At 43.2% G+C, this 144,179-nt stretch overlaps 2 protein-coding genes across 4 annotated transcripts; one reads left to right on the top strand and one right to left on the bottom strand.

The window, feature by feature from the left end:
- The first annotated feature begins 4,125 nt into the window (after nt 1–4,125).
- On the top strand, nt 4,126–24,426 carry hpgds (hematopoietic prostaglandin D synthase). The gene is made up of 6 exons (XM_033022469.1): nt 4,126–4,333; nt 11,897–12,037; nt 17,304–17,396; nt 18,343–18,452; nt 21,451–21,549; nt 23,059–24,426. The coding sequence occupies exons 2-6, from the start codon at nt 11,905–11,907 to the stop codon at nt 23,218–23,220; spliced, it is 597 nt and encodes a 198-aa protein (XP_032878360.1). The 5' UTR covers nt 4,126–4,333; nt 11,897–11,904; the 3' UTR covers nt 23,221–24,426.
- Nucleotides 24,427–31,558: 7,132 nt separating this feature from the next.
- On the bottom strand, nt 31,559–127,568 carry smarcad1 (SWI/SNF-related, matrix-associated actin-dependent regulator of chromatin, subfamily a, containing DEAD/H box 1). Of its 3 annotated transcripts, XM_033022451.1 has the most exons (24): nt 127,301–127,568; nt 116,300–116,374; nt 109,251–109,431; nt 100,469–100,640; nt 96,994–97,054; nt 86,478–86,581; nt 83,957–84,046; nt 81,974–82,058; nt 79,208–79,611; nt 68,214–68,416; nt 64,150–64,240; nt 62,804–62,903; nt 61,640–61,699; nt 56,445–56,520; nt 55,616–55,751; nt 54,588–54,725; nt 50,266–50,361; nt 49,578–49,695; nt 47,421–47,539; nt 44,191–44,379; nt 43,466–43,584; nt 41,873–42,055; nt 35,237–35,346; nt 31,559–32,457 (listed from the first exon to the last, which is right to left on the bottom strand). In XM_033022451.1, exons 2-24 carry the CDS (start codon nt 116,310–116,312, stop codon nt 32,399–32,401), a joined length of 2,907 nt encoding a protein of 968 aa, XP_032878342.1. In that variant the 5' UTR covers nt 116,313–116,374; nt 127,301–127,568; the 3' UTR covers nt 31,559–32,398. The 3 variants fall into 3 exon arrangements, with proteins under 3 accessions (XP_032878342.1, XP_032878349.1, XP_032878333.1); XM_033022458.1 differs by lacking the exon at nt 116,300–116,374 and having other exon boundaries at nt 127,301–127,567; XM_033022442.1 differs by lacking the exons at nt 116,300–116,374; nt 127,301–127,568 and adding an exon at nt 114,474–114,787.
- Between the last annotated feature and the right edge of the window lie 16,611 nt (nt 127,569–144,179).

The raw sequence follows: 144,179 nt of genomic DNA, 5'->3' as shown, positions 1-144,179 counted from the left end.
TAGATGTCGTCATTTTTGTTATTTCTTGGAAAACACTTCAATAACCCCAGGGTTTAATTTTGTCCACATGTTTAAAAAAATGTTTGATTTTTCCCCTCTCACCTTAATCCAATAATTCAGCAGTGAGTATGCAGGGTTCAGTAGAAAACCCACCTTCATGCACACTAGGCATACCTGTGTGAGTAGCCTTGCCTTGAACACAAAGTACTGGAGTAACTCAGTGGGTCAGACAGCACCTCTGGAGGACATGGAGTTGTATTCCAGCACTTGGTGTATTTTGTTTTGCTAAACCTGACTCCATCAGGAGTCGTCACCCTCTTTAGTCAGAGGGTGGTGAATCTGTGGAATTCAGCCACAGATGGCTGTGGAGGCCGAGTATATGGATATTTTTAAGGCGCAGATTGTCAGATGCTTGATGTGTGTCAGGGGTTATGGGGAGAAGTTAGGAGAATGGGGTTGAGAGGGAAAGATAGATCAGCCATGATTGAATGGCAGAGTAGACCTGAGAGTGGAATGGCCTAATTCTGCTCCTATGTCTTATACGACACAATACGATACGATTATTCATCCCCGGAGGGAAATTGGTCTGCTGACAGTCACAACACACAAGGTACACAAAAACTTGAAATTAAAAGTGAAAACAAAACAAAAAGGACAAGCGACTGTTGGGTGGCTGCCGTGTGCACAGCGCCTTCACCGGAACAAATCAACAAACAGATAAACGTAGGCTTATCCCCTGGGCAGACGATTCCAAACTAGAGTGTTGCCCCCTCCCCCCCCTCACTGGGTCCCCCTTTGTTCTCCCAGCATCCCTCATGGCGGTCCCCCCCCCATGCCGGGTCCCCATTATCTTCCCCTCCCCCCCTCACGCTCATCGACTGTGAGGCCCCGCTGACATCGAGGCTCTCATTGCCGCCACCCGGACAGGCCTCGCCGCCCGGCTTCACCGCTGTCCCCTGGGAGGCCTGTGGGGCGAGTCGGGTCTTCAGTTGTCGTTCTGGTTGGCGGCGGCACAATTGTCCAGCGGGTGGATCGGGCCCGCGTGGCTCCCCGGGACACTCCTGCCGCGCTCACGGCTCCCCGGGACACTCCTGCCGCGCTCACGGCTCCCCGGGACACACGAACACACAAACGTATGAAGAGGGGGAGTTCCAGGATTTTGACCAGAAACGGCAGAGACACTGCCAAGTTAGAATAATACATGGAAGTAAAGCAGATGAAACAATGCCAAAAGTTCAATCGACTTGTTTGTGTCCTTTCTGAAATTATCTGATTGATCTCGTATCCTGGAAGTTACAATTCAAACCCGGCTGTGTGTGTTACTTCATACTGAATGCCATATAATTCAGTCTCATTTACACCCCAAACCTTTTTACAAATGTTCTTATCATAGTCCATTGGCGAGGCCACGTTTACAGTATTGTGTTCAGTTTTTGATCACCATCTTATAGGGAAGATGTTGTTAAGTTGGATGAGGGAGCAGAGAAGATTTAAGAGGATGTTGCCAGGACTGAGCTATAGAGAGAGGTTGAGCAGGCTAGGACTTTATTCCTTGGAGCACAGGAGGATGAAGGGTGATGTTGTAGAGGTGAAGAGGATCATGAGAGGAATAGATCAGGTAAACACACAGTCTTTTAGCCAGAGTAGGGGAATCAAGAACCATAAGACATAGGTTTAAGGTGAGGGGGGAACCTGAGGTGCAACTATTTTATATCAAGTGTGATATGTATATGGAACCAGCTAACAGAGGAGGTAGTTGAGGCAGGTACTATCAAAATGTTTAAAAAGCATTTGGACAGGGATATGGATAGGACAGGTTTCGAGGGATATGGGCAAACACAGGCAGGTGGGAGTATTGAAGATGGGGCATGTTGGTCTGCGTGGGCAAGTCGGGCCGAAGGACCTGTTTCCATGCTGTATGACTCTATGACAACTCCATGACATGAGGAAACAAATATTTTTACTGACTGACTTGGGATTTGAACATTTTCGTAAATCTTCTCTGCACCCGTTACAGCTTAACAACATCTTTCCTATAACAGAGTGGCCAAAACTGAACACAATCTCACCAATGTCTTCTTGTACAACTGTAACATGACCTTCCAACGTCTATACTCGATACTCTGACTGATGAGTCATCTGCTTTGTAACCTTCATGACAGTGGAGGCAATGCATCCTCCAAAAATCTCTGGGATTTTTATGAAAACTTCTTGAACTTTCCTCAGGAGTTTTGTAGCTTGTGGGCTTCCTCCCACATCTCAAATAAGTGCGGTTTATTGTTCTCTGTAATATTCCTCCTAGTGTGCAGGGAATGGATGATTAAATGGGATAACATAGAACTAATGTGAACGGGAGATTACTGGTTGGCCTGGACTCTGTGGGCCGAAGGGCCTGCTTCCCTGCTGCATCTTTTAATGCCATTCATTCAGATTTCCACAGCTGCAGTATTTTGAGGTAGATTAGATAGGTATGTTGCAAAACTTACCTTCAGCGGCGCTGCAGTTCTGCCGCTGCCCGTGTGCGCGACTTTGGCGCCTTTGAGAGGGGGGCGGGTTTAAAACGCGATTTTTTCTAGGCTATTGAAATCGAGGTTGTTCAGCCTACTTAGTTGCTGACGAAAAATCGCTGCGACATTAGTTAGCTGCAGCTATTTTTAAACTAAATTGGGTTATTTAATTGTTATAGTAGGTTAAAAATCATCCTCTAAAGCCGCGAACGCTGACAACGGGACGGATCTTATGTAGGGGACAAGGCAAGGTAGGTTGTTTATTTTTACATTAAAAAAGTGCTTCTTAAGATCCCTTTATTCAAAATTTTAAGTTGCGAGTACGTGACTTGGGGGCCCATTCAAACCCACAGTATCTTTCATGCCAATATGGGCTTCAAATCCACCACAATGGCAACGTTCCAAACCATCGCGTTCCAGAAAAACCCACTCGCAAGCTGAGTGTTTAGTCAGTGGAAAATCAATAGGGAACAAGATGCTAATTTCCGAGTATGAAAATGGCCATAACATTTTTAATACTGAAGATATAAAAGTGAATTAGGTGTCAAATTAAACTTCTTTTTATGCTTTATCTGACGGGATAAATTGCAGACTTGATTTTTTAAATCTCAAAATTTTGTAACATTGCTAGATTAGATGGTTGGTTATTTTCACTTCCGGGTCTCTCTGCGTGCCGCATGTGGCGAGAAGGTTTCCCGGCGAGCCACAGCCGCATCCGCACGGCAGGCCTGGCTCGCCCGCCGTAGTACCTGGAGCCCGCCCAGAGAGGGAAGCCTCCGAGCCCAGCTCCCGCTCACCCCTGAAGACCGGGAATCGCAGAGGAGAATGGAGGGTGGCTGACGCTGTACAAAAAGGAGAAGAAGAACAGGGGGGGGGTGGCGTCTTACCTTCATCGCCCTCAAGGAGGCGCCCCCTGGGGAACAAGGGCTGAAGGTGACCGGGCAAGGAGAGGGACGACGGTTCGCGGGACAACTGGAATGGAGGCGACGGCTACAACGGGCCTTTGTGGCCAACTGAAGCTAGGACTGTAAAATGGTGCGAAAATAGCGACTCTTGCATTTGGACTCAGTTGGCTATTCCTACCATCCGGGAGGCACTACAGGTCTCTCCGTTGCTGGACCAGCAGGTCCAGGAACAGCTTCTTCCCTGCGGCTGTTACACTACTCAACACTGTACCTCGGTGATTGCCAGTCACCCCCCCCCCGGACACCCCTCCCACCAGGAAATAAAATACTATGACTGTATGCACGTAAATAGATTTATTTATCGCTCATATTCTATGTCGCTCTTCTAGGGAGATGCTAACACTGTACAGAGATGCATTTCATTGTCTCTGTACTGTACACTGCACAATGACAATAAAAGTTGAATCTGAAAAAATCTGATTCTGTACATTCTGTACATTCTGTACTAACCAGGGGATTGTGCTTATATACGGAGATAGTCTTGTTGATCTGTATGGAAGTATTTCACTATGCTTGGGTAGACGTGACGATAAAGAATTAATTGAACTGTTGAACCATTGATTCGTTTAATTCCACTTTGACTTGTCGTGCTCAGATTGCAGAATTGGCTGGGCACATCCTTGTTTGTGGTTCCGCCCCCTTCCCATTTGGAGCAGCTGTGTGGCTTACCTCACGGTGGAAAGAGTATCTGAAGAGTACTGAGGGGAGGGTGACAAGAGACGTTAGCTAGCTGTGAGACCACGGTCCTGACTTGATAGAACAGTCTGAAATCTGGAATCCGATCTGATCTACTTTGATTTCAGCACCTTTCGATACAAGGGAACTGAGCAAAGGTTGTGCAGCACAGATATCAAAGAGTGGGTAAGTATGAAAGTGGATTAAAAGGAATTGTTACATGGTGTGGTGAATGCAGTCAGGGTTGATTTGTTAACAATTTGCATGTTAGTGATTTTAACCCGCACTAGTTTATAAGCTCATAAATTATGGTGGCAGAATTAGGCCATTCAGCCCATCATGGCTGATCTATCTTTTCCTCTCAACACCATTCTTCTGTCTTCTCCCCATAACCCCTGGCACCCGCACTAATCAAGAAGTTCAGATCTCTGTTTGAAACGCGATGTCACATGTTTTAATAGTTTAATGTTATTACTGCAAATAATCTGCTCAGGAACAGCTTCCTTCGTCAAGTCAAGTCTAGTTTATTTGTCACATACAAGATGTGCAGTGAAATGAAAGTGGCAATGCCTGTGGATTGTGCAAAAAAACAACAGAACAGAATAGAACAGAATCAGTATTTACAAGTTAGAAAAAACCCAACAATTTAAAAAAGACACAACACAACAGTAAATTAGTCCCTGGTGAGATAAGAGTTTACAGACCTGATGGATGTGGGAAGAAACTCCGTCTCATCCTCTCTGTTTTCACAGCGTGACAGCGGAGGCGTTTGCCTGACCGTAGCAGCTGGAACAGTCCGTTGCTGGGGTGGTAGGGGTCCCCCATAATGTTGCTGGCTCTGGATCTGCACCTTCTGATGTATAGTTCCTGCAGGGGGGCAAGTGTAGTTCCCATAGTGCGTTCGGCCGAACGCACTACTCTCTGCAGAGCCTTCTTGTCCTGGGCAGAGCAGTTCCCAAACCAGATTGTGATGTTGCCGGACAAGATGCTTTCTACAGCCGCTGAGTAGAAGCACTGGAGGATCCTCAGAGAGACTCTGAATTTCCTCAGCTGCCTGAGGTGGTAAAGGCGCTGCCTTGCCTTAAGGACCTGTCCCACTTGGCCCTCATTTGCAGGTCACGCAGAAGGCGCGCAAAGATTTTGTACATCACAAAATCCTGCGACGCTGCGCGCGGCCGTGTGTCACTGCCTATGTCATCACGCACCTTGCCCGCGTAATGCACATCATGCGCGCATCACGTGCGTGTCACGACGCGTGCGTCGTGACGCATAAACAATGCCGCTTAAATTACGCGCAAATGACGGCCAAGTGGGACAGGCCCTTAACTCACCAGTGCGGCAGCGTGTGTTGTCCATGTCAGATCCCCTGTGATGTAGACTCCCAGGTATTTAAAGCAGCTCACCCTGTCCACAGTAGCCCCATTTATCTCCAGTGGCATGTACGTCCTCGGATGTTGTGCCGTTCCAAAGTCCACAATCAGCTCCATAGTTTTTATGACATTCAAGAGAAGGCTGTTGTCCTGACACCAGAGTGCCAGATCAATCAATCACCTCCCGGTAGGCCTTCTCATTTTTGTCGATCAGGCCCACCACCATGGTGTCATCAGCAAACTTGATTATGGAGTTGGAGCTGAACCTAGCCACACAGTCATGTGTGTACAGGGAGTACAGAAGGGGGCTGAGGATGCAACCCTGGGGGGATCCTGTGATCAGGGTGAGGATGTATTTCCTCCCATCTTGACTACCTGGGGCCTGGTGGTGAGAAAGTCCAGGACCCAGGCACACAGGGGGGTGTTGAGCCCCAGTTCCAGTAGCTTCTCAACAAGTCTGGTGGGGACTATGGTGTTGAAGGCTGAACTGAAGTCTATGAACAGCATCCTCACGTAGCCCCCCTTCTGGCTGTCAAGGTGAGAGAGAGCGGTGTGCAGAACCTGGGAGACCGCATCGTCCGTGGATCTGTTTGGACGGTATGCGAATTGTAGCGGGTCCATGTTGCGAGGGAGGAAGGCGCAGATGTGTTTCTTGACCAACCTCTCAAAGCATTTCATTACTACCGAGGTGAGGGCCACCGGACGGTAGTCATTCAGACAAGCTGGGGAGGCATTTTTTGATACAGGTACAATGATAGATCTTTTTGATGGATCTTCTCTGTCAGTGGGTTTTTCTGGGTATTAGATTAGATTAGATTAGATAGCCTTTATTGTCATTCAGACCGAAGTCTGAACGAAATTGAAGCAGCCATACATACAATACAATACAATAAAAAAAACAACAATAAACACATATTAACATCCACCACAGTGAGTCCACCCAACATCTCCTCACTGTGATGGAGGCAAAAGTCTTAGGTCTCCAGTCTCTTCCCTCCTCTTCTCCCTCTGCGCTGAGGCGATACCCCCCGGGCGATGTTACAACTGTCCCGCGGCTCAAACACCGCGGCCCGGGGTGGTCGAAGCTGCCGCCCACCAGTCCTGCTGACGCAGCCGCTGGCCCGCGGCGAACCCCGGACTCAGGCCACCGCCGCCAGAACACCGTCCCAACCACTGGAGCACCGTTCCAGCCCGAGCCGGATCGCCCTCACGTGAGTACCGTTACCGTCTCAGCCTCGCGCCAGGCCGCCCCGACTGGGCGCCGCTCCTCCCTCGGGCTGGCCGCACCCACATGGGCGCCGCTCCTCCCTCGGGCTGGGCCGCCCCGACATGGGCGCCGCTCCTCCCTCGGGCTGGGCCGCCCCGACTGGGCGCCGGCTCCTCCCTCGGGCGGGCCACCCCGACTGGGCACCGCTTCTCCCTCGGGCTGGGCCGCCCCAATATGGGCGCGCTACTCCCTCGGGGGCTAGGAGCGCCGTACCTCCCGAGCTCGGCTACTCCGACGGGAGCACGTTCCTTCCTCGGGCCGGCCGTCCTCACGGGAGCGTCACAACCCCTCCACGAAAGCACTGTTCCACTACCGAGCCGGGCCGTCCTCACGGGAGCGACCCAGTGCGAGTCCTGGCGGGCTCTGCCTCCTGAGCCTCGAGGTCGCCAGCTCCGCCATTAGGCCTCAGCGCAGACGGAGGCAGAGAAGGGGAATACGACAAAAAAGTCGCATTCCCCCGCAGGGAGAGACAGCAAGCCCCGTTTCAACCCCCCCCCCCCCCAAGACAGAAACTAAAAACCAAAACTAGACTAACCAAAACGAAAATAAACAGCACAAAAAACACAAAATAAACAGGACTGCCAGAGAGCCGCTGCAGCCAGAGCAGCGCCGCCACTAGGAGACAGGAGACACTGCAGATGTCTCAAACTCAAGCAAAACACAATGGGCTGGAGGAACACAACATGTTGACAGCATCTATGGAGGGAATGAACAGGCAATTTAGTTTAGTTTAGAGATACAGCTTGGAAACAAGACCTTCGGCCAAACATGTCTGCACCGACCACCGATCCCTGCACACTAACACTATCCTACACACACTAGGGACAATTTTCAATTATATCAAGCTAATTAACCTACAAACCAAAACATCTTTGGAGTGTGGGAGGAAACCTGGGCACCCGGATAAAACCCACGCGGTCTCAGAGAGAACGTACAATCTCTGCGCAAACAGCACCCGTAGTCAGGATTGAACCCGGGTCTCTGGCACTGTAAGAGTGAAGCCGGGACTCTGACACAAAGAACGGAGAGATTGAACTTTTTTTCGCCTTCCATCACAGTGAGGAATGCGGAGGAGTTACTGTGGTGGATGTTCATGTTAAAATGTTACATTACTGCTGTGCCACCATGCCACCCTTAATGAACAGGCAATTTGTTGGTCGGAACCTTTCTACGCACTGAACTTCAGGCTTTATTGAATTTGGATCTCACCAATTAAAATGATCATGTGTAGTAGGCTGTTGTAATCACATCATTATGTTCTTCAAGTTAAGTCAAGTTCATTGCCATATGCACAAGAACAATGATGTTTAGGCACAATGAAAATCGTTCTTGTCGCAGTACACAGGGTCATGGATTCAGATAATGCCCAAATATATAAATTATATGTACTACAGGACAATGAAAAATAAATCTGTACAAAAAAATAACTATTAGTTCAAACCATAATGAGAGAACAAGTGGTCCAAGAGCTGCTCTGATGTGCTCCGTTGCCGAGCTAGGATTAGGGTTGATAGACACAAAGTCATGGACTAAATCTGCAGGTCAGGCACGTCTATGGAAAAAAAAGGATGGGCGACGTTTCGGGTCAGGAAGAAGATGTCTGAAGAAGGTTCCTGACCCGAAACGTCACCCATCCTTTTTTTCCAGAGATACTTCCTGATCTGCTGAGTTACTCCAGCACTTTGTGTCTATCTTTGGTATAAACTAGCATCTGCAATTCTTTGTATTTACTAGTAGGATTAGTGTTGTGCATGTGGGTTCAAGAATTCCAGCATTCTGTGTTTATCTTAAGTTCAAAAACCTTGCTTGACCTCACGGAAGGCTTAAGGCCCCCGACCACGGGAGAACAAAGAAGGGAAGAGATTGAACTTTTTTCGTCTTGCATCACAGTGAGGAATGTGGAGGAGTCACTGTGGTGGATGTTTATGTTCAAATGTATTTTGTGTGTTTTGTTGCTCTTTAATGGTATGACTATGTGGTAAATCAAATTCCTCATATGTTGCAAAACATACGTGGCTAATAAAGTATGATTATGATAATAATGATTATGGTTCACGAACCATGATGAAAGAGATGTTTCTGACCCTGGTGGTGTGGGACTTCAGGTTTCTGTACCTCCTGCCCCGACAGTCCTTCTGGAAGGTTCTCCCATCTCCACAGAGGAACTCTGGAGCTCTGTCAGAGTGACTATCGGGTTCTAGGTCACTTCCCTGACCAAGGCCCTTCTCCTCCGATTGCTCAGTTTGGCCAGGCGGCCAGCTCTATAAAGAGTCCGGGTGGTTCCAAAGTTCTTCCATTTAAGAATGACGGAGGCCACTGTGCTCTTCGGGACCTGCAATGCTGCAGAAATTGTTTTATACCCTTCCCCAGATCTATGTCTCGACACAATCCCGTCCAACACAATTTTGAGTCATAGCAAAGGGTCTGAATACTTATGTAAATGTGATATTTCAGTTATTTCTTTTAAATTACTTTGCAAACATTACTAAACACCTGTTTTCGCTTCTTCATTCTGGCGTATTGTGTGTAGATTGATGGAATATTTTTAAATCCATTTTAAAATAAGGCTGTATAAGACGTAACAAAATGTGGAAAAAGTGAAGGGGCCTGAATACTTTCTGAATGCACTGTATAGTCCAGGGGTCTCTAATGAGGTTGATGGCAACTCAGGACAGCTCACTATTTGGTGATAGGATGGTTCAGTTGCCTGATAACAGCTGGGAAGAAACTGTCCCTGAATCTGGAGGTGTGCGTTTTCACACTTCTGTACCTCTTGCCTGATGGGAGAGGGGAGAAGAGGAGGTGACCGGGGTGAGACTCACCTCGATTATGCTGGTGGCCTTGCCGAGGCAGCGTCAAGGGAGGTTGGTTTGCGTGATAGTCTGGGCTGCGTCCACAATTCTCTACAATATTTTGCGGTCTCGGATGGAGCTGTTCCAAAACCAGGCTGTGATGCATCCCAATAAAATACTTTCTACGACATATCTGTAGAAGTTAGTGAGAGTTTTTGGGGACATGCCAAACGTCCTAAGCATTCCAAGTTGGTGTGCTTTTATGGCCTAGATTTGTACAAGTGATCTTGCAGAATTACTGCCTGCGAAACACCCAAAGGCTGTTAAACCCTTTCATTCTGGACTACACCCAGAACCTTAAGAAATAGTTTCTGAACATAAACTACTCTAAAATTAATTAAATGTCATAAATGCTTTGGTTACACAATTCCTCAATCTTCCCTGTAGAAAATATCATAAACCTAATCCAACATGATCTTTAAAAAAAAATATTTTCACTTCAAGAATGTGAAAAGGCTTGAAACTTGAGTAACTTTCTTAATCTTATAAATCTTAAAAAGTGTACATAACCCAACAAAAGCTTCTTAAATCTGTTGAGGAATTCTTAAGCAGCAGAGTAGAAAATGCACAGAAAATGCATATCCTGTGTTGTTCCGAATATAATCGCATTGGGTATAATCGATCATGGACCTGAGTATCTAGTTTTTGGCATAACATTTGATTACACTGTCTTTTGTTGACAGAATATTAGAACTATCTTTGTATTCCTTTAGTATACAGTCAGGACTTGTATCCCAGCATGGAGATGTCAAAGACTAGAGAGCATAGCTTTAAGGAGAGAAGAGACATTTTAAAGGCGGTATGTTGTGGGTGCCTGGAACGCGCTGCCAGGGGCAGTGGTGGAGGTAGATATGATAGTGACATTTAAAAGGATTTTGGAAAGGCACGAGGATATGCAGGGAATGGAGGGATATGGATCAAGAATCAAGAGTGTTTTATTATCATATATCTCTAACAGGACAAAAATCCTACCTACAACGGCACCACAGAATATGTAAAGAGTGTTCTATGATATGATAAATTAAAAAAATATGAATTAAATTAAAATATATACACACACACTGGCGATCATCATCGGCGTTCAGCCAAAACGAGTATGACTGTCCTCTCATGGAGGTCGCCAGTGCGTGACATTGTTTAACGTGGGGAGACTCTCGCTCTCTCTCTCCCTCCCTCCCCTCTGGTAAGACCACATCTGGAGTGTCGTGTACAATTTTGGTCTCCTAATTTGAGGAAGGTCATCCTTGTGATTGAGGCAGGGCAGCGTAGGTTCATGAGATTGATCACTGGGATAGCGGGACTGTCATATGAGGACAGATTGAAAAGACTAGGCGTATTCACTGGAGTTTAGAAGGATGAGGGGGGTCTTATAGAAACAAGGACTGGACAAGATGCAGGAATAATGTTCCCACTGTTGGGCGAGTTCAGAACCAGGGGCCACCGTCTTAGAATAAAGGGGAGGCCATTTAAGACTGAGGTGAGAAAAAACTTTTTCACCCCGAGTTGTGAATTTGTGGAATAGATTTAAGAGAGAGTTAGATAGAGCTCTAAGGGCTAGTGGAGTCAAGGGATATGGGGAGAAGGCAGGCACAGCTTATTGATTGGGGATGATCAGCCATGATCACAATGAATAGCGGTGCTGGCTCGAAGGGTCGAATGGCCTCCTCCTGCGCCTATATTCTATGTTTCTAACACACACACACACACACACACACACACACACACACACACACACACACACACACACACACACACACACACACACACACACACACACACACACACACACACACACACACACGTAAAAACCAATGCCCCCAAATATATGTTTTTCAGAGCTTATTTGAGGTTGTAGTGTTGAATAGGCTGGTGGCTGAAGGAAAGAAGCTGTTCCTGAACCTGGAGATTACATTTTTTGGGCTCCTGTATCTTCCCGATTGCAGGAGTGAGATGAGAGTGTGGCCAGGATGGTATGGGTCTCTGATGATGCTGGCTGCCTTTTTGAGGCAGTGACCAGTCTTCTTTGGCCCTGGGTGTTCATGTTGCCAAACCAGGCGATGGTGCAACCAGGCCATGATGCAACCAGGCCATGATGCCGAACGAGGCCATGATGCAACCAGGCCATGATGCCGAACGAGGCCATGGTGCAACCAGGCAGGGGAGATTAATTGTCCATGTATAGTGTGGACATTGTGGACCAGATCTGTTCCTATGCTGTACTGTTCTATGTTTAACATTTTTACATTGCAATCCTTGATAGGTTTTAAGATGCCAAACTATAAACTGACATACTTCAAATTGAGAGGGAGAGCGGAAACAGCTCGTTACATTTTTGCATACAGTGGGATAGACTATGAAAACGACACAATTGAAAGATCAGTATGGGCCAGCTTAAAACCAAGTAAGTAACATTTACTGCAATTTACTATTGTGACATCTGAAGGAATTCAAGAAAGATGCATTGATGTAATGCTTGTTATGGTGTCCTGAAACACTTCAAAGCAGATGAAGCTCTCCTGTCGGCAGAGTATTGTGCCTCTGTGTCCCGCTCTATTGTGATGAAGGAAATGGGGCAGTCAGGGTCATAGTCATGCTGCACGGAAACAGGCCCTTCATCCCATCTCGTTCATGCCAACCAACATGCCCTAATCCAATCCCATTTGCCTCATATGACCCATGTTCCTCAAAAACTTTCCTAATCATGTATCCGACTAAATGGCTTTTAAATGTTGTTATGGTACCTGCCTCAACTACCTCCTCTGGCAACTTGTTCCATGCACTCACCACCCACTGCGTGAAAAAGCTGCTCCTCAAATTCCTATTAAATCTTGCCTCTCTCATCTTAAACCTATATCCTCTAGTGTTCAAAAAGGAACTGCAGATGCTGGAAGATCGAAGGTACACAAAATTGCTGGGGAAACTCAGCGGGTGCAGCAGCATCTATGGAGCGAAGGAAATAGGCGACGTTTCGGGCCGAAACCCTTCTTCTCTAGTTCTTGATTTCCTTACTCTGGATAAACAACTGTGCATTCACCATATCTATTCCCCTCATAAAGTTAACACCTCCTAAAGATCATCCCTCAGCCTCCTGAGCTCCAACGAATAAAGATAAACTTATCTTTTCTGCATTTGATTTACATCCCTCCATTCCCTGCAGATCCATGTCCCCTCAAACGCTATCCCCCTCCCTCTCTGCGCGTTGAGGGGACGGGACCCAACGGGTCCCACTTGCTCTATCTTCTTTAAACTTTGCCTCTCTCACCTGAAAGCTGTGCCCTATAGTCGTTGACATTCCCACCTTGTGAATCAGGTTCTATCTACCAAAGGTACACCAATATAGCTCTGGATAGGCACAAAACACTGGAGTTACTCAGTGGGCAGGCAGCATTTCTGGAGAAAAGGAGTAGGTGATGTTTCGGGTCGAGACCCTTATCAGACTGAGAGTCAGGGGAGAGGGAAACTAGAGGTATGAAAAGGTACAAAACAAATCAAAGTCGGCAGCGATGGCCAAAGTGCCCACAATATTGTGAGCAATTTTGGGCACCATATCTGAGGAAGGATGGGCTGGCTCTGGAGAAGGTCCAGAGGAGGTTTACACAAATGATCCCAGGAATGAGTAGGTTAACATATGATGAGCGTTTGACGGCACTGGGCCTGTACTCGCTGGAGTTTAGAAGAATGAGGGGGGGACCTCATTGAAACGTACAGAATAGTGAAAGGCTTGGATAGAGTGGATGTGGAGAGGATGTTTCCACTAGTGAGAGAGCCTATGACTAGAGGTCCTAGCCTCAGAATTAAAGGACGTTCTTTTTGGAAGGAGAACTGGAGGAATTTCCTTAGTCAGAGGGTGGTGAATCTGTGGAATTGTTTGCCACAGGCTGAATATATACTTAAGGCAGAGAATAACTGGTTCATAATTAGTGCGGGTGTCAGAGGTTATGGGGAGAAGGCAGGAGAATGGGGTTGGGAGAGAGAGATAGATCAGCCACGATTAAATGGCGGAGAGACTTGATGGGCCGAATGGCCTAATTCTACTCCTCTCTTGCATGATGTTATGAATGGTCTATTGTTGGCGAAGGAGGAGGTGATAACGAAGGGATCTGAGCTGAAACTAGAAGGGCAACTAGGGTGGGGGAAGGGTGGAGAGAGAGGGAACGCAAAATTAGAGGAATCAATATTTATATATCTTACAACCCAGCACTTCTAGAATAACGCGATTGTCTAATTACTATCGAAGTTTATGTGCTGATATTTTCAGAATGACATGCTTAAATTTATGCCTGGTAAACACACACATCAGCTTTCAAAGTTATCTTGCAAGTACAGTTTTGCTCAGCAGAAAAAATTCTCAAATGATTGCCTGCACCTATTAGGTTATACTAGTTTAGATACAGCGCAGAAACAGGCCATTTGGCCCATCTAGTTTGTGCCGACCGGCATTCACTCACGCACTAGTTCTATCCTCCACACTAGGGACAATTTACAGAAGCCAATTAATCGACAAACCTTCACATCTTTGGAGTGTGCGATGAAACCAGAGCACCCGGAGAAAACCCATGAGGTCACAGGGAGAATGTACAAACTCCATACAGATGGCACTCGTAGTCAGGATGGAACCCTGGTCTCTGGTGCTGTAAGGCAGCAACTCTACTGCTGTGCGACTATGCACATGTTTATATGTTGAAATGTATCTGCCTTTGGGATATATTTTTTAAATTACAGAACATAAGTGGGGAATTTTCTCTGTTTAATATTTCGACAGTTAGCATCATGCTTTTGAGGGAAAACATTGTATAGATGGATGGGATAGATTTATAATGTTGGATAATATGATTTACTCTTATTTATTTCAATTGGCAGCTTAGTCGTGTGGGGTTCTTGGAGTACGTTTGATTTAAGCACTTTTTGGTTTACGCAGTGTTTTTCAAGCCCATAGCTTCCATGTAAAAAACGCAAGGAGCATGTGTATAATAAAAGCACTGGGTACACTCATATCATTTTAAACATATCTGGGCAGCTGATTCACCATGATGTACAAGGCTATGAGGTGGCATAGTGGCGCAGTGGTCGAGCCGCTGCCTTTCAGCATCAGAGAGCAGGGGTCGATCCTGACTAGGGGTACAGTCTGTTCAAAGTTTGTCCCTGTGACTGCATGGGTTTTCTCCGGGTGCTCCAGGTTTCCTCCCACATTCCAAAGCCGTGCAGGTTTGGAGGTAATGTTCACGAAGGAACTGCAGATGCTGGAAAATCGAAGGTAGACAAAAGTGCTGGAGAAACTCAGTCGGTGAGACAGCATCTATGCAGCGAAGGAAATAGGCAAAGTTTCGGGCCGAAACCCTTTCTCAGAGGTTAATTGGCTTCTGTAAATTGTCCCTAGTGTATAGGATAGTGCTAGTGTACGGGGTGATCGCTGGTCATTGCAGACTCGGTTGGCCGAAGGGCCTGTTTCCATGCTGTATCTCTAAACTAAGCAATGGGCCATGTGCTGATGTAGTGTTTGAGACAGAGTGGATAGCTTTCTCAACAACATAATGTAGTGGATAGAAAAGCTGTTTTATCCCTTCTCGTTATGCATACCAAATTTTAAAGTCAAATTTGCCTTGGCTGTATAACTGTGTGGTTTCATTCAAGGATAATGGTTTTGGAACAGGTGAGATATATCATTAAACCACATAACATCACCCTGTACAGCGCACTCTTGTTGCCCTCAACACCATTAATACTGGCAAAATACTGACAAAATGAGGAAATACCTTACAATGTCAGAGATCCGGGTTCCATCCTGATTACAGGTGCTGTCTGTACGGAGTTTGCACGTTCTCCCTGAGACCGCGTGGGTTTTCTCCGGGTGCTCCGGTTTCCTCCCACACTCCAAAGACGTACAGATTTGTAGGTTAATTGACTTCAGTAAAATTGTAAATTTTGTCGCTCGTGTGTAGGACAGTGCTAGCATACGGGGTGATCGCTAGTCGGTGCAGACTCGGTGTGGTGCCGAAGGGCCTCTTTTCATGCTGTATGCCTTAGGTCTCTCCTGGTCAGGGAGTTCCCTGAAGAAGAGATAATCTTTCTTTTTCAGTACTGGAAACAAAATTGATCTTAGTTACGAGTGAGTTTTCGGAATTGAGACAGATAATAGCACCTCATATTCCACTTGGATAGGTGAACATTATGAACATTAGGCAAAATCTCCCCTCACACCTCTCTTCCCCGTGCCCCACTCGGGTGCACACCTGTTCCCCCCCCAATCCCACCCTCCATTCCCCTTCCATCTATATCCTTCCCTCTGCCTTTACATTTCACTGCTCTACTCTCCGTAGCTGACACACTTCTGTCTGCGTTTCATCTGTAGACTTTGTCCACCCATGTACCAATCAGACCTCCCTCACCTGCATCACTTGCCAGGATTTGCTCTGCTCCCGCCTCTCTTTCCCAGCTTTCTCCACCCCCAACCTCCATCAATCTGTTGAAGGGTCCAGGCTTGAAACATCACCTACCTATGTCCTCCAGAGATGCAGCCTGACCTGCTGTGTTACTCCAGTACTTTGTAAACCTGCATCTACAGTTCCTTAAGTCTTCGCTATCAATGGTCAATGGTTCTTTTATTGTCACCCACTAGACTAAGTGGGACCCCCCCAGTCACACGGGAGGCCTGGTCCCCCCCAAAGCAACCCATTCCCCAACGCAATATTCCAACACTCACCTGTTCCCCCAACGCAACCCGTTCCCCCAAAGCAATGTTCCACCACTCTGGGGAGGGGGTGTGGGGGAGGGGGTGTGTGGTTGAGGGGGTGTGTGGTTTGGGGTGTGTGTGGGGATGGGGGGTGTGGGTGTGTGTGGGGAGGGGGGTGTGTGGGGGAATGGGTGGAGGATGGGGTGTGGGGGATGGGGAGGAGGGGTGTGTGGGGGATGGGGGGGTGGGGAAGGAGGTGTGGAGGAGGGGGGTGTGGGGGGCAGGGGTCTGTGGGGGAGGGGGTGGTGGTTGAGGGGGTGTGTGGTTTGGGGTGTGTGGGGGATGGGGAGGAGGCGGCGTGGGGGATGGGGAGGAGGGGGTGTGTGGGGCAGGGGGATGTGGCTGGGGAGGGGGTGTGGGGAGGGGGTTGTGGGGGCGTGAGGGCAGGGTGGTGGGGGAAGGTGGGATGTGTGGGGATGGGGGGGGTGGGGTTGGGGGAGGGGGGCTCTAGGGGAGGGGGGGGGAGGGGGAACCTTCAAAACCTTCATAACTTTTGTACTATTTCACCAATCGGAACAAAACCTATTTGACTTGCAGCAGAGGAGAATGGTGAGTAAGGTGGCAAAAAATCGTAGCGCTATGGGGGATCATTTTTGCACAAATTTAATTATAACGCAGACAGGAAGTGGTCAAGATGAGAGCTTTAGTAATATATAGATAGGTGGTAGAGTGAAATAAATCTTTTGCATGTAGATCAGTGCGATTACTGCCATACATAAAGATAATCACTGATTGAGTACCCCATGCGTAGAAACAACCCACTGAGTACATATGCAAGAGCCGACAGATTGTGGTGCCATTTTACAGTCCCAGCTCCAGCTGGCCATATTACTCTAGTTTAAAAGATGACATGACAGACCAGTGTGTATGATATAGTGTCCAATATCTTGATGATGGAGAGAATGGATTTAACTGGTCTGTGTGACTTGTATTCCAGCTCTGCTGTTTAAACAGCTTCCGATTCTGAAGATGGATGAAATTGAACTGAACCAGAGCACTGCCATCGCGAGGTACCTGGCCAGAGAATCAGGTGATGTTTATCTTTTCTCCTTCACCACCTGTATTGATGTGTTGATGCAGCAGCGTGGAATGTACAATGTGATCTCGTTCACACGGACACATATTCAAAGAACCCAATTATTTACAAGGATGTTGCCAGGACTTGAGGGCCTGAGGTATCGAGAGAGGTTGAGCAGGCTGGGACTCTATTCCTAGGATCGCAAAAGGATGAGTGGTGATCTGATAGAGATCGGTATGATCATGAGAGGAATTAATAGAGTAAATTCACAGGCATTTTACCCAGAGTAGGGGAATCGGGAACCAGAGGGGGGGAAAGAATTAATAGGAACCTAAGGTGCAACTTTTTTCACACAAAGGTTGATAGTATATGTAACAAGCTGCCAGAGGAGGCAGTTAAGGAAGGTACAATCATAATGCTTAAAGAATATTTAGACGGGTACTGTAGGTACATGGATAGGACAGATTTAGATTAAATTTAAATTTCTTTATTTATATAGCACATTTTTAGTCAACTTGCATTGACCCCAAAGTGCTTCACATAATTACATCCAGACACACAGGCAAAGGTGGGTGAAGTGTCTTGCCCAAGGACACACACAGGCAAAGGTGGGTGAAGTGCCTTGCCCAAGGATACAACGACAGTATGCACTCCAAGCGGGATTCGAACCAGCTACCTTCCGGTTGCCAGCCGAACACTTAGCCCATTGTGCCATCTGTCGTCCCATTTAGAGGGATATGGGCCAAATGCAGGCAGGTGAGACTAGTGCAGATGGGGCATTGTTAGTTGGCGTGGGGCAAGTTAAGCCGGAGGGCCTGTTTCCACACTCTATGACCTTAAGCAGATTCTAGATTGTAGAGGACAGGAATTGATTTGACTGGAATAACATGCAAAGTTTTGCACTGTATCTCAATGCACGTGACAATAATAAACCAATACCGATGGCGTTCTTTCTTAGGCCTAGCTGGGAAAACCAGTATTGAGCAAGCTCAAGTGGACGCCATTGTGGACACAATAAATGACTTCATGAACCTGTTTCCTTGGACTGAGAAAAACGAGGCTGTTAAAGTAAGACTGAGCTTTGAACATTGCACAATGCCACTGATGTTGAGAACAAAATTATTAAAGGGCACTTTTTCTGCTGATGTTCAAATGTTGGCTTTCAATCTGCACAGTGGGGATGTTTAGTTTAGTTTTGAGACACAGGTCCTTTGGTCGACTGAGTCCACACCAACCAATTATCACCCATACACTAGTTCTATCCTACACACCAGGGACAAGTCATAGTAGTTAATTAACTTGCAAACCTACACATCTTTGGAATGTGTGGAGGAGGGGGGGGGGGGTGCAAATGGAACATCAGGAGCAAACCCATGCGGTCACTATTATATATTAATTACGTATGTGATTAATATATAATAGATAGATAAATATAACAAGCAAAAATTCAATGAATCAATGATGTTTGTCTGTGTACATTGCGTATACATGCACTGCGAGGCTCTTCTAGCTGCACAATTCACAACTTTACAAACTTTTTTCTCACACCTTCTGTCTTTTCATCTCTGGCCTTTGTCCAACCATCTCCCTATCAAAAAACTCCTTTGTCTGTGTTCACCTACTACCCATCATCCATTGGCCTGATCTTATAGAGGTGTATAAAATCATGAAAGGAATAGATACACAGTATTTTACTTCCGGTAGGGGAAACAAGAATGAGAGGGCATCGGATTAAGGTGAGAGGGAAAGGATTTAATGCAAACCTGAGAGGCAACTTTGTTTTACTAAAATATGTTTTAATTACTTACATAGAAAATAGGTGTAGGAGGAGGCCATTTGGCCCATCGAGCTTACACTACCATTCATTGTGATCATGGCTGATCATCCACAACCCATGCCTGCCTTCTTCCTATATTCCTGCTAGCCCCAAGAGCTCTATCTAACTCTCTTTTAAATTCATCCAATGATTTGGCCTCCACTGCCTTCTGTGGCAGAGAATTCCACAAATTCACAACTCTCTGGGTGAAAACGTTTTTTCTCATCTAAATATTAAATGGCCTCCCCTTTATTCAGTCTGTGGTCCCTGGTTCTGGACTTCCTCATCATTGGGAACATTTTTCCTGCATGGAGATTGTCCAGCCTTATAATTTTATACGTTTCTATAAGATCCCCTCTCATCTTTCTAAATTCCAGTGAATACAAGCACAGTCTTTCCAATCTTTCCTCATATGACAGTCCCACCATCCCGGGGATTAACCTCATGAACCTACGCTGCACTGTCTCAATAGCAAGGATGTCCTCCCTCAAATTAGGAGACCAAAACTGCACACAATAATCCAGATGTGGTCTCACCAGGGCCCTGTACAACTGCAGAAGGACCACTTTACTCCTATACTGAAATCCTCTCGTTATGAAGGCCAACATGCTTTCTTCACTAGGTACACAAAATTGCTGGGGAAACTCAGCGGGTGCAGCAGCATTTATGGAGCGAAGGAAATAGGCGACGTTTCGGGCCGAAACCCTTCTTCAGACTGATGGGGGGTGGGGGAAAGAAAGAAGGAAAAGGGGAGGAGGAGGAGGAGCCCGAGGGCGGGCGGATGGGAGGGTGAGAGGAGACAGGCTTTCTTCACTGCCTGTTGTATCTCCTGTGTGGGACCTAATGATACTCTCAAAGAATATCTCCCTCCTTCTAGTCAATTTTATGTCGCATCACAGATACCTCTCCAAAATATTAGTTTTACTTTTATCGGCGACATTAGGTGTCTCTATTTAATCTAATACTGGAATAACCTTGCATCAAAACTGGTCTGACACAAACAGAAAGGCATGGTTATCTGAAATACAGGCCCACCACCGATTTTCCGGCAAACTTATCCAGAGACTTTCTGGATTATCCATTTTGCTGGACCAACAGAGGTCACGGCCTCCGAGAGGAGTCAAACGGTACCAGAACCGTCTGCCAGGGCCGTTGATTGGCTAAGGCACCGGCCTGCAAAGTCGGCCTCGGAAGTCGGATATGGGAACGGATCTGCTAGCTCCGGCCAGACCCGAGTTCCAGCCGATTGGCGCTGAAGTCCCAATGAGGTTGAGATTGGCCGCCTCACCCGGCCTAGGCGCCACATTTTCGGGGAGAGTTCCGGGGGGGGGTGGGGAGAGAAGTGCGTTCTCGTAATTTTGTCCGGACTACGGGAGATGAAGGACCACCCGTTGTCGGAAAATCGTGGCTGGTGAACATGTAGTTGAATAAAATATACGGCCCTCACTGTTGCAAATTTGTACCATGGGACCACTTGGCAGAACTTAGCAGGGGTGGCCCTAACCTCCACAATGTCCCCTCCCCCCCCATCACATCTTTAGACCTTCACTCACTCATAAAGTTTTGATCAGAACCTCAAGTCATTGACTCTACCAGCTGCTCCACTGTGCCGCAATGTTGCCGCCTGACTCCTACATGATCGTTGCTTCGAGACACCTCTCTGGGGCTTCTTATTGTTCTATCAGCTCCTTCTTATTAAGAAAGGAATGCAGCAGCCTATTCTGTGACTACCTCCTCAGTTAGTTTGAGCATCCAACCTTTCAATGTCTCGGCACATGCCTTGTGTCATGGCTTTTGGTCTCATGTTCATTTTCATAAGTTATAGGAGGAGAATTAGGCCATTCAGCCCATCAAATCTAGTCCGCCATTCAATCATGGCTGATCTATCTTTCTCTCACATTCTCCTGCCTTCTCCCCATAACCCCTGGCACACTTACTAATCAAGAACCTGCCAATTTCCACCTTATGAATGTCCATTGACTTGGCCTCCTCAGGCACCTGTGGCAATGAATTCCACAGATTGACCACCCTGTGACAAAGAAAACTCCTCCTCACCTTTCTAAAGATGTGCCCTTTTATTCTGCGTCTGTGCTCCCTGGTCCTAGACTCTCCCACTAGTGGAAACGGGGAACTGATCTTGCAATGCCTCCAGCTCAGGCATTACCTTTGCCCATTGAGTAAATAAATCGCATTTAATTTATAGTCCAAGCTGGTTGTTTAGTTGCATGATAACAACTTTCTACTTTCCAGCAAAAGATGAATGAAGATATTGTCACCAACAACATACCTATACTACTGAATGGTCTGAGCAAGCTCCTTGGGGACCAAAACTGGTTTGTTGGCGACTCAGTGAGTATAACCTAATGAGCTTTAGAACATAGAACTTGCTGGGAGAAGAGTGCAGCACAGGAACAGGCCCTTCAGCCCAGCATATCCATGCCGAACATGATGCCAAATTAAACAAATCCTCTCTGCCTGCACGCGATCCATTCCCTGCATACCCATATGCTTATAGATCAGGTAATCACACACAGTCTCTTGCCCAGAATAAGGGAATCAAAAACCAGAGGACATAGGTTAAAGATGGAGGGGGAAAAGTTTTAATAGGAACCTGATGGGTAACATTTTCATACAGAGGGTGTATGGAACGAGCTGCCGGAGGAGGTAGCTGAGGCATGATGGTCGGAGCAGCCAAATTGGGCCGAAGGACCTGTTTCCACACTCTATGACTATGACTCTATGAGGCCCAAAAGCCTCTTCAAAGTCATCTTGGTTCATGCCTGCCTCCACCTCCATTCCTGGCAGCACATTCCAGGCACCCACCACTCTCTGTAAAAAGAAATTGCCCTGCACATCTCCCTTACACTTTGCCCTCTCACCTTCAAACTCTTAATGCTCTGCAAGATGGCGGAGAAGCCCAGCGACACTTTGCATGCTGTTCCCAGAAGTGGATTTGCTATCATATATTACAATCACTCCATTCTTTTAAATCTTTATCTCTGTACACTGTGATCCCCTTGATTGTAATCATGTATAGTCTTCACACTGACTGGATAGCACGCAACAAAAACTTTTCACTGTACCTCGGTACATGCGACAATAAATAACTAACAAATAAACTGTGCCCTTTATTCTTTCACATCCCTAAACTTGGAAAAAAGATTCTGACTGTGTACCCTATGTATACCTCTCATAACTTTATACAGTTCATCAGCCTCTGGCGCTCCAGAGAAAACAATTTAATGATTGAGGCAATCATTTGTGGCAACAATTTAATGGGGGCAGTGCAGCTTTGAGGGCCTGTCCCACTTTCATGACCTAATTCACAACCTTTTTAACTCGTGGACATTTTTCATCATGTTGAAAAAACGCCCAACCTACTTGATGCCACGAGTACCTACGACTAGCATCACGGTCTGCTACGATCTACCTACGACCTCCTCCGCCCTCGTGCGAGTACGAGTCAAGGGCAAACTCGGCAGAGGTCGTGAATTAGGTCGTGAAAGTGGGACAGGCCCTTTAGATTTGCTGCCTTACAGAGCTAGAAACCCAAGTTCCATCTTCACGATGGGTGCAGACTGTACAGAGTTTGTATGTTTTCCCTGTGACCACGTGGGGTTTCTTAGGGTGCTCTAGTTTCCTCCCACAAAGCAAAGGTGTACAGTTTGTAGGTTAATTGACTTTGATAAAATTGTAATTTGTCCCTAGAGTGAAGGATATTGCGAGTGTGCAAGGTCGGCGTGGACCCAGTGGGCTGAAGGGCCTGTTTCCGCACTGTATCTCTAAAGTCTAAAGATTGCTAATGCTCAAATTCTTTAAGTTTGCGAAAAGTAGTTTTAGTAATACTTCTACTTCTAGGTTACCTGGGCAGATTTTCACTGGGCTGTCTGTTCGATCACCCTCAGCAATCTAAATACCGACTTGCATAGCTATCCGACATTATTAGCCTTGAAAGAACGTGTGGAAGCTCTCCCTCAAATCGCAGCCTGGATAGAGCGGAGACCAAATACTCTACTGTAATGTTACTGCATCAGTTCTCCGGAGAAACTATTACACCACTTTATTGGATTTCAGTTTTACGGACGACAGTATCATTCTTCAAGCAAGTGTTTTTAAATTGCCAGCGCCTGTCTTGATCTTGTAATCATTGCTATAGATTTCAAAGATACAAGCTTTGAGTTTCTAATTTGTTAGCCTGTAGGGAAGCAGTTCTAAAGGTTTGGAATTCCTTCCAGTAGATGAGATCGACATGTTGAGCTAATGGAGGTGTGTGAAGGACCTGATAGCTTGGCATCTTTCCCAGGAATGAAGCTGAAATAAAGCTGATAGAGCTGCTGCCTCACAGAGCCAGAGACCCGGGTTTGACCCTGACCTCGGGTGCTGTCTGTGTGGAGTTTGCACAAGCGTGTTTACATGAGGGGCTCTGGTTTCTCTCCAAGTCCAAAAGACGTGCGGGTTTGTCGGTTAATTGGCCTCTGAAAATTGCTCTGAGTGTGTAGGTTGGATGTAAACGTGGATAACATGGAACTAGTGTGAATGGATGATCAATGGTCAGCTTGGACTTGGTGGGCCAAATTTCGTATGGATATCCATGTCGTATCTCCAAACTAAACTGTTATCACTCAATGGCCTAAACTCATATTTTGTGCAACGTTAAGAAGTATCTCTTCAAAAAGGACAGTGCAAATCAATATCCTTCCCCCTAAAGTAGATGGGATTTAATGGAATGATTTAGACCCGAGTGATAGATTATTGTTGGTAGTTGTGGACTTAGGGGCTATAAGTGAGATGCAGATCGACCTCAGGAGATGACTCAAAATGCTGGAGTAACTCAGCAGGTCATCACTAGAGAACATGGTTAGGCAACGTTTCGGGACAGGATCATTCTTCAGACTTGAGTCACCTCAGGAGATCGCTGGCATTCAGCTACACCGTAACACACGGGACAATTGTCAGTCTGGTTTTTTATGCGACTTCTGGTTACATCTACTTATGGGACGTTACCTTCTTGATCTCAGAATGAAAGATTTGAATTAATAATTTAGATAATGGTATCAGAACCACATTAAAAAAAAATTGCAGATAGTACTAAATTGGGTTCACGGAAAATTTCCAGATCACACGATATTAGTTAACTTGCAGAATAAACATGTTGGAAATAAATTTAAGCAAGTGATAAATTACACTTCAGTTATGCAAAAATAAAGAAACTAAATAAAATTCAAATAGGATCTTGACATGCATTGATATTGGTTTATTATTGCCCCGTGTACTGAGATAGTGATAATTTTTTTGTTTGACAAATCATACCAAACATGAATATAATCTCGTACAACAGGTATTGCAAAGAGAAAAAAACAAGATACAAACACTTGATTTAATTCCAAGACGGCACCCAACCCAGCGGGCTGTGTGCAGCTATCAGAAGTGGATCTGCAATCATGCATTTCAATCACTCCACTTTTTAAAATCTCTACTCCAATCTGTACACTGTGGGCGGCTCGATTGTAATCGCATATTGTCTTTCCGCTAACTGGTTAGCACGTAACAAGTTTTTCACTGTACCTCAGTACACGTGATAGTAAACTAAACACAAACTTGAAACACATACCACCATATTCAGGAACAGCTTCTTTCCTAATACTATCAGACTACGGAATGCAAAATTCAGAATATGGTGTTATAGCGTTATAATGTCGGTTAAAGAAAGTACAACATTTTAAAAGTGCATGCTTCACAATGAGATAGGTAGGAGAACGGATCTACATCCCAGCTTCTGGGTGGACTGTTCTGTAGTCTGATAACAGCAGGGAAGAAGCTGTTCCTGAATATGGTGGAATGTGCTCTGAAGCATTTTGCCTGACATGAGAGGGGGAAGAGAGGGAATGACCAGAGTGAAAATCATCTTTCAACCACACAAGCCAATAAAAGTAGCAGTGAAGACAATCCAAGCAATTTCTAGAGGAATGGAAATGAGCAGCAGTGTGCTTGTGCTAAACTTTCCATCGCTAGTGTTCAGATTGTTTTTGAAATTCTGCAGACAATTTTGGTCACTAATGTTGTACATGAAGTGCCGAGTAAAGATTTCCAAGGATAGTGACATTAATGCTAGGTTATACAGAAAAAGATCAACATATTGGCTACCATATTTCTTGCAGAAAGCTTAAGCGAAGAAGCCTTTGCAATTTTAAAATAATTTCACAGGATAAGGCAGAGGCACAGCTGTTGAGTTGCTGCCTTACAGCACCAGAGATATGGGTCTGATCCTGACTACGGGTGCTGTCTGTACGGAGTTTGTATGTTCTCCCTGTGACTGAACCCTAACCCTGTTTCCACACTGCATCTCTAAACCTAACAAAACAGAGTGGGGAAGAGCAAAACTCGAAGCCATGAAAGTAAACCCCCAGAAATCAAATAGGAAATTCAGAATGCCTGTTGAGATGAGAATGCAGATGAATAACATGTGTAATAAATACAGACGCTAATTCCAAAATGATATGGAATATGTCTAAAATTACTTACAGATATACATCTATATGTGTACATTTTCTGCCAAAAAAGTATAATAGTAACAAGGCTGCTTGTTCATCCAAGCAATTCTCCATGTGTAACTGATATAATGTTGTAGAATAAAGGCATCATTACAAATATGTTTTTCAGTTGTGCTTCTTAAAGATAACCTATTATGCTTACCTATTTATTTAATCACATATCAGGACATCGATGAGGTTATGTTGCAGCTTTATAAAACTTTGGTGACACTGCATTTGAGATATTGAGTGCACTACAGACCCCCCCCCCCCAACATAACAACGATGAGGAGGCTTTGGAGCGGCTTATCAGAACACTACATGGATTAGAATGTATTAGCTATAAGGGAAAGCTGGACATACTGGGATTGTTTTCTCTGGAACACAAGAGGCTGATAGAAGTATATAAAATTATGAGATATTGATAAGGTAGGTAGACAGACAGCATAAAACTGGACCATCATTGCCTGTGGCAGATTGTGTTTTCTTAGCTGCCGCAGGAAGTACATCCTCTGTTGAGCACTGTCTAGAGTTTGTACGTTCTCCCTGTGACTGCGTGGGCTTTATCCGGTTTCAAGGTCCGTTTATTGTCACATGTACCAATTAAGATACAGTGAAATTCAAATTACCATCCAGCCATACTAAAAAAAAAAGCAACATGACACACTACTACCAAAAAGTTAACATCAACATCCACCACTTCCCCACGTTCCTGACTGTGATGGAAGACAATAAAATCCAATCTCCTTCCTCTTTATTCTCCTGCGGTCGGGACAGTCGAACCATCCAGTCGGGGCGATCGAAGCTCCCGCGGCTTGGGAGTCTCCGATGTCAGTCTCTAACCAGAGATCGCGGGCTCCGTGATGTTAAAGCTCCGCAGGCTTCCACGGTTGGAGCCTCAAAGATGACCCCCGACAGGAATTGCAAACTCCATGATAGTAAGTCCACAGGCTCCTGCCGATCTCCCGCAAATGCCGCCAACTCCACGATGTTAGGCAGCAGTGCGGACAGAGATACGATACGGAAAAAATCGCATCTCCGTCGAGGTAAGTGATCAGGAAAAGTTTTCCCCAATCCCCTTCCCTCACATAAAACAAGCCAAAGAACACTAAAAAACATAATAATAATAATAATAAATTTTATTTATGGGCGCCTTTCAAGAGTCTCAAGGACACCTTACAAAAATTGAGCATGTAGAGGAAAAACATGCAAGGGGAATGAAATAAATAGTAGAGACATGACTAGTACACAAAGTAAAGACAGAATTCAATACAAAACACAGTATGAGGCAATTAATGCACAGATGAAAAGGGACGGGGACGTGGGGCTAAGGATAGGCAGAGGTGAAGAGATGGGTCTTGAGGCGGGACTGGAAGATGGTGAGGGACACGGAATTGCGGATCAGTTGGGGGAGGGAGTTCCAGAGCCTGGGAGCTGCCCTGGAGAAGGCTCTGTCCCCAAAACAGCGGAGGTTGGACTTGTGGATGGAGAGGAGACCGGCTGATGTGGATCTGAGGGACCGTGAGGGTTGGTAGGGGGAGAGGAGGTCAGTGAGATATGGGGGGGGGGGGCCAGATGGTGGAGGGCTTTGTAGGTGAGGACCAGGATTTTGTAGGTGATCCGGTGGGAGATGGGAAGCCAGTGAAGTTTTTTGAGGACTGGAGTGATGTGATGCCTGGATTTGGTGTGGGTGATGAGTCGGGCGGCTGCGTTCTGGACCAGTTGGAGTTGGTTGATGTAGGTGGAGCTGATGCCAAGGAGAAGTGAGTTGCAATAGTCCAGTCGGGAGGAGATGAAGGCATGGATGAGTCTTTCAGCAGCAGGCGGTGTGAGAGAGGGTCTGAGTTTGGTGATGTTGCGGAGATGAAAGAAGGAGGTTTTAATGACATGGCGGATGTGAGGCTCACGGGAGAGGGTGGAATCAAAGATCACGCCAAGGTTGCGGGCCTGGGGAGATGGGGAGACAGTGGAGCCGTCGATGGTGAGAGTGGGGTTATTGATTTTGCTGAGTGTGGCTTTGGAGCCTATGAGGAGGAATTCTGTCTTATCGCTGTTGAGTTTGAGGAAATTATGTTGCATCCAGGTTTTTATAGCTGACAAACAGGTGTTGATATGGGAGGGGTTGGGGGGTGGGGGGTTGTGGGGGGATTTGGTGCCAAGGTAAATCTGGGTGTCATCAGCGTAACAGTGGAAGTCCAGATTGAAGTGGCAGAGTATCTGACCAAGGGGGAGGATGTAGATGAAGAAGAGGAGGGGGCCGAGTACGGAGCCTTGGGGAACGCCTTGAGTGACTGCGGCTGTAGCAGAGGTGTGGTTGTGGAGAGCGATGAAGTGGGATCTGTTGGAAAGGTAGGAACGGAGCCAGCTGAGTGCAGAGCCTTCAATGCCGAGGTCTTTGTGTCTGGTGAGCAGGATGTTATGGTTCACTGTATCGAAGGCTGCGCTCAGGTCGAGGAGGATGAGGATGTTGAGGGAACCAGTGTCAGCAGAGGTGAGGAGGTCGTTGAGGACTTTGAGGAGAGCAGTTTCTGTGCTATGGAGGGGGCGAAAGCCAGATTGGAGGGGTTCAAGTAGGTTATACGCAAGGAGGTGGGAATGAAGTTGCGACGCAACGATACGCTCCAGGGTTTTTGAAAGAAAGGGGAGGTTTGAGATTGGGCGGTAGTTAATGAGAGAGGAGGGATCAAGACCAGGTTTCTTTAAGATTGGTGTAACGGCAGCAGTTTTGAAAGCGGAGGGGACAATGAGGAGTTGAAGAGATTAGTGAGGTAGGGGCAGAGTACGGGGAGGCAGGACTTCAACAGGGGAGTGGGGAGAGGGTCGAGGGAGCAGGTAGTGGGTTTGGAAGAGCTGATGAGTTTGGAGATTTCAATAGGGGTAACCAGGTCAAACTGGGAGAGGAAGCAGTGTGGAGGAGGGGTAAGGAGGTCAGTGGAGATGTTGAATGGAGGGGCCTTGGTAGGTGGTGGAGTAGATGCTGGGGAGTCGGGTACAGGGGATAAAGATTGATAGATGGTGCTGATTTTATCAGCGAAAAAGTGGAGGAATGAGTTGCAGAGATCCGGAGTAGAGGTAGGGAGAGTGTTGGCTCGAGGCTTGAGGAGGTTGCCCACTGTGGAGGAGAGGGTTCTGTGGTTTAGGCAGGGATCGGTGAATATGGAGGAGAGGTAGGCAGATTTTGCAGCAATGAGGGCATCTTTGTAGTCAGTGAGGTGGAGTTTGTAAGCTTCAAGGTGGACTGTGAGAGATGATTTCTTTATGTCGTTTAACACATACAAATTAGACACAAAGAAGGACAGACAGAGGCAGCCATTGCTGGCGCCACCCATATTCCAAAGATGTGCAGGTTTGTAAGTTAATTGGCCTCTGCAAATTGTAGGATAGAACTGATGTATGGGTAATTGCTGGTTGGCACGGGCTCTGTGGGCCGAAGGGCCTGTATCCACTACCTTTTAACTCGAGGGCATAGCTTTATGGTGAGAGGGAAAACATTTAAAAGGACAACTGGGGTGGTGGTGGAGGAGGCAGATCCACCTTAAGAGGCTTTTAGATAGACACATAGATATGTAGGGAATTTGGGATACCGATCACATGTAGGCAAAAGAGATTAGTTTAATTTGCTATCATGTTCTGCACAGACCAAAGAATATTACAGCACAGGAACAAGCCCTGTGCTCTGTGTACTTCCAGAAAAAAATAATTCAACAGGGACTGTTTCTTCCCAGGCCTTATCAGGCAATTGAACAGTCCTCTCACCAACTGGAGCGGTCCTGACCTCCCAACCACCTCATTGGAGACCTTTGAACTATCTTTAATCGGACTTTATCTTGCACTAAACATTATTCCCTTTATCCTGTATCTGTACGACCTGATTGTAAACATGCAGTCTTTCCACTTACTGGATAGTACGGAACAAAAGCGCTTTTCACGGTACACATGGTAATAATAAACTAAACCAAAATACAAGTCAGTTATGCAGAACAAGTAATTCCTTTAGCCATCTGAGTCGGTGTCCACTCAATCCGACACAAATCCAGTGTTTTTGTTATTCTTTCCATATTCCCATCACCACACATTAGTCCCCATTCTATCACTTGCTGTCACTGAGCAACTTAGTACTGCCCAAAGATTATAGAGGATTATAGCTCCTCTATAATCTTTGGTACTGCCTATTAGTGTACTAACACCCATGTCTTTGGAATGTGGAAGGAAACTGGAGTACAAAGAAACCAATACAGTTACAGGGAGAACATGCAAACCTCACATGGACAGAAACCGAGGTAAGGATTTGGCAGATTGGCAAAGGCCATTCAGATGATGGCTACAGGCAAATAAAAAATTCATAGTTGTACAACAAAACGACTAAACAATCTGTGAAGCACTTTGTAAATACAAGGAACTGCTGATGCAGGTTTTAAAGTTAGGTGGCGTTTCGGGTCGGGATCCTTCTTCAGTCTGAAGAAGGTGCCCAACTTGAAATATTACCTATCCAGTCTGAAGACCAGACTCGAAAGGTCACCTCTCCATTTTCTCCAGGGGTGCTGCCTGGCTCACTGAGTTACTCCAGCAATTTGTGTCTTCGAAGTACCTCAACAGGTCACTAGATAAATGCTATGCAAAAATAAGTTTGGCAGAGACACAATATTACTCACTGGAGTTTAGAAGGGTGAGGGGGCACCACTTACCGAATAGTGAATACTGGATAGAGTACATGAGCGTCATTGAATCATCCTGGCAGTGGAGGAGGCAAGGACACACATGTCACCTTGGGAATGGGAAGGGGAATGGCTGGCAACCAGAAGGTCCAGATCGCCACAGTGGACAGAGCGCTGTTGCTCAGCATAACGGTCACCTGGTCTGCTAATATCCCGATAGTTGCTGGAATCAAGATACAAATCTCAAATGTCCTAACTTCCTTCCATTAAGTTCTAAAGAGCAATGCTTTAAAGCGCATTGTTTTGAAAAATGGGAAATTAGAACAGGGCAGCACAGTGTGGGAGAAAGGTCCCGTTTCCATGCTGTGTCTTTAACCTAGAAACTGAAAGAAATGCAAATGTTTCCATTGTTTGATTTGCATTTTAACTGTCCCGAGTTTATTTTCTAACTGGGATGCAGAGTGGCACAGCATAGAGTTTCTGCCTTACAGTGCCAGAGACCTAGCTTCGATCCTGACCATGGGTGCTGTCTGTAGTTTGTACGTTCTCCCCGTGACTTGCGTGGGTTATCTCCGGTTTCCTCCCACACTCCAAAGACCTACAGGTTTGTAGGACCATTGGCTTCGGTAACAAAAAAAGTAAAATTGTCCCTAGTCGGTGCAGGATAATGTTAGTGTGCTAGGATCGCTGGTGTGCTAGGATCGCGTGGACATGGTGGGCCAAAGGGCCTGTTTTACGCTGTATCTCTAAACTAAACTGCTTAGTTCGATTGTTCAAAACATTCACTAATGAGCATCACTAATATGCATGCAATATCAGGACAAAATATAGATCAATCTCAATTAATAGTGTGAAAGAAGGACAATAGATCCACTTAAAATTAATAACAATGGTCTTGCTGATAAAATTGCTGCCAAATCTAATTGGTTATATCAAGTGCAGCATCTGCCACGGCTACCTACCTCCAGTCCAAAACCAGAATAAAAGTGCTCCGAAAAATATTTATAATTATATTTAAATTAATACTTAAAATTAATAAATGTCTTGCCAATAAAAGTAGCTGCCAAATCTAATTGGTGATATCAAACACAGTGTGGCAGCAGTCTCTGACACTGATCTCCAGTCTTTTCTTTTGATTGGTAACCTTAAATCAGAACAGAAGAGCTACCAACATGTTTTTAGTACTGTGTTTACTTTAAAACAACAGAATCTTTATTTGCACTTAATTCTCCTTTCCATTTACTAACAATACAGAGGATCAGGTAAACAAATATGGCCCCATCAATTGTAGTCAGCACAATGCACGTACAAAGTAACATTAAGAATCCCACTTATGAGCACACTGATGCCCACACAGAGTTTTACTGCAGCTGAGGTAGGAAGTCCACAGAAATGTTAAGGAGACCACAAATTGAGATATTCTTTGCTTGATGTGTTTATAGAATCTAGAAACGATGGGCTTAGAACACTTTCTCAGCAGGTTTACAGTTCTAATAAGCACTACATTTCTCGTCAGAGTTCAATGAAAGTCAATCTACGGAAGTACAGAATCCAAAGAGAATTCAATATCAGAACAAAAACCAAGTGGTCTGAAAAAGTTATTAAAGTTACAGGCACATTGATTAGACAAATATAGACAGGAATGAACTGTAGTGCTGTGGTACCCGTGCTTGCATTGGACACAAATTGCTCAATGATATTATACTGCTGAAATAAGTCAGTTTGTGGCTTAACTGTGGAACAACAGCAATACAATAATAATACTCATGTTCACTTTGCATCTGCTGTGGTTGGTGGCAGTGAGAATATGGACTGGTATATCTCACTAAAAATGTACTCATTCCTTTTCCTCGTTTAAAACCTCATTTAAAATCCTGCAACAGACAAGATTTTGGTGCACATCATCCCAATGGCCGGATCAAAGTTTTGAAACTCTCCACTTTGCATTTCGCACAGACTTCAGTATACTTGTCCCAACGGCACTTAAAGTCTTCAGGAAAGGAAAATGTATTACTACAATCCTAATGAAGTCTTCAATAGAGCTGCCATGTTCAATGGAATGCTTCCTTCACCTGTTTAAAAGAAAGGAAATTGATATTATAAACTAAACTGGAATTACTATGCTCCAAAAATATATATTTATAAAACACAATAGCGCACGCAGCTGGTAGAGCTGATGCCTCAGCACCAGGGACTCGGGTTCGTACCTAATCTGTGTGAAGAACGTGGTTGAATGAGTCTGATCATGCATTTCCATCCCTTCCATTTAGAATATGAAGCAGCAGTCACAGCGCCAGTCACAGATTCAATCCCAACCTTGGGGTGATGTCTGTGTGGAGTTTGCACGTTCTTCCCATAACCCCAGTAGGTTTGTTCCCTCATTACAAAAGACGCATGGTTTTGTAGGTTAATTGGCCTCTGTAAATTGCCCTCCAATATGGAGGGAGTGGATGAGAAAGTGGGATAACATAGAACTAGTGTGAAGGGGTAATCGCTGGTCGGCTTGGACTCAGTGGGCTCAAAGGCCTGTTTCTGCGCTGTATCTCTAAACAAAAATTAAAAAGCCAAATCTAGGAATCACTAGTTTATATAGTCAGCATTTTGTAATATGATTAACATTTTCTCTAAGCTAGTTAATAACAAGGGAACACAAGCACAAGGATGAGGAGAGGATAATCCTGCCTTTTGATCCCAAAGAATAGCAAAGTAGGCTCTGAGTTGCGCTTTTACCTCAGCACCACCCTACCAAGTGAATCAAGAGTTAATGTCCAGTAATCGATCTATCGAAAAAAGACACAAAGTGCAGGAGTAACTCAGCAGGTCAAGCAGCATCCCTGAAGAATATGGATAGGTGACGATTTGGACTGGGACTCTTCTCGAGACACTTGGGTGTCGCCCTGAAACGCCATGTACCCATGTTCTCCAGAATTTTACATAATTCAGTGGAGTACTCCTCTCCCTCATCATGAATTCACCATACTTGACAATGCCTCATCAACATCATGCTGCCTTAGGAAAGGAGCCAGTATAATCAAGAACCAGTTACACCCTGCTTATTCCGTCTTCTCCCTTTGGGCAGAGGATACAAAACATTGAAGGCACCTGCCACCAGATTCAGAAACAGCTTCTTCCCTGATATTGAATGATTGATTTCCTTATAAGCTAACAATGTGATCCCAATCTCCCTCCCTACCTCATTGCAACCATTGCACTTTTTTTTTGTCTGCAATATCTCTGGAACTGTGGCACTATATTCTGCACTCTAGTTATTTTTCTCTTTGTAGTACCTGTTGTATTTGTATGCTTGACTATACTTATATATGATATGATTTGACTGGGTAGAACAAAAAGTTTTTCACTGTATCTTGGTACACATGACAATAATACATTAATAAAAATTTACAACTTGGATGAACAGAAATGTAGACTTTAGACTTGAGGTCCAACATAGAAACAGGCCCTTCAGTCCACCGAGTATGTGCAACCAGCGATCAACCCATACGCTAACACTATCCTACACATTTGGGACAATTTACAAAAGCCAATTAACCTACAAACATGAACGTCTTTGGAGTGTGGGAGGAAACCCGAGCACCCGGGGAAAAAGTGCAAACACAAACAGCACCCATGGTCAGAGATGGAACCCCGGCCTCTGGCGTTGTAAGGCATTGCTAGCGTGCTGCCCAAATTTCTTTAGAGGGAGGCATACTGTTGGAATTCTCAATCCCATTCAGACGTGGAAGCCGAGACTTTGAGATGATTAAATGCACAAATCAAGGAACTGCAGATGTTGGTTTCCAAAAAAAAATAACGAAGTGCTGGAGTAACTCAGCAAGTCAGGCATCATCACTGCAGAACGCGGATATGGGACTTTTCAGGTCGTGACCATTCTTCATCCAGAGACGCTGAGTTACACCAGCACAGTCCTTTCTACTTACTTTATTGCCTGTGTAATATGGCTCACAATTTATCAATTGAGAGCATGTTATAATTTAAGTATCACATGAAAACATGCACCAGCTGACTTGACTGTCCATCCTGGTTCTGCAGGTGGGAGCAAGGTTTGCAGGAACAACTGGAGAATCAGACCCAGTGGCAAAGGTACAAGAGACTGACAGTAACATGGTGAAGATTCAATGGATCAAATGTCTTTTATTGTCATGTGTACCAATTAAGGTACAATGATATTTGATTTAGGCTGCTGGTTGATTTGCAAGCCACATACATTGCTCTTGGATAATCAAGAGTTGACTGTATTGTTAAAATACGTTTAGTAGTTCACATTTGTTCAGTAGTTCCAGGATGGAAAAATCAAATACTAGAAGGCAAAGCTTTAAGGAGAGAGGGACAAAGTATTAAGGAGATGTGTGGGGCAATTTTTTTATTTTTATACAAAGGTGGTGAGTGCCTGGAACGTGCCGCTGGGGAGTGGTAATAGATTAATTCGCTAGTGGGGTTTAAAAGACATTCGGTGAGGCCTATGGATATGGATTACGTGCAGGTAGATAGGTGGCATCATGTTCATCTCAGAAGGGCCTGTTCTTGTGTAGGAAAGAACTGCAGATGCTGGTTTAAATTGGAGATAGGCACAAAATGCTGGAGTAACCCAGTGGGACAGGCAGCATCTCTGGAGAGAAGGAATGGGTGACGGTTTGGGACGAGACCCTTCTTCAGACACTTCCTCCAGCATATTGGCTCTGTTCTTGTGTTGTGCAATTCTATTTTCTGGATGTAATGGTAAAAAATATGCAGGTTCTCTTTTTAAAAATAAAGTAGAAACTGGTAAGTTAACACAAACAACTTACCTTGAACAGAGATGGAAAATCAATCATATTAAACTGCCTAACTCACCCGTTTCGGCTGAAGTCATTTCTTGTTCCAGTTTTAGTTTATGTTCCCCAATTTTAAGCATGGACTCTTCAATCGTGTCTTTACTAACCAGTTTAACAATGTGCACTATCCTAGAAACAAAAACAAAAAAACACATAACCAGAGTGTGATAACTTTCACTTCAAACAGAGAATTCATATCTTTTCAAATGATATTGCTTTGTCTTGGGAGTTAATTTTTTGTCAGTTTCCCTACTTCCTCTGAAGATAAACAGGAATCTCTGCCTCTCTCAAATCTAATATATGCTTTAGGAAACCATTGTTTGAACAAGACATCTTGTTTTTGCAGCTGAACTTCATCTGCTTGCAACAGATCTTGTATGATCCAAGGTGGAGCTCAACTCGGGCGAGTCTCAGACTTCAAACTTAAACTGCAAACTCTAAATCTACATTCATTACAATCACTCCACTCAAAATCTTTATTTCAACAGACTGTACTTTATTTTGCACTAAATGCTATTTCCTTTTTTTCTTTATCTGTACACTAATGTTGATGGCTTGATTGTAATCATGTATAGTCTTTTATACTACTGTATGCTGGCACACAACAAAAAAACATTTCACTGCATCTCGATAGGCATGACAATAATGCACTAAAGTAAACAGATCTGCACCTTGAAGTCATTGTGACTTCAAAATCTAAAATATTCAGAAACTCATGTGATGAATTAGAGATCTCTAGCAGATAGCCTCATAAATGGCAGAGAGCTTCTGCTTTGAACCATTCCTGTCCATGTGGTGAAGCGAGGTAGTTCTGGCATTTTTACTTTGAAATACAATTTTACATTCAATATCAAGTTTTAGAATCTGCTATGGTACAGGGTAAACACAAGGAACTTCACATGCTGCAAACTTGCATAGAACATGAAGTACAGGAGTAACTCATCGAGTCAGACAGCATCTCTGGAGGACATGGATAGGTGATGTTTTGGGTTCAGAATGATTGTAGTGGAGGAGAAAGGAGTTCTCTCCCCACCTTTGTTGCACCTTTCTGTGCCCCGCTACAATCAGTCTGAAGGAGGGTTAACTGAAAAGTCACCTGGCCATGTACTTCAGAGATGCTGCCTGACACGCCGAGTTAATCCAGCACTTGGTATTCTAATGGTAGCGGGTATACTTTTTGGAAATGCAAAATAATTCAAATATTCACTGTGGTCGATGAAGTGTCAAATGGTTTGGCTGTCATTGAGTTACACAGCACATAAATATGCCATTTGCTCCAAGCTGGTCTGTGCCTAGTGCAATGTTTCTTATCAACCTATTAAAACCTCACATATTTACAAATGAAATTCTTATTCTGTCATCAATAAGCTGCGACAAAATCCGAATTGAAATTTTGTAAAAAGGCCCTGATATTTAAATGCAGTAACAAGCATGGAAATAAGAAGACAAAGTTACCCAGTCCAATATTGGAATTTAGTAATAAAGCAGACCATCAATAATAAATGCACGCAACTATTGTAGTACATACAACATAAAGTGTTCATCCGTGAGGGAGGCTTTTGGCTTAAATGAATGGACGCGACTTTCAATAACATATTTTCACAGATGACCCAAGAACTTGATGCTTGCGATTGACAAAGGTTGCCGCATGGGCAGGAAAATAACAATCAACACCTTTTTTCCAAGAAAAAAGTGCTATTGAGTAATCGCAATACATTGAATACCAGTGAAGGATCAACATTGCACACAGGGATTACTCGGAAATGCAAGCTTCCACTTGTTATCTAATTTGCCTTCTTTTAAGAACGACTGTTAAAATCAGGAATGGATTTGCACCCTGGATTGGTGAAAATGAATCCTTTTGAAAGCTTTAAAGAAAAGCCGAGTCAAATGGTAAATTCAATCTTGGGTTTGTTTTAAATAGGTGAAGGCTCATACAAGCCTTTTCTTCATGCTCATCAAGATTTACTAGCACATTGCCCTTTTAACCAGTATGCTGCTTGGGTGAGAGGGTATTAGCTACAGGGAGGGGTTGGGCAAATTTGAATTGTTTTCTCTAGAATGCTGGTGATTGAAGGGAGTCCTGATAGGTACATAAATAATTGAGATTGAGGGAGACAGTCAGAACCTCCCCTTCCCCCCCCCAACCCAAGATGGAAATGGCAAAGATTAGAGGGCATAGCTTTAAGATAAGTGGGAGGGGGGTTTAAAGATGTGTAGGCAACATATTTCCCCTCCCCAACACAGGAGGCAGTGGATACCTGGAACGAGGTGCCGTGTATGGTTGTGAAGCAGATACGGCAGTGGTGCAGTGGTGTACGAGGCGTTTAGATGGACATAGGGAAATGGAGGGGTATGGATCACGTACAGGGAGCCAAGAATAGCTTAACTTACCATCAGGTTCGACAGTGACATTGTGGGCCAAAGGAGTCTGGCTGTCTGTCTATATGTATACTATTACTAAAACATTCATCTTGACCACTTCCAGTCTACTGTGTAATTAAATTTGCGCAAAAACAATCCCCCATAGCGCTACGATTTTTCGCCACCTTACTCACCATTCTCCTCTGCTGCAAGTCAAATACATTTTATTCCGATCGGTGAAATAGTACAAAAGTTATGAAGGTTTAAAGATCGTAAAAAACGCCCCTTCCGGAACCCGCTGTCAATAACGCGGCGAGGAGAATGAAAAGCTGAAGAGTGTCGAGCAGCTCGCAGGGAGTCAGCGGCTCGCTGAGAGTCAGCTGCTTCTGCGGCGACCAGCCGGATGCTACTGAGTTGAACCGGAAGCCTCTGAGTGAAGCCAGAGTGGGACTGGGATCTGCTGCGTGAGGCCGAAAGCTGAAGGTGCGGGGTGAGTATAGTGCGAGCCCCCCCCATTTCCCTCACCCCCCTCCCCTACACACCACCCTCATACACAAACTAACCACCCCCTTGATGTTAGATTAATATTATTCATTCGCTCCTTTTACCCAATCCCTGCCCTATCCACTTATGCATAGCCCCCAACTCACAGGCGCATCTAGAGAGGGAGAATGAGGGGGGTAGAGAGAGAGGGGGCAGAGACACAAAGAGAGGGGCAGAGACACGGAGAGAAGGGCAGAGACACGGAGAGAAGGGCAGAGGCACAGAAGGGCAGAGAGAGAGAGGGGGGGAGGAAGAGAGCGAGAGAGAGGAGAGAGAGGGGGGGGAAGAGAGAGAGAGAGGGGGGGGCGAAGAGAGAGAGGGGGGTAGGGAGATAGGGAGAGAGGGGGAGAGGGAGAGAGGGAGAGAGGGAGAGAGGGAGGGAGAGAGGGAGAGAGAGACAGTGTAATCCAGCCTATTGCACTTTATGGTAGTGAAGTATTTGGTCCGCTCAGTCACCATAGTTATAATAAATGGGAAAAACATACAACGGAGGCCCTGCATGCGGAATTTTGTCGGAACATCCTCCGTATCCAAAGGAAAACACCAACAAACGCATGTAGGGTGGAACTAGGCAGATACCCACTGATAATAAATATCCAAAAAAGTGCACTAAATTTTTGGAATCACCTTAAATCTAGCCCCCCAGATATCTTCCAGTTTAAAGCCCTTCAAACACAAGAGGGGAACCCAGAAAAGAGTTCCCTGTGTCAGTTGGTACTGAGACTAACTACCCCTATTCAGTTAAACCCTGACCGGCCTCAGATCAATACTGACCCCCAATCACCAGTTAGAGTGAACCAAATTATCAAACAATATAAAAAACGTATTTGGAACATTGGAATAAAGAAACCAAAAGCCAAAGCAGATTAGAATGTTACCGTGCCCTATAAATAGATTATAAATTGGCAGACTATCTCTCAACTGTTAGAGACATAAAGCAGAGACAGACCCTCACCAAATACAGGTTAAGTAACCACTATTTGGCAGTTGAAAAAGGAAGACAGAAGGGATTCTGGCAACCAAGATAAAACAGAATATGCGGCCAGTTTGACAGATGAGGTTGAAACAGAGGTGCACTTCCTCCTAAAATGCAAAAAAATTGACAAAACAAGGAAAGCATACTTTGACAAACTCAATGTGGCAACCTCTGATTTTAAAGAACTAGATGATACATCAAAACTAAGAATAATCCTTGGCGAAGGAAATACAGCACATCTTGGTGCACAATACGTAACAGCATGCCATAACCTGAGAGACGGTGAATGACCAACATGCACATATGTACGCACACACTAATTGACATTAACTAACACTAAGAAATTAATATTGAATTGCTAAACTTGCTATTGTGTTGTACTGCTTACAGCTGCAAGAAGGTGTAGCAATCAATAAAGGGCAATGTTTTTTTATCATGCCAATAAAGTTTTTAAATTGAAATTGAAATTGAAAAAATTGAGAGGGGGAGAGGGGGGGGGGGGGAAGAGAGGGAGAGAGAGAGAGAGAGAGAGAGAGAGAGCAGAGAGAGAGAGAGAGAGAGAAAGAGAGAGAGAGAGAGCAGAGAGCAGAGAGCAGAGAGAGAGAGAGAGAGCAGAGAGGGGGCAGAGAGAGAGAGAGGGGGCAGAGAGAGAGAGAGAGAGGGGGGCAGAGAGAGAGAGAGAGGGGGCAGAGAGAGAGAGAGAGAGAGAGGGGCAGAGAGAGAGAAAGAGAGAGACGGGCAGAGAGAGAGAAAGAGAGAGGGGCAGAGAGAGAGAGAGAGTGTGAGAAAGAGGGTTGGGGAAAGAGTGGGGGAGAGAAGAGGGGGGGAGGGGGATAAAGGGGGAAGAGTAGGGGGGGGGAGAGAAGGGGGGAAAGAGGGGAGAGGAAAAGAGAGGGGGTGGTTATTTGAGTCTTTCCAAATCAACAGCAAATTTTTTTGAAAGTGTTCAAAAATCTGTCAAAATTCACGGAGTAAATAACCGCAAACTTTTAAAATTGTAAAGAAATTAGTACCGGAAAAAAAACGGGAAGTAACAAACGGGGAAAAGCAACGTTAGAAATGTATATTAAATTTAAAAAGTGCTGTCTTTGAAATGAAATGTTTCCAGTGAGACACCGGAAAGTCTTTAAAGAAAAAAAAAAAATGCAACGTTTTCGAAGTTAAACCAAAACAATAAAGTTCAATCGTGCTCTTATCTTTAGAGATGTGGAAGTCAGCATTAAGCCTCGTTCAACAAAGTGATATCATGACCGTTGAGAAAGTTCGGGAAAAGCAAGCCAGGAAGCCTGTGAGCGCTCGTGACTTTGGAAGCCCTCGGAAGACCTCGGAAGCTGCAGTACAGAGCCCACTTGCTAGTTCTTTCTGTGTCTTTTGAAGAACCGGGGAGGGAGGGGTGATGGGGGGAGGGGGGTGACGTCACCTGCTGCGCGTGGAACATAGCGCAGCAGGCCGCGAGGAGCACTCGTTTATTTTCCAAGTTATTTGAAAGTTTTGAACATTTTCATAAATAACTCGAGAAATAATGCATGAAATGTTCAGATAAGGCGATTTTTTACATCACGGCGTAAATCTCTATAGGAATAGGTAAAAATGTCACCGTTAGCACGTCGTGTTTCCGAAGAGAAGTGAAACGCACACGAACATCGCACAAATACACAAAACACATAAATAAATAAATAACTGCCCATGCAGCTCTAATCAGCTCCAGGATATCATTCAAGATCGCCTCAGAGCTAATGCTTTGTTTAACTACAAAGTGCTGGAGGAACTCAATGGGTCAGGCAGCATCTGGGGAGGGAATGGACAGGTGGTTTCAGATCAGGACCTTTCTTTCTGAAAGATTGGAGGGGGGGGGGGGGGGGGGGGGGGAGTTGGAAAAGCTATATAGGGGCAGGCCAAAGCCTGGCAAGTGACAAGAGGAGGCTGTGTTCAAGAAGGAACTGCAGATGCTGGAAGATCGAAGGTACACAAAAATGCTGGAGAAACTCAGCGGGTGCAGCAGCATCTATGGAGCGAAGGAAATAGGCGACATTTCGGGCCGAAACGTCGCCTATTTCCTTCGCTCCATAGATGCTGCTGCACCCGCTGAGTTTCTCCAGCATTTTTGTGTACTGACAAGAGGAGGCTATTTGGTAGATGGGTAGAGTAAGAGACAAACACTGTAGGTTTGGTCAAAGGAGACCAAAGTGGGTCAGATTAGCAGGAGTGACATGTAATGCCAGACGCAGGGATGTGGGTGTAAGGTGATGTAGAGAGTGATAAAAGGGAAATGGGAGGTCTGGGAAGAGAGATCAGTGCACAGAGGAAATAGGAGCAGGGTGATTAGGGTGGGTGGGAGATGGTAGATGGCAAGTTGGGACCACTTCAGCGTAGAGTTGGTGGGCATAGGAAAGGAGGAATGGGTGTTACATGGAGTTGCAGAATTTGTCTGAAGAGGGGTCTTGAAACGTCAGGTCAAGCACCTTTTCTCCAGAGATGCTGGCTGGCCCACTGAGTTACTCCAGCTTTTTGTCTCTATCTCTGGTGTAAACCAGCATCGGTAGTTCCTTCCCACACACTCGATATTCATACCGTTGTGATGTGTGTTATCCTGGTGGAATATAAATACTTTAATCTCGTGGAGAGTTCTCCCAAGAGATGGGGAACTGCATCAACAAGTCACTGATTTTAAACTAAACTGGAGGGGCAAACCATCACTGCTGAATCAGTGTGAGATAAATGCTTTAGACAAGGCCGAGATTTTGGCTGAAGCCATTTTTCTTTCCATCTTACTTTTTCTGTCCTACTCGGTGGCATCGATCTTCAGCCTGTTTATCATTGTAGGGATTGCAGTCAATGTCATGAAGAATGACAATGTTGGCGGAGGTGAGGTTTATGCCCAGGCCCCCGGCTTTGGTTGACAGCAGGAAGATAAAAATATCCATATCCGTGTTAAACTGGTCGATCAAGTGGATTCTGAAACAGAAAGCGAGTTGAAAAGCAAGTAAATCAATGAGATGCAGGCTGTATAATTTCCACACAACTACTTGCAGGTACTATCACAATGTTTAAGAAAATGTTTAGACAGGTACATGGATGGAATAGGTTTAGACGGGTTACAGGCAGATGGGTTTAGTGTGGATGGGACACGTTGGTCGGAGCATCCTCTGCAGTCCGTCTGTCTTTTTTTTAATGTTTTGTCTCGTTTGAATGTAGTTTTTATTTTATTTTTTTAAACTGGGTATGGGTGTGGGGAGCGGGGGGTGGGGAAACTTTTTAAATCTTTCCCCTGCACGGAGAACCCGATCTTTTCTCTGTCGGGTCTCCGTTGTCGCTGGGGCCGAGCACCGTGGAGCGGCCTCCAACCGGAACGACCTGGGGCTCCAGTCGCGCAGCTGCGGACTTACCCACCATCGCGGAGCTGGCCGAGTTCGGAGCGGGAGGAGCTGTGGTGGCGCGCTGCTGCGGCCCGACCCAGGAGATTCGGAGGCTCCAGCCGCCGGCCCGGTGGACGGTGACACCGGGAGCCCGTGGGTCCCTGCTGGGAGACCGTTTTTCGGGGCTTCCGCAACGGCGACTTCTCCCGCCCGAGTTGCGGGGTTGAGGATGACCTGGTGCGGGGCCTTACATCGCCCGGCGCGGCTTTAAATGGCCGCGGGACTTGTTAGCGCCCGCCGGGGGCTCCAACACCAAGACCCGGAGCAGGGCCTTGCATCGCCCGGCGCGGCTTTATAATTGCCATGGGACTTATTTACCATCGCCCGCCGTGGGCTTTGACTCTGACATCGGGAGGATAACGAGGAGTGCGGGGGAGAGATAAGACTTTGCCTTCCATCACAGTGAGGAGGAGATTCACTGTGAAGGATGTTTGTGTAAATTGTGTTGTGTCTTGGTTCTTCTTCTTGTTTGTATGACTGCAGAAACCAAATTTCGTTAGAACCTCTGGGTTCAAATGACAACAAATAAATTATATTGTATTGTATTGGTGTGGGCAGGTTGGGCCACAGTAATGCATATGTATATTATCCATCAATATGCATCACTATTTGTTTCTGAATGTACAATGTTAATTTTTGGCAAATAGTACGCTGAGCATTAAAATCCTCATGCAGAAACAACGAACTGCAGATGCTGGTTAGTGCACAAAAGGACACAAAGTGCTGGAGTAACTCAGCAGGTCAGGAGGCATCTCTGAAGAACACGGGCAGGTGGTCAATCTGGAGAAGGGTCTCGATCCAAAACGTCACCTAACCATGTTCCACAAAGATGCTGCCTGACCTGCTGAGTTACTCCAACACTTTGTGTTATTAAAATGCTCATGTTGGTCTAAACAACTATGTTTCTTTTAAACTTACAACCAGACATCATAACTATACATAGTGTTACCTGTCAGAGATTTGAGTTTTGCCATCCAATCGAAGGTATCTGTGCTTATGGTGCTTCAAGAAGACTTCTAGAATATCCAACATCATTGTAAACTGGCTAAAAAGAACAACTCTGGAACCCTGGTAAGAAGAAATTTCAGTTTCAAAATTGCTACAACTTGGACAATATCTGTGATTGGAGATCACTTCGATATATTCTCAGATGGTGCTATGAAAATGGAATTAAAGTCATCAAATTCTGTGACAACGGGATACAAAGTTATTTATCTTAGAATACTTGCAATAATTGTTCATGGAAGAAAGCAAAAGTGCAAAGTTCACATAATTCATTTGCCTACAGTCCACAAGTAAATAATACTAATTAAAACACTATCCAGGCTGGTCCATGGGAAAATTAAATCCTTTGATTTTTAACCAAAACACTTACAGCATTTCATTTGCTGAAATATTGATCAAAAAAGTTAAAAGTTAGGTAGTCGACATTCAAACTGAAAAAATGTGTAGGAAAGAACTGCAGATGCTGGTTTAAATCAAACTTCAAACTAAGAAAACTTGTTTCAAAACACTGCTGCACTAAAACGCTGACATTATTTGCGATATGTGTACGCCATTTAATTTATATAAAAGTTGTTACAAGAGCAGAAAATCCCAAGTTATTCTAAATTGGGCTACCCCTGGTGTCTTTAATAAAGATAATGAGTTGATATATTAAAAATAAAACATTACCTCCTCTTTGAGTGTTGAGAGTACATTCTCCAATATTTGGAACTTTCCCGAATCCAACAGCAAGTCAGTTTCTAATTGAAATGTCTGTATGCTGCTGAATTCTTGACACAGATGGTGCAATTCAAAATCGGTCATCACCATCATGTCTTCAAAGATGAGATCGGGATTGGCATCTCTGTGAGTGGGCTCCTAGAAAGGAATTGGCAGTAAAATGTGAATCGACAATTTACTAGCTTATTGTATTTTAATCACACACCTTACCAGCCTCGTCTAGTTTCATTGAAGAACTGCTCAAACCTTAAAGCAGCAATAGGTTTGGTGAAGTGGTATTTAACTTTGACTTCATTTGATATAAACTGTATAAATCAACAGACATGGAAAATACATAAAGTTCCTGCATTCCAATGTGAAACACAATTCAGTTAGTCATACAGCATGGAAATAGGCCCTTCAGCCCAACTTGACAAACATGCCCACATCTACACTAGTCCCACCTGCCTGCATTTGACCCATATCCCTCTAAATCTATCCTATACATAGAAAATAGAAACATAGAAAATAGGTGCAGGAGTAGGCCATTCGGCCCTTCGAGCCTGTACCTGTCCATAATGTATTTTTAAAACGTTGTGATATTACCTGCCTCAAATACCTCCTCTGGCAGCTCATTCCATATATCTACAAAGTGCACATTGTCAGATTTTAATAAAGGCTATTTTTATACATTTTGGTTTCACCATGCAGAAATTACAGCAATGTTATACATAGTCTCCCCCCATTTCAGGGCACCATAATGTTTGGCACACAGCAATATCATGAAAATGAAGTAGGTCATGTTTAGTATTTTGTTGCAGATCCTTTCAGAGCTGCCAAGTAGTACGGATTTTCCATATTTTGTACGGAAATGCGCTAAGAATACGGATGTATGGTTTTGCGTTGTTAAATACGGATTTTTTAGATGTCCGTATTTAACAGCGCAAAATCGACCATAGATAATCGTAACAACGAGGTGCAGCGAGCAGGTGGGAGCGGCAGGGATCGGCCCGACTTCCTGATTTGTTGCATTGCCACTCGCCAATGGAGGGGTGGTGACCCAGTGGGGCTGACTTGGGATCTTGCTGCTTGGAAAATGCAGGGATGTGGGGGGTCATGCTGTACCTCTGGGGGTTGATTAAATCTGTTGGTATTTTGGGTTTCAAGATCTGGATGATTTTTTTGTGGGTGTTGCTCTGCCGCGGTGCTTGGGTTGGGGTCTCTCGTTCGTTCTTTCTCGCTCTCTCTCTCTCTCCATCCCTCACTCCCCTCTCTCTCCATCCATTTCTCGCTCTCTCCCTCTCTTGCTGTGTCTCTGTCTTTCCCTTCCTCCCTCCCTCTCTCTCCCGCTCCCCATCTCGGCTCTCTCGCTCCCTCGCTCGCCTCAGCATTCCCGGAATCATTTGGCGTTGTGCGGGGACAGCTGTATCTGTGGTTCCTTCCTGTTGGGTGGGGGAGCTCTGGCCTGGGGCGGCTCCTGGGCCGTTCCCTCTGCAGGTGCTGACTGGGCCGCTGAGTTCCTCCAGCACTCTGTGATTTTTCTTTGGCTCTGGAGTTGAAGGTGGACATGGGGGGCTGGGGTGGCTCAGCGCGATGGGCGGCAGCTCTGGGGAGAGGGAGTGGGTGGCATTTCAGGTCGAGACCCTTCTTCAGAACATCACAAGTACTCTCACCGACGAGAGCAAAGTTCAGTGTGAAGAAGGGTCTCGACCCGAAACGACACCCATTCCTTCTCTCCCGAGTCGCTGCCTGTCCTGCTGAGTTACTCCAGCTTTGTCTATCTTCAATTTCAGAGTTAAATAAAAAATACAGAGTGCTGGAAGAACTCAGCGGGCTAGGCAGCATCTGTGGAGGGAATTGATTAGTTGTTTCGGGCCATGGTTCCTCTTCAATAGGAAGGAACAGCAGCTCAGGCATGATATTCTTCCGATTCAAATCGGAATTCCGATTTTATTGTTTTCCTATCTGTCTTTTTTTTGTGCCCAATTATTTGGCAGCCAATCAACCGTTGTCTCCAAGGGCATTGTGTCCAATCATATAATGCGCTGGTCACTCGGCGGCCAATCAGACAGTCTCCGTGGGGGGGGGGGGGGTGGTTTGCATCCTGCAGTGTAGCCTCTGTATTTTTGTTCATGAAGTCTTCTGTGGACAGTGGTCATTGACAAATCCACACCTGACTTCTGAAGAGTGTTTCTGATTTGTCGGACAGGTGTTTGGGTTTTTTCTTTATTATAGAGAGAATTCTTCTGTCATCAGCTGTGGAGGTCTTCCTTGGCCTGCCAGTCCCTTTGCGATTAGTACGCTCACCAGTGCTCTCTTTCTTCTTAATGATGTTCCAAACAGTTGATTTTTGGTAAGCTTAAGGTTTGGTTGATGTCTCTAACAGTTTTATTCTTGTTTCTTAGTCTCATAATGGCTTCTTTGACTTTCATTGGCACAACTTTTGCCCTCATGTTGATAAACAGCAATACAAGTTTCTAAAGGTGATGGAAAGACTGGAGTAAAGACTGGGTGCTGAGAGCTCTCTTATACCTGCATTAAGGAGGCAATTAAACACACCTGAGCAATTACAAACACTTGTGAAGTCATGTGTCCCAAACATTATACTGCCCCTGAAATGGGGAGACACAGCTGTAATTTCTACATGGTGAAACGAAAATGTGTAAAGATACCCTTTATTAAAATCTGACAATGTACACTTTAACCACATGTGATTTTTTTTTTCTATTAGAAATCTCAAATTGTGGAGTACTGAGGCAAATAAATAAATGATGGGTCTTTGTCCCAAATATTATGGAGGGCACTGTATCTGTGGGCCAGGCAGTATCGCCCAACCGAAACGTCGCCCTCTCCATGTTCTCCAGAGATGCTGCCTGACCCACTTGAATTACTCCAGCACTTTATATTCCACACAATATTCCAGCATCTGCAGTTCCTTATGTCCCACTCTTCTGGGTATCTCTTGCCTTTGCTATTTTATATCAGAGGTCCAGCAGATTTGTTCTCTGCAGTATGATATTAACTGCAGTATTCTCTAGACAAAAGTATTTAATTGACTCTAAAATGCTTTGGGGAAACTTTGCAAAAAATGTATGTTTTATTTGCATTCCATTATTCCCATTTTACAGGAAGCAGTTAATAACTTTTATTCTCAAGTCTTACACGTCATTATAAAAGTGATGAAATGACACAAGCCTTACCTTCTTCATTAGCATGGCCATTTTTCTAAGCTTCTCAGTGGTATAATACTGCCGATGGAGCAGTGGGTGGTTTGCCATCTTTCGAAGTTGCATCATCACATTGCACAACTCATTTTTTACTGCAGTTTAAAATTAATAGTTAATCACAGTGTGATTAAAAGGGAAAACAGCAGATATATTGGGCATTCTTTGCAGAAAAGTGACAAAACCAGCGGGTAAAACACGAGTGCTGGAGTAACTCAGCAGGTGAGGAAGCATCTCTAGAGAACATGGAAATGTGACGTTTCAGGTCAGGATCCTTTTCCAGTCTGACTGGGGGGGGAGGTGGGGCGGAGGGAGAGAGGGAAGAGAAGAAAGCTGCAAGGGAGGATGGACAAGACAAAGCCTACAAGTGATAGGTAGATATAGCTGAGGTGCGTTTTTGATAGGAAGATGGTTGGACAAAGACCAGATATGAAAAGACAAAAATGTGTTAGATAAGGTTAGAAGAGTTGAGAATTGTGAAGCCAGTGGAGGAATGCAAGCGGAATTAGAGAGGAGAAATAGGTGTGAGCTGAGGGGAGGAGGGGAGAAGGGATGGGGACGTGAGGGTTGGAAGTTTAGTTAATTCCTAAAATTGGAGAATTCAATGTTCATACCGTTGGGTTGTAAGCGACCCAAGTGAATACAAGGTGCTGTTCATAAAGTTTGCGCGTGGCTTCACTCTGGCAATGGAGGTGGCCCAGGAGATAATGGCCAGTATGAGAATGGGAAGGGGGGTTAAAATGGTAACAGACCAAGTGCACGTGTTCAGCAAAACAGTCACCGGATCTACGCTAGGTCTGCCAAATGTAAAGGAGGCCACACTGGAACACCAGATGCAATAGATGAGGGCGGATAGAAAGTAAGCATGACTATGGTAGGCAGAAGAACCCGTTTCTGTGCTGTACGAATTTATAACTTTGACTTTGCCTTTTTTTAAATCCACCATACAAATGATTTATTCAATTAGTAAAATGGAGCACTACAACAGACTTGCACTCAATCCAAATCGATCTCCATAGCCCAATTATCAACATTATGGGAAACATCCACCAAAAAAGGGAAATTTTCAAAAGAGACGTACTTGAGAGTAGTTTAGGTTGAAGTACGCAAAGAAAATAAAGTTTAGTTAAATTAAATAAATTAACTTAAAAGTCGAATTAAACTTGACTTCTTTGTCTGGAATTGTCTTATCAAAGTTATAATAGGTGCTGACTGAAAAGGTGAAAAGCCAATGTACAAAGCAGAAATGGATTTCAGAGGTACAATAATAGGCAAGTTCAAAACTAACTTCACTGTTCTTGTTGCAAATCATATGGCAGCATGATCCTTCCAGTTACTTGATATTGTGAAAATGAGATGTGCCTTAAAGACATCACTGGATAATTGACTGAAATAGTGCACTGTTTACAACTTTCACAGGCAGTACTACAACACAGCAGTACTACCTGCATGTTGTGGATACCAAGGGCGGCTATGGGAATTACTATACAAAGCTTCTTAAAACAATCCACATGTTCTTTTATATTTATTCACTGCAACATAAGTAAATAAAACCTGCTAAATGTCAATATGCCAACGGTCATAGTTATACAGCATTAAAACAGGTCTTTCTGCACAAGCATTGTTGGGCATGTTCTCCAGAGATTCTGCTTGACCCGTAGAGTTACTCTAGCACTTCGCATCCTTCAGCCCGAGTCCATGCCAACCATCAAGCACCCAGTAACGCAAATCCCATTTTATTCTCTCCACATTCCCATCGATTTCCCCCTGAATCTAATAATCACCTAAACACTGGGTGTAATTTATAGTGGCCAGTTAACCTACCAAATTGCACATCTTTGGACTGTCAGAGGAAATTGGAGCACATGGAGGAAGCCCTTGTAGACACAGAGGGAATGTGCAAAAATTCCACTCCAGATTAGGATTGCATATGTAAAACTGGAGTAGCATATTTACCAGCCATGTCAGTGCATATAATTACACATCTTGATAGACTTAAATCACTGTTTTGGTTCAATGGACATTTGGAAAGATTTTAACTCCATCAAAACAATGAGATAAATTCAAAATAAATTTTTTAAAAACCCACATCTACTTAGGACAAAGCCCCATCATTAAGAGGATAGAACGTACCATTACTATTGATAGATTTCTTTAATCTCTTATGGAGGGCTGTATATGCCTGCTCCTGTTTATGAGACATCGCGCATATTTCTATTCGATCTTGTTTGGGTGGCAGTTGCTGCAAGACCTAAAGAACAGAATTAGTTAATTTCAATGATGAATCAAGATATTAATAAAAAATTGTGCATTGGCCATTTTCAAATTTAATGACTTGACTTGCAACCAACTAAAATACCAAAATATCAAAAGGATTTTAGAATCTAAAATAAAATCATGATCAAATGGCTGTCAGACTATCCATCATGTTGTAAAAATGAAGACAAATTACATTTCTCATTATTTTTTATGAATCCCAAGTTGCTGATTCTAAGATCTCAATGCTTTAACTGAAAGGTACCAGCTCTTCCTAATTTCCTGAATCTAAAAATGTCAATAAGGACAGCGCCGAAAAATTAAATACCAATAGGATATGTTTCATTGATTAGATTATAACACGCAGCCAAGTTATCATCTGTGACAGACTGCATGACAGGAAAAGGTTTCTATTAGTAGCAAATATAAAATTGTGTTAATAATTAAACACTCAACAGTGCTTGCATGTTCCCAACAGATGTCCCATAAACCATCGTGCGGAACCAAAAATCATATCTCAAGTCAAAAACTAAAATAAGTTGCAAATTGCAGATAGAGACATTACCTCACTTTTAACTCTCCTTAAAATAAATGGCTTCATGATTTTCTTAGCATGAGTAATTCTCCCCTTTTCAAAAGTGCTTTGTTGCTCCAAGATTTTCTAGTATAAAAACAAAGTAGCAAGACATAGACAAATAAATGTACATGATTTATTGGCAGTCAAGTAAATTTGCTCTTGATTCAAATCAGAAAAACCCACAAAATGAATATTTCAAAGTAAATTCAAGTAGATTAGCCAAGGCAGACATTATTTAGAGGTTGTAAACACAATTAACTATACTCACATACTAATATAGAATATAGGCCTTAATAATTTCCCTTATTTCGAGCAATAACATACATAAACAAGTTTAAGTATTTCTTAACATTAACATTTAATATCAAGCTATGCAAACTTGTACTGGATTTGTGTTAAGATCTTGAGTACAAGTTAGTGGCTGGAAATGCAAACGAGGGGCACTAGATCAAAATTTGACTAGTGTTGTGAAGTTCAGAAATGTATTTGTCTCAATTAAGTATTAACCCCCAAAAGAGTTGAGGATACAAAAAGATTTCATAGAAACATAGACAGTCGGAGGGCACGAATGCCATTCAGCCCTTCGAGCCAGTACTGCCATTCAATAGACAGATGGCACAATGGGCTAAGTGTTCGGCTGGCAACCGGAAGGTAGCTGGTTCGAATCCCGCTTGGAGTGCATACTGTCATTGTGTCCTTGGGCAAGACACTTCACCCACCTTTGCCTGTGTGTGTCCTTGGGCAAGACACTTTACCCACCTTTGCCTGTGTGTGTCCTTGGGCAAGACACTTCACCCACCTTTGCCTGTGTGTGTCCTTGGGCAAGACACTTCACCCACCTTTGCCTGTGTGTGTGGATGTAATTATGTGAAGCACTTTGGGGTCAATGCAAGTTGACTAAAAATGTGCTATATAAATAAAGAAATAGAAATAAATAATATGATCATGGCTGATCATCCACAATCAGTACCCCATTCCTGCTTTCTCCCCATAGCCCTTGATTCAGTTATCCCCAAGAGCTAAATCTAACTCTCTTGAAAGCATCCAGTGAATTGGCCTCCACTGCCGTCTGTAGCAGAGAATTCCACAGATTCACAACTCTCTAGGTAGAAAAGTGTTTCCTCATCTCAGTCCTAAATGGACCACCCCTTATTGTCTATAACCTACGCTGCCACTCCCTCAATAGCAAGAATGTCCTTCCTCAAATTAGGAGACCAAAACTACCCACAATTTGGTCTCCCAAATAACCGACTAGACAGATGCAGAGGGGGGTGGTTCTGGGACGCCAGAATGCACCGCTGAGCCTACTGGAGACGTGGTGGGTTCAATCAGCAAAACATCGATGAAGGTAGGGCCCACTTGATAACCCCAATGACGTGTCTGCCTAGCCTTTCTCAACATCGGAGGAACATAGGTGAGTGCATAAGGCTCCCATCACCATCGGGAGCAAGTTGACATTTGGCATTTTGGATTTTTAACATCTTGTCCTGTGTATTTGGAAACAACAGGTGTGGTCTCACCAGGACCATGTACAACTGCAGAAAGACCTCTTTGCTCCTAAACTAAAGTAACTATCCAATAACCTACCTCCCTGTTATTGACATCGGTATGAATATTGATTTCTCTATGTTCACGTAACCCTTACATTCCCTCTCTCCCCATCCCCTCCCCCACCCAAGTTATACACCTTGTTATGAAGGCCAGCATGCTATTAGGTTTCTTCACTGCCTGCTGTACCTGCAGCTTACTTTCAGTGACTGATGTACAAGCATACCCAGGTCTCGTACTTCCCATTTTCGCCCTTACAGCATTCAGATAATAGAGTGGTGGAGTAACACCTTACACTTCCTTATCTGTGTCTCCCTCTCCTGTGACTCCTGAAGAAGGTTCCTTCTCTCCAGATATGCTGCCCACCCAGCTCAGTAACTCCAGTACTTTGTGTCTGTCTGTGGAGAACATGGATCGGGGACTTTTTTGGTTCACGACCCTTCTTCTGACCTGAAACATCACCTATCCACGTTGACCAGAGATGCTGCGTGACCCGCTGTGTTACTCCAGCACTCTGTGAAACGTCACCTATCCATGTTCTCCACAGATGCTGCCTCCAGCACTTTGTGTCTTCTTGTGTATGAACCAGCATCTGCAGTTCCTGGTGCTGCCAAAGATAGGCACAAAGTGCCGGAGAAAAAATATGGGCAACGTTTCAAGTCAGGACACCTGGCTACTTGTGAAACTTTGATCGAATTGAGAAATGTCATTCTCTGATTTTAGTTAACTATCCAATAACCTACCTCCCTTTTATTGATAGCGCTATGAATATTGATTTCTCTATCTTCAAGTAACCCTTCCATTCCCTCTCTCTCCATCCCCTCCCCCACCCAAGTTATACCAGCTTCAAAGTCATCCTGTTGAGTCTCATTGTCTGTAACTCGATTTCACCTAGCCCACAGCTAACAATGGCCTGTTTCCTTTAACATAGTCCTCAGCATCTGATTTGTCCTGTCATTCACACCTCATCCTTCCATATATCTAGTCTCCCTCTTCCCTGACAGTCTGAAGTCACCCATTCCTTTTCTCCTTACTATTTCAGTGCAACTCTGACAAGCTGGGGCGAATAGAGAATTGCTCAACAGATGCAGTAGGAAATGAATAAATGAGATTACCCATCTTGCTTCTCAAAATAGAAAGTCATGATGTTTTGAATAATGACAGATTAGGAATGTCATTGTTCTGCTTCAGTACATATGATAATTAAACACTTATGGAAGAAGGGAGCTGAAATGATACCTGGTACAGAAAGCAAAATTTAAGAGCAGCAAGCTATTCGGAAGATTAATGATATATTGGCCATCAGAACAAGGGGATTTGAGTAGAGGGACAAGGAAGTTTCTCTGCAACTTTACCAAGCCTTGGCGAGACCACATCTGAACGTTTGGGTCTCCTTATTTGAACACAGATGCTCTTATCATTGAGGTGTGCAACAAATGTTTACCAGAGCGAGCTCTAGATGGCAGGACTGAAGTACGAGGACACTGGGTCCATTAGGTCTATATTTATTGGAATTTAGAAGAATATAGGAGCTCTCAGAAACGTGAAAAGATTCTAGCGGGGTTGGAAGACGTTCCCAACGGCTGGATGTTCTGAAACAGGGGGTACAGCTTCAGGTTGATGTATGAAATAGCAATTAGTAGTTCACTGGAACATTTATTTTACTACTGTGCACGAGCTTAAAAAAGTAAATTAGAAGTGTGAAGGGGTTTTAACAGGAATAATATTCAACAGTCCAGAAAATCCGTCTGTCCAAACCAAAGTCTGAAGGTTGGCAAATTATCAGAGATTTACTCTGTTCCTTAATGCTTAAGGGATTAAAGGATATGGGGAGAAGGCAAAGGGTCAAATTTCCAACTCCTGCTCCTGTTCTCTATGCTTTGTTTCTTCAAGGAGGTTCTGAGCACAACCTTGAACCTTTTCTCAGTCTACCTGGTAATCAACTTGACGATACAGCTCAGGATAGCCTGTCCATTTTAACTCGCTCAAACATAGATGTCAAAGATCATTCCCAGCAAATGTAGGAAAGATCTTGTGCTTAAATATGAAACTCAATCCAGATGTACTTCCAGAGTCTGGGAGATTCCAGACTTTCACCATGCCTTATTGTAATGTATGCCCAGAGGTCGCCTGCAGAAATTACATGATTTCATGCTGGAGAACTGCCAGTTGGAATCATTTATTTCCTCTCCCTTCCTATATATATTTTTCTAGTGTAGAAAGGAAGCCATATCTCAGTGAAATTGAATCCAGTGTCAAGAATCAAGAGTGTTTAATTGTCATTGGTACTAAAAAATGGAACTATAGAATTCTTACTTGCAGCAGTATCAGCCTGCAATACAGCTCCTTTAGATGGGGTGGGAGATTGCAACCTTGACATGGTCCACACTGTTTTGACTAATGCAATCAACCCGACATGCACCAACAAATAGATCAAATAGAACAAGTTGACCTACAACTTTAGGCTGTGCACACCATATGCAAGAAGTAGGTAACATTAGGTAACTTTAGGTAACATTAAAACATTCAATCAAATTTAAAAACAATTAGATAATATTAAAATAAAATAAAAAAAACAATTAGTGCAAAAAGGTTTCCTTGCATTTATATTATGTAGACACTCATACTCACATTGTTTAATTGGCAATAGCAGAAATTGTGCAACATGCGTACTTTTAAACCAAGACACAAATTCTGGTCTCGCTACCAATTGGCCAGTGCTCCAGCTCCGCAATTTGTTTTATAAACTATCTCAAGCTTACCGGTTTAGATGAAAAGATTCTGCGGATCTCACTGGTGCTGCTGCTGAACATGTTAGGCATCACAAAATTCAAGAGAGACATCAATTCAAGAAGATTATTTTGCAGTGGAGTCCCAGTCATTAGCAAGCGATGGTCAGCCTATTAACAATGCAAACCCATCAGAATTTCATACAGAAGCATTACAAACGCCTCATCCAAAAATGTTTTTTATTCATTTCCATGGAAGGAACTCTTAGCATAACGCAGATGTTTATACGGCATTTAAGAGGCTTTAAGATAGGTACATGCATAGGCAGGGAATGGAGGGATAGGGATCATGCTCAGCATAGACTTAAGATGAGGCAGGTACTATAACAACATTTTAAAGACCTTTGGACAGGTACATAAATAGGAAAGGTTTGGAGGGATGTGGGCCAAATGCAGGTAGATGTACTAGTGTACATGTGGCATCTTGGATGTCATGGGCAAGTTGGACCAAAGGGCCTGTTTCCATGCTGTATGACTATGCAGGCAATGGAAGGATATGGATTAACTTAAATTAGACATTGTGAGCTGAAGACGCTGTTCCTGTGCAGGACGATTGCTTGCGACAATTGTTTGAAGTAGTAGCAAGCAGTATAAAACAGTCACTAATAAAATACGGTGATAGCCATGGAGGTTTGGCATTACAATGTGCTTTCAAAGTGGACGGTGCATGAGAAAGGCACTTCAATGAGCCACAGCATAGGGACGGTACAGTGGCATGGCGGCAGAGTTGCTGCTTTACAGCGTCTGATTCCAGGTTCCATCCTGACTACGGCAGCAGTTTGTACAGAGTTTGTATATTCACCCTGTTATCGCGTGGGATTTTTCTGGGTTCTCCGGATTCCTCCCATATCCCAAAGATGTACTGGTTTGTAGGTTAATCGGCTTCAGTCCTTGAATAATTTCTAGTGTGTAGTATAGTGTCCGTGTACAGGATGATCGCTGGTCGAAGCAGGGGGCCAAAAGACCAGTTTCTACACTGTATATCTAAAGTCTAAACTTACATTAAATGTCATGAGGTGTTGGTAACGAATGGAACTCATATTCTTCAGCATGTGGCCTTCGTCAAAAATTGCATAATGCAGCCTCAAACGTCGAAAGAGACTGCGATCATCTGCATTACTGATTGCACAGGTATACCTGTTGATTAAAGTCAACAAATAAATCAATTGTCCTCATGCTAAGTGATGCAAATAAAATTTAGTCACAGAATCAAAGTTCTAATACAATTCATTTCTTGGGTTAATGCCTTTAATCCTTTCCCCCCCCATACACTGCTAACAAGCAACATAGCAATTACAAAAAGATAAAACCTCAGTTATAAATGTCAATCTAGAAGATTTTCTGTTGTCAGATAATATTCTGGATTGAGAAATGTGTACAGAAATATTAAAACTTGGATTAATTAAAATCAGCACTAATCCTCAGTTATCTAATTGAGGTAGGACCTCGTATTTACCAGTAGAGGGAGCACATTCAATGGCTGTGCTACTAAGAAACTGGAATTCCAGATTGCACTCTCCCTAGTGGCGTAGATCAATACAGCAGCAAAGCTTAGATATAAAAAGGATCTGCAGATGCTGGTTTATACCAAAAGATGGATACAAAATGCTGGACAAACTCATCGGGTCAGGCAGCATCTCTGGAGAAAATAAATGTCCTGAAACGCCCTTTTTCCCATTTTCTCCAGACATGCTGCCTGACCCACTGAGTTACTCCAGCATTTTGTGTCTACCCATCTGCACACAGGTTTGGACGAGCACGTACAAATGCAGATGGCCTTCTCTTTTATGCAACATCTGCACTGTCTATCACAGGATGGCAATAACTTACGTTGTGACTATGACACTGAAGCCCACAAACTTGTGAAGAATATCAGATCGGAGAATCTTCCGCTCTTCTAAAGATCCTAAACACCAAAAACATCGAATCTATATTAATATTTAAGATGACAAATTGTTAACATAGAAACATAGAAACATAGAAATTAGGTGCAGGAGTAGGCCATTCGGCCCTTCGAGCCTGCACCGCCATTCAATATGATCATGGCTGATCATCCAACTCAGTATCCCGTACCTGCCTTCTCTCCATACCCTCTGATCCCCTTAGCCACAAGGGCCACATCTAACTCCCTCTTAAATATAGCCAATGAACTGGCCTCGACTACCCTCTGTGGCAGGGAGTTCCAGATTCACCACTCTCTGTGTGAAAAAAGTTCTTCTCATCTCGGTTTTAAAGGATTTCCCCCTTATCCTTAAGCTGTGACCCCTTGTCCTGGACTTCCCCAACATCGGGAGCAATCTTCCTGCATCTAGCCTGTCCAACCCCTTAAGAATTTTAACAAGGGAAATCAGGGTTTAGAGAAATAACTCAAGAGTGTTATACTTCCTTGTATAATAACAAAACTATAATGGTAGTTTAGTTTTCAGATGAAACATTAAACTAAAGTTCCAATTGTCTTTGAGAAAGTACGTCCCTGAAAGAGCAGGAAAGCATTGTCAAGTAGTCTGGCCAAATATCAACATCAATCAGGCATCATCATCACGCAGGATCTAAACAGGAGATGCAAAGCTACTTGTAAGGAACACAATGGAGGTATAGTCTGGGAATTGGGGAGTGGGGATTCTGTATCGATTCAAATTATGCAGATTTACCTATCTATATTCTGTAGAATTTAGAAGATGGGCTTACATTGAAGAACAAAGATCTTATGGGCTTGGCAGAAAATTGTGGACGCAGCCCAGATCATCACACAAACCAACCTCCCTTACATTGACTTAATGTATACCTCACGCTGCCTCGGCAAGGCCACTAGCAAAACCAAGGATGAGTCTCACCTTGGCAACTCCCTCTTCTCCCCTCTCCCATCGGGTAAAATGGTATAGAACTGTGAAAACGCACACCTCCAGATTCGGGGACAGTTTCTTTTCAGTTGCTATAACGCAACTGAACCATCCTACCACAAGTAGAGAGCTGTCCTGAGCTACCTCAATGGAGACCCTCGGACCATCTTTGATCGGACCTTACTGGACTTTATCTTGCACTAAATGCATAAATATTATTTATCTGTACATGGTGAATGGCTTGATTGTAATCATGTATTGTCTTTTCGTGACTGGTTAGCACACAATAAAAGCTTTTCACTGTACCTCTATGCATGCGACAATAAACTAAACTTTCCAACAAGATAGGTGCAGGAATAAAGGTTTCTGTTCCATGGCTGGACCAGGGCTAGCTTTAAAATAAATAATTGATCAAGTGGGACTAAGCTTGGAAGAAACTTTTTATCCAGAAGATATGAAAACTTTGCACTTCTCTACCCAAGAAGGATGAACAGATTTGTTTGGCAAGTCAAAGATCAATAGATTTTTAGATATTAAGGGGTTGAGGGTGTATATGAATTAGGTGAAAGATCAGCGATGATCTTACAGAATGGTGTACTCCTACCTCCATTTCTTATGAGAGGAAGAGATAGGGTAAATGTAGAGTAGGAGAAATCGAGAACCAGAGGACATAGGATTAAGGTGAGGGTGGGGGGAAAAGATTTAATAGGAAACAGACAGGCAACCTTTTTTTTGCACAACGGGTGGTAGGTACATGGAACGAGCTGCCAGTCAGGTACTATCACAACATTTAAGAACCATTTGGACAGGTACATGGATGGGATAGGTTTAGAGGGATATGAGTCAAATGCAGGCAGGTAGTTGGAGCATGTTGGTCAGCATGAGCAAATTGGGCCGAAGGGCCTGTTTCCATGCTATATAACTCCATTATGCTCTGTCAAGTGTTTTGACCTCTTTCTCAGAAGCACAATTGAAAGCAATTCCACCATAGGCAGGGAGAAGACTGACATGAGAAAAGGCTCATGTCATGACCCCAAGAAAGGGAGTTGGTGGAGTGCCTCAGTGATGGACTTTTAGAGCAGCTTGTACTGGAGCCTACCAGGGAGAAGGCAATTCTGGATATAGTGTTGTGTAATGAACCGGATTTGATAAGGGAACATGAGGTTAAGGAGCCATTAGGAGGTAGTGACCATAATATGATGCTTTAATTTACAATTTGAGAGGGAGAAGGGTAAATCGGAGGTGTCAGTATTACAGTTGAACAAAGGGGACTATGGAGCTATGAGGGAGGAGCTGGCCAAATTTGACTGGAAAGATACCCTAGCAGGGATGACAGTGGAAGGTGGAAGACAATGACAGGTATTTCTGGGAATAATACAGAAGGTGCAGGATCAGTTCATTCCAAAGAGGAAGAAAGATTCCAAGGGGAGTAAGGGACGACCATGGCTGACAAGGGAAGTCAGGGACAGAATAAAAATAAAAGAGAAGTACAACATAGCAAAGATGAGCGGGAAGCCAGAGGATTGGGTAACGTTTAAAGAGCAACAGAAGATAACTAAAAAGGCAATACGGGGAGAAAAGCCAAGAATATAACAGAGGATAGTAAAAGCTTCTTTAGGTATGTGAAGAGGAAAATATTAGTTGGACCCATGAAGACTGAAAAGGGTGAATTTATTATGGGGAACTAAGGAAATGGCAGATGAGTTGAACTGATACTTTGGATCCATCGTCACTAAGGAGGACACAAACAATCTCCCTGATGTACTAGTGGCCAGAGGATCTGGGGTGATGGTGGAACTGAAGGAAATCCACATTAGTCAGGAAATGGTGTTGGGTAGACTGATGGGACTGAAGGCTGATAAATCCCCAGGGCCTGATGGTCTGCATCCCAGGGTACTTAAGGAAGTGGCTCTAGAAATCGTGGACGCATTGGTGATCATTTTCCAATGTTCTATAGATTCAGGATCAGTTCCTGTGGATTCGAGGGTAGCTAATTTAGCCACTTTTTTAGAAAGGCAGGAGAGAGAAAACAGGCAATTATAGACCAGTTAGCCTGACATCGGTGGTGGGGAAGATGCTGGAGTCAATCATAAAAGATGAAATAGCGGCACATTTGGATAGCAGTAACAGGATAGGTCAGCATGGATTTACGAAGGGGAAATCATGCTTAACTAATCTTCTGGACTTTTTTGAGGATGTAACTAGGAAAATGGACAAGGGAGAGCGAGTGGGTGTCGTGTACCTGGACTTTCAGAAAGCATTTGATAAGGTCCCACATAGGAGATTAATGGGCAAAATTAGGGCAAATGGTATTGGGGTTAGAGTGCTGACATGGATTGAAAATTGGTTAGCAGACAGGAAACAGAGAGTGGGGATTAACGGGTCCCTTTCAGAATGGCAGCCAGTGACTAGTGGGGTACCGCAAGGCTCGGTGCTGGGACCACAGCTATTTACAATATATATTAATGATTTAGATGAAGGGATTAGCGAAGGAAGTAACATTAGCAAATTTGCAGATGACACAAAGCTGGGTGGCAGTGTGAACTATGAGGAGGATGCTATGAGAATGCAGGGTGACTTGGACAGGTTGAGGGAGTGGGCAGAAGCATGGCAGATGAAGTTTAATGTGGATATATGTGAGGTTATCCACTTTGGTAGCAAAAACAGGATGGAAGATTATTATCTAAATGGGGTTAAGTTGGGAAAAGGGGAAGTACAACGGGATCTGGGGGGTCCTTGTTCATCAGTCAGTGAAAGTAAGCATACAGGTATAGCAGGCAGTGAAGAAAGTGAATGGCATGTTGGCCTTCATAACAAGAGGAGTTGAGTATAGGAGCAAAGAGGTCTTTCTGCAGTTGTACATGGCCCTAGTGAGACCACACCTGGAGTATTGTGTACAGTTTTGTTCTCCAAATTTGAGGAGGGACATTCTTGCTATTGAGGGAGTTCAGCGTAGGTTCACAAGGTTAATTCCCAGAATGGGACTGTCATATGCTGAGAGAATGGAGCGGCTGGCTTGTATACTCTGGAATTTAGAAGGATGAGAGGCTATCTTATTGAAACATATAAGATTAGTAAGGGTTTGGAAATACTAGAGGCAGGAAATAGGTTCCCAATGTTGCGGGAGTCCAGAACCAGGGGCCACAGTTGAAGAATAAGGGGTAAGCCATTTAGAACGGAGATGAGGAAACACTTTTTCACACTGAGAGTTGTGAGTCTGTGGAATTCTCGGGCGGTGGAGGCCGGTTCTCTGGATACATTCAAGAGAGAGCTAGATAAGGCTCTTGAAGATAGCAGTCAGGGTATATGGGGAAGGCAGGAACGGGGTACTGATTGTGGATGATCAGCCATGATCACATTGAATGGCGGTGCTGGCTTGAAGGGCCGAATGACCTACTCCTGCACCTATTGTCTATTATTTATGATGCAACAAATTTGGTGTTTTAAGAACTACTGTATACAAATTGGCTGCTTTTATTTGATCTATTATAATAGAGACTACAATTAAAAAAGAGCTTTTACCAGTTGATCGACGTTTACTTTAGTTTAGAGATACAGCACAGAAACATACCCTTTGGCCCACTGAGTCATCCCCGCACAATAGGGACAATTTCTAATTTTACGTCTTTGGAATGTGGGAGGAAATTCCGGGAAAAAAACCACAGCCACGTGGAGAACGTACAAACTCTGTACAGACAGCACCTGAATTCAGGATCAAACCCGGGTCCCTGGTGCAGTGTGCCACCCCTTAGCAAAAAAAAGTACTGAAAATGGCCAAAGGCAAATTTGTTGGCATGGTTAATAGATGGTTCTTTAAATCTATCTCAAATTATTCTAGACTGTATAGATGGACGTCAGATTCAAAACTTTCCATTACAGCCTGACCTCACTTAGATAGTTGTGAATACATTTTCGGATAACATTGATAAATTAGCAAGAATATATAATGAAATTATGCAGCTATCAATAACTCATCCTTTGTAAAAAAACTAATATAAAGCAAGTTGCAAATTTTGAAGTATGTGGCAATGTCATAACATTACATTTGCAGTACCAAATTTATGTTAATTTAATTGGAAGCTGCTTGGATAAACTGTAGGATGACAAATAGAAAATATACACTTAAAGATCACAACTGCCCAATCACAGAATCTGTTCAAATTTTAAAATGCACACAAATCTTACCGTAATACAGAATAACGTTTAGATCAGGGCACCACTGTCTAAGCTCTCGGAGCCAATTATCTGAAAAAAAATTACATAAAAATTATCATTTCACAAGTTATATGAGTAGCATTAGGCCATTCGGCCCATCGAGTCTCCTCTGCCATTCAATCACGGCTGATCTCTGCCTCCTTATCCCATTGTCCTGTCTTCTCCCCATAACCCTTGACACCTGTTCTAATTAAGAATTTGTCTATCTCTGCCTTGAAAAATATCCACTGACTTGGCCTCCACAGCTCTCTGCGGCAATGAGTTCCACAGATTAACTACCCTCTGACTAAAGAAGTTCCTCCTCATCTCCTTTCTAAAATTGTGTTCATTTATGTTTATTTAATCCACAACTGAATCGCTGTTATCAGCAGGTGCCTCAATTAAGAGATATTCCTTAAGTAGGTCATAACATTTACCAATGTCTCAGTACCTTTATATTTAAAAAAAGAGATGCAGCGTGGCAGGCCCTTCGGCACACTGAATCCATGCTGACCATTGATCACACAGTCACTCCATTTTTTATGTTATCCCACTTCTCATGGCAGTTTATTTGGCAATTTTGCAGAGGCCAATTAACCTACAAACCCGCATGTCTTTGGGATGCGGGAGCAAACCACAGCATCCGGAGGAAACCCACGTCACAGGGAGAATGTGAAAACTCAGACAGTTCCCAAGGTCAGGATCGAAGCCGGGCCTCTGACACTGTGAGGCAGCAGCTCTACAAGCTTCGCCACTGTGTTATCAAACTTCAGGAATGTACTTCTGGACTAAGGGGTGGCACAGTGGTATAGCGGTAGAGTTGCTGCCTTACAGCACCCGAGTCCCCGGTTCGATCCTGACCACAGGTGCAGTCTGTACGGAGTTCTGTCCATGTGACCGCACTGGTTTTATCCCACACTCCAAAGACGTACAGGTTTGTAGGTTAATAGACTTTGATTTAAAAAAACTGTAAATTGTCCCTCGTGTGTAGGATAGTGCTAGTGTACATGGTGATCACTGGTCGGCACAGATTCAGTGGGCCAAAGGGCCCGTTTCCACACTATATCACTGAAGTCTAAAGTTTCTAAAGACTATCGCATTAAAAGGGGCAGAAATTATTGATGAGGCCATTGGTGGTGAGTTTTTAAACATTACCTAGGGTAGAGGCAGGTACAACGATAAGATGTGGTCCTTTATCCCCTTCTTGGTGCAGGTAGGCAAGGAATGAAATGGCTTGCACAGTTTTCCCCAAGCCCTGCATGAGAACAACAGTACGTGATTGAAACACAAAGCAACTACTCATTCAAAACGAAATGTTAGCTTCCAAAGTCGATTTTTATGCAAATCACTGAAATCTAGTACATTAATATTTACTATGTGCAAAACATTCTCAGGGTAAAGCTGTTACTAATTATTTGGAAACAATACACCTTGAATTTAAAATATCACAGTAATGCAGCGAGAGAAAAATAGAATCAAAGGGAAATGTTGTGGTTTTAATCCTCTGTTAGAATATTCTTTTGTAGCTTTTATAAATTAGTCAAGGGGTAAATAAACTTTGTAAACTCAGAACATAAATAAGGCTTAACCTGTTCCCAATTCCCATCCATAGGGACAAATTTAAATCCGATTTTGAAATTCATTTTATCTTCTGAAGAGTAGAATATAAATGGAAGCTGAGATGACATGTTGAGGTTGTTGAATGATAGGTGCAGTATTGAGCAATATATGCAAAAATGAGTCGTACAGCACAAAAACAGGTCTTCAGCCCAATTGAATCATGTCAATCATCCTTTAAACTTTTCCTTAATAGACAGATTATTAAGTAGCCAGTAGACAGAAACCAATGAATTGTAGATCGTGTCTACAAAAAAGAGATTCAAAGTGCTGATAGACAAAAATGCTGGAGAAACTCAGCGGGTGAGGCAGCATCTATGGAGCGAAGGAATAGGTTATGTTTTGGGTTGAGACCCTTCTTCTAACCCTACGCCTCTCTTCAAAGTGCTGGAGTAACTCTGCGGGTTTGGCAGCATTTGTGCAGGTAATGTTTCGGATCAGGACCGTTTTACGGTTGGGACCGGTCTGAAGAAGGGCCCCAACTCCAAACATCAGTATTCAATCCAATCAATTCAACCTATCCACCTTCGCTACCTGACCCACTGGGTTACTCCAACACTTTTGTGTCTTAGATTCTAATTTCTCCTCAACGCATAAATGGATTAGCAAAATCTTCAAATTGGGAAAACAAGAGTTTAGAGAATCAAGAGCGTTTTATTGTCATTTGTCCTGAAACGGAATAATGAAATTCTTACTTGCAGCAGCAGTGCAACAGATATGTAAACACAGTACTCTATAAACAGCATAATAAACAACTAAAATAGTTCAGTAACAAACTAAGGAAAGGCAAAGAATATAGAGTTATTAGAATTGTGTCAGAGGATAAATAAATAGGGATTACCAAAGGTAGTTGAAAATCTTTATTTTAAATCAGTTATACTTACCATTTCATCTGCGAGTATACCATTCACCCTGTGCTTATGCAGCAAGGCCAACCAATTTAATCCAATTAATTGATATGGTTTAAGTTCCAAACTGTCGAAAAGAACACAGGAATTAGCATGTGAAGTATAAACAAAGAAAATTAACGTCTTGCCCTCCAACACAAACAAACCTCAATTGATTTTAAGCACAAAGTTGATAGATTTTTGATTTTGAAAGGATTAAATAAAACAGGAAAAGTGACTGGGGAATTAAGGTCACAGGTCAGCTGTGATTTCACTGCAGTGGTACATGCCCAAGTAGCTAAGTAGCAGGTCAGATAGCTAACCTAGTAACCATGTTACACATTTTTCATCTAGCTACTATAATTTCTTAATTTGACACCGTATTTTACTACCTTCCCTATTATAGCAAATCAAGTGCAGTGAACAAGGCAGCCGATTACTGCAACCAAAGGGATATGGCCTGATGTATTTATAGGTGGATCCATGAAATATTCAACATTAATACACAAACCAGCAACTTTACACAAAGATTAAAGAGCAATATGAACATATTAAATATTCAATGTTTAAAGTGTGGCTAAAAATGATATTTATTACATTCACAGTGGCGGTAGAGTTGCTGCTTTACAGCTCCAGAGACCTGTGTTTGATCCCGACTACTGCTGCTGTCTGTGCGGAGTTTGTACATTCCCCCAGTAACTGCATGGGGTTTCTACAGGTGCCCCGGTTTCCTATCACACTTCAAATATGTACAGGTTTGTAGGTTAATTAGCTTTGGTAAAATTGTAAAATTGTCCCTTGTGGGTAGGATAGTGCTAGCGTATCTGGTGATCGTTGGTTGGCGCAAACTCGGTGGGTGGGAGGGCCTGATTCCACGCTGTAACGCTAAGGTCTAAGGAATCTATTTACTCAATATCTATAAGGATGCGATGAACAGCTGGTTAGATGATGATCAGGGGAGGTAAAACTCAAAGTTTCCTTCCATTATTAAGGCTAAGTACTCCCACAACAAGAAAACTTCAGGATTTACGGGAAAAAAAGATGTCTGAGAGCAAATGAATAAGCAAGTTCGGTATTCCTACTGCGCATGCCCAGGTCAAAGGTCACTATGCATAACATTGCTGGAAAGCAGCGGAGCAGTGGACCTTCATTTCTTCCTTTTTTCCCAGCTTTGATTATTCCAGGTAAGAAAATACTGCTTTCAAACTATGAAATAGTATTTATTGTTTCTTTGTTAAAATCTAAGATTATTTTGTTGTTTTTATTGCTTTTTGCTTTGGAGAGTGAGCAAGATCGTGTTCGTCGGTGTCGGGCCCGTTGAGTTGCTGCTGGGTGCCGTTCCTGTCCCCTCCCGGCCCGTCAGGAAGCGGGGTTGGGCTAGACTTCTTCTCCATGCTAGCTGTGGGCCTGGGGCCGCTGGTGTCGTCGGTCACAGCCAGCGCGGAGAAGTAGCGCCAACCGCAGCTCAACTACCGCCGGGCCAACCGACAGCCCCGGACCGATGACACCAGCGGTCCCAGGCCCACATGCACAGTCGGAATACCGAACTCGCTTATTACAGAGCCGAGTAACATAAGGCATGAGAAGCTTTAGTAAAAAGTAGGAATAAAATTGATTACAGAACCAAAAGTATTGAATCTACTTCCCTAAAACCCAGCAAGGAAGTGACAGTCACTTAGATGTGTAGATACGCGGGTTATTATTTCCCACCTCTAAAAACATCACCATCACTCTGTTTTGAATTATAGGCAGAGGAGTGAATATGGTTCAATTATCAAAAAAAATGTATGGAAAGACAATTCATGAAATTCTTCCCCATGACTGTAAAAGCACCATCATCCTCCAGAAGGCGATCTTGGATAACAGCTGAACAGAGTGGGATGAGAATGTTTATATTGTTATACCTTTTATATTTTTAAGATGCATTTACTTAAAGATATTTAAACTTTGATAACAGATTTAATAGCATAGTCCAGTACTATTTTGTTGATACACAGGTTTAGTCTCACTATTAACTTTGTTTAGTTTCTATTTATACCGCATGGAAGCATTTCCTTTGGCCCAGGCCAATCATCGATCACTTGTTCACACTAGTTCAATGTTATCTCATTGTCTCACCCACTCCCCACATAATTAGGGGCAATGTACAGAGGATAATTAACCTACAACCCCCCCCATATCTTAGCGATGCGGGAGAAAAACAAAGCAACCGGAGTAAATTCACAGGATCACGTTGAAGATGTGTAAACTCCACACTGATAGGCAGCAGTACTACCAGATGCGCCATTGTGCTGCACACGTGGAGGAACAGAGCTGTATGCAACATCATAAACTTGATTCCATGGGACACACTTCAAGTAGACCAAAAAAGAGCCAAGGTCATGTTTAAACACACTGAGAATTCAGAGAGAAAATAAAAACTACAATGGGACCAGCTAGGCTTTCTCTCAATACTTTGGCTAATTACTTGACATTCATCAGCAATTTTTGTTTTCAGCCAATTAATTCCTTCATCTCATTAGTGTGACATTCTTTTGGGACTCTGGTTATAGGTTTTGTTCCAGTACTTCATGTAACAAGATATTTTCAGTGAGATTCACAAATTACAAAGTATAATATTTCTCCTTTCCTATATTCAGTAGCAGTTATTCTTTGCATAAATCCTCAGATTTATCCACATACCTCCAGATTCAGACACAGTTTCTTCCCAGGTGTTATCAGGTAAATGAACTATCCTATCAACAAGAGTTCTTTGAAATATTAACTAGATTCAAATGTTTTATCTTGAAGGGAAATGGTTATAGGTTTTGTTCCAGTACTTCATGTAACAAGATATTTTCAGTGAGATTCACAAATTACAAAGTATAATATTTCTCCTTTCCTATATTCAGTAGCAGTTATTCTTTGCATAAATCCTCAGATTTATCCACATACCTCCAGATTCAGACACAGTTTCTTCCCAGGTGTTATCAGGTAAATGAACTATCCTATCAACAAGAGTTCTGTGGAGACCGTTGGACTATCTCTCGGTCTCAACGGTCTCCACTACCTCATTGGAGACCGTTGGACTATCTCTAATCAGATTTTACCTTGCGCTAAACGTTATTCCCTTTATCATGCATCTGTACACTGCGGATGGTTTCATTGTGATCATGTATTGTCTTTCCGCTGACTGGTTAGCACGTAACAATAGCTCTTCACTACCTCTGTATACATGACAATAAACTAAACTAATTTCCTATACTAGTAGGTCCCAACAAAATCAAAATCAAATCGTACTTCCATTTGCTTTAGTTTATGCCACAAATTATCTTAATTTTATTTTCCTTTCCCATCCGGCAATCTAGAATATATCCAATATAAATTTAGTGTATGAATACACAACCTTACTATCCACTCCCTACAGGTTTACTGTAAATTACAAATTATAATCTTGGTCAGTTATCTGTTAATTCCTTGTGCAATTTCCCTAAGCTTGCAAAACCCCTAAAAACCAAAGAAAATTAGGATCAGTGGGTTTTAATTCACAAAAGTATGAATGCTCCAAACTATTTTGGTATTTCACTGGATATTTTCCTCTAAAAAACGATATTGGTCATTATTTAAATTATTTCCAATCTTTATATCTAAAACTGTTAGCACACTTTAAAAGTAGTATCCTCTTCTACATTCTAAACTTGTTCACATATTTTTCAGTTTTTTTTAAATAATGGGGATAGCATCACCAATACAAATTTTGTGTGTAGCACCAAAACATAAATTAATGGCTTGATATGTCACGTGCTCAACTCTTTTCAACATTATTCCCACAAAAGAAAACTATGGCCGAAAGCATCTAACACCACAACTACTAATCATGTCACAGGAGAGGCTTACAGAAACGGACATTGTTAAGTGGACATTAATGGACAAATTAATAATTACACAAACTGAATGAAATTCATTTTCATGTAGATTGAAAGGGACATAAATGCGCACTTTAAAAAAAGTGTGAAGGTTGTATATATATTAATAAAATAATTAATATTCATTATCTACAATTTTTCAAGCAATATATTTACCTTTTGTTAAGGATATCTGGCTGTTCGATGGTTCTATGACTTCCCCCATCTTCTGTTATTTCTGTCACTTGCTTTTCTAACCTTTGGGAAATTTCTGCACACCTGTTCATCAGTAAAAGAACCACTGCCCGCTCCTTGATTACTGTTTTGCAGTTCCATATCAAGTCTTCAGACAAACCATGTGGCTTTTTAAACTTTTGAAACTGGAAGAAAAAAAAAACCTAGTTGTTATCCACTGTATGGTTACTGCTGATGTTTCTGCTGAAGCACACAAAAAAACATTTCCTCAAGTAGAAACAAGAAATTGCTGATGCTGGTTGATATCAAAGATAGACAAAAAGTGCTGGAGTAACTCACCAGGTCAGGCAGCATCTTTGGAGAAAAAGGACGGGCGACATTTCGTGTTGGAAATATTCCCTTTGTTTGGGTGGTCTTTACATTCAGCATGAAAGAAGCTTTTCTTCGATTTTGTCATGACTATCAAAACTACGTTGATTTTGCATATGGTTGTTAAAAGTCTTTGTGATGATCAACACAGGGGACTCTTTCATTAACCAACGTTGTACCGTACCATACTTTTTTTTTCCACCTGCACTACAGCAGACACGAGTCTGTGATAATGTAGCATGTTCCATATCAGAACGTTGTGGGTCTCATTCCTATTGAGGCAGGAGAATAAGATAGAAATATATATATAAAAAATGTTGAGGTCTATGGGTCAGGAAGTCAAGGATCTAGTTGTATAGAGTGGGAGCTGCGCCTAGGTCCCAGATTTTGGAGAGGCGCGTGGTTGTAATTAGGGCGTTGAAGGTGAAGTTAATAAATAAGAAGGCCACAAAAGTGCTGAAGTAACTCAGCAAGGGAGGCAACATCTCTGCAGAACATGGATAGATAACAGAAGGTAGTCAAAAGTGCTGGAGAAACTCAGCGGGTTCTACAGCATCTATGGAGCCAAGGAAATAGGCAACGTTTCGGCCCGAACGTGTCGATTTACCTCCCCCCTCGACTCCATTCAAGGACCCAAGCAGTCGTTCCAGGTGCGACAGAGGTTCGCCTGCACCTCCTACAACCTCATCTATTGCATCCGCTACTCTAGATGTCAGCTTATCTACATCGGTGAGACCAAGGGTAGGCTTGGCGATCGTTTCACCGAACATCTCCGCTCGGTCCTGATCTCCATGTGGCTCAGCACTTCAACTCCCCCTCCCATTCCAAATCTGACCTTTCTGTCCTCCATTGCCAGAGTGAGCACCACCGGAAACTGGAGGAGAGGCACCTCATATTCCGCATGGGCAGTCTGCATCCCATTGGCCTGAAAATGGACTTCTCCAATTTCCAGTAGCCCTTGCTGCCTCCTCCCCTTCTCAGCTCTCCCTCAGCCCTCTGGCTCCTCCTCTTCCTTTCTTCTTCCCGCCCCCCCCCAACCTGCATCAGTCTGAAGAAGGGTTTCGGCCCGAAACTTGGCCATTTTCTTCGCTCCATAGATGCTGCCGCACCCGCTGTGTTTCTCCAGCAATTTTGTCCACCTTTGATTTTCCAGCATCTGCAGTTCCTTCTTAAACATGGATAGATAACTGTTTGGTTTGAGACTCTTCTGCAGGGTCTCAACCCAAAGTGTCACCCATCCACGTTCTCCAGAGATACTGCTTGACCTGCTGAGTTATTTCAGCACTTTCTATTAACCAGCATCTGTAGTTCCTTGTTCCTTGCAACAATAGATATTTTAAGTTTTTAAGTGGAGAAAACAAATGGAATGTCAGTAGTAAGAGACTGAATGAAAAATGTAATGGTGATGCTGCTGCAGTATCCTGGTTACCTATGCATTCTGGAGAAGATATGGCCATGGTCAAGGTGATGGTGTCTGCTATGGACCTGTAGTGGCAGTGGGTGAATTACAGTGGATCAAGGCTGTCTGGGACAGCAAGTTGACAAAATGCAGATGAAGACTGTCAGTAGCATGATACAAGTCATGCCAATATTGCTGCAGAACTAAAGCACTAAACTCTAGTTCATAACACAATGGCCTTGCATTCAGTTGATCATCCTGCTACTAATCTTTCTGATTAACCCAACTCTGAGCTGAATAGATTTTGGTTTCATCGAAACAAAAGGTTCTTTGATCTGCAGCAATATTTCAATAGTTCCCCAAAGTGTTTTCAATTCCAGAAGCAAGCAATAGGTGAACATGTATGTACGTGCATACATACTACAAAACAGAACAAAAGCTGCAAAAAGCTAACCTATCTAGAGGAAAACAAGTGCAAACAAATTCAGTACCAAAATGGTTCTAATAAATTTGAATATATTTCCGTTTTGCTATGAAAGATTTTATTGGACAAAACAAACAATTTCACTAATACTTCCACACCCAGTTGACTATTTTCCTTCTTAGTTCTCAATCAATAGAGATAATCTCACATAAAAATGGAACAATGTATATAATGTAACCTCCTAATATGTTTCAATGTGCATTGAAGAGAAGAGAAGAGGTGTAAGCCATTAAGAATAGCTTTTTTCTCTTTATTGCTGCTAAGATCGAGAATTTTCACGTGCCCTCACCATGACCTGAAACCAATCTATTAAGCATATAGAAGCCAGATTTTAGATAATGAACATCAAGTGACAGTGATGGAAAAGCACTACACAATTGCCATAACATAGCACATTCTGCAAAGTTGAAGAGAAATGTCCACCCATCATAAGAAGATTGGTATGGGTGTTAAAAATATAACACAAACCACCTTAATACAGAAGATAGACAAAACGTTGGAGTAACTCAGCGGGACAGGCAGCATTTCCAGATAGAACTGGACAAGTCCGTGGTCCCTGCCTGCTTCAAAAAATCCATCATTGTACCGGTACCAAAAAATGCCTCCCCAGCCTGTCTGAATGACTACCTTTCTAGCCATCAAGTGTATGGGCCCAAAAAGGCATTGGGCAGATTTCCTTTTGCAATGGACATTACTAAACCAGCTGGCTTTTTATTAATAATCAGGTTTCCTGACAACTGGTATTAGCTTTTCAATTCAGATTTAATAAATTAGTTGCAGTGAAGTTTTAAAATTAGGTCATTGGATCAATGGTCCAGGGTTCTGGATATTAACGCACTAACATAATTACCCTAAACATAATTTCCTGTAATTTATTTCAAAACAGATTTGATTAAATGCTTAAAATTCACAAAATAATTAAAAACACACACTTCCTATTGAAGAAAACATGCACCAGTTTAAAATGCACCGGCTGCAATTATAGCTACAGCCCAACTTCGTTTTCCCCACCAGAACTCCACCAGCCTTCTCTGGCAACTTGCCTACCTAGCTAGTTAATGGCATGCTTACGGGTGAAGCACAATGGCCCCAAGCAAACTAGTAAAGCAAACATTTGCTCTGCCTTCCTAAATTTTATATTATCTCATATACAGTCTACATAGCATTTGAATAAAATCAGTTAACAGGAGCAGTCTACCAACTGTGCCACTGTGCTGCCGCCTAACACTGGCAGAGAGGATCAGTCCTGCCATTTGAAAGTGGTGGTGATGGGAGCTGATAGTCACCGTGGAATGCTGAAAGGAGAGGCAAAAACATTTCTGGTTGTGCCATCTCACGAGAGATCACAGACACGCAGAGAGAGATTTATTAATGGGGCTTTTTCACGGGGCGACTTGACGCAAGAGTTAACCAGAGTTTAACATCGTGGGAACCTCGTGCGATAACAGTACGGCATTCGTGGACCACCGTGGCGCTAACGGCAGGTAATCGTGTAACTTGGTGACTCGGGAGAAAATTCAAGCAAGTTTGAATTTCTCCAAGAGTGACTTGTACACTTGTGGTTGAGCATTGCAACATTATATGAACGTAGTGGCCAGTGCGATATCCGTGCGATATCCGTAATAACTCTTGCGGTTACCGTGGGAACTCCTGCGAACGGTAAACCCGGAAGCTGAACAGAGGGGACAGAAGGTGTAAAAATTGTCTTCTGTGGGATTTAATTTAAAAAATAAAGATTTGCATCCGCATATGGACATCAACTTATTCATGAGTTATGTTAATGAAATTCAAGAATCTTTAAAAGGGACTTTACTGAAAGGTCCCGCATTTTTAGGGTCCGTGAGAAAATTTTCACATGTACTTCTTTGAGAGATACAGCTCGGAATCCTCGCCGACTAGCGATCGATGCCTTTCCGAAGCAGGGTCCGGAACGCTACCAATCAATGTTCTCCAGAGACCCGTGTAAGGAGTGAACTGCACATGCTGGTTTAAATCGAAGACAGACACAAAAAGCTGGAGTAACTCAGCGAGTCAAGCAGCATCTCTGGAGAAAAATAGGTGATGTTTCGGGACGAGACACATCTTCAGACTCAATCCCCCCCCCTCCCCAACTCCCACCCACACACACAAATGCTGGAGAAACTCAGCGGGTGCAGCAGCATCTATGGAACGAAGGAAATAGGCAACGTTTCGGCCCGAAAAGTTGCCTATTTCTTGTGCATGTGTCGGAAGGAACAGCAGATGCCGGTTTAAAGAGAATGCTGGAGTAACTCGACGGCAGGCAGCATCTCTGGGGAGAAGGAATGGGTGACATTTCGGGTCGAGACCCTTCTGATATGCTGCTTGTCCCGCTGAGCTACATGTTGTGTCTATCTTCGTTTTAATCCAGCATCTGCAGTTCCTTCCTGGCCGAACCCGATTGAAAGATGAGAGGCTGGGCGATAGAGCACTAGGTGTGACAAGGATCAGGCTTCAGTAAGCAAAGGAAAGAGAGGTGGCAACGTTATGGAAATGAAACGGGTAATCCGAGTGATGGCGAGACGGTATCCTCTAATGTGTCGGAGAGAACTGTAGATGTTGGTTTGCGTCGATGATAGACACAGTAATACTGGAGACAGACATAAAATACTGGACGGGCAGCATCTGGATAAAAGGAATGGGTGACGTTTCGGGACGAGACTCTGAAGAAGGGTCTCGAACCGAAACGTCACACATTCCTTCTCTCCAGAGATGCTGCCCGTCCCGCTGTGTTACTCCAGCATTTCGTGTCTATCTTCCGTATGCTCTGTGATGGTCATCTCGGAGTCAAGTGGCAACTCTGGTCTGTAGACACGAGGAACTGCAGATGCAGGAATCACGAGCAAAATACAGAGCGTTGGACGAGCCTGACCCTTTGAGTTTCTCCATCACTTTGTGTTGAAGTCAGGTCTGGACATTGCTTGGCTCAGTCTCAGGCGCCGGCTAACTAGGAAGGTCGAGTCAAAGTCCAGCACTAACACTCAAGAAATAACGTTTGCGGCCTGATGTTCCCAGTATTTAATTGAAATCATTAATAAAGTAAATAAATAGATACCGGTCTAATCAGTATCTACGGGATTGGACAGGCTAGATGCAGGAAGAATGTTCCCGATGTTGGGGGAGTCCAGAACCAGGGTCCCAGTTTTACAGTCTACCGTGGGAACTATAACTCAGTAAAGTAAAGTAGCCTTTATTGTCATATCAGCGCACAGGCAGCAGTTGATTGTTGTTCTATTCAGTTTCCCAGGGGGTCGGGACGGGACTGGAGTTGGGAGGGAAAGGTGGGGGAGTCGAGGGAGAGGAGGGGGAGACAGATGGGGGTGTCTTCATTTACTGGCGGCGGGTGTCTGTCACTGAAACAGGCAGGTGAGATTTCACATCCACCTTATGTGTGCCTCTCTCTCGCTCTCCCTCACTCCCTCTTACACAGGCTGAGAGACTCTGCCTCTGTGAGTGTACGTCTCTTTCTCCCCCTCTCCCACACACAGTAAGACCGAGGTACTGTGCTCAGTCCATCTGTGTCTCCCACATACACAGTAAAACATGTCTCCAAATGAGCCAATTCAACCAAGGGAGGATATTTATAGTGTGTGAAAAAAAAGTGACATCATTTGTGCCACGTGATGATTTGACAACACTTCACAATGTTCATTCAAGATTTAACGGGAAAGCTCGGGAGACGGACAAGTCACTCGCACAAATAACAGAAATGCCGAGTACCCGTGGGAACTCTTTATCTACCCCCCGTTATATCGTGTGATATCGTGCTAGGCCACGACCACTTCACTCTGGTTACATCTTGCGTCAAGTCGCCCCGTGAAAAAGCCGCATAAAAGCGGAGGCTGGTAAGTGAAAAATGCAAATGAGAGTTTTCCTGCTGGTCAAAAAGTTGCAACTGCCATGGATGATTAGTAAACATACATGCCATGTGGGTAGAAAATGAATTAATGACATTTAAATTTTTAAAGAAGTGACCGTATGCCACAACAATGCGTACCATCACTAAAAAAAAGTCACTGAATCCTACTATGATTTTGCGAGGGTGGGAAAGGGATACGTACAACTACATACACCTGTCTGTCACCCATCATGAAATCTTTGAGAAAATAGAATGACAATCACTTAAGGATTTTTCATAACTGGTTATTAGAAAAGGTGTAGAAAAGAACCTGGGAGGACAGAATTAAATCCATCGGAAGCAGTATAATGGCAGTGCAACATAGTTGGTTTGATCGGGGTTCCATTGCCAAGGTCAGGATTATTTTAACGTGTTGAAAAGCTTTAAACATAACATCGGATGGAATACTTCCCATTTCCCTGGATGAGCACAGCACCAACGACTACCCCGGAAGCTCAGCAAAAAGCAGGGCAAAACAGCCCACCTTATCGGCACTAAAATCATTCATTCCCTCCAACCCCAATGCACAGTGTACACTATTCACAAAATGTAATACGTGATGAGCATTAGCAAATCTACAACTCTACACACAAGGATAAAGGGAGTAAATGCATGGGAAATTGCTGGTTTCCTTCCAACTACACACCATCCAGTTTCCTTATCTGGTTCACCAACATAGAGCTCTTCAAGATAGTGGATTCAGGGGAAATGGGAAGAAGGCAGGAACGGGGTACTGACTGTGGATGATCAGTCATGATCACATTGAATGGTGGGTCTGGCTCAAAGGGCCGAATGGCTACTCCTGCACCTATTGTCTATTCTTCAGGAAAAGAGATCTGCTCCCTTTCTCTTCTCAGGTTTACCAAGATCATCAATGTACAGGGGCCATTTGTGGGCAGCATGGTATTGCCTCACACCACCAGCGACCTGGGTTCGATCCCGACTACGGATGCTGTATGTACAGTTTGTACCTTCTCCCTGTAATCGCATGGGTTTTCTCCGGATGCTCCAGTTTTCTCCCACACTCCAAAGATGTACAGGTCTGTTGCTTAATTTGGCTTTGGCAAAAATTGTAAATTGTCCCCAGTGTGTAGGATAGTGCTGGAGTACGGATATCACTGGTCGGCATAGACTCTGTGGGCTGAAGGGCCTGTTTTTGCGCTGTATCTGCAAACTAAACTAACCATTTAGAGATAGGCAGTAAACAGCCACTCGTCAATCAATGTAGTACAATCCAAATGAAATAACGCGTATTAACTCACAAATGCTGCGTGTACATTCTCAATTTCCACATATTATTTACAACATTTAAAATACTGCACATTGATAACCTAAACCTTAGAATCTTTTAAGTTTTATACCATTCCATCCTAATTTCAGGTGTTTGAATTCCATTTCTGTTAGATGGACAAATTAAATAAGATACTCAAACCATGTCAAACAAGCGCAAAGTAAGATGATAGAGCTTCCAGGTTTTGTCAGAGCATTTCAATATTCTAGTACCTGAAAATCAGTATTTTGCTGAGGAAATCTGTATTTTTACGCGGTCATACGCATGTAAGAGTACAAGAATACATAACTTTGCCACCAATTGATATCTTCTATGCACCTTGCTTGGCAGTGCATTCATTGCCATATCTTTGTATACTGCTGCTTGAACAGCTACTCCCTGCTTTTAGCACCAGATTATGTAGAAGCCATTTTGGAAGCCTCCCTCTCCCTCCCTCCCCCTCCCTCCCTCCCCCTCCCTCCCTCACACCCTCCCTCCCTCTCTCTCCTTCCCCCTTTCCCTCCTTCTTTCTTCTTCCCTCACTTCTTCCTTTTTTTCTCTTTCCCTTTCTCTCCACCCCTCCCTCTCTCCCCTTGAGCCCACCCACAATTCTGTAAAATCAAGGTCAATCCCAATGTAACTGCAATCCCACTGGTAACCTTTCACCACTCGGCTTATCCAGAATTCTACCACTGCCTGAAAAATAATCAAAAGCTCAAAGAGAATTCCAAAGACACATTGTTATATGAGAATTTTCCTGAACGGTCTGTGACCCATAGCGCTATGTGTAAAGCCCATAGCGCTCCAGCCGGTAGCACTATATTTAGATCCCATAGCGCTCTTTGTTTAAATTCCCACGCGTTAAACTGACAGCGCTCTGTTTAAACCTGGAGAGAAGGAATGGGTGACGTTTCTGGTCGAGACCCTTCTTCAGACTGAACTGAACTCCGTATTTAACAACACAAAATCACACATCAGTATTCTTATCGCATTTCCGTACAAAATACGGAAAATCCGTACTACTTGGCAGCTCTGAGATGAGCGAAACACAATGTGCTGGTGGAATTCAGTGGATCAGGCAACATCTGGGGTGGGAATGGACTGGTGTTGTTTCAGGTCAGGACCCTTCTTCAGAATGAATTGCAGATGCTGGAATCTTGTGCAAAACACCAAGTGCTGGAGGAACTCAGCAGGTCCTTACCGAAAATGCCACCTGTCCTTTCTCTGTTGCCTGTTCTGCAGGCCAACAACTAAGCGCTAAGCAACAATCACATCAAGTTACACGAGGCGCGCTGCAACAGTCTTACTAAAAGTCGAGGGAGGCTACGAACAGTACATTTGGAAATGGAGCAGAACTGATAGATTTTCAAATGGGCCGTCTACGGTTTTGAAACCACCGCAGAGAAAGAAGTTGAGTGGAAACAAGTCTGAAAAGGAGCTGTTTGATTTGCATATAATTTGTACTCAGAGATTAAGTAGCAATGTTACAAAATTTTGAGATTTTAAAAATCAAGTCTGTAATTTATCCCATCAGATAAAGCATAAAAATAAGTTTAATTTGACACCTAATTCACTTTCATATCTCAAGTATTTAAAAAGTTATGGCCATTTTCATACTGGGAAATGAGCATCTTGTTCCCTATTGATTTTCTATGGACATAACAAAAAAGCTGTGATCGTGAACAGTCAAAAGCCCATAACTTTCTTAAAAATTAAGAGAACTGAATGAAATTTTCAGTTATCATAGATTGAAGCATTCTGAAACAAATATAAAATAATCTTACTTGGATGACCTGAAATTAAAGCATATAATTAGTTAGTTACCTAATTGTAGCTAATTTCAGACTTCAATTACTAGATCTAAACATCTATCCATTTCTTAATAAATGATTAACATTTTTAAATAGCCTAAATGTCCAAATAATATTCACAAATAATTCACAATAAAACATGATTTTTAAATCTCATTTACATTAATTTATAGGCCAAATGGAAGGAATTTAGTGTTTAATTGCTGTAAATAAATGCCCATTTAAATCAGCTTTCCAGTGGGTCCCTGTGGAACGCGCTGGTTTAGAACGTTCACATTGCGGTAGATTTGTGCCCCAAATGCCCAGAAAAATACTGCGCGATATAATGGGCCCAAATTGAGCTACTCGCAATATTAAACTTAGTATAAAGGGATCTTTAGAAGCCCTTTTTAATGTAAAAATATACAACCTAACTTCTGCTATTTGCTTTATGAGACCCTGCGGTTGCTGGCGGTCGCGGGTTTAGAGATTGATTTTTAAACTACTATAACTATTATTCAAGGCCTTTAAACCTAATAATAGCTTTTGCGACGGGGTCTTCCAGCGATTTTTCGTTAATAATTAACTAGGCTGAACATTTTCGATTGGAACAGCTTAGAGAAAATCGCGTTTTAAACCCGCCCCCTCTAAACGGCGCCAAAATCGCGCACACCCTCAGCAGCAGATCTTCAACGACGCTTCAGGTAGGCTTTGCAACATACCTAGATTAAGGCACATTTTCGATTGAAAAGTTACAGAAGTACATTGAATGTTTGCTATGTCATACAGCAGGAGAAGTGCAAACACTGGCCATTTTATAATAAAGTAGTAATCATAAAAAGATAAGGATAATTTAACATCTGCAAAAAGTAAAACTATATAGTTGAGCTCAATCTCAAGGCAAAATGGTTACTCACCATTGAAACACTATCCTCTGAAGGAAAATCTATTTTTTAGGTGGTTTTACAAAAAGTTTTTAAGATGTATACTACGATCCAAGTAAAAGATGCAAAGGGATTGAAATAAAACCCTTTGTTATCGAATAATAAAACCAATAATGTTCAAACAGAGCAAGAACCTCTCCGCCAAGATGTGTCCAAACAAGTCCAAACTAGAATGCATCTCAAGCCATGTTGCTGCCCAAAGGAGCTTTCTATTCATTTGAAACTGTTAAAATAATGAGCCATTATAATGTTCCATTATTTTTTAAGCTAAAACAGCAAGAATTGGCTGATGTGCCCCGAACCTAAATACGAATTCCTTTACCTAGTTCAGTCACAGATAAAGGTTCTACACCAGCAGAATGAGTGACAGAATTACCAGCCAATCTGATAGAATTTAAGGAAAACCCTTCCTATTTATTATTTAAAGTATGATCATATGACTCTTATTTCAAATGCTATTGGTTCAGGATGATCTTACTGTCCGAATCTAATCATAGTACATAGACCAAAATCAGCACAGGAACAGGTCCTTCGGCCCACAATGTCTGTGCCTATCTCTTCATTCGCTTCATATCCATGTGTCTATCTAAGCGCCTCTTCCATGGCACAATGGTATCTGCTTCCAATGACCTGGCATCGCGTTCATGGAACCCACCACCCACTCTGAAAAAAAGTGTCATGCGCATCTCTTTAAACTTTGCCCCTCTCACCTTAATCACAAGAGGTCCCCCAGTAAAGAGCAATATGCACAATAAATGTGTCCTATGCAATGTTTTTCAAGTTATAAAAATACATTTGTCTTACCAGTGCCTCCCAACTGTTAAAAGGCCTGAGTTCAATAATCTTCTGAGCCTTTTTCAAAGAACATTGAGGTATGAGGTAAAGTTCATCCACGGTAGCATCCTGCAGGAAACTGACAATTTTAGTCCTGTATTCATCTTCAACCTCTTCACCCTCACTGCTGTAGTTTTCATCAAGGGAGCTATCACCACCAGAATTAATCGATTCCACATCAGAATCACTACTGTCCCTCCGAACTATTCTGCTAGCTTTTTGTCCTTTGTGATGCTTTTTAATTTTATTGTTCTGTTCTTTTTTTGATCCAGTTGGTTTTGACTGCACTGATATCTTTTTTGGCTGTGTTTTAAAATTCGAGATGGCAACTTTTCCATTTACGTTTTCGGGTTCTGGCTCACAAGGCACTTCATCTACAAATATAAATAAATACGTTTCAGTTAAAGTGGAGAGAAAGTTTAAATTTAAACAAAAGATCATCTCTTAAGTTTTAACTAATAAATTCTTAATACAGAGTACTAGATTACCTAAAGCTACATGTGCACTATGAACCAAGATAAAGATGTCAATGTCATTAAATTGTTAAGCTGAGAGGCTTAAAAGAAATAAACGTTTTATAAAAGTAATAGACTAGAAATAAAGAACTGCAGATGCTGGTTAATACATAAAAGGACACAAAGTGCTAAAATAGCTCAGCGGATCAGGCAGAATCCCTGGAGATCCATGTTCTCGAGGGATGCTGCCTGACCTGCCGAGTAACCTCAGAGCTTTTTGTCCTTGAGAGTAATAGACTATTTGTCCATACAGGCTTGCACCATCATTCACTGAGGCCATGACTGATCATCTCCTTCAGTACCCTGTTCCAGCTTTCACCCATATCCCATGATCCCTTTAACGTTCAGATATACGTCTATCTTCTTCTAGAGTAAGTTATGGCTTGTCCTCCACTGCCTTCTAGGATATAAAATTCAACAGGTTCACTACGCTCAGATGAATTTCTCCCCATCAGTTCTAAATTATATACCCCTTATGCTGATGCTGTTATCTCTGGTCCTGTAGTATTCAGCCATCAGAAACTTCTTCCCTGCATCTAGTTTACTTTATTGTCACGTGCATGGGTGACAAGTCAGCGGAAAGCCTACACACGATTACAATCGAGCCATTCACAGTGTACAGATACATGATAAAGGGAATAACGTGAATGATGTTTAGTACAAGATAAAGCCAGTAAAGTCTAATCAAAGATATTCTGAGGGTCTCCAATGAGATAGATAGTAGTTCAGGATGGCTCTCTAGTTGTGGTAGGATGGTTCAGTTGCCTAATAACAACTGGGTAGAAACTGTCCCTGAATCTGGAGGTGTGTGTTTTCACACTATTTTATCTTTTGCCCGATGGGAAAGGTGAGAAGAAAGAGTGTCCAGCAAGCTACTCGTCCTTGATTTCACTGCTGGCCTTGCCGATGCAACGTGAGGTATATGGAGTCAATGGAAGGGGGGTTCGTTTGTGTGATGGTCTGGGCTGTGTCCAATATTTCACAAAGTTTTGGATGGAGCTGTTCCCAAACCAGCTCCAGTAAGTCAAGCAAGTAATTTTTTTTACAGTTTCAATCAGATCCCCTTATTTTTCAGTGAATATATATTTCGTACGCTCTGCAAACATTACATTTTGGCATCCTAATCACTGATTGATATTGTGAAGGCCATTGATCACTGCAATGCCCACTGGTCACAGCTTATCAAATGGGAAGTTGTTTGTTGGGTTCAGAGGCTTTGTCAGCCTTTAAGCCTTATTAATTACTATTTGTTTAGCGATCCCAATTTCCTTCAATTTATTCTTTTGTTGACCGCGCAATATCTTACGGAGGCAGATCTAAACAATGCATTTCATTTCATTTTCTACCATTTATTTGTTCCCATTTACTATTTACATTTTTCTAACCATTGAGGACATGTCTTCAAAAACTTCACTTATTTATAGAACCACTTGTGGTCTGTTTTTATGTTCGCTGCAAGCTTACATCCATATTCTATCTTTCCTCTTTTAATCAACCTTGCTGATTTTAAACTGTTTCTCAACCTCAGGCTTGCTACTTTTTCAGTATTAATTCATTTAAACTTGTTCTGTAAAAGAGTTTCAGCACGCTAAGATATTCAATATGAATACAAGAATATGCGCACACATCCATATTGTAATAGAAACTGGATGCAAGCTGGAATGTCACATTTATTACGAGCTAGAGCTATGACAATTCTAACCTTTTATTTAAGTTAACACTTAAGTTGTGGAACTGTTAAGGGAGTAATTAATTTTAGTGAGGAATGTCACTTCTGACGACATGAAGATTTATAAAATAATTAAAAACATGAAGAATTACAATAATAAAACAAAATATATTGGAACAGGTGGATGGAGAGTATTTTCCCTAGGTTAGGGAAATGAAGAACTAGAGTGCACAGGTTTAAGGAGAGAGGGAAAGTTGTGCATTATCAAATTAAAGTTAACCTCTATCTCCCAAAACACACACTCAACAACCCAGAACACACTGTGCTTTGTGCACGATAGTAATTTGCCTAAAACTAATTTACTTGAGAAAAATGTACTCCGCCTTAGATCACCTGTGAATCTCTGACTCGCCTCAGCACTAAATACTGCAATATTTACTGCTTGAAACTGTGGAAGAAAATATTCTAAGTTTACATATTTCCCTTGACAAGCTTTTTTTTTAAAGCCCTTTCAAGCTTTGACTTTAAACAAAAGAACAAAATAGAGATAACCTGAATCTTCATTGGCAAACACCTGCAAGGCTTCCAAGGCCTCCCAGTAGGACCAGTCATGTTCTTCCAAGACCTCCCTAAGCTCCTAATAAAGAAAATAATGATATGCAATGATAACAATGATAAAATTAATATTTTTACTCAAGCTACATTAAATTAAGCTTATAGAGTTATAGTTATAATGATCAATTCATATAAACCTTTATTCTGACAACATAATTGACACTGTTGCTGGGTATTTACCAACGCTATGATCAAAATATTCAGTACCGAGTATTCACACGCAGCAAATTATCCATTAGCATTATTTGACTCCTTACTCCATTGTTGGAATAAGCATTATGCAAGTTATTAAATATTAACAGTTTCATACTTTTGATTTTCATTAGTTTATATTTAAGATAATTGAAATGAGTAATTATTCTGTCGGTCTGATAACCCAATCAGACCTTTATGTATAACTTAAACTTTCACAATTTGATTAATTCTGTTATTGTTTATTTTAATTGAATGATGAAAAGGAACAGGAATTCGCCTGGCACCTTTGGTGACTAATTTTACATCTGATCTACGAAAGACCAAATTTTGGGCTGTAGCTAGTCTTTTCTCAATATGTTCTGGCCTTGACATACATATATGGCTGCATACAATTCTTGTGCACAATGAAGACAATAAGAGTTACGACCAAAAAATTATTTATAGAATTAACTTAGGCTAACTTCATCGTAAGGCATTGTTGACTCTTTCAAATTGCCTACAGGCTGGACATATCAATATAATAGATTCATATCTCAACATATTCCTTAAAGCTAATCTGTTGTACAATAAAGGCTACTTTACTTTACTTTACATTAAGTTTAGTGTAAAGTCAACAGAGATGTCTACTTTGATTCAGTTTTAAACTCTAGATCAAGTCGTCAAGAGAGCGGAGAGATGAGTGTGTGGCCAGGGTGGAGTGGGTCCTTGATGATGTTGGCAGCCTTTTTGAGGCAGCGACTGCGATAGATCCCCCTCGATGATAGGGAGGTCAGAGCCGATGATGGACTGGGCAGTGGTCACAACTTTTTGCAGCCTTTTCCGCTCCTGGACGCTCAAGTTGCCGAATCAAGCCACGATGCAACTGGTCAGCATGCTCTCTACTGTGCACCTGTAGAAGTTCGAGAGAGTCCTCCTTGACATACCGACTCTCCGTAGTCTTCTCAGGAAGTAGAGGCGCTGATGTGCTTTCTTTATAATTGCTTCTAGGACCAGGAGAGATCTTCGGAAATATGCACACCCAGGAATTTGAAGTTCTTGACTCTTTCCACTATCGACCCGTTGATATAAACGGGACTGTGGGTTCGCATTCTACCCTTTCTAAAGTCCACAATCGGTTCCTTGGTTTTGCTGGTATTGAGAGCCAGGTTATTGTGCTGGCACCATTTGGTCAATCGGTCTATCTCATTTGTATACTCTGACGTCCCCATCAGTGATACGTCCCACAACAGTGGTGTCGTCGGCGAACTTGATGATGGAGTTCGCACTATATCCGGCTATGCAGTCATGAGTATAGAGTGAGTACAGCAGGGGGCTGAGCACGTAACCTTGAGGTGCTCCCGTGCTGATTGTTATCGAGGATGACACATTTCCACCAATACGGACAGACTGTGGTCTGTGAATGAGGAAGTCGAGGATCCAATTGCAGAGGGATGCGCAGAGACCCAGATCTGAGAGCTTGATAACCAGTTTGGAGGGGATGACGGTATTAAATGCTGAGCTTTACTTTGAAGAATGAGATTGTAGATAATAGGAAGCCACAGCCCATTAGTTGGTGCCACAATCGGCACCAACCCATTTTGCAAGCTATTAAAATAGACACCCCAATCAAAAAGTCAATTTCTGACCAGGCGGGATGCAACTAACCAGCTGGGTTTGAAATAATTCAAAATACATCCTTAAAGTAAAAGATGTTTAAAATGATTTTTTTAAGAAGAATTTACTTACCTCTTTATCTAAACCTGGAAACTTATTGTGCAGCTTTCTCAGTAAAGAGTCTTTTTTTTCATAATCTTCAATGGAATCTTGTGACTCAAGCTAAATTAAATGGGAAGTTACAAAATATGTCACGTAGGTATCAAAATTGAATGAGTTAATGTAATCAGCAATGGTTTGAAGGCATTTAAAATTTATATTCTTTTTTTATTACAACATATCATCAATCTAATGACTTATGAATACACACGTGCAAATTTCCCCACCCCTTTAAGTAATCACATATATTTCTCGGCCTTTAATTGTCTGTATGAAAATTGGTTCTGAAAGTAAAACTAAACTGAACTAGAGAAACAACAATAAGAATCATTTATATTTCAAAAAGAGAAAATGTTCCAATTGTGTGCTAGTCTTAAACTCAAGCAAGTTACAAAACTGAGAAAAATAAATAAAATTCCTGTTTCATAAGATGGTAACTAAAATTATTTCCTGTTTGTAAATGTACCCATGTAGGAGAATTAACATTGTCTAAATCTCAGGATGCTGGGCCTGTTTCCATGTTTTATTTCTAATCTAAACGACAAGTCTTTACAGTTAGAATAGATGTAGATCCTGATGTTGTAGTCCATAAAAGAACCAATGACATAGGTGGCACAGTGGTGGAGTTGCTGCCTTACAGCGTCAGAGACCCGGGTTCGATCCTGACTACGGGTGCTGTACTCTACGGAGTTTGTATGTTCTTCCTGTGATCTGCATAGAATTTCTCCGGTTTTCTCCCACACTCCTAAGCCATACAGGTTTGTAGGTTAATTGGTATGGTATAATTGTAAATTGTCCCTAGCGTGTGTAGGATTGTGTGAATGTGCGGGAATCGCTGGTTGGCACGGACTTGGTGGGCCGATGGACCTGTTTCCGCGCCAGAGACCCAGGTTCGATCCCGACTACGGGTGCTGTACTGTACGGAGTTTGTATGTTCTTCCTGTGACCTGCATAGATTTTCTCTGGTTTTCTCCCACACTCCTAAGCCATACAGGTCTGTAGGTTAATTGGTATGGTATAATTGTAAATTGTCCCTAGCGTGTGTAGGATTGTGTGAATGTGCAGGAATCACTGGTTGGCACGGACTTGGTGGGCCGATGGACCTGTTTCCAGGCTATCGCCAAACTAAACTAAAGGTAAACGGAAGAATACAAGCAGACAGGAAGTATCAAATCCAATATTTAGATGTGCATGGGAATTTTGGTGTGTATTTGTACATGCTTCAGTTGTAATGGCAATGTTTCACAGAAAAAAAACGATGATGTTTAACACCAATTGGATTTGTACCTCAATCAGAATAATGGTAAATCAGTCACGGAGTCGTACAGCATTATACAGATTCGACCCAACTTGCCCATGCCGACCCGTCCAAAGTGGATCCCATTTGTAACATATCCAGTGCAGATGGATCTAGACTTACAGTTATATTAGGATAGAAAGGCTTATTTGGGACCTTAAATTCAAGGGCAACATTTCCTCCAGAAAAAGTGACAAGTGCTACCCCTTTACCACATAATGTATCTGCTTCACATCCTCCAGATGGAATGAGCAAACTGTAGTGTGGGGTTATTTGTTGGTCAAATCAAAAAACACTGACTGGAAAACAGGGTCAGATTGTGGGCAGGCATGAACATGCTTGACAAATTGAATTTATTCATAATTTTAACCACAGTGATAAATCAGTGTCTTCAGCTCACTTTAAAATAAGGGTTATCCATCAATATTGCAATTATAAAGTAGAGATGGTATTTGAATCTCAAACTGAGTTTCCCAAACCAATTTGATCTCTTTGTAACGTTCATGTCAGTTTGGCCAAAACAGAATTAGTTAAATGAGAAATGTTCAAAAAGTACATTACAACTACTGAAGCAGCCTAACAAATAAAGGGGGCCATCTGGCAAGAAAGATTTTAGAACTAAACCCTAGTTCCTTATTAATTTTGTTATCTATGACCTACCCAGATAAATGCACAGGATTTGTTATTAGATTAGATTATATTTGTTATCTGTAAAAAAAAATCTGATGCTGCCATGGCTTTAAAACAAACCAACAAACTCAAAGAAAGAGGAAACAGTAGGTCAGTCAAGATTTAAGAATGTGCATACATTTATAAAGCCAGAGTTTAAGAAAACGTTGTGTTCAACAGTAAGTTAAGAATTTCCAGACAAGATGAGAGGCTTGAATTTGTTTTTAAAATACCCTTAATATCCTGGCTTTACACAAGTACTTATGAAAGTTAAGATACTACATCTATAACACTGGCAGTAGAATAATGTTGAATTAGGTTCCCCAGGTGAACAAAATCAAACCAAAGTAAAACATTTTTTCCTATACACCTACCTTTAACTTATTTTAAATATATTTTACCAAACTGTTTAGCAGATGAAGCTGCTGTGATAATTTTAACATCATTAAATATTTTTGCATTCAAATCAGCAAATTAAAACAAAAGGGAGTTGGAATAGGTTTCTGGCAGCACTAATTCAAGACCTACTCGATTAGTTTTCTTCTTCTTTGTGGCAATGGAAATAGGAAGGTCATCACTTTCATCAGAACTGTTATTTTCGAGTGTGCTCAGTTTCCTTTTCCGAGGAGTGGCTGAAATCACAAAGACAAGCTTTCAATTGCCTACTTTTCCCATGCAGTCTTGTTCATTATCTGTCAATAGATTACAATGTATTCAGCCATAACAAAACCTAGAGATTAAGAACGCATCAATATTTAATTCATTTTGGATGAGATAGTAACATGGCTACATTTTACAGCCCATTGCTTAGGAGCACTCAACAACATAGTAAGTTGCCTTCTTGAACTGTAGTTTGAAAACACATACCTCCAGATTCAGGAATTTATTCCCAGCTGTTATCAGGGAATTGAACCATCGTATCACCAACTAGAGAGCAGTCCTGACCTCCCATCTATATTATTGCAGACTCTCTGACTATCTTTATTTGGACTTTATCTTGCACTAAATGTTATTCCTGTATCCTGTATCTGTACACTGTGGACGGCTTGATTGTAATTGTGTATGGCCTTTTTCCTGACTGGATAGCATGCAACAAAAAAGCCTTTCACTGTACTTTGATGCACGTAACAAAAATAAATTAATCATAAACCTAGTCTATCCTGAAGGTACTCTTAGACCGACCAACAAATATGTTGTCAAGTTTAATGAAACCTATTCCAATCGTTTTAATTTTGTCCAATTGTAAATGACTTTACATGGATGTAGTCAGTTTACATTCCTCTAATGTAAAATGTTCATCACACACCCTCTAAAGGTCAATTATCTTTAAGATGGTTACAAAACTACCATCTTGGGTCTTACACAAGTCCAGTAATTAAAGACGTCAAATTTGGGTTCTGTGCCAAAATGAGGAAGAAACAGAATAATACAGGTACACTGCTGATTTTTTGGCAACTGTTCGACCGGCACCTCCTTTAATCTGAACAAGATTACGAGTGTGCACTTTAAATTTACTGGGAGGCCACAGATTGCATTGCGGCTGGTGAGAACTATTTTGGTACGTGTACCTCAGTCCCAAAAATAATAATTGCTTACATCTGCAGTTGTTGGTGGTGGAGATCTAGCAGTTCATGGTGCTTTAGACGCAGGTGTGGTATAATTAGTGGATCAGAGGTGTATTGTTGAATTATTATTACGTGAGCTCTGTTGGTCTGGCAAAACGTATAATTCGGCAAGGCACTGGAACCAAGGATGCCAGAAAATCAATGGTGTACCTGTACATGCAAGATGGAGAATGCATACAAACCTTGTTCCGAAAGTGCCCTAATGATATTTGGGACAAAGACCCATCATGTATTTATTTGCTTCTGCACTCTACAATTTGAGATTTATAATAGAAAAATTCACATGTGGTTAAGTGCACATTGTTAAAACATGACTAAGGCCATTTTTATACATTTTAGTTTCACCATGTAGAAATTAAAGCAGTGTTTATACATAGTCCCCCCATTCCAGGGCACCATAATGTTTGGGACACAGCAATGTCATGTAAATGAAAGTAGACATGTTTAGTATTTTGTTGCAGATCCTTTGCATGAAATGACTGTCTGAAGTCTGCGATTCATGGACATCACCAGTTGCTGGGTGTTTTCTCTGGTGATGCTCTGCCAGGCTTGTATTACAGCAATCTTTAGCTTATGCTTGTTTTGGGGGCTAATCCCCTTCAGTTTTCTCTTCAGCATATAAAAGACATGCTCAATTGGGTTCAGATCGGGTGATTGACTTGGCCACTCAAGAATTGACAATTTTTAGCTTTGAAAAACTCCTTTGTTGCTTCAGCAGTATGTTTGGGATTATTGTCTTGCAGTAGAATGAACTGCCGGCCAATGAGTTTTGAGGCATTTGTGTGAACTTGAGCAGATAGGATGTATCTATACACTTCAGAATTCATTATGCGACTACTATCAGCAGTTGTATCATCAATGAAGATAAGTGAGCCAGTGCCTTCAGAAGCCATACATGCCCAGGCCATAACACCGCCCCCACCACCGTGTTTCACAGATGAGGTGGTATGCTTTGGATCTTAGGCAGTTCCTTCTCTCCTCTATACTTCTCTCCTGCCATCACTCTGATGTAAGTTAATCTTCGTCTCATCTGTCCACAAGATCGTTTTCCAGAACTGTGGTTGCTCTTTTACATACTTCTTGGCGAACTGTAACATGACCATCCTAATTTTGCAGCTAACCAGTGGTTTGCATCTTGCAGTGCAGCCTCTATATTTCTGTTCATGAAGTCTTCTGCGGACAGTGGTCATTGACAAATACACACCTGACTCCCGAAGAGTGTTTCTGATCTGTCGGACAGGTGTTTTTTTTTCTTTATTATAGAGAGAATTCTTCAGTCATCAGCTGTGGAGGTCTTCCTTGGCTTGCTAGTCCCTTTGTGATTAGTAAGCTTACAATTGCTCTCTTTCTTCCAAACAGTTGATTTTGATAAGCTTAAGGTATGGCTGCTGTCTCTAACAGTTTTATTCTTGTTTCTCAGTCTCATAATGGCCTCTTTGACTTTGATTGGCACAACTTTGGTCCTCATGCTGATAAACAGCAATAAAAGTTTCCAAAGGTAATGGAAAGACTGGAGGAAAGACTAGGTGCTAAGAGTTCTCTTATACCTGCATTAAGGAGGCAATTAAACACACCTGAGCAATTACAAACACCTCTGAAGCCATGTGCCCCAAACATTATGGTGCCCTGAAATAGGAGGGGAGGGGAGAGGAGGGGGGGGGGGGGGGGGATTAACAAATCTCAAATTGTGGAGTACAGAGGCAAATAAATAAATGATGGGTCTTTGTCCCAAACATTATGGAGGGCACTGTATATATTTTGGCATTTCCTATTATGTAGTAGATATTAATTGTAGCTGTAATTAATAAATAAGACAAGTATGTAAAAATACAAGGAATTTGATACAATAGTTTGTAAATTCAGCTATGGCTAAACTGGAAGGCATCATCGACAAATTTTTAATACGATTCATGTTATGAGAACAAACACGACTGTAAATATTGAAACAAAATTTAAAATTTTTCCGAGCAAAACAGGATGGTACTATTTTTATATCACAGTGAATTATTTTAGCTTATTGCACTTCATGGTAAAACCACTGAGGCCAAAAGGGAAAAAACAAGTGCAGCAAAAAGTTATTTTGGTGAACGAGGGTGTAAAATGTCGGTGCCATTTTCCACACAATCAAAGCAGTATCACAACTCTCAAACGATTTAGTTGGTAGTCTATTCCCTTTGGTCTATTCGTCCCTAAATGAAGGAAATGCAATTATGTTTCATTTCTCCTTTCATTCAAGACATGATGTGCATATACCATACATTGTTTATATATTCTATTTCATTTTGATAAATAGCTACAGTAGGCTAGGCTTAATGAGAGATTCAGCGGGTGCGGCAGCATCTATGGAGCGAAGGAAATAAGCAACGTTTTGCGCCGAAACGGTGCTTATTTCCTTCGCTGCACAGATGCTGCTGCACCCACTGAGTTTCTCCAGCATTTTTATCTACCTTCGATTTTCCAGCATCTACAGTTCCTTCTTAAACTTAATGAGAGATTGTCTGCCTGGTTGTATATCATTTAAAGGAAGAGTGTCTTAAAGTATATGATCGTGAACAAACAGTTGCAAAACAATGCTTTCAATTTACATTGGATACTTAATTATGAAGTATCCAAGCACCTGGCCTTCAGCTGCTTTAAAATCTCAATTTCATTGTCATTCACTCAATGAGTAATACAGGTGCACAACCTTTTATCTGGAGTTCCGGAAACCGAAAAGCTCCGAAAACCGGACATTTTTTCCAGGATGTCGTCTGCACACCAAAGCTCGCGTTTGGCGCCAAACTTGACCCGAAACGACCCACGGTCAACCCAGGTCTGTGGTTGCGGAGACCGGGGAGACACTTAAACATCTGTAAATCATTGCTTAAATGTTAGTCAGTTAGTTTGGAGGGCTTTTATGTGAAGGGGGGGGGGGGGGTTAAGGGGGAAACTTTAATTCTTAGTCCCCTACCTGGTCGGAGAGGCGGGGAGCGGGCAATGCCTTACCGGGGCGCCGTGCAGTAAGCTCCGGAGCGCTGTGGCCGCCGACTCCCAACATCGCGGAGCTGGGGCTGCGGGTGTCCGGCCGCGGGCGGCGCCGGTTGTAGCTCCGACCCCGGCAACTCTACCCCTGGCTGCGCGGCGCTCCAAATCCAGCGCCGCCCGCGGCCAGGCGCCCGCGGCCCCAGCTCCGCGATGTTGGGAGTGACCACAATAAAGTGACCACAATAAACTTGAATTTGTACAACACTATCAATAGAAAAGCCCAAGGCTTTTCAAGTGATATCAATTTTGATCTGATATAGAACCAGACAAGGGGATAGATTACAGGGGACGAGCAGAAACTTGCGCAAAGAACTAAGTTTTAATGAGCATGTTAGGAGTGAACAAACTACTGAGACAAAGATGGCTGGTGACCAAAATCGAAGCAGTTACAGATATGGCATGCTTTGCAAAGATGAAGCGATGAAAACCTTATGGGCAATAGGCCAAAAATAGATGCAGCGATCACTGAGGCCTTTATGGCCAGAGGAGCTTACAGAGACAGGGAAGGGAGAGGCTCGGGAGCAACTTGTAAACAATGAACAAGGGAATCTAAAACAGAGCCCAGAGGCCATAGCTGGTTAGCAAGCCTTGTTGCAGTGGGGTGAAGGGGGCATGATGCAAATCATCCAAATGAGTTAGTCAATTTTTGGATGAGCTGCATAATGGAAGAGACCAGCCAGCAGAAAATTGGAATGGTCGAGTCTTCAGGAAACAAAATACTTGGATGAGATTATTTTAATAGCAGATGAGCTAAGGCAGGGGCAAAGTTAACAGATATAATGGAGGTAGGTTGAAATATATCATGGGGAGAAACCAGATATGTTATCATCTGGTCAACACGCCACCTTGGTGCCAGTTCTGGTATAACTCAACGGGTCAGGCGGCATCTCTGGGGAACATGGATAAGTGACATTTTGGATCAGGACACAGAAACATCATCTATACATGTTTTCCAGAGATGCTGCCTGACCCACTGAGTTACTACAGGACGTTCAAGAAGGAACTGCAGATGCTGGAAAATCGTAGGTAGACAAAAGTGCTGGAGAAACTCAGCGGGTGCGGCAGCATCTATGGAACGAAGGAAATAGGCAATGTTTCGGGCCGAACCCCTTCTTCAGACTGATGCAGGGTGGGGGAGGGCGGGAAGAAGAAAGGAAGAGGAAGAGCAAGAGGGCTGAGGGAGAGCTGGGAAGGGGAGGACACAACAAGGGCTACCGGAAATTGGAGAAGTAAATTGGAGAAGTTACTACAGGACCTTGTGTCTCTTTTTATAAATCGGCATTTGCAGTTCCGTGTTTCTACAAGAGTTAATTAGGATTCATACAAAAATATTTCATTCTGAATTTCCTGTCCAAAATTGGACATAATGAACTTCAGACAAATTAATAAGGTTGACTGCATACAAGTCTTATTGCTAATGGGGTCAGGGCTACTGGGTTGCATCAATGTTGAGGTTGCAAACTCCTTTGCCCAACACCGCAAGAAATTGCAGAGATTGTAGATGTATTCCAGTCCATCACACAGACCAGATTTTTCACCATTGACTCCACTTACATTTCACACTGCCCTGGAAAAGTAGCCAACAGAATGAAGGAGTTGTCCCTCCCTGGTCAATCCTTCTGTCCAGCCAAAGAGACGGAAGCTTGTGCACCACCAGGCTGAGAAAAAAGCTTCTTCCACTCTTATCAGGCTTCTGAATGCTTGTTCTGTAAACCAGGGCACTGTCCAAGTCACCTCTACCCCATTGCAGACTTAGGACAATTAAACTGATGCTCTACAATACTGAGAACTATATTTTGCACTGTATCGTCCCTTGAAGGCTGCATTCTGTAGTATGGATCTCAGTTGCCATGGTTGGCTTAAGATGAAACAATTATTTTTATACCAGTAAGATGCACCAATTGCACAATGAAATGGGCTATGCAAATATACTTCATTCTGAAATTTGGTTACTCTGCAGAAAAGGAATTGTGTTTTGGAAATGAAGTGCAATGTGCACAATGTTTCATCTGTGAAACACGGTGGTGGAGATGTTATGGTCTTGTCTACTCTGCCATTCAATCATGGCTGATCTCTTTCCCTTTGAACCCCATATTCCCACCATCTCCCCATAACCTTAAAGGGTTCTTAAAGGGTTGACGGTGGATATGCAATGGAAAGCATTTAAAACCTGCATGGATGAACTACAACAATTGTTCATCCCAGTTTGGCAAAAGAATAAATCAGGGAAGGTAGTGCATCCGTGGATAACAAGGGAAATCAGGGATAGTATCAAAACAAAAGATGAAGCGTACAAATTAGCCAGAAAAAGCAGCTTACCAGAGGACTGGGAGAAATTCAGAGTCCAGCAGAGGAGGACAAAAGGCTTAATTAGGAAAGGGAAAATAGATTATGGAAGAAAACTGGCAGAGAACATAAAAACTGACTGCAAAGGTTTTTATAGATATATGAAGAGGAAAAGATTAGTTAAAACAAATGTAGGTCCCTTGCAGTCAGAAACAGGCAAATTGATCATGGGGAACAAGGACATGGCAGACCAATTGAATAACTACTTTGGTTCGGTCTTCACTAAGGAAGACATAAATAATCTGCCGGAAATAGCAAGGGACTGACCGGGGGTTAAATGAGATGGAGGAACTGAGTGAAATCCAGGTTAGCCGGGAAGTGGTGTTAGGTAAATTGAATGGATTAAAGGCCGATAAATCCCCAGGGCCAGATAGGCTGCACCCCAGAGTACTTAAGGAAGTAGCCGCAGAAATAGTGGATGCATTAGTGATAATTTTTCAAAACTCTTTAGATTCTGGAGTGGTTCCTGAGGACTGGAGGGTAGCTAATGTAACCCCACTTTTTAAAAAGGGAGAGGGAAAACGGGGAATCACAGACCAGTTAGTCTAACATCGGTGGTGGGGAAAATTCTGGAGTCAGCTATTAAAGATGGGATAGCAACACGTTTGGAAAGTGGTGAATTCATTGGACAAAGTCAGCATGGATTAATGAAAGGTAAATCATGTCTGACGAATCTTATAGAATTTTTCGAGGATGTAACTAGTAGAGTGGATAAGGGAGAACCAGTGGATGTGTTATATCTGAACTTTCAGAAGGCTTTCGACAAGGTCCCACATAAGAGATTAGTATGCAAACTTAAAGCACACGGTATTGGGGATTCAGTATTGATGTGGATAGAGAGCTGGCTGGCAGACAGGAAGCAAAGAGTAGGAGTAAACGGGTCCTTTACAGAATGGCAGGCAGTGACTAGTGGGGTACTGCAAGGCTCAGTACTGGGACCCCAGCTATTTACAATATATATTAATGATCTGGATGAGGGAATTGAATGCAACATCTCCAAGTTTGCGGATGACACGAAGCTGGGGGGGCAGTGTTAGCTGTGAGGAGAATGCTAGGAGGCTGCAAGGTGACTTGGATAGGTTGGGTGAGTGGGAAAATGCATGGCAGATGCAGTATAATGTGGATAAATGTGAGGTTATCCACTTTGGTGGCAAAAACAGGAAAGTAGACTATTATCTGAATGGTGGCCGATTACGAAAAGGGGAGATGCAACGGGACCTGGGTGTCATGGTACACCAGTCATTGAAAGTAGGCATGCAGGTGCAGCAGGCAGTGAAGAGAGCAAATGGTATGTTAGCATTCATAGCAAAAGGATTTGAGTATAAGAGCAGAGAGGTTCTACTGCAGTTGTACGGGGTCTTGGTGAGACCACACCTGGAGTATTGCGTACAGTTTTGGTCTCCTAATCTGAGGAAAGACAGGGGGTATCAGGGGTTATGGAGAGAAGGCAGGGATGGGATACCGAGTTGGATGATCAGCCATGATCATATTGAATGGCGGTGCAGGCTCGAAGGGCCGAATGGCCTACTCCTGCACCTATTTTATATGTTTCTATGTAACCTCTGACACCCTTAATAATCAAGAATCTTTCAATCTGCGTTTTAAAAATATCTATTGACGGCCTCCACAGCCATCTGTGGCAATGAATTCCACAGATTCACCACCCTTGAGCCAAATAATTTTCTCCTTGTCCCTTTTCTAAAAGCACATCCTTTTATTCGGACCTCTGGTCCTAGACTCTCCCACTAGTGGATACATCCTCTCCACATCCACTCTATCCAGGCCTTTCACTATTCGGTAAGTTTCAATGAGGTACCCCCTCGTCCTTCTAAGCCAGGGGTCAGCAACCTACGGCCCCCGGGCCAAATGCAGCCCTTAACCCAAAATCATCCGGCCTGCAGGCAGATCTTTTTTCCCGTAATCATCCGGCCCGCCGAGCGTGGCCGAGCTCTGGCTGTATCGCATCCTGCGCAAAGCTGCCGGCACAGACGCGCACCTTCTGTGAACAAGTTTAAGAAAGAACTGCAGATGCTGGAAAATCCGAAGGTAGACAAAAATGCTGGAGAAACTCAGTGGGTAAGACGTGCAAGGATTGCATGAGGCTGCCTCAACTGCTGAATTTCTCCAGCATTTTTGTCTACCTTCTGTGAACACATAATTTGATGCCTGCCATCCTGGGCGGGATCCATGCGTACACGTAATAGATGTGGCCCGCCATCCGCTCACAGACATGCGTCCCGGCCCCTATGCAGAACCAGGTTGCCGTCCCCTGTTCTAAACTCTAGCAAGTACAGGCCCAGTGATGTTACACGCTCATCGTATGTTAACCCAACCATTCCTGGTTACAGTTTTCAGTTGCTATGTTATAATTATCATATGGTTTTCTTCTGCATCCTGCCTTTACACAAATAACTAATTTGAAACGGAAGGTTTTTTTTCCTGACCTGACCAGAAGAGAACAAGAGGAGGATAAGGACTTTAATCGTCCTTCCTGTGATAAAAGCTTCCAGAACCTGTTCAAAACAATATGGTTTCTACCCATTTAGAGAGAAAAATATATCCAACTAGATTTTTCTATGGAACCAAAGTTTCAAACCATTATAACACATCACATTGTGATATTTTCCACACCATCAACAAACAACAGAATGTCATTGCCAGCACACTCATACCACATCTATTATAACATAAATTAATATACCAAGTTAAACATATTTATTCTTCCCATTTCAGTCCAAATTCATACCCATTTCTACAAAAGCAAACTGATTGATTGATTAAATGAGTTTTACAGATGCAAATTTACTTTTGTAGTGGTTAAAACAGCTGTCATTTGGCACATATGCTCTTTAAAAATGTTTGTAAAAGCAAATGTGTTGGGGTGGTGCCTTAACATGCCTGGAGGAGATTATTGAACATGTAAATAGGTCATATTTTTGTTCTATTGTATTTTAAATATTGCAAATTGTTAAATGATGCCACATTAAAGACGGACTATAACGAAGCATAATCTGGTTAGGTTTTAGCTACCATTCACAGCAATTTTGTGGGAAGGAGTTCAATTGCACTACTTTTATTTCAGAAACAAGCGTTCCAATGGTATTGAATGTGAACAAAAAGAATAATCTTGTGGGAACACACAATGCTCAATATTCAATAATTACGTTAACTGATGGAAAATACTTTCAATCATCCTTTGATAACTGCATTGCCATAAGATTTAAAAGGCATTAAATCACCTGTCACTAATTTTGCACAGCTTGCAAGACTAGATTTTTAAAAGAATGAGAAAAAGTTAAATGTTAAAGTCGAAGGACTCTCTCAACCCCCTCCATTGTCTCTAAAATGTTAAGATTGATTCAGTACAGGCTATCCACAAAAAATATGGTTGCAGAGTGAGAAGTCAGATTCACCAGAATCTGATTCATGTGTTTCAGAGTTTAATGTTTAGTTTAGTTTATTGTCACGTGTACCAAGCTTTTGTTGTGTGCTAACTAGTCAGCCGAAAGGCAATACATGATTACAATTGAGCCATGATAACAGCTGGGAAGAAACTGCCCCTGAATCTGAAGGTTTTCATTTTCATACATCTTTACCTCTTGCCTGATGGGAGAGAGGAGAAGATAGAGTGGCCAGGATGTGACTGGTCCTTGATCATGCTGGTGGCCTTGCCGAGGCAACACAAGGTGTAAATGGAATCAATGGAAGAGAAGTTGGTTTGTGTGATGGTCTGGGCTACGTCCACAATTCTCTACAATTTCTGTCAGTCTTGGATGGAGCTGTTCCCCATCCATGCTATGATGCATCCTGATAAAAAGCTTTCTACGGCGCCTATGTAGAGGTTGGTGAGAGTTGGTGAGGACTTGCCCAACATGTTTGTTTTAATTCAGCTAAGTTGGGCACAACAGACAGCCAGCAGTTGTATATGGAATCCCCATATACCAGTCAGCTCAATTTAGTACATATTTTATGGAACAAATTTAAGACAATTGTTTTTTCATATACTTTGCGAATGGGACACACTGTTTTCCTTATAGAAAATGGCTTACCTTGTTCTCTAAATATGATTATAGCTATAGCTGCATCCAATGTACTTGTTGACTCAATTACCTTGATGAGAGAGAAGGAAAATAAAAAGAGTGGTATTAAAACATTTTGTAGAACAGTGTATTCATCCCAGATTAATTTCAGAACAGTTATAATCTATGGTGCTACTCTCAATTCCTCTTAAGTTTATTCAGCGAGGAATTGAACCATCTATATTTTGTAGATCCTAAAATTAATCCTCGATGTGTTCTCAGTTCTATAATTTCTACTGGGCAATGTTAATATCTGGATTCCTTCTGCTAATATAGTATGGAAAATTAAAATTATTATGATGATACTGGCAGTAACTTGTCACAATCTCTGCTGCTTAGTACAATTTGCTTTCCTTCTTTGTTAAATATGACAAGTCCATGATTAATTGGAGCCCGCTTCACATGCCCATATGATGAATGCCCTTATTACCATCCATTCTTGTCTTCAAGTAAATCATAATCATACTTTATTAGCCAAGTATGTTTTACAACGTACAAGAAATTTGATTTGCCATAGTCATACCATTAAAAAGCAACAAAACCCGTTAAATAATTTAACATGAACATATTCCTCTCCATGATGGAAGGCGAAAAAAAGTTCACTCTTCCCTTCTTTGTTCTCCCACGATTGGGGACCACGAGCCTTCCGCTGACGGGACGATCTTGGCTCCCGTAGCCGGCAGTCGGGCCCTCCGCGTCGGGGCGATCAAGCTCCTGCACCAGGGGATGTCAGCTCCTCACGCTGGGCAATCGGACCCCAGGTCGGGGCTGGTTGAACCATCTGCATAGTTTGGAACTTCCCGACATCGGTCTCTACCCGAGACTGCGAGCTCCTGGGTGGTGAAATCCACAGGCTGCGGTTGGAGCGTTGATCCCAGGCAAGGGATCGGTTTCAATGGTAAGTCCACGACCCTGCGGTGGGTCTCAAAGTCAGTCCCGAGCAAGGCCTCCAGCTCCATGATGTTAGGCTGCAGAGTAACCGTAGATACGATCCGGAAAACAATCACATCTCCGGTAAGGTAAGAGATTGAAAAAAAGTTTCCCCCGACCACCTCCCCCACATAAAACAAACCAGAGAACATTAACACAAACTTCTAAACCACACTAAAAATAACAAAAAGACGGAAAATCAGACTGTTGGTGAGGTTGCCATCGTGCGGCGACCCCTGGTGGCATATATCATGCAGAATATAGATTAGTTTCCCACAATAAAATCATATACATCACCATTTTGTAGATTAAATCCTGGGGCATAGAATGTGGCATTGCTTAGATCTTGGGGAATCTCGGTCAGTGTGGGAAAATTGGGCCGAAGGGCCCATTTCATGGCTATCTCTCAGTCCCTGACCACCACCATTTAGACGTTACAACTTTGGCAGAAAGCAGCTAATTTTACCAAGTCTAAGTCTTAAACCAAAGGGTCCTTAGAGCACATCTTCCGCATGTTTTCACCACTCAAGAGGCAAAGTGTTTTCATTTTGCTCCACAAAAATATTTACATTCCACTTTTAGACTTTATACAAGATACAGCCTGGAAAGAGGCCCTTTGGCCCATCGAGTCCACACCAACCAGCAATCATCCCATGCACTAACACTATCCTACACATTAGGAACAATTTACAATTTACAGAAGCCAATTAACCTTCAAACCTGCAAGTCTTTGGAGTGTGGGAGGAAACCGGAGTAGCCAGAGCAAACCACGCAGTTACAGGGGGAATGTACAAATTCCATGAAAGCACCCGCAGTCAGGATCGAATCTGCGTCTCTGGCGCTATAATGCACCATGCATCATTCAATCAAATTCATGATTTTTAGTGTTTGCTGTCATAGAAGTGAAAATTGCAGAATTGTAAATATATAACCAGTTCTTTGGTGTCTCTAAGGTAGACAAAAATGCTGGAGAAACTCAGCGGGTGAGGCAGCATCTATGGAGCGAAGGAAATAGGTAACGCTTCGGGTCAAAACTCTTTGGTGTCTCTGGACATTTGAATTTCGCTGAGGGGATCAATAAAGTATTTATTATTAATACTTTCATGGATTTTCTTTCGACAGAAATGCTAATTTGTTAGCAGTAACATATTCTCGTTCCCCTCTGCTTGCATGCAAATAAATACTACACACTTCTCGACAGTGACCACATCAACCATGCCGCTTGCTCATCAATCGATGCTCTTCTCACGCTCCGCAAACACCAATTTCCAGTCTTTGGAATGTGGGTACTTGGTTTGGCTGCCATGTAGCTACAACTATCCATTACAAGAATGCAGTGGCTCTTGCCATGAACAGTGCTTTTCTGGTTCACTATAGGGGGGGGGGGCAGTTATATTCAGTCAAGTTGGCATGGGACCACAAGCATGTACTAGCTAGAATGCGTCATCATATCCTCAATCAGTGTCAGAATCAGCTTGCATTTCACTAATTGACCATGGCTGCTATTGACTCACTAATTCTTAATTTTAGCTCCCTGCCCTCCACGGACTATAGAAACATTTATAACTATCGAAGATAACCACCTAATCTTGCGTCGAGGTATCTTTCATTAAAGATCACCCCATTAGCTATTCCATAATGGTGTACGATAATGCAACACCAAGGTTGAAATTAAAAATGTGGCAAGTAACTAGCATCAAATTTGAGTTTGAATATTAATCCATAAAAATTAAATTTACTTGCTATTTTTCGTTCTCTAGTTTCCTTATGATACTCCTGGAAAATGGCGAACCCATCTATTCAAGCACATGCACGCCAACAACCTCCCTGCTGGCCACTCTACAGATGTATTAGCGGGACTATGCCTTTATTATATTTTTAAACTAGCAAGTCTTTGGACAATGTGGTGTTTTCCCTACCCCTCTTTTCCAATTCTGCAATGGAAAATGTTGACTTCTGTTATTGAAAAACTATAAGTAGTGAATTTGCTTTTGTATTTGTTTAAGAGGATGTTGCCAGGACTGAAGGGCCTGAACTATTGGGAGAGGTTAAGCAGGCTACGAAATTATTCCTTGAGGCACAGGAGAATGAGGGATGATCTTATAGAGGTTTGCAAAATCATGAGGGGATTAGAGAGGGTAAATACAATCTTTTACCCAGAGTATGGGAATCAAGAACCATAGATTTAAGGTAAGGGGCGGGGGAGATTTAATAGGAACCTGAGGGACAACTTCTTTTTTTACATACAATGGTATGGGCTGCCAGAGGAGGTAGTTGAGGCTGGTGTTCAAGAAACATTTGAACAGGTGTTCATGTTCAAGAAACATTTGGACAGGTACATGGATAATAGAATGATTCAACTAAGAAATGTTAACCAAACAGTCCAAAAAACACTGCCCTAACTGATGTCAACATAAGAATCCATGCATGTTCTCAGTTACACAAGCATATCAGCAAAAAGCTAGCACCAAGCTTCAGATTATAATTATAAAATGTTATACATTTCTGAACTTACTTGCATTAGTTCATCAACAGATCTACTTGGAAATATCTCTCTCAGTTTTTGTAGTTTGGTATCTGTACTGATCACCGTATCTGTGCTGATCTGAAATGTGTCGCTGCAGTCCAAAGATGACCCATTAGCTTCTGTCAAAACGCTGTCAGATGGTTCGTCAACAGCACCATTTCTGAAAATTAAATTGTGTACACATATGAATAATCTCCATACAATATCTGTACAAATAATGGTAACAACGTTGTCATGGATGCTCCATTATTTAATATAATGTAACATCAACTCCATTTACCTGCACTACCTTCAAACTTTCCTTAGTGCCTTTAGAGATACACCGTGGAAACAGGCCCACTGAGTTCACTCCCACCAGCGATCACCCCATACGCTAGAATTATCCTACACATTAGGGACCATTTTTACCAAAGCCAATTAACCCACTCACGTGTACATTGGAATGTGGGAGGGAACAAGAGCATTCAGAGAAAGCCCATGCGGTCACAGGGAGAACGAACAAACTGTGTACAGACAACACCTGTAGTCATGATTGAACCTGGGTCTCGGGAGGTGTAAGGCCCAACTCTACCGCTGCGGCACCATGCCAAAGCTGCTACGGATCTCGATCTTAAATGCATCAAGCATAAAAAAAAACCTACAGAGCTAGAAGTTTAAATATAAATGAACACATTTCTCAACATTAAGACGATGATTTTATTTTTATAACCTCTCCCTATAGCTTAAGTGAGCCACAAATTATTATTGGTCTTGACCAGGAAGAATTCTTGACCTGTAATGGCCGTTGGCACTCATAGCAGTCTATTGCCATCTCTATCTTGTAGCTTTTCAATGCTGGCCGATTTTGGATGGAATAAAAAATCCGTCACTCACACTACTGTGAAATTATTAATACTATATGCCGTCTCAACCAACAACTAGTTCCATTAAAATACACACCATTTTTAATACACTTCTCCTACCTAATAGGATGAGTTTAACAATCATAGGATCTGCATCAAATATCATTAACAAAATTTAGAACATAGTTAGTGCGCTAGATCCTGATCAAAATATAAAAACAAATACTCGTTCACCATGAGAGCAAGTTCTAAATTTCTATATAATAATTTCTAAATTTCAAAATATATCTAAATTCACCAGCTTCTACTTTGCAGTTGCAATGGAAATGTAAAATTTATGATGATTGTAATGCAGTGCCAAACAATAATATGAACTTACTAGACTAAGTGGGACCCGTTGGGTCCCATGTTCACATAGGAGGGCTGGTCCCCCAACACAATATTCCACCTCTCAACCAATTCCAATATTGGTGGCCAGTAGGGAGGGCTTTCTGGAGCACTAGTATGGGTGTTGTGGGTTGAAGGGACTGGTTTCCAGAGGGCTAGTATGGACATTGTGGGCCAAATGGATTCTTGGGGTGGCAGCTCAGTCACAGCTTGATGTGCTGGCAGCTCACTCACAGCTGGTGGGCTGGCAGTTGACTCACGGCTATTCCTTGAAATTCCATTTCAAGCAGGGTGCAAGGCCACCAAATTCAAATGCAATTTCCTACTACTTCAAGCAGGGTGCAAGGCCACCAAATTCAAATGCAGTTTCCTACCATTTCAAGCAGGGTGCATGACCACCAATTCAAGTGCAGTTTCTTACCACTTCAAGCAGGGTGCAAGGCCACCAAATGCAAGTGCAGTTTCATACCACTTCAAGCAGGGTACAAGGCCACCGAATTCAAGTGCAGTTTCCTACCACTTCAAGCAGTGTGCAAGGCCACCAAATTTGTGCAGTTTCCTACCACTTCAAGCAGGGTGCAAGGCCACCAAATTCATGCAGTTTCCGACCACTTCAAGCAGGGTGCAAGGCCACCGAATTCAAGTGCAGTTTCCTACCACTTCAAGCAGGGTGCAAAGCCGCCGAGTTCAAGTGCAGTTTCCGCCCACTTCAAGCAGGGTGCAAGTCCATCAAACTCAAGTGCAGTTTCATACCACTTCAAGCAGGGTGCAAGGCCACCAAATTCAAATGCAGTTTCATGGGGAAAATCCTCTTGTCCTGCTCAACGGAGGGGGACTCTGAGTAAGATGGCCAAAAATCATAGCCGTAAGTGGCAGTGTTTTTTCTAAAATCAATATACAGAACAACAGGAAGTGGTCAAGATCAGACTTTTAGTAATATAGGTTTCACACTAATATCTTAAGAATCTTACTATGTAAAAAAAGTAATTTCAGTACCTTGGTGTACTTAATAATAAAGAACCATTGAACCAATGCGACTTACCATAGACTTACAAAGTTTCCGTAGATTAGTTAAAAACTTCATTAATCATGCCAAATAAAACTAGTTCTCTGTGGAATCATAAGTACAATGCCACTGCAACTGAAGCCCAGTTCAGGGTTGAATAAAATGCCAGAGTCAGTATCTGGTTCAACAGATTGAAATCAGACCGAGACAATAGACAATAAGTACAGGAGTAGGCCATTTGGCCCTTCGAGCCAGCACCGCCACTCAATGTGATCATGGCTGATCATCCCCAATCAGTACCCCGTTCCTGCCTTCTCCTCATATCCCCGACTCCACTATTTTTAAGAGACCTATCTAGCTCTCTCTTGAAAGCATCCAGAGAACCCGCCTTCACCGCCCTCTTGAGGCAGAGACTTTTCCCTCTGTTATCAGACTATTGAACGGTCCTCCATTAACTCAGATGCAGTCCCAATCTTCCAACCAATCTCATTTATCTCTGGAATTGTAACACAACAATGCTACCAATTATATTCTTCACTCTCGTATTTTACTCTTTGCACTACTTGCTGCACGTGCACGACTTGATTGTACCGTGTATTATAATCTCTAGATCCCCTCGATGGTGGGGAGGTCTGAGCCGATGATGGACTGAGCAGTGTTTACAACTTTTTGCATTGTTTTCCGCTCCTGGGCACTCAAGTTGCCAAACCACGCCACGATGCAACCGGTCAGCAAGCTCTCTACTTTACACCTGTAGAAGTTCGAGAGAGTCCTCCTTGACATACCGACTCTCCGTAATCTTCTCAGGAAGTAGAGGCGCTGATGTGCTTTCTTTATAATTGCATCCGTGTTCTCGGACCAGAAGAGATCTTCAGAGATATTCACGCCCAGGAATTTGAAGCTCTTGACTCCTCTGCACCATCGACCCGTTGATACAAACGGGACTATGGGTCCCCATACTGTCCCTTCCAAAGTCCACAATTAGTTCCTTGGTTTTGCTGGTGTTGAGAGCCAGGTTAGTGTGCTGGCACCATTTGGTCAACCGGTCGATCTCACTTCTATACTCTGACTCATCTCCATCAGTGATACATCCCACTACAAGTGGTGTCGTCAACGAACTTGATGATGGAGTTCGCACTATGACCGGCTACGCAGTCATGAGTATAGAGTGAGTACAGCAGGGGACTGAGCACGCAGCCTTGAGGTGCTCCCGTGCTGATTGTTATCGGGGTTGACACATTTCCACCAATATGGACAGACTGTGGTCTGTGAATGAGGAAGTCGAGGATCCAATTGCAGAGGGATGCGCAGAGACACAGTTCTGAGAGTTTGGTAACCAGCTTGGAGGGGATGATTGTGTTAAATGCCGAGCTGTAGTCAATGAATAACAGCCTGACATATTATTTTTTGTTGTCCAAGTGGTCCAGAACGGAGTGGAGAGCCAGCAGGATCGCATCCACCGTTGATCTGTTGTGGCGGTAAGCGAACTGCAGTAGGTCCAGGTTTTTCTCGAGATACGAGTTGATTTACGCCATGATCAACCTCTCATAGCACTTCATCACCACAGACGTTAGTGCCACTGGTCAATAGTCATTGAGGCATGTCACCTGGCTCTTCTTGGGCACCGTTATAATTGATGCCCTTTTAAAGCAGGTGAAAACCTCAGACCTCAGAAGTGAGAGGTTGAAAATGTCCGTAAAAACTCCAGCCAGTTGGTCCGCACAGGTTTTCAGAACACGACCGGGTATGCCATCAGGTCCAGGTGCTTTCCGAGCGTTCACCCCTCTGAAGGATTTGCTGACGTCGACCTCTGTGACCGTGACCGAAATACCATCACAGCGAATGGGGGCTCGAGAAGGCACATCAGTGTTCTCCCTATCAAAGCGTGTGTAAAACGCATTGAGCTCGTCAGGGAGTGAAGTTTCACTGACATGGTGCTGCCTCCTAATTTCGCCTTGTAGGAGGTGATTGCATTCAGGCCCCGCCACAGCTGCCGAACATCCGTCTCATCCTCCAGTTTGGAGCAGAAGTCCCTTTTGGCCTTTTTAATGGCCTTACTAAGGTCATATCTTGCCTTCTTGTAGACCTCGGTATCTTCAGACATGAATGCCTGGTGTCTGGACTTCGGAAGAGTGCGGATCTCATAGTTCATCCAAGGCTTTTGATTGGGAAATCTTGGAAGGTTTTTGTTAGGATGCAGTCCTCCACACAATTCTTTATGAAGTCTGTAACGACTATGGCGTATTCCTTCAGGTCCGTTGCCAAGTCCTTGAACATTGCCCATCACTGGGGTGAGCCATGTCTCTGTGAAACAGAACACAGAGCATTCCCTCAGCTCCCTTTGATAAAGCAGCCTTGCCCTTAAGTCCTCCACTTTATTTTCTAGTGACTCTACGTTAGCCAGTAGGATAGTAGGGAGAGGGGGCCGAAGTCCCCTCCGCTTCAGTCTGACCTGTAGTCCTGCCCGACGGCCACGTTTCCGTACTCCATGGAGCCCTCCTCGATTTTTAAAGGTACAGTACTTGAGGGTCTCCGCGAGGTCGGGGATTCCCCTGAGATCGGGAATTCCCATACAGTCGGAACCTCAAGCTCCGTTGCTGCTGGGGGATCCTGCATGACGGCTTCAATTCTGGACTCCATGAGGGCCTCCCCGGTGTTTGCAGGTAAGGTTCTTGCTGTGCCTATGTTCCTCCGCGGGGTTGGGGATTCCCTTCTGACCGGGGATTCCCTTACAGTCGCTAACAACGGGAGTTCTCAATAGCGCTAATGCATTTTAATGCGTTAGCAGCTCGCTACTTACGGCGTTGATTCTAGTGGATTTTCTGATGCAGGTGAGTTCATAAATATTGTATTTAACTATTTTTCTTTGTGCCGTTCGCAAAATGTCACCATAGGTAGGTGCCATCTCAGTTTGAGTAGGTAGAAAACAGAAATATAATAACCAGAAATATAATAAAACAGAAAACATTTAGGTAGAAAACAGAAATATAATATTGATGCAGTGCAAAATGATGACAAATAACTAGTTATTTTTGAAAAATTATGCAATCATTCATGGCACGTGAACATGGGCATTTTCGTTGCACTGGTCATCCATTAATAACTAGCTCTGAGCTGAATAAGTTTATATTCAACCCAAAAGTCCAGGAACAAAAGAGACTGCACAAAGTGGCGCACACTGCCTGGGCCATTATGGGTACTGACCTCCCCACCGTCAGAAGGACATACAGGAAGCACTACCTCAAAGAGGTAGACAGCATTATCAAGGACTACAAACTATCAGCATACCAGAGGACTGGGAGAAATTCAGAGACCAGCAGAGGAGGACAAAGGGCTTAATTAGGAAAGGAAAAATAGATTATGAAAGAAAACTGGCAGGGAACATAAAAACTGACTGCAAAAGATTTTATAGATATGTGAAAAGAAAGAGATTAGTTAAAACAAATGTAGGTCTCTTGCAGTCAGAAACAGGTGAGTTGATCATGGGGAACAAGGATATGGCGGACCAATTGAATAACTATTTTGGTTCCGTCTTCACTAAGGAAGACATAAATAATATGCCGGAAATAGCAGGGGACCGCGGGTCAAAGGAGTTGGAGGAATTGAGTGAAATCCAGGTTAGTCGGGAAGTGGTGTTGGGTAAATTGAATGGATTAAAGGCCGATAAATCCCCAGGGCCAGATAGGCTGCATCCCAGAGTACTTAAGGAAGTAGCTCCAGAAATAGTGGATGCATTAGTAATAATCTTTCAAAACTCTTTAGATTCTGGAGTAGTTCCTGAGGATTGGCGGGTAGCAAACGTAACCCCACTTTTTAAGAAGGGAGGGAGAGAGAAAACAGGGAATTACAGACCAGTTAGTCTAACATCGGTAGATAGGCTGGGTGAGTGGGCAAATGTTTGGCAGATGCAGTATAATGTGGATAAATGTGAGGTTATCCATTTTGGTGGCAAAAACAGGAAAGCAGACTATTATCTAAATGGTGGCCGATTAGGAAAAGGGGAGATGCAGCGAGACCTGGGTGTCATGGTACACCAGTCATTGAAAGTAGGCATGCAGGTGCAGCAGGCAGTGAAGAAAGCAAATGGTATGTTAGCTTTCATAGCAAAAGGATTTGAGTATAGGAGCAGGGAGGTTCTACTGCAGTTGTACAGGGTCTTGGTGAGACCACACCTGGAGTATTGAGTACAGTTTTGGTCTCCAAATCTGAGGAAGGACATTATTGCCATAGAGGGAGTGCAAAGAAGGTTCACCAGACTGATTCCTGGGATGTCAGGACTGTCATATGAAGAAAGACTGGATAGACTTGGTTTGTACTCTCTAGAATTTAGGAGATTGAGAGGGGATCTTATAGAAATTCCTAAGGGATTGGACAGGCTAGATGCAGGAAGATTGTTCCCGATGTTGGGGAGGTCCAGGACAAGGGGTCACAGCTTAAGGATAAGGGGGAAATCCTTTAAAAACGAGATGAGAAAAAAAAAATTCACACAGAGAGTGGTGAATCTCTGGAACTCTCTGCCACAGAGGGTAGTTGAGGCCAGTTCATTGGCTATATTTAAGAGGGAGTTAGATGTGGCCCTTGTGGCTAAAGTGATCAGAGGGTATGGAGAGAAGGCAGGTATGGGATACTGAGTTGGATGATCAGCCATGATCATATTGAATGGCGGTGCAGGCTCGAAGGGCCGAATGGCCTACTCCTGCACCTAATTTCTATGTTTCTATCAACTGTTTCTGTTCTTTGGCTTTGTGTTTTGCACTATACTGTATTGGGCTTTTTTGATTTATTAACTTTGTTTGGTTGTTGTGTTATCTATTGAGTACTGCTTACAAATCTGCTGCTTCTGCAAATAAGAATGTCATCATTCCGATCCTGGACATATGGCAATAAAACATTTTTAGCTTTTGAACTAATCATCTTAAAGCAGAACTGATTCCATTCCCCAAGGTTTGCTGAACAATTTATTTATTTATTTCATCCATGTTGGACAAAATAAATGTCATTCAGTGACCTACTCAGAATAGAAATGGTTCAGAGCTTTAAAGATAGATAGTGAAGTGAAAACCATAATCTCTTACTCCTAAGTGCTGTTTTGTGACCAATGCTCAAAATGCAGAAGATCAAGTAATGATGGGACTTATTTTCAGAAAGCCTTTGATGAAGTACCACACGTTAGGCTGCTTAGGAAGGTGGAAGCCCACGGTATCAAAGGGCAGATACCAGCCTGGATAGCAAGTTGGCTGGATGGCAGAAGACAACGTGTAGCAATAAAGGGGGCTTTTTCTGGCTGACTGCCAGTGACTAGTGGAGTTCCGCAAGGGCCGGTGCTGGGGCCGCTACTTTTCACGTTGTATATTAATGATTTGGACGAGGAGATTGAAGGCTTTGTGGCAAAGTTTGCGGATGATACGGAAATAGGTGGAGGGGCAGGTAGTGTAGAGACTCTGCAGAAGACTAAAGCAGAAACTCTACGGAAAGACTTGGACAGGTTGGGAGAGTGGACAGAGAAGTGGCAGATGGAATATAGTGTAACAAAGTGTGGAGTCATGCACTTTGGTTGTAGGAATAAAGGCATAGACTATTTTCCAAATGGGGTGAGAATCCAGAAATCGGAAGCGCAAAGGGACGTGGGAGTGCTGGTGCAGAATTCCAAAAAGGTTAACCTGCAAGTCGAATCGGTAGTAAAGAAAGCAAACTCAATGCTAGCATTTATTTCAAGAGGGCTTGTATACAAAACCAGGGATGTCATGTTGAGACTCTATAAGGCGCTGGCAAGGCCGCCTTTGGAATGTTGTGAGCAATTGTGGGCACCATATCTGAGGAAGGATGTGCTGGCTCTGGAGAGGGTCCAGAGGAGGTTCACAAGAATGATCCCAGGAATTAGTAGATTAACCTATGATGAGCATTTGTCAGCACTGAGCCTGTACTCGCTGGAGTTTAGAAGATAGAGTGGACCTCATTTAAACATACAGAATAGTGAAAGGCTTGGATCGAGTGGATGAGAGGATGTTTCCATTAGTGGGAGAGTGTAGGAATAGAGGTCATAGCCTCAGAATTAAAGGACGTTCTTTTAGGAAGGAGAGAAGGAGAAATGTCTTTCGTCAAGAAGGTGGTGAATCTGTGGAATTCTTTGCCACAGAAGGCTATTATGGCAGAGATGGATTCTTGATTAGTACAGATGTCAGAGGTTATGGAGAGAAGGCAGCAGAATGGGGTTAGGAGGGAGAGATAGATCAGCCATGATTGAATGGCAGAGTAGACTTGATGGGTCGAATGGCCTAATTCTACTCATATTCCTTATGATCTTGACTGATGAAATGCTCAACCCTCTGTGATTGACAACACTCAGTTGAGGTTCAAAAGGAACAATAATAATCTGAAATACTAGATAGAACAGTAATAAGTCAAAATGTAGGGGTTAAAGATAACATTTGGTAATTTTACCATCATTTGATCATTCAAACAATAAATCACTACTACAAAGCTTCCGTCAAATATAAGGGTATGATACACTTATTTACTTATAAACATTACTTACATTTTTTCAGTACAATCCTTTGTCTTTCCATTCATTTCCGAACATGATGAACTGTTCTTAGGTAGATCTTCATTTTCAGATTCAGATTCTAGAAAAAGGACTCCTTTTCCATTTCCATTTCTCTTGAAATGCGATAAAATATGCTTCTGCTTTCCTTCTGGCGTCTCTGGTATTGTGGTCACTGAGCAATTATAAAGGGGACAAATATTTTTGAATGCCACGTTAATGTTTCTAACAATGTAATGCACTAATCGACTGAAATTCCAAATAAAGATATTTCAAAAATTGACAATTGCTTGTATGATTAAGTAGCAAGAATGCAGAAAGTTCTCTGGCTGGGGGGACTAACATCTATGACCAACTATACACAAAATGCTAGAGTAACTTAGTAGGACAGGCTGCATCTCTGGATAGATGTAATGGGTGACGTTTCAGGTTGAGACCTTTCTTCACCCACTCCTTCTATCCAGAGATGCTGCCTGCCCTGCTGAGTTGCTCCAGCATTTTGTATTTATCTTCGGTGTAAAGCAGTATCTGCACTTCCTTCCTACACATTTCTATAACCAACTAACTTGGAAGCGCTGCCTCTGCCCAGGTTGGTCCTGAGGACTTGATATATGGAAGGGAGTGAACTCTTCTACCACGTCCTGGATGATGGACAATAAAACAGCTAACAGGAGAACACAGCTCTACAAATACCTTCACACCTGGGATGACAGAGCCCAGCACGCGCTCAATGCAAAGAAAAAGCAGTTGGAAAAAAACAGTGCCCTCCATGTTTGGGACAAAGACCCATCAATTATTTATTTGCCCCTGTATTCCACAATTTGAAATTGTAATTAAAAACTGTATAACTGTATGTATAACACAGCTGTAATTTCTACATGGTGAAACCAAAATGTATAAAAACAGTCTATATTAAAATCTGGCAATGTGCACTTTAACCACATGTGATAGTTTCTATTACAAAACTAAAACTGTGGAGTACAGAGGCAAATAAATAAATGATGGGCCTTTGCCCCAAACATTATGGAGGCATTGTATGTTGAGCCAGAAGAGCCAAATTGATGGTCCATGTTGGTTCTTTCCTTTAAAGCTTGTCTCCAGTAAATTTGATTTTACACAAATAAGGCATTAGATGCACCAAACACCACTGGACCATTCACCAGTTGTTCTGTTGAAGGCCTGTGCTCTAAACTAGTTGCACCTCAAGGCACTATATTTCAGTTCGGAAATACAGCATGGAAACAGTCCCTTTGGCGAGTCCACACTACCCAATGATTACTCATACACTAGTTCTATCCTACACACTAAACACAATTTACCCAAACTAATTAATCTACAAACTTGCAAGTCTTTGGAATGTGGAAGGAAACTGGAGCACCCGGATAAAACCCACGCGGTCACAGGGAGAACGTACAAACTCCATGCTGACAGCACAGAATTGTACCAGTCTCTGGCATTGTAAGGCAGCATCTTTACTACTGCATCACTGTGCAGCCCTAGTTCATAGTTACAATGCTGGCAAAGACATGACCACTGAAAAATAACACAAGTGGCAGCATTTGATTGTAACGTTTGAGGCACAAAAGTACCATCTCCAATAATAATCTGACTACTAACCCACAGCATTCAATTAATTTTTATTGCAGAATCTTTTACCATCATTACCGCGATTACTACGGATCAGAGACTCAATTTGACCAATCTATACAAATATAATGGCTACACCAATTCAGAGGCTATGAAACTTTCCCTCCTCGCCTTAAATTTATGGCCCCCAGTTTAAAAGTCCCCGGCCCTGGGAAACAGATTCTGACTATTCCCCCCTTTTTTTATGCCCCTCATGATTTTGTCAACCTCTGAGATAACCCAGTCAAGAGAAAAAAAAGACCCAGCCTGCCCTGTCAGTCTCCAGATAACTCAAAGTCTCCAGATCCAGCAAATCTTTTGTCACTCCTTTCCAGTTAAATAACATCCATTCTTTAGCCAGAACAGTGCAGCGCTCCAAATGTGGCCCTTACCGACATCTTGACATCCCAACTCCTGTAATCAGTAGATAGACACAAAGTGCTGGAGTAACACAGCGGGTCAGGCTGCATCTCTGAAGGAAAAGGATTGGTGATGGCCTGCAGTATCCTGATTGAAGGCAAACCGTATTCACCATTTTATCTATCTGTGTCACCACATTCATGGAAATATGTGCAGTGCCCTCCATAATGTTTGGGACAAAGACCCATCATTTATTTATTTGCCTCTGAACTCAATTTGAGATTTATAATAGAAAAAGAATCACATGTGGTTAAAGTGCACAATGTCAGATTTTATTAAAGGGTATTTTTATACATTTTGGTTTCACCAAGTAGAAATTACGCCAGTGTTTATACAGTCCCCCCATTTCAGGGCACCATAACGTTTGGGACACAGCAATGTCATGTGAATGAAAGTGGTCATGTTTAGTATTTTGTTGTATATCCTTTGCATGCAATGGCTGCTTGACATCTGTGATTCATGTAGTCAGGGTCTTGGGCCTTTACATCACCAGTTGCTGGGTGTCTTCTCTGGTGATGCTCTGCCAGGCCTGTATTGCAGCCATCTTTAGCTCTGCTTGTTTTGGGGGCTAGTCCCCTTCAGTTTTCTGTTCAGCATATAAAAGGCATGCTCAATTGGGTTCAAATCGGATGATTGACTTGGCCACTCAAGAATTGACCATTTTTCTTAGCTTTGCAAAACTCCTTTGTTGCTTTAGCAGTATGTTTGGGATCATTGAATTGAATAGATTTGAATTTCCTTTATTGTCATTCAAACAAGTTTGAACAAATGTTTGTTACCATGCAGTCTGACAGTAAAATAAAGCAACAAAACACACAATTAACACAAACATCCATCATAGCGACTCTCATCCAGGCACCTCCTCACTGTAATGGATGGCAAAAAAAGTCTTATGGCTTCCTTGCTTCTCCCGCGGTCAGGCAGTCAAACTGTTGCGTTGAGGCGATCGAGGCTCCCGATGTTGAAGCCCCCACCGGGCGATGGAAGATCCCGTGGCCGATTTTAAGCCATGCCGGGCGATGAAAGGCCCTGAGAACGGGCGGATCCTAGCTTTACGATTCGAGGCTGACGAAGCTGCTGTTCCTGGAGCTCCCGAAAATTGGTCACCAACCAGGGATCTGCGAGCTCCCGATGTTGCCATCCACAGGGCCCGCGGCCGAAGCTGCCGAAGTCGGGTCGCAGCGCCACCACAGCCTCTGAAGTGAGCCAGCTCCGGAGTAAGTCCACAGGCTCTGCGACCGGAGCCCTCAAAGTCGATTCCAGTTGGCAGTTGGCAGCCGCCAGCTCTTCGATGTTATGCCTCAGCACAAACGGAGATATGACTCGGAAAAAGGTCGCATCTTCGTTGAAGAGATTAAAAAATGTTTCTCCCATCCCCCACATAATACACAACTAAAAATAGACAGAAAAACATCTAACAAGAAAGAAGAAAGACAGATGGACTGCAGGCGAGCCACAGCTGCATGGGCAGCGCCGCTACTTCCAGAATTGTCTTGCTGTTAAATGAGTTTTGAGACTTTTCTTTCTTCTTTTTTTTTAACTTGAGCTGATAGGATATGTCTATACACTTCAGAATTCATTATGCTGCTACCATCAGCCGTTGTATCATCAATTAAGACAAGTGAGCCAGTACCTTCTGCAGCCATTCATGCCCAGGCCATAACACCCCCACCACCATGTTTCACGGATGAGGTGGTATGCTTTGGATCTTGGCAGTTGCTTCTCCATACTTAGCTTTTGCCATCACTCAGATATAAATTAATCTTCATCTCCTCTGTCCACAAGACCTTATTCCAGAACTGTGGTTGCTCTTTTAAGTACTTCTTGGCAAACTGTAACCCGGCCATTCTATTTTTGCAGCTAACCAGTGGTTTGCATCCTGCAGTGTAGCCTCTGTATTTCTGTTCATGAAGTCTTCTGCGGACAGCGGTCAATGACAAATCCACACCTGACTCCCGAAGAGTGTTTCTGATCTGTCGGACAGGTGTTTGGGGATTTTTTCTTTATTATAGAGAGAATTCTTCTGTCAATACCTGTGGAGGTCTTCCTTGACCTGCCACTCCCTTTGGGATTAGTAAGCTCACCAGTGCTCTCTTTCTTCCTATTGATGTTCCAAACAGTTGATTTTGTTAAGCCTAACGTTTGGCTGGTGTCTCTAACAGTTTTAAGGCCCTGTCCCACTCAAGTGTCCTTGGCATGCAAATTACGCGTCCTCGTCATCGCGTTGAGGCGCACGGGCATCGTGTGGCCGCGCGAAGCTGGTCCCACTGAGAAGCGAGGAGGGGTATGGAGTAGTGCGCGGTATCGCGCGGCACTCCTAAATTTTGTAGCGAACGAAATCTTCACGCGCCACCGGCCTGTCGCGTAACTGATGGCCAAAGTGGGACAGGCCCAAGACCCTGGTGCGACGTAACGTCTCACCTCCAACAGCAGCAGAAGCAGGCAAACGTTCGCCGAGCTCGGCCTGGGACTCACGGCCGTTGCGGATCCGGATCCGCCCCCACTTCTACTCCCAGAGCAGGGCCAAGAAAATTGAAGATAGACACAAAATACAGGAATAACTCAGCGGGACCGGCAGCATCTCTGGAGAGAAGGAATGGGTGACGTTTCGGGTAAAGACCCTTCTTTCAGACTGAAGGGTCTCAACCCGAAACATCACCCATTGCTTCTCTCCAGAGATGATGCCGGTCCCACTGAGTTACTTCTGGCAGTTTGTGTCCATCTTCAAATGATGTTTCGCGCTCCAGACGGCTGTGCAGACGCATGAATTCGCGCGCGACCTTTGCGGGACTGTCGCGCCTCAACGCGAGGTCGCGTAATTGGCGTGCCAAGGACACGTAAGTGGGACAGGGGCTTTAATCTTGTTTCTCAGTCCCATAATGGCTTCTTTGACTTTTATTGGCACAACTTTGGAGGAGGAAGGGAGGGAGGAGGAGGAGGAGGAGGAAGGTGGGGGAGAGTAACAGGGAGAGCAAGGGGAGGAGAGAGAGGAAGGGGTAGGAGGAGGAAGGAGGGAGGGAGGAAGGGAGGAGGAGGAGGGGGAGAGGAGGAGGAGGGGGAAAGAGGAGGGGTAGGAGAAGGGGGAGGGGGAAGTGGAGATGGTGGGAAGAGGAGATGGGGGGGGGGGGGGGGGGGTAACGAGTAGATGTTTAATCCTCTCGCCGCTCTCACCTGCCGGATCTGGGGCGGGCGAACTCGCCGCTCCGCCTCCGCCCTCGGTTTTCTTCTCATAACGGAAGCGGTCGAGGTTGAAGTCGCTCATGGCGGCGCCGCTGTCACCCTGGCAGGGAGCAGGGAGGGGGAGGAGGGCGGTGAGGGGGGCAGCTGGGGCTGGGGGAGGAGATGGAGATGGAGCCGCCGCCGCCTTGGTCACCGCCACCGCCGCCGCCGCAGACTTTCCCGCGACCCCCCGCCGGTGACGCGCACTCCCATTGGAGCAGCGCCGCCGCCCAATCAGCGCGCCGCGTCAACCGGGGTGCGCGTCACTGAGGGCCGAGCGCGGTGACGTCGCGGGTCAGAGGGCGGGCGGGCCTCAGTGACCCAGGGCAGCAGCAGCAGCAGCGGCAGTCGTCATCATCAAAGATACTAGAGGCATCATCATCATCATCATCATCATCATCATCACCCTGTGGCTCCAGCCTGGATCTATACACATCTCTGTCCAGAAGACATCATAGCTGTCTTGGCTTGAGATGGGCCGGCCCTTATCCTGGCACTGGGAGAGGGGATGTGTGAGAAGGATAGGGAGAATTGGGGGTACAGGATGGAAGAGGGTAGAGAGGGGAAAGGTACATGATGGTAGAGAGGGGAAAGGTACATGAGGGTGGAGAGGGGAAAGGTACATGAGGCTTGAGAGGGGAAAGGTACATGAGGCTTGAGAGGGGAAAGGTACATGAGGGTAGAGGGAAAGGTACATGAGGGTAGAGGGGAAAGGTACATCAGGATAGAGACGGGAGTGGGTAGAAAATGGTGGAGGGGGTAGAGAGGGGATGGGGTTAGAGGTGGGTAGGGAGAAGTATAGGAGGGGAGAAAGATTGAAGGTAATGAAAAAGGGGTAGAGGCAAGGGGCACAAGAGGGGAGTGATCGAGAGGAGGAGATGGGTTAGAGAGGAGGGGGGGGGATAGACAGGAGAGGGGTTAGAGGAGGATTGGAATGTGCTGATCAGAAAAGGAGGGTGTTGAGTGCAGAGGAAGGGTGAGATCGTTTTCTCTTGAATGCTGAGGTTGAGGGGAGACCTGATAGAAGTATCTAAAATAATGAAAGGCATAGAAAAGGCAGTCAATCAGAATCTTTTTCCCAAAATTGAAATGGGCGGTGAGGAAATGGAGAGAGGGAGTGGCGACTATGTGGAGATAGAAAAGGAGATTGGGTGGGTTATATAGTTACCTAAAATCGGCGAATTCAACCATTGGGTTGTAAGCCACCCATATAAGATGTTCCTTCAGTTTGTGTGTGGCCTCAGTCTGACAATGGAGGAGTTTTCTTTCTCTTTGAGGAGGCTGGTGGGGTGAAAGGTGAGGACCAGGGGAACTAATCAATAGGTTGGAATGGAAGTAGAGAGGGAAATGAATAAAGAGTGAGATAGAAAGGGAGGAGAAAATAAGAGGCAAGTGGTGGAAAGGGAAGTGGCTACAAGGGGAAAAGGAAGCCAGGTGAGGGACAAGGTGAAGGATAGGAAGGGAGGGGGGGGGGGGGCAGGGAAGATCGTTTGGGAACAGAGAGAATGAGGAACAATGGGGAAATAGAGCACTGGGAAGAGAAGGTGGTTTGGAGGATGAGTTGAGGAGGAATGGGCGGGTATGGTAGTGGTGCAGTGGTTAAATTAGCCTCATACAAGTAACCCAGTGGCCTTCACCAGCAGTCATTGCCATTTCAAATCCCGCCTTGGCAATTATGGAAGATGAGGTTATCCAGAAACCTCGTTCATAATTCAGATTTTTCTTTGGTAATAAACACGGTTCGATCACAAACTTGCTGGATGTCGTTAAAAACATACCTGGCTTACACATGTTCTCCCAGGTAGAAAATCTACAGCCCTTTCCCAGCCTGGTCTTGCAAAGTCCTCTTGAAACTGTAATCACATTTGGAGAGTTAATCCACAAACTAATGAAGCAACAGCCCTAAGTAATCTCTCTCACTGAATCATCCTTTACAGACTGGCCAGATTTACATGGGCAGGACCTACACAGTGAACGGTAGATCTCTGGGGAGTGTTGTAGAGCAGATGGAGCTAGGAGTGCGGGTACATAGTTCCTTGAAAGTAGCATCACACGTAGATAGGGTGGTCAAAAAGACTTTCGGCACATTTGCTTTCATCAGTCAGTATTGAATATAAAAGATAGACACAAAAAGCTGAAGTAACTCAGCGGGACAGGCAGCATCCCTGGAGAGAAGGAATGGGTGACGTTTCGGGTCGAGACCCTTCAATATAGAAGTTGGGTGGTCATAAGCAGTTATATAAGATGTTGGTGAAGCTACATTTAGAGTATTGTATTCTGTTTTGGTCACCATGTTATAGGACAGATGTAAAGCTGGAATGGGTGCAGAAAGGATGTTGTCCAGTGTAGAGGAATTGAGGACATAGGGTTTAAGGTGAGGAACGGAAAGATTTAATAGGAATCTGAGAGGTAACTTCTTACACAAAGGGTGGTGGGTGTATGGAACGAGCTGCTGGAGGAGGTACTTGAGGCAGGTACTATTGCAATGTTTCTAGAAGCATTTACACAGGTACATGGGTAGGATAGGTTTAGGATACGGACCAAATGCAGGCAGGTGGGACTAGTGTAGATGGGGCGTGTTGGTCAGCATGGACAAGTTGGGCCAAAGGGTTATATGACTATGACTCTATGACTCAGACTCCTTCACAATGCCCGCAAGAAAGATCCATATTCCAGTAACCTTGCACATATCTTGGTATCATTACTGTACAAAGGTTCTGGGGAGAAGGCAAGAGAAAAGGGTTGAGAGGGAAAGATAGGTCAGGCATGGTCGAATGGCCTTGATGGACCGAATGGCCTAATTCTGCTCATATGCTTTATGAACTTTAGTACTGGCTTTCAATTTAATGATCACTAGATTGGATATATAAAATAAACATTAACCTCAGACTAAAGGCTGTAAAATGAAGAGTACAATAATGGTTCAATGGTACTTTGTTACATGTACCTAGGTACAGTGAAATGCCTTTTTTTTTGCATTCAGTTCAGTAAAAATCTTACCATACATAGGCACAATCATATTTAATTACAAAAATGTATTAAATTGAGACAGTACACAACAGTTGTCAAATTTCCAGCACCAATTTCTATGATTTAAATACAAAGTAGATAAATATTTGGTCTTAATATGATATATCTGATTAATGTCTCAATATGAGGTGGTGTTCCTCCAATTTGTGCGTGGCCTCATTGTGGCAATGGAGGAGTTTTGTTTCTTTTCTCCACGGAGGCTGGTGGAGTGAAAGGTAAGGACTAAGGGAAATAAAAGTTAGTTTGGAAGAGGAGAGTGGAAAATTAATATAAGGTGAGGTAATATAAATGGGGAGGGAGAAAAAGAGAGGCAAGAGTCTTAACTGATCTGAGAAAGAATTTCTTCACCCAGTGAATTTTTGAAATCAAGAACGCATTACCCTTGAATGTGACAACATTTGAAATGCATTTATATATACATACTAGACTAAGTGGGACCCGTTGCATCCCAGTATTACACGGGAGGGCTGGTCCCCCAACGCAATATTCCACCTCTCCACCAAGTCCAATATTGGTGGCCAGTGGGGGTGGGTGGGGGGAGGGGGGTGGTGTTCTGGAGCGCTAGTATGGGTGTTGTGGGCTGATTTCCAGAGGGTTAGTATGGACATTGTGGGCCGAATGGATTCTTGGGTTGGCGGCTCAGTCACTCAAGCCTGTTGTGCTGGCAGCTCACTCATGGCTGGTGGGCTGGCAGTTGACTCACGGCTATTCCTTAAAATTCCATTTCAAGCAGGGTGCAAGGCCACCAAATCCAAGTGCAGTTTCTTACCACTTCAAGCAGGGTGCAAGGCCACCAAATTCAAGTTCATTTTCATACCATTTCAAGCAGGGTGCAAGTCCACTAAAGACAGTAAGTCGTGACCTCTCCCTCCTCCATCTTGCATAGACTGAGCCACGCCCACATTCTGGGTTTTATAGTCCCTCCCCCTCCCACCAGAAGAGGCGTGGCCTTCATGGCGTGACTGACAGGAGAGAGAATCTCAACACTAATAACTCTTTTATTTTTAATCGATGGGAAAAATCCTCGGCACCTGATGAGCGGAGGGGGAGTAAGATGGCCAAAAATCACACCCGTACGTGGTAGCGTTTTTACTAAAATCAATATAAAGTGCAAACAGGAAGTGGTCAAGATTAGACTTTTAATTATATAGAAGGCAAGGCAACTTTAATTAGGCAAGGCAACTTTAATTAGGCAACGCAGCTTTAGCTTTTTCAAACCAAAGGCAACACAGCTTTAGCATTTCCAAACCAAAGGCAACACAGCTTTAGCATTTCCAAACCAAAGGCAACACAGCTTTAGCATTTCCAAACCAAAGGCAACACAGCTTTAGCATTTCCAAACCAAAGGCAACACAGCTTTAGCATTTCCAAACCAAAGGCAACGCAGCTTTAGCATTTCCAAACCATATTTTCAAACCACATTAAGGGCACTGACGGGTCAGCAAAACCACTCACAGTTTAGTATACATGTGTTCAGTGTTATTCACAGCTCAGACCGAGAGACGTGACCCTCTCGCTCCCCCATTTTGCAGAGACTGACTGAGGCACTCAACACCTCCGGGTGTTATGGTCCCTCCGGAAGGGGCGTGGCATTCAGGAGAGAGAATCTCAACATTTTTTAAACACTAATAACTTTTATTTTTCATCGATGGGAAAAATCCTCTTGTCCTGCGCAGCGGAGGGGGACTCTGAGTAAGTTGGCCAAACATCACAGCCGTAAGTGGCAGCATTTTTTCTAAAATCAATATACAGAACATCAGGAAGTGGTCAAGATCAGACTTTTAGTAATATAGATATGTGTGTGTATTATATATATATAACATACACTGAACTTTTTTGTTTGTTATGGGTGTTACAGATATGTTTACATATCTGTTGTGCTGCTCGAAGTAAAAATGTAATTATTCTGTTTCAGGACCTATGACAATAAAACATTCTTGAATCTCTTGTAGATGTTTCCTGACCTGCTTTTTTGTAATCCTGTACCTGCAATTCCTTGCATCTCCAAGCACATTATAGCAACGAGCTGGCCATCAAACACCAACTAAATTCTGCATAATAAAATAACTATTACTCAATATTTATATATTATGACAATTAATTAGCACATTGGTCCACCACGTGGGAACTGGTTTATATTGACATAGAGACATAAAATAAATGAATTAATAGCATACTGAGACAGATTAAGAAGGTTAAATGATTTAATCGCTTCATGTCTTGTATTTGCAAACAAATGAAAAGTGTTCATTGCTTTTTCTTTCCTGTGTGACATGTTTAAGTGTACCATTCAGTTACACAAAAAAAATTGTTCAACGTCCAGGTTCAGGAACAGGTTCTTCCCAATAACCATCAGACTATTGAACACCATGAACCCCAACTAAACTACAAACTGCCTAGTTTGTACTAGAGACTTTGGGATTTTATTTTTTTGCACTATATTGTTTTTTTTTTAAATGCTGCTTATTATATTATCTACTGAGTACTGTGTTATAAACCTGTTATGCTGCTGCTGCAAGTAAGCATGTATTGTTCAGTTTCTGGGCTTATGACAATAAAACACTCTTGACTATCTTAGTGATGCTTGCAGACGCATCTTCTCTGCCTGCTTCTGGAGGTGACCACTATAATCAGGGTCTCATCCTTCTTTGGTCATTAACTATGATTAAAAGATTTTTATTCTCATGATTAACTTGACAAACTTCCACCCTGCAACATGATCAAGGGCTTTGACTAATCCAATTAGTTTTTCGCAACTGAGGTACCCATCAATCATCAGATTGAGACTTGGTATATCATTGTTACCTCTGCTGGTGTTTAAACTCTTCAGTGAATCCCAATTTTCAGTGCGCGTCATCTTCTAGACATACCCCTGTATGAGTTTCCATGAAATTAAATTTTATAAGTATGGTCATAGAGTTATACAGCACAGAAACAGGGCCTTTGGCCCAATTTGTCCATGTGACCAAGGTGCTTACCCGTGCTCGTCCCATTTGCCTGCATTTGGTCCATATTCCTCTTAACCATTCTCATTCATGTAACAATACAAGTCTTTAAAATGTATTATATCCAGTGGCTTTGACATCCACCATCATGAAGTGCTTCATGAAACAATAATAGTGCACATTAACTCCAGCCTGATTTTAGACTTTAAACTTTAAAGAAACAGCATGGCAACACATCCTTCTGTTAATATTGACCAAATTAAAGACACTATAAAATGGAGAATCCCTGTTTTTGTCAGAATTGCTTAACCTTTGTCAATGGAAAATTGCAGGCTGTGGATGGCGCCGACCAGTCTGAGCCTCAGATTGATATGCAGGATGGTGAAAGATCCAGGTGTTCTCATTTCCCCCTAATTGATAATCTATATTACTAAAAGTCTGATCTTGACCGCTTTTGGCTCGCTATGGCGTGATTTCCGAGAGAACGGCGCCACCTACGGCCGTCATTTTTGGCCACCTCCCTCAGAGCCCCCCTCCGGGACTGGAGGATTTTTCCCATCGATGAAAAATCAGAGAGATATTAATGTTTTTAAATAATTTGCCATTCTCTCTGCTGCCCCTGCTGGAGAGAGGGGGAGGGACTATAAAACCAGGAAGTGGTGTGCCTCACTCAGGCTCTGCAAGATGGAGGAAGCCAGAGGTTCACGTCTCTGAATAACACTGAACACATGACTACTCAACTAAGTGCCCTTAATGTGGATTGAAAATGAAAATATGGTTGGGTTGAAGTAAAAATGCACTGCTAATGGCTCTTTGAGTTGAAGTAAAAATGCACTGCTAATGGCTCTTTGGGTTGAAGTAAAAATGCACTGCTAATGGCTCTTTGGATTGATGTAAAAATGCACTGCTAATGGCTCTTTGGGTTGAAGTAAAAATGCACTGCTAATGGCTCTTTGGGTTGAAGTAAAAATGCACTGCTAATGGCTCTTTGGGTTGAAGTAAAAATGCAAATGGTCGTTTGGGGTTTTTTTGGGTTGGTGAAAATGCACTGCAAATGGTTGTTTGGCTAAACTTGACAACTTCCAGTTTGCACTATATTGATTTTAGGTAAAACGCTACCACTTATGGCTGTGATTTTTGCCCATCTTACTCAGTCCCCCTCCGCTGATCAGGTGCAGAGGATTCTTCCCATCAATGAAAAATAAAAGTCTTATCAGTGTTTAAAAAATGTTGAGAATCTCTCTCCTTTCAATCACGCCATGAAGGCCACACCTTTTCCGGTGAAAGGGGGAGGGATTATAAAACCCGGAAGTGTGGGTGTGGCTCAGTGATGGGGAGGGAGAGGTCACAACTATGTCTGAGCTGTGAATCAACTGAACACACTGAATGTCTACTGAACTGTGAGTGGTGTTTTGCGTGGTTTTATGGTAGTTTCACCTTGCTTGAAATGGTGTGAAACTGCATTTGAATGTGGTGTTGTTGCACCCTGCATGAAATGGTATGAAACTGCATTTGAATTTGGTGGCCTTGCACCTTCATTGAATGGTATGAAACTGCACTTGAATTTGGTGGCCTTGCACCCTGCTCGAAGAGGTAAGAAACTGCACTTGAATTTGGTGGCCTTGCACCCTGCTTGAAATGGTAGGAAAATGGATTTGAATTTGGTGGCCTTGCACCCTGCTTGAAATGGTAGGAAAATGGATTTGAATTTGGTGGCTTTGCACTCTGCTTGAAATGGAATTTCAAGGAATAGCCGTGAGTCAACTGCCAGCCCACCAGCCGTGAGTGAGCTGCCAGCACATCAGGCTTGAGGGACTGAGCTGCCACCCCAAGAATCCATTTGGCCCACAATGTCCATACTAGCCCTCTGGAGACCAGTAGTCTCTGCAGCCAGCAACACCCATACCAGGTCTCCAGAAAGCCCTCCCCCCCCCACTGACCACCAATATTGGAATTGGTGGAGAGGTGGAATATTGTGTCGGGACCAGCCCTCCCGTGTGAACATGGGACCCAATGGGTCTCACTTAGTCTAGTATGTATTAAAACTCTGTAAATAAATTTAAATGCATTAATATGATTGGATTGCTGCAAAGGAATTGTAAATAATGTAAGTAATGTTGCAAGACAGTTACCCTGCTGTTTGTTGATTGGCCAAAGTGTTAAGCCCTAGCAGAATTGTTTTGTGTTCCAGGTAAATGTTGCATTATTCAGTTGACTAGCTTTCTTCCAGAAGTGTCTGTAAGAAACATTGTATAAGACTCTCTGTAATTGGATTGGGGAACTGTCAATAATGTATTGATGTAATTGATATGTTTTATTGGATTGTAATGGGACCACCCCTATGTAGTTTGGTCCCTCAAGGTTCGTGGACTTATAAAAGGTAGCCCATTTTAGATCGGAGTCGATCTTTTGGAAGGATGCGCGGGACTGCGGGACCTTTTGGGCAGTGTCTGCTTGCATGAGGCTGAAGGGCTTGGCCAGGCAGAGACAACGATTGAACCCGCGGTGGTTTTGGTATCGTATATAGGAATTTGCTGTTCGTTTACAATTTACAATTTATTTACTGAAGCCAATTAACATACAAACCTGCACGTCTTTGGAATGAAGGAGTAAATCTGAGCACCTGGAGGAAATCCACGCAGTCACAGAGAGAATGATCAAACTTCGTACAGACAGCACCCGTAATCAGGATCGAACCTGGGTTTCTGGCGCTGTAAGGCAACAACTCTACCACTGTGTCAATGTGCCGTCCCCAGCAAGCGCTGATCCACCGTGGGTTACAGGGAAGAGATAGTAATGTGGTGTCAGGACACCAACTTCTCCCTCAATGTTAGCAAGATGAAGGAACAGTTATCGACTTCAGGATGTATGGTGGACTACATGCCCCAATCACCCAATCAACATCAATGGTGCTGAAGTGATGGTAGAAAGTTTCAAGTTCTGTGGCATTAATATTACTGTTGATCTGTTGTGGATGGGCCGCATGGGAGTCGGAGGACCCGGCGTGGGGAACCGCCGTGAGGGTGGGGGGGGAGCAAAGGTGGACCTAGCGTGGGATACTTTGTAACTTTGTCAGCGCCCTTTATGTGGCGATTATTTGCATACCTTATGTATGCAAGCAAAGAATTTCACTGTGATTTTTCACATCTGACAGTAAAGTATTCAATTGAAATCAATGTGACAGCCAAGAAAGCCCTAGCCTATCCAGCCTCTCATAACTGAAGAATGGTTCTGACCTGAAACATCACCAATTATATTTGTGCAGCGCTTGACTCACTGAGTTACTCCAGCATTTTCTGTCTATCTCTCATAACTCTAGTCTTGGTATCATCCTTGTGTAGCGATTTTGCACCCTTTCCAGTTTAATGACATTTTTTCTATAGCTAGGTGATCAGACCTGCGCACGCACTCCATTTGGTTTCACTAACATATTGTACAGTTGTAACATGACCTACCAACTCTTGTACACAACTTTAACCAAATTTACATGAAAGCTGAATCTATAAATATATTCATTTATGTAAGATGGCTGAATGACATAAAATGTATAATAGAGCTGTATGTGTCTCAACAATGAAACAGAAGATTTCTGAAGAAGAAAGGTCTCTACCCGAAATGTCAAATGTTCCTTTTTTCTAGAGATGCTGTCTGACCTGCTGAATTACTCCAGCTTTTTATGTCTATAGAAGATTTAATTTGCCTTTTTCCTAAACATGGACATTAAACTGAGTGCAAGTTTGTTTAAACATATGCAAATCTGTGCTCCCGTTACTATTGCAGGATATAAGATGGCCTCAAATATAATTCTGCTGTTTCGGACCTCTGACCTTAAGCTGTCATTCAAAGTGCATTCCATGCGATCAAAGGCTATGTAGACTTCTCAAAGGTTTCAGAACATAATGTGTGAATCAGCTGCATTGGACTGGGATCTGCGCTTTGATCTCTCTGTCGGATGGCATGGGATGAACTCCACTGCTACCCTGCCACAGTGGATAACCTGCCTTTTATTTTCCATAAGTATGTTAGATGAAACAGTCATTGAATATAGGAAACATAAGGAACTGCAGGTGCAGGAATCATGTTCTCCACAGATGCTGCCTGACTCCCTGAGTTACTCCGGCACTTTGTTTTAATGAATATAGGAATCCTTGACAACGGCAAAGATGTTTGGGATTACAAATAATGACTCCCTCAGTTTCCATCAGTCCTGGGGTCTTAACATGTATCCTTTCCACATGAAACCTGACTGGTGTGCTACCAATTACTGAGGGGTTTGAGCAGGACTAAATGTCGAGGTATAGGGATGAGAGCCTGTGAACCAACATCCATATTCTGTCATTGAAGGGAAGGGGAGAGATTTTCACTCTATTTGACATTAACAGCCCTGATTTCTGGTTCAAATAAAAAATAGGCTTGCAGGGTGTTGGTTCCTTATGGTGTTATAAGGTGTGGAATTAAGTTCCTTGGAGAGATATAGCATGGAAAACAGGCCCTTCTGCCCACTGAACCCGCGCCGACCAGCGATCACCCCGTACACTAGCACTATCCTACACACTAGGGACAATTTACAGAAGCCATTTAACCTACAAACCTGAATGTCTTTGGAGTGTGGGAGGAAACCAGAGCACTTTTGGATAGGGTAATGGAAGTGCAGAGAATAGAGGGATATGGATAATTTCCAGGCAGATGAGATCAGTTCATCTAGGCATCATGTTTGGCACAAAAATTGTGGGCCAAAGGGTACATTCCTGTGCTGTGCTGTTCTATGTTCTATACCTAATGATGTGTTCCCGATCTTTTAGTCTACCTTGTTGTGGGCCTTGCACTACTTTTTATCTGCACTTTCTCTGTTTCTGTAATATATTCCACACTTCTTTCTCATTTTGCACTACTTGTTGCACTCATATGGTAAGATTGCATTAATGTATGCTAAGATTTGCTTGGATAGAATGCAAAACAAGGTATTTGGCTGTATCTTGCTACACATGACAAGAGTAAACCAATATAAGCTTGCTGTCCATGGGCAATATTTTCAAAATCTAAGTTGTAACTTTATTCCCTTGCTGGCCAGGAAGTTATGGTGTCATTTCCATATTGAGGAGGGGCTCAAACATAAAACATCGCCTGTCCATTCCCTCCCCAGATGCTGCCTGACCCACTGAGTTCCTCCAGCACTCTGTGATTCGATTAAGATTCCAGCATCCACAGTTCCTTAGGTCTCAAAGATATATTTTTATGTGATCTTTCACCATCTTACAATTAGTTATAACTTTGGAAACACCTGCATTCAACTTCCTGATGTCTACCACTAACCCACCCACTTTTGCACCATAAGAAAAATAGCCCTAAATACTTGCAATGATATAAAAACGTATAATGATTTTACGAAGATAGACACAAAGTGCTGGCGTAACTCAGCTGGTCCAGCAGCTTCGCTGGAGAAAATGGATAGGTGATGTTTCAGGTCGGGACCCTTCTTCAGACTGAAATATCACCTATCCATTTTCTCCGGAGATGCTGCCTGACCCACTAAGTGACTTCAGCATTTCGTGTCTATCTTTGGTATAAACCAGCATCTGCAGTTCATTTTTAGTACATGATTTTCTGAAGTTGATCTACAAAAAAAAAAGCATCAATTTACTTTAGAAGAAATGCTTCTTGAATTATAAGTAGAGTAATTACAACAATGCAGTATTAATATATTCATGTTTAGGGTTAACAATAACCTGCTCATGACTTTGTCATTCATGAGTTATTGGGTCATGCTCACATGTAGATTAGGTGGCATGTCAACGGATGACAGCCACTGTAAAGAAGAGAGATGCCTCATAATTGAACAGAGGTCTTCCCTATAAGGGCAGATCAATTAAATAGAAGACCATGCATATCTCCAATAGGTCTTAACTTTCTCCAGGTTTCGATGCAAAGGGATTTTCCAAAGGGATTTATTTATTGGTTAATGTGTTTTCAATGACATCGGTTCGCAGAGGTTGCAATTGCGAGACCCAGAGTGTGGACGGGACATGGTTACCATGGCTACCCCGTGATCATTCGGTTCCTTCAACTGAAGAGATGAGTGGCAGTGACATTTAATTTACGTGCACGTTTCCCAGGTTTCTTATTATTATTATTCCTGCTGGGGCAGACTGCTAATGTCTCCTATTTAAATATTCAGGGTCTACAGGGGAGCCCTTTTTTGTTGTGTGGAGGCTAACGATAGTGTGCAAAGCAAATGTCATGATAATGTACAGCCGGTGGAAAACAATAAAATGGGGCTTGGGGTGGGGGAGGGAGGGTGAATGGAGCAGGAATGGGCCTCAAGAGTTATTGTCAGTTCCACCTGATTTATCACAGTCCCAGACTACATCTTGTTTGAAAGCCGAGAAGTAATAAGGTGATCAGTTGAAATAATCTGACAGAGAAGTCAACCACAAGTTCTTTCAAGTTCTTTCTCCCGTCCCTACTTTAAGAAACAATGGTCGCTGCACAGTTGGAAGACTAGGAACAATGTCAATTATGAAAGAAGATTTAGATTCTCCCACCTCTAACCTATGCTGCCATCGCAGACCACTATTATAAGCCTGGCGCTATGATTGCGTCTGTCTATTACACTTGTCGAGCAAACACTGATTTGGTTCAGTGGGACGTGTAGGCTTGTCAATAAGTTCAGCCTTGTCAACACTCACACCCAATGATGGAAGACGTCTCTGCAGTCTTAAAAAAGAAAAGCACATTCTCAAACATGATAAATGCATAAACCCAGATTGGAGTTATACAATCAGTACTGTATTATTTCACGATTACCTTTTCAATTGAACGCAAGGATGCCCTTTCACCAAATCAATAGCAATAGCGATGAGGCTGAACGACGAACAATAACTATGAAGCCATTCACCGTACCTCTGTACACGTGACAATAAACTAAACTAAATTAAAAAAGCTAGACTAAACCAAGGTGTTCTTTTGAAGCGCTCAGTGTGACTGACGTTTCCTCTTTTTCCATTTTCCTCTTTGCTGATTATTAGCCAAATCAGCGGAACAGGAGAAGCCTGGGATTTGCTCCGAGGACTTTCTCTGCAGAAATGGCATGCTGCTGCATCTGTTACACAGCTTCCTGTAATGAGTCGTAAGCTCAAAGCAAATAAAGTGCTGGTGCCGTCCGTCAACACAGGCTGACCAGTCAGATCCACCTATGTAGTCAGCCAATGTGCCCACTGCAGAGGTTTAACTAATTAAAAGCTGGCATAGCTTGGTTGTCAACATTTCTCTGCTGCAGAGCAGAGTTCTGGTATTGAAAGGACTCCGGCACTATTTTCCAATTTCTTCCCAGCTGTTATAAGGCAACCGAACCATCCCATCAACAACTAGAGAGTGGTCATAACCGTCTGAAGCTGTGTCTCGACTCGAAACGTCACCTGTTCTTTTTCTCCAGAGATGCTGCCTGACTCACTGAATTGCTCCAGCATTTTGTGTCTATCTCCAGTGTATACCAGCATCTGCAGTTCCCTGCTATCATTTACTTGGACTTTACTGGACACTATCTTGCACTAAATGGTATACCTTTTATGCAGTATCTGTACACTGAACCGCTAGATAGTAATCATGTGTAATCTTTCCGCTGACTGGATAGCACACACCAAAAATGTTTTTCACTGTACCACAGTATACGTGACAATAATCTAAAACTAAGCTAAACAAAACTAAAACAGCAATAACGACATAGTCCAATAATCAAAATAATCAGTCTGAAGAAGGGTCCCGAACTGAAACGCCATCTCTCCATGTTTTCCAGAGATGCTGCCTGTCCCGCTGAGTTACTCCAGCACTTTGTGTCTTTTTTTTGTAAACCAGCTGCAGAGGTTCTTTGTTTCTACCGAAATAACACCACGTTTCCTGGCCAGCCAAAATAAAATTACAACTTCGCTTTTCAAACAGTGAAAAGCTTTTTGTTGCCTTCTAACCAGTCAGCAGAAAGACAATACATTATTACAATCGATCCATTTAACTCATATACGCCGTGGAATTAAATAATGAGTAACAGAACACAGGTTCGGAAGAAGTTATAGAGCATTCAAAATGGATTGGTTCTGAACTCTTTCAGCAGGTAAGTCAGCCAGTGATCACTGACAGATGACACAAAGACATTGGCAAAAAAGCCACTGGACAAATGAGTTGGAATTACAGTGAAGTATTATCTTGAATACACAGCCTGAAAGTAATTCCAAAAGGAAATTAAATAAATATTTGAAGTGGAAAATTCTGCTGGTCTATGAGAAAAGAGCAGGGAAGTGAGACTGAGGATAGCCACAATGTGGCTTAACATTGTTAACTTGTAATCATCTTGTTATCACATCTTCTCCAGCCAACAATGGGCCATTATGGGCTCCACTATTCCTGAGGTCACCTGTTGCTGGCCCTGATTTGTTCTGGCCTTTGCTCACCTCTAATTCATTTCCCCACCCCCCACACTCCCTCCACCTCTTTCAGTCATAAGAAGGGTTATGACCTAAAACGTCTCCTTTTCCTTTTCTCCAGAAATGCTGCTTGACTCGCTGAGATGCTCCAGCATTTTGTGTCTATCTTCCATGTGAACCAACATCTGCAGTTCCTTCCTTAACATTAGCTCTGCATGGTGCATGCCAGTAATATCAGGGTGAAAATGACCAATGCCTCCACTTATTCAGAAGAGCAAGGAAATTCGGCATGGTCTCAAATGACTCTGACCAATTTCTGCAGAAACACCATGGAGAACATCCTACTGGGGTGCATCACAGCTTGGGATGGCAACCGCTCTGCCCAAGACCGCAAGAAATTGCAGAGAGTTGTGAATGCAGCCTAGTCCATCACACAAACCAGCCCCCCGTCCCCATTGACTCCATCTGCACTTCACCTCAGGAAGCCAACAGAATCAGGGGCCACACGCACTCTCTCATCATTCTTTCTTCTCTTTTGTCAGACAGAGGTTTAGAGGGATATGGGTCAAATGCAAGCAGATGGATTAGTGTAGATGGGTCGGCATGAGCAAGTTGAGCCAAAGGGCCTGTTTCTATGTTGTATGACTCTATGACTCATAAGTGTACGTGATGCAATCAGGCATACAGGATATTGAATGCTGAGATCTGCTTGTTGCTGGACTCGTGACTGAGTCCAGGAGTGGATAACTGTGTGATGAAGATGAATATATCTACACCCCAGCTTTAAGCATTCAAGGGCTAGGCTTGGGATTGTGAGCCATTGGTCATGAATGTCATGCTAAAACTAGTGGACATCGATAGAGAGGGCTGTAAAAGATGTTGTTCAGTTTTCAATCTTATCTATCGTGTTTTCAATCATGTCTACCACAGTCACAGTGCATATAGCAGGCACCATGGCATTAAACTAGTAAAGGTGCACACAGCAATTTGCAATTTGTATCAGTTCTGTCAAAGACTAGTCATGTTATCGAGACAGATGATTGCCTAGAAAATATTGTTCCTCAAAGTGACTTGGATACAGGTCACAGGTAGCTAAACTAAATGCAGCTGCATCAAGCTAGTAGGAAGACAGAAGCCTTTATTGAAAAACAATGTAAATACAAGGGTAAAGATCTTGTAATCAATTTTATTGGGCCTTGGTAAAACCAATCGTGGAGCGTTCAATCATTTACAAAAAGAACAATCTTCTGGTGGATTAGGTTGAACAGCAAACATAGAAACATAGAAACATAGAAAGTAGGTGCAGGAGTAGGCCATTCGGCCCTTCGAGCCTGCACCGCCATTCAATATGATCATGGCTGATCATCCAACTCAGTATCCTGTACCTGCCTTCTCTCCATACCCCCTGATCCCTTTAGCCACAAGGGCCACATCTAACTCCCTCTTAAATGTTGCCAATGAACTGGCCTCAACTACCTTCTGTGGCAGAGAATTCCAGAGATTCACCACTCGCTGTGTGAACTGAGGAGGGAAAGGAGTTGTTGGCATTCGGGTCAAGGCCTTGCATCAAGTTCCTACATCCAGAATGCAGCATCTGCAGGATTATAGGAAAGAAGTAGTCAAGCTGGAAAGAGTACAGACATAATTTACGAAGATGTTGTCAGGACCTGAACAAAAGGGTTGGACTTCACTCAGGAGCATAAGGGGTGATCTTATAGAGATGTACAAGATCGTGAGAGGAATAGAACGGGTAGATGCACAGAGTCTCTTGCCCAGACTAGGGAAATCGAGAGCAAGAGAGCATAAGGTTTAAGGTGAATGGGGAAAGATTTAATTGGAACTTGAGGGATAACTTTTTTACACAAAGGGTGGTAGGTATATAGTACAAGCTGCCCTGAGGAGGTGGTTGAGGCAGGTACTATCGTTAAGTTTAAGAGACTATTAGACAAATACCTGGATAGGATGGGTTTAGAGGTTTATGAATCAAAGATGGGCAGGTGGGACCAGTGTAGATGTGGCATGTTGGCTGGCATTGGCTAGTTGGGCTGAAGGGCCTGTTTCCATGCTGTATGACTCTTGTTTTGTGTACATAAATGTTTTTGTTCTTATTTAAAGAATACATTTGCATTGGAGGGAGTGCAACTAGGCAGCTTCCTGGGTTGACAGGCCCATGGCTATAAGGGCAGGGAGGAAAGTTTAAGGGAAATGTGCAGGGCAAGATTTTTTACACTTGTTGCGTGACTGATCTGCCTGTTACATCTTCACTGCATTTCCTCTAATGCAATTATTTAAATAAGGAGAACTAACGTTTGCAATATCGCACATCCCAAACATGTGTAGGTTGGCAGGTTGATTGTCAATTGTAAATTGCTCCCAGTGTGTAGGTGAGTGGTAAAATCTGGAGGAATGTGGGGTGAATAACGAGGGATTGGTGTCAAGTGTTGCAAGTGTTATTTTCTACGCTGTTGTCTGCTGGGGCAACAGCATTAGTGCAAAAAACAACAAGCAGCTGGTCAAACTGGTTAAACGAGCTAGCTCAGTGCTGGAGTAGACTCTGGGATGGATGTGCTTGAGAGGCGTATGAGGCACAAGGTGCAGGCCATCCTGAAAAACCCCGGGCATCCCCTCCATGTAATTCTGGAGAGTCAAAAGAGCACTCGGAACAACAACCGGCTCCTCTCCCTGCCCTGTAGAACAGAGCGGTTCAGGAGATCCTTCACCCCTGCAGTCATTAGATTTTATCATTCGGACCGCGAGGCTGTAGGGGGATGCATTTTGCAATTTTTAAATTTTAATTGTTAATTATTGGTCTTTTTAAGTATTTATTGCTCTCAGGTAGTGTCCACATTGTATTCTATGTATTTTCTGTCTGCGTTCGTTTTGAATCTGTGGGTTTGTAGGTTGGGGGCTTCTGGACATCTGAATTTCCCTGAGGGGATCAATAAAGTATTTATTATTATTATTATTATTAATCAGTACAGATCTGAAGGAGCGAAGGACACAGAGTCACACAGCTTCCATGAATCTGCGAATCCATGAAGTGAAGGGGTAGGGATAACAAAATAAATGTGATGGGGTATTTTTTGTTCCCCTTTCCTTTGTCCTCTTCTATTTGTTTTCCTTTGCACCTCTTTTGGACACATCAGCTGCATTTAAAAAACCTTTACCACCTTCTCTTAGCAGGCATCACCACTACATTGGTCCGGGATCGGTCTTCGGCGAGTGAGAGCAGGGCCGGATTTAGATGAAGAGAGGCCCTAGGCTATTTCACTTGTGAGGCTCCCCCCCCCCCCCCCCCCTCCCAATCCCCCACCCCCTCGACTAGAAGACCATGACTACCCGACAGTGACAGTATGTCACTTTTAGATCCTACTGTATGTTGTCATTAAACAGTTGGTTATAAAATACATATTGGATTCACCGCGGAGCGGGCGATACCTTACCTGGATCGCCGTTTTAAGCTCTGGAGTGTTGGGCCTGCTGCTTCAACATCATGGAGCTGTGGTTTGCGAAGCTCCCAGCCTCGGGCCGTGCTGATTTCAACAACGCAGAGCCCTGGGATCCCTTTGCCGAGGGCCGCCAGCGTGAATCTCCGCCCAGCTCAGCCTGTGGACTTCAGGAGCCGCGGTCTCCTGTAAGAAATGGCCGATTCGGAAGTCCAAGCCGCTGAGGGTGTTCTTCCGTTCCAATGTCGGAGTTCCATCATCCCGGCGAGAGGGCCTGAACAGACGGCAAGGATGGGGGTTGTGGCCGGAGGAAGGCAGGTGAGTGTACTGAGGCCGAGGCGATGTCTGGTGGGGGGGGGGGGGGGGTGAGGACTGTAGTGTGGGTGGGGAAGAGCTGGGGTCACATGGTTTGAGGGGGATGGGGACGACCCAGTGGAACAGCCACTGATGTTACCAGGGTTGGGGGGACTGGCACTAGGACCCGGCGCAGTCAAACCCATTGTAGTTGGAGTCTGCAGCGTGGAAGCTTCAGGCCCGGTGCTGAGTCCAGGATTCAGGTAAGGCAACGGCTGCAGTGTGCTGGAAAGCGGTGGAGTAGCGAAAGTCGGTGGAGTCAATGGTGGAAGATCGCAGGGAGTGGAGTCTGGGTCAGCGAGCGAAGCGTGGGAGGTCCCGGTGGGCGGATGGTCGGTGGGGCGGCGAGGTGAGTAGGCCCTGGTGCGGCGGGGAGGTTCGGTGGGCCTGGAGAGGCGGCGATGTTCGATGGGCCCAGTGGGGCAGCGAGGTTCGGCAGGCTGCTCCGCGATGGTACCTCAGTGTTGAGCAAATTCCTCTCCGACAACGAAGATAAACCTCACCTGCATTTTAATCCCACCCCCCCCCTCCACACCACCAAAGCCTCCGGAATCGCAAGCACAGCGCCACTGATGGTAGGTTTTGTAACAACGCCACTGTGTCAAAAGTTTTATACACCTTGGCGGAGCGAGGCCGATGCCCCCCTAGATCTCGAGGCCCTAAGCTTAAGCTTATGAAGCTTCTACGTAAATCCGGCCCTGAGTGAGAGGGATGTTGGCGAGTAAGCGGGGCCGTCGGTGAGCGAGAGGGCCGTCGGTGAGCGAGAGGGACATCAGTCGGTGAGCAGGGCCGTTAGTGAGATTGGAGAGCCGTCAGGAAATAGAGGGATGTCGGCGAGAGTGGAGGGCCGCCTGGGAGCCGTCAACCGTGTGAGTGCCGGTGGTCGGTGGAGGACAAGGAGTGATCCGGTGTGGCGGGGCGCGAGAACAAAACAGGACTGGGGGGTGGGAGCAGTTGATAGGGAGAAGGAAGAGGGACTATATTGAATACTTTTGTTATTTTGTCAGTGCCCATTATGTGGCGATTCTTGCATTCTTGTACTTTATGCAAACAAAGTATCTCACTATACCAAGTACATGTGACAATAAAGTATCAATCACTTATTTTGTCATTCAGCCTCTCCTACCACTGGCTTTCCATTTGTTTTTTACACTTCTTCAAAACAAGGAACTGCAGAAGCTGGTTAATACACAAAAGGAATCAAAGTGCCGGAGCAACTCAGCAGGTTATGAAGCATCTCTGGAGAACATGGATAGGTGACATTTTAAGTTGGGACCCTTCTTTAGACTGAAACATCATTTTTCCATCCTTAAAATTCTCCCTGGTTCTGACATGAAATATTAACTCTGTTTCTCTCTATGTAGTTTGCTGCCAGTCTTGCTCAGTACTTTGCAACAATTTATTTTTTTTATTTCATTTTGAATTTACATGATTTTATTTCATATTTTTTGCAAATGCAATTTTTGTTTTTTAATCAATGCAGAAATCTTACTTTAAAAATGGCACCTTGAATAGAGCTGCTCTCCATCGGTAGAAGTGTTATTTATGCCTCAGTTAATGACAAGGAGGTTACAGTTGAGAGCTGGAACATGGAACAGTACAGCACAAGCACAGGCCCTTCAGCCCACATTGTCTGTGCTAAACATGATGCCAAGGCCATGCCATATATTCCTGCAGTTAACCTATAACCCTCTATTCTCTTCAAACTCGTATGCCTATCCAAAGGTTTTTTGGATGCCACTGACAAATCTGCTTCAGCCACCACCCCTGCAGCATGTTCCAGGCACTCACCACCCTCTATGTAAAAAAACTTGCCCCACACTTCTCATTAAAACTTTATCCCTTTCACCTTCAAGCTATGCCGTCCAGTATTTGAGGGGGAAATTTAAGTTTAGTACAGGTCCTCCCCAGGTTATGAAAGGCCAACACGTGTACATCTCATACATACGAACATGCATTCGAGTGACTGGCGGGACAGATTTGCCGGCTTTGCTGTTGGGCTTCAGGCCTTTTGTCACCCAGAACTCGGTTTGTGGCCATTTTTCCGATTTGTGAACTGTACAGAATGTGAGCATTTTACAGGAACGGAACCTTTCGAAAGCCTGAGGATGACATGTACCGAGGAAGCTTGTTGACACAAATTGCTGACGTAGGCAACAGCTCCCTTGTAAAATACCACAGGGACTTTAACATATGCATGTGAGAGTAGACAGAGATGAGCAGGAAGGAACTGTGGATGCTGGTTTACACCGAAGATAGCCACAAAATGCTGGAGTAACTCAGCGGGACTGAAGCAGAGTCTGAAGAAGGGTCTCGACCCAAAACGTTACCCATTCCTTCTATCTAGAGATGCTGCCTGCCCTGCTGAGTTACTCCAGCATTCTGTGTCTACCTTCAGAGCAGATAGAGACTCAGTTTAATGGAACACCAGCATTCTAGGGATACAAGGAACTGGCACGCTGATTTCTTCTGATTGAACATTTCCAGCATCTGCTGTTTTTTTCCTTTGATAGGGTTTATAAAGCTGAAAATTGTCTTGTAGAATGAACAGTTAGAAACTCCTGATTTACAATGGAATTGTATTGATAGGGCATTAAAGACAAAACAGCTGTCAACATTAACTGTTTTCAATTACGTTCATTTCACTGAGATTTTCAGCACTCTATTTACAATGATTAAATACATGGCAATGCTTCTGGCTGTTTGAAAGGAGAAATGTTTCCTGACTACACACATGGTATCCTGTGGACTCCAGCTTGTTGAACATGCAGCTTCAGAGTTAGGAGTATTTAATTGCCATATGCACGCGGATTGGAATAATAAATCTTACTTGCTGCAGTTTACAAGCATATTAACTCAACTATACAACAAATAAATATATATTAATCAATAATCCAATAAATTATCAGTAATACTAGACCAGATAATAATGGTGCAAAACCGAGTGGTTAGTTTATTGTCACATGTTCCTCTGGATCGTTGATAGATAGGGTAGATAGTCAGAACCTTCTCCCCCAGGGTGGAAATGTCCAACACTAGAGGGCATATCTGAAGGTGAGAGGGGAAACGTTTAATGGTTTTTACACAGAGAGTGGTATGGGCCTGACCATATTGCCACGGGTGATGGTGGAGGCAGATAAGAAAGTGACATTTGAGGAATTTAGGTGGGCACAAGGAAGAGTGGGGTATGGATCAGGTGCAGGCAGATCAGTTTAACTTGTTATCATGCTCGGCACAAACATTGTGCGCCGAAGGGCCCGTTCCCGAGTACAGGGATTGCTGGTCAGTTCGGACTCGATGGGCCGAAGGGCCTGTTTCCGCACTGTTTCTCTAAATTGAACTAAACTAAGGAGCTTGTGTAGGAAGGAACTGCAGATGCTGGTTTACACCAAAGATAGACACAAAATGCTGGAGTAACTCAGTGGGACAGGCTGCATCTCTGGAGAGAAGGAATGGGTGACGTTTTGGGTCTGAAGAAGGGTCTCGATCTAAAACATCACCCATTCCTTCTCTCCAGAGTTGCTGCCTGTCCCGCTGATTTACTCCAGCATTTTGTGTCTAATCTTAAACTAAAGAGCCTGACGGCTGATGGGAGGAAGGTGGATCTTGAAGCTGGAGGTCACGGTTCTCAGGCCCCCGTACCTTCTTCCCAACAGTAGCAGCAAAGCAAGATGAGAGCGTGGCCCGAGTGCTGTGGGTCTTTTGAGGATATTAGCTGCCTCTTTGAGGTGCTGCTTTACAAAGAGAGGCAGCAGAGGCCGGCGCTACCTGATTCGGAGTCTGGAGAAGACAAAGATGAATGGTCGCTTGCAGTGCACAGGTCACATGTGAGGAGTCCAAGGGCACAAGCTTTACATGTAACCTGATGTGACTGTCACCCTGCTGCAGAGCACTCCTGTGGTAACAAGGCAGCATGAAGAGTTGATTGCCAAGGCACCGCTTCTGGCATTTAAACTTGCTGCACCAACTCCCACAGAGTCAAATTATCTGTAAATTACTGTTAGAAGTGTAACAACAGCAGCAGACTGCCAGTAACATAGACTCTTTTCCAAATGGACCCATGGGTGGTGCTGTATTAAACAGTGTGCTGCAGACTAGCTGAGTGGAGTGTGATTCCTCCAGGACTTCACGACAGCAAGTTTAATTGGGCAGCAAAGAATTTACATAGAAAATACATTAGCTGCACACTGCTTTCTTGGACCAGGCTCCAGCGAGAGTGACAAATGTGATGGGTTTCCTGGGCAAATGCAGTTTGCAGTTGGCTTAATTTAACAAAATAATAATGAAGATGTCACCGGTTGAAGTTAACACATAGCCCGTTTGCTAATGGGTTCTTGTGCACTGCCAAGGGGTGCAGGTGAAACAATCGGTAGCAACAAGACCTCGTGGGCTCTTCTGAAAAGCACGGAGCAATAAGGTGAACTGGGCAGGAATTCATTCAGGACAAAAGGCGAGTGGGAATGTTGTACCAGGCTACCAGCTGTTGAGGGATTTATGTCTAAAGCCACAAATACATTCATAATCATACACTGGTTTTATTCATGGGTTTAACCCGTTCACTCTCCAATACATCCTGAGACAACTATCAATATTTTACACGCTGTTTATAGTTAGTGTCTGTGGCCGCCTTGCAATATGTCTGATTCTTTAGTGTTTGAGCAAACATAAATAAATACCATAATGACCCAGTGCTCTTGGCAGAGATTTGATGTATAATACTTTAAAGAACATTTATAACTCTATCATTCCTGACATTGCACATATTGGGTACATTCTATTCATAGAGATTAATTTGGTGAGCGTGCAATTAATCTGTGGAAGTTTAGCTTGTCCAATTAATGATGTTCCTGTATTCTAGTTATTAAATGTTACCCCATTACCTACTTATTTTTATTGCTCTTTCATATTTATTATGTGTTTTATCAATCCAGAAAGCATGTCTATACATTGTTACTGTCATATCTGTCAGGAGTACTGAGCTAATAATTACCTCTGCTAAAAGTCAGGGTAAAGCAGTAACTGCAAGTTGCGCAGGTGTAGAAAGGAACTGCAGATAAGTTCATAAGTTATAGGAGCTGAATTAGGCCATTCAGCCCATCAAGTCTACTACACCATTCAATCTTGGTTGATCTGCCTTTCCCTCTCAATCCCATTCTCCTCCCCATAATCCCCAAGACCCATACTAATAAAAAATATTGGTTTATACCAAAGATAGACACAAAGTGCTGGAGTAACTCAGTGGGTCAGGTAGCATCACTGGAGAAAAAGGATTGGTGATGTTTCGGGTCCATTCTTCAAATTGTGTTCCTGGGGTTAGGTTTTATTATTGTTACATGTACCATGTACCTATGTTTCTATGTTTCTATGTACCGAGGCAGAGTGAACAGATTTATGCACAGTATAAAACTGTCTGAAATCTGGCAGAAATGAGGCAACATCAATCAAGGTTCATGTGGTTGGGGTGAGGGGTGATTGTAACGTATCAGGTTGGTGCTACTGAGTTGGAAAGGTTGGATGAACAGAGTGACATCTAACTCATGCTGAGAATGCTTGGAACTGGTGCAGGGAGATACGATGGAAAATGCTCCATTTTTCAGCCCTTGGGGCTTTGTGAGAATGTTTTCTTCAGGAAAAGTAACTGAACAAGAAATCTCTACATTCCTTCCTCTGACCTCACAATTCATGCCTCTTCCCGCATTACTTCAGAGCTTTCTGTCTCCTTTTCATCTCTGGCCTTTGTCCACCCATCTGACAATCAAAAACACATTCACCTGTATCCACTGATCACTTGCCAGGCTTGACCCTCCCCCACCTCTTTTCCAGCCTTCTATTCCCCACTATAATCAGTCTGAAGAAGGGTCCTGACCTAATACGTCTCCTATCCATCTTCTCCAGGGATGCAAACTGGCCCGCCGAATTATTCCAGCACTGAATTTTGCTTAAGATTCCAGTTAGTTATTTCATAACATTTAAAAACAGTTACGTAAGATGATCGCAGTCTTTTTTTGTTACTAATACCAGAATACAAAATGTCCTAAAACATTGTGTTCAGCTCATTCGTTCAATTGATTGAGTCATGCAATGTGCTACTTTTACTTGCCTTATTTGGAAAATAATGCTTTTGGTCTTAGTGAGATAATTACAAGGGAAACTATGACGACTGATCAATGAATGGCTGAGGAATTAAGCAAAGAATTTATTTTTGTTTTTACTGCAGTAGAAAGATAAATGTTGTTGAAGTAGAGAGGCCACAGGGAAGGAAGTCATCAAGATAACTGACTATAATGTGAGACAATAGAAGGGTAGATACTCTGGTAGAAAGAACAAAAAGAACATTAAATGCAGAGGAATAGCGGTGTAGAGAGATTTCCATGGTGTGCTGATACTTGGGTAAAGAAACATCCATATTCAACAGCAAATGAACAATTGGGAAGGAAGATCGAGGCACAAAGAACTGGATACTGGTTTACAAAATAAGTGTTGGAGTATCGCAGCAGGTCAGGAAGCATCTCTGGAAAACATAGACCTGTATCCATCTACTACTTGCCAGGTTTTGTCTTGTCCCTCTTCTCTTTCAGCTTCCTCCCTCCCCACCCCGCACCACCACCACAATTAGTCTGAAGAAGGGTCCCGACCCATAACATCATCTACCCATGTTCTCTAGAGATGCTGCTTGTTCCGTCCCGCTGGACTTTGTGTCTTCGATGACCTCCAGCACTCTGTGTCTTTGATGACCTTCAATGCAAGGCATTTTGGAGGACAAGAGTAGAGATGGCTTGCTGATATTGAACAAGGATTTTCTGAGACCTAATATGTGTCGTCAAAGTTGCATCCATTTATGTTTGATTTTGGAGAGTTATGGGGATCAGGCAATTTTCCTATGAGGACAGATTGAGTAAGATTGCCCATTCTCACGGGGGTTTAGAATCAAGCGGTGATCCCATCAGGTGACAAAATCAATAAGACAGAGGATCATCAATGGTAAACTTGAATGGTGGAGCAAACTCAAGAGGTCGTTTGGTTTATTCCGATTCATTTTCCTCAATGATCCTATTACACTAAGCATAAATTGAATTCAGCCTCATTTATTCTCTAACAAATATGACCTTTGTTCTATATTTGATCTATAACAACAAGGAAATATGAAGTAAGTTCCCTCCTTTGTTTATTTGCGAACTAATTACCTTGTGTTGAGGTAAACTGCAACTTACAGCAGAGAATCTCATCAGGTTGCGCTACTGTAGGGAATAAGGTACTGGAGACTGAGACCCATTATCTCCAGGTTCAAGAACAGCATCTTCCCATCAACCACACTGTACAACTCTAACCATAGCCCTACCTCAAGCAACAAACGACCATGGTCTTTGTTTAAGGTTGCACGGCATACCTCAGCTTGCACGGTTTAGTTTTTTTTAGTTTAGAGATACAGCACGAGAACAGGCCCTTCAGCCCACCGAGTCCATGCCGACCAGCGATCCCCACACACTAACACTATTCTACACACACTAGGGACAATTTACAAGTTTACCAAGCCAATTAGCCTACAAACCTGGAAGTCCTTGGAGTGGTTATGGTCTGGTTACCTATAATATATTGTTTTTTTTAGGTTTAGGTTTATTATTGCCATATGAACCGAGGTAGAACATAATTCTCAGCATGGGGCGGCACTATGGTGCAGCGGTAGAGTCACTACCTTACAGCACCCCAAACCTGGTTTCGGTCATCACTACGGGTGCTGTCTGTCCGGAGTTTGCACGTTCTCCCTGTGACAGCATGGATTTTCTCAGGATGCTTCGGTTTCCTTCCACATTCCAAAGATGTACAGGTTTGTAGGTTAATTAGCTTCAGTAAATTGTCTCTAGAGCGTAGGATAGAAAAAGTGCACGGGTGATCATTGGTTGGCACATACTCGGTGGGCTGAAGGACCTATTTCCATGCTGATCTTTAACCTAAACTAAACATTGTAACGCATCTGTTCCATAGTGGTATTGTTGTCTATATGTATATTTATTTGTTGTGTTGTTGCATTAATGTGCCTCTAAAAGCTGCAGCAGGTAAGATTTTATTTAAATGTTCGATTTCTGGTGCATATGACAATTATACTCCCTTGACATGGTTGGCAATTATACTAGGACGTCATAGAGTCGTACAGTGTGGAAATAGGTCCTTCTGCCCAACTTGCTCACAATGACCAACATGTCCCATCTATACTAGTCCCACCTGGCTGCTTTGGCCCATATCCCTAAACCTGTCTTATCCATGTACCTGCCTAAATATTTCTTAAACATTGCGATAGTCCGTACCTCAGCCACCTCCTCCGGCAGCTTGCTCCATACACCCACCACTCTTTGTCTAAAATGTTTTTTGAGTTTTCATCCCTTTGCCACCAATAACACTCCAGAGTTCATCTCAAGTATTTCCTTCATCACCCACTCATTCTCCATTATTGAATGGTAGCATATTGTGTTATAGACTACTTCTATCCTACACATAATAATTTTCAGAAGGCAATTAATCTACAAACCCGCACATCTTTGGAATGTAGGAGGAAACTGGAGCACCCAGAGAAAACCCACATGGAGAAGGTACAGGGAGAACGTACAGACAACACCGTACAGACAGCACCCGTAGTCAAGATTAGAGTCAAGTCAAGAGTGTTTTATTGTCATATGTCCCAGATGGGACAATGAAATTCTTACTTGCTGCAGGCGAACAGAATATGTGAATATGTAAACAGAGTACATAACGGGGGAAGAGAAGGAAAAAAGTTCAATAAATAACATATATAGTGCGATAATAATATATTTTGCAGTTCATTGGCTATATTTAAGAGGGAGTTAAATGTGGCCCTTGTGGCTAAAGGGATCAGGGGGTATGGAGAGAAGGCAGGTACAGGATACTGAGTTGGATGATCAGCCATGATCATATTGAATGGCGGTGCAGGCTCAAAGGGCCGAATGGCCTACTCCTGCACCTATTTTCTATGTTTCTATGTTTCTACGTTCAGAGCTCAGAGATTATTTGTTGCTGTGTTTAATAGCCTGATGGCTGTGAGGAAGAAGCTGTTCCTGAACCTGGACGTTACAGTTTTCAGGCTCCTGTACCTTCTTCCTGATGGCAATGGTGAAATGAGTGTGTGGCCAGGAAGGTGTGGGTCTTTGATGATTTTGGCTTCCTTTTTGAGGCAGCGACTATGGGGAGGTCAAAGCCGGTGATGGACTGGGCAGTGGTCACTAATTTTTGTAGTCTTTACTGCTCCTGGACGTTTAAGTTGCCAAACCAGGCCACGATGCAACCAGTCAGAATGCTCTCTACCGTGCACCTGTAGAGGTTTAGGAGAATCCTCTTCGACATGCCGAATCTCCGTAATCTTCTCAGGAAGTAGAGTCGCTGATGTGCCTTCTTTATAATTGCACCGGTTTGCTAGACAAGTTGGACATTTGGACAAGTACAGATAAACTGTCCAAATCTCTGGGACAGATGCACACCCAGGAATATGCATGCCCAGGAATTGGAAGTTTTTGACCCTCTCCACCATCGTCCCATTGATGTGAACAGGATTGTGCATCCTCATCTTTCCCCTACCAAAGTCCACAATCAGTTCCTTGGTCTTACTGATGTTGAGAGCCAGGTTGTTGTGCTGGCACTATTTGGTCAGTCAGTCGATCTCACTTCTATACTTTGATCATCCCCATCTGTGATTCGTCCAACAACAGTGGTGTTGTCGGCGAACTTGATGATGGAGTTCGCACCATGTCCAGCTATGCAGTCATGAGTATAGAGTGAGTACAGCAGGGGGCTGAGCACGCAGCCTTGAGGTGCTCATGTACTAATTGTTACTCGGGTCTCTGGCATTATAAGGCAGCAGCTCTACTGCTGCACTACTTTGCCGCCAATTGCTGAGTTACATTTGGAGTTCTGATGGTTCAACGTTGAATTGTGGATGCATGCATCAGAAAATATGGAAAGACACACAGAAGAAGGAAGAGGCAGAAAATATTGCAATTATAAGGCCCCTTTCAGTTTGGAATGTGACAAAGTTGTTTGTGGCCAATTAGGTACTTCTTCCTTCGTGTGTAGTCATTGTTTCAACAAATGCAGAGAAGACAGCCGATCAGTTCACAACAAAGAAACTCAAACGTTTCTGTTCCTGTTTGAATAGTCATAGAGTCATATAGCACGGAAACAGGTCCTTCAACGCAACTTGCCCATGCCGATCAAGATGCTCCATCTACGCTCATCCCATCTGCCCACATTTGGCCCATATCCTCTCGGAATCATTCCTATCTCTGTACTTGTCCAATGTCTTTTAAATGTCAAAGGACGGAAAGTGCTGAAGTAACTCAGCAGGTCAGCCAGCATCTCTGGAGAACATAGATAGATGACGCTTCAGGTCATGAACCTTCTTCAGTCTTAATTCATTCTGAATGACTGAACCCTTCATCAGTCTGAAGAAATGTCACCAATCCATGTTCTTCGGAAATGCTGCCAGACCTGCTGAGTTACTCCAGCACTTTGTGTCCTTTTGTGTAAATCAGCATCTACATTTTCTTGTTTACCTCTTAAATTTTGTTATAGTACCTGCATCAACTCCCTCCTCTGGCAGCTCGTTCCATATACCCACCACCCTCTGTGTGAACTGGTGCCACAGATTGTTTTAATTTCAGCTGAGGGAGAGGACGAGGACTTGGTGTAACATCTCATCCAGCCGGTGGCACTTCTGAAAGGGTGGCACAGTCTGAGTATTACACTGAAGAGCCAGTGATGAACACAAACAAAGACATTATTATCTTAATTAACCACCGTTAAATAGTTAATTTCCATGCTAGATTCAGTTCACCATAAGGAGCGCATTCAATTATGATACACTTTGACGTAGAATAAAGCCTGTAAGACATAATATAGCTCAATATTGTATATTAGTCCTCAATTTGTGGTTTAAACATGGTTAATCATAACCAATTTCATTGAAGCCATTTTTTTAATTAATGATTTTTAAAGGCAACATAACTATCTTCATTTGCTTTATCGCTGAAGAGATTAAAAATAAAGAGTGCATTACATTACTGCTTTCCATCTCTTATTTATTTTATTTTTATTAGAAGTAAGTACAATAATGTAGTACATAAGTATCTAATACATAATGAGATATTACAGTTCATGTACAACTTCTTGTTTCAAATTTAACAGAATAGAACAGAAAATGAGACGAGCCAAGATAGAGAAGAAAAGAATATCATAAGCCGTAATGATAGTGTTAGTTCATGAGATAGTAAAGAAAGCCCAAAGAAAAGGTAGAAGAGGATAGAGTGGAAAAAAGAGAAGGGGAAAAAAAAGAGATAGAGAGAAAGAAAGGAAATAAAAATAAAGAGATTGAAAGAGATATAACTATTTAATATCTTTATCCACCCTTCACCCGGTTCTGAAACGTTTAATTTCTAAGGTTGTGTTGCACCATATGCTTGTAAA

The sequence above is a fragment of the Amblyraja radiata genome, chromosome 1, assembly GCF_010909765.2.
Source record: "Amblyraja radiata isolate CabotCenter1 chromosome 1, sAmbRad1.1.pri, whole genome shotgun sequence".
Lineage (NCBI taxonomy): Eukaryota > Metazoa > Chordata > Chondrichthyes > Rajiformes > Rajidae > Amblyraja > Amblyraja radiata.
Note: the sequence above shows the minus strand (reverse complement) of the source record. Positions and strands in the feature narration are given on the sequence as shown.

What these genes read in the sequence shown, in the direction of transcription:
- hpgds (XM_033022469.1), top strand. Translation starts at nt 11,905, where the DNA reads ATGCCAAACTATAAACTGACATACTTCAAATTGAGAGGGAGAGCGGAA. An exon ending in ATGGGCCAGCTTAAAACCAA is followed by an intron (nt 12,038 to 17,303) that starts GTAAGTAACATT and finishes CTTGTATTCCAG; the next exon opens with CTCTGCTGTTTAAACAGCTT. An exon ending in ACTGGTTTGTTGGCGACTCA is followed by an intron (nt 21,550 to 23,058) that starts GTGAGTATAACC and finishes TTCTACTTCTAG; the next exon opens with GTTACCTGGGCAGATTTTCA.
- smarcad1 (XM_033022442.1), bottom strand. Translation starts at nt 114,564, where the DNA reads ATGAGCGACTTCAACCTCGACCGCTTCCGTTATGAGAAGAAAACCGAG. An exon ending in TTCCAGGTTTAGATAAAGAG is followed by an intron (nt 82,059 to 83,956) that starts GTAAGTAAATTC and finishes TTTCTTTATTAG; the next exon opens with GAGCTTAGGGAGGTCTTGGA. An exon ending in TAAGGAGAGTTAAAAGTGAG is followed by an intron (nt 49,696 to 50,265) that starts GTAATGTCTCTA and finishes TCTGTTCTTTAG; the next exon opens with GTCTTGCAGCAACTGCCACC.